The sequence below is a fragment of the Eutrigla gurnardus genome (genome assembly GCF_963514095.1).
Source record: "Eutrigla gurnardus genome assembly, chromosome: 20".
In the NCBI taxonomy this organism is placed as follows: Eukaryota; Metazoa; Chordata; class Actinopteri; order Perciformes; family Triglidae; genus Eutrigla; species Eutrigla gurnardus.
The window spans coordinates 15,393,670-15,534,899 of record NC_139931.1 but is presented as its reverse complement, the minus strand read 5'-3'; the positions used below and the strand labels follow the sequence as shown (position 1 = coordinate 15,534,899).

The 141,230-nt window shown below is 43.4% G+C and overlaps 9 protein-coding genes across 12 annotated transcripts in view; 4 read left to right on the top strand and 5 right to left on the bottom strand.

Annotated features, from left to right (window-relative positions):
- The window catches only part of smurf2 (SMAD specific E3 ubiquitin protein ligase 2), a 45,201-nt gene extending 23,394 nt beyond the window's left edge, over positions 1–21,807 (top strand). The window contains exons 4-19 of one of the 2 annotated variants that reach the window (XM_084036756.1): positions 1,332–1,471; positions 4,076–4,141; positions 4,765–4,849; positions 5,049–5,132; positions 6,201–6,415; positions 7,772–7,856; positions 8,847–9,005; positions 9,120–9,173; positions 13,558–13,759; positions 15,204–15,307; positions 15,795–15,909; positions 16,218–16,396; positions 17,438–17,696; positions 17,811–18,012; positions 18,705–18,780; positions 19,262–21,807. In XM_084036756.1, coding sequence (XP_083892882.1) covers positions 1,332–1,471; positions 4,076–4,141; positions 4,765–4,849; positions 5,049–5,132; positions 6,201–6,415; positions 7,772–7,856; positions 8,847–9,005; positions 9,120–9,173; positions 13,558–13,759; positions 15,204–15,307; positions 15,795–15,909; positions 16,218–16,396; positions 17,438–17,696; positions 17,811–18,012; positions 18,705–18,780; positions 19,262–19,361 — 2,125 coding nt within the window. In that variant the 3' untranslated portion in view covers positions 19,362–21,807. The remainder of the gene's footprint in view (positions 1–1,331; positions 1,472–4,075; positions 4,142–4,764; positions 4,850–5,048; positions 5,133–6,200; positions 6,416–7,771; positions 7,857–8,846; positions 9,006–9,119; positions 9,174–13,557; positions 13,760–15,203; positions 15,308–15,794; positions 15,910–16,217; positions 16,397–17,437; positions 17,697–17,810; positions 18,013–18,704; positions 18,781–19,261) is intronic. The other variant, XM_084036757.1, reaches the window with a different exon arrangement.
- A 1,283-nt stretch (positions 21,808–23,090) lies between these two features.
- ddx5 (DEAD (Asp-Glu-Ala-Asp) box helicase 5) lies at positions 23,091–28,829 on the top strand. 2 transcript variants are annotated; one of them, XM_084037888.1, is made up of 13 exons: positions 23,091–23,247; positions 23,934–24,108; positions 24,228–24,324; positions 24,404–24,537; positions 24,689–24,754; positions 25,154–25,295; positions 25,379–25,539; positions 25,640–25,812; positions 25,923–26,033; positions 26,135–26,196; positions 26,299–26,358; positions 27,677–27,898; positions 28,099–28,829. In XM_084037888.1, the coding sequence occupies exons 1-13, from the start codon at positions 23,195–23,197 to the stop codon at positions 28,503–28,505; spliced, it is 1,863 nt and encodes a 620-aa protein (XP_083894014.1). In that variant the 5' UTR covers positions 23,091–23,194; the 3' UTR covers positions 28,506–28,829. The 2 variants fall into 2 exon arrangements, with proteins under 2 accessions (XP_083894014.1, XP_083894015.1); XM_084037889.1 differs by having other exon boundaries at positions 27,677–27,911; positions 28,099–28,285.
- A 3,455-nt stretch (positions 28,830–32,284) lies between these two features.
- On the top strand, positions 32,285–44,667 carry evplb (envoplakin b). Its single transcript, XM_084037296.1, has 22 exons — positions 32,285–32,437; positions 34,570–34,669; positions 34,759–34,913; positions 35,119–35,242; positions 35,331–35,462; positions 35,545–35,586; positions 35,675–35,836; positions 35,950–36,057; positions 36,164–36,259; positions 36,352–36,462; positions 37,747–37,893; positions 37,985–38,139; positions 38,228–38,325; positions 38,445–38,617; positions 39,090–39,268; positions 39,372–39,510; positions 39,729–39,922; positions 40,020–40,170; positions 40,261–40,344; positions 40,441–40,578; positions 40,687–40,779; positions 40,892–44,667. The coding sequence occupies exons 1-22, from the start codon at positions 32,397–32,399 to the stop codon at positions 44,381–44,383; spliced, it is 6,114 nt and encodes a 2,037-aa protein (XP_083893422.1). The 5' UTR covers positions 32,285–32,396; the 3' UTR covers positions 44,384–44,667.
- A 2,632-nt stretch (positions 44,668–47,299) lies between these two features.
- LOC311030960 (serotonin N-acetyltransferase-like) lies at positions 47,300–49,243 on the bottom strand. The gene is made up of 4 exons (XM_084037021.1): positions 49,132–49,243; positions 48,536–48,776; positions 48,121–48,275; positions 47,300–48,033 (listed from the first exon to the last, which is right to left on the bottom strand). The coding sequence occupies exons 2-4, from the start codon at positions 48,690–48,692 to the stop codon at positions 47,665–47,667; spliced, it is 681 nt and encodes a 226-aa protein (XP_083893147.1). The 5' UTR covers positions 48,693–48,776; positions 49,132–49,243; the 3' UTR covers positions 47,300–47,664.
- Positions 49,244–72,755: 23,512 nt separating this feature from the next.
- LOC311031580 (myosin-10) lies at positions 72,756–121,107 on the bottom strand. 2 transcript variants are annotated; one of them, XM_084037934.1, is made up of 43 exons: positions 120,736–121,107; positions 119,286–119,664; positions 113,945–114,101; positions 96,560–96,587; positions 94,546–94,648; positions 93,564–93,593; positions 90,772–90,864; positions 89,939–90,002; positions 89,344–89,442; positions 88,804–88,947; positions 88,559–88,654; positions 87,887–88,005; positions 87,555–87,707; positions 87,187–87,360; positions 86,929–87,102; positions 85,267–85,381; positions 84,286–84,348; positions 82,864–83,057; positions 82,659–82,780; positions 82,362–82,431; positions 81,959–82,119; positions 81,700–81,808; positions 81,438–81,569; positions 81,117–81,323; positions 80,870–81,007; positions 80,514–80,637; positions 80,216–80,387; positions 79,241–79,453; positions 78,979–79,123; positions 78,684–78,890; positions 78,178–78,282; positions 77,932–78,084; positions 77,603–77,851; positions 77,246–77,458; positions 76,947–77,159; positions 76,707–76,868; positions 76,461–76,589; positions 76,207–76,295; positions 75,643–75,766; positions 75,312–75,520; positions 75,093–75,201; positions 74,761–74,933; positions 72,756–74,246 (listed from the first exon to the last, which is right to left on the bottom strand). In XM_084037934.1, the coding sequence occupies exons 2-43, from the start codon at positions 119,628–119,630 to the stop codon at positions 74,093–74,095; spliced, it is 6,033 nt and encodes a 2,010-aa protein (XP_083894060.1). In that variant the 5' UTR covers positions 119,631–119,664; positions 120,736–121,107; the 3' UTR covers positions 72,756–74,092. The 2 variants fall into 2 exon arrangements, with proteins under 2 accessions (XP_083894060.1, XP_083894061.1); XM_084037935.1 differs by lacking the exon at positions 84,286–84,348 and having other exon boundaries at positions 120,736–121,106.
- A 394-nt stretch (positions 121,108–121,501) lies between these two features.
- Positions 121,502–126,244, bottom strand: ddx47 (DEAD (Asp-Glu-Ala-Asp) box polypeptide 47). The gene is made up of 12 exons (XM_084037018.1): positions 126,098–126,244; positions 125,795–125,888; positions 125,310–125,498; positions 125,141–125,212; positions 124,829–124,947; positions 124,580–124,651; positions 124,254–124,370; positions 123,971–124,117; positions 122,715–122,852; positions 122,560–122,630; positions 122,332–122,461; positions 121,502–121,869 (listed from the first exon to the last, which is right to left on the bottom strand). The coding sequence occupies exons 1-12, from the start codon at positions 126,227–126,229 to the stop codon at positions 121,681–121,683; spliced, it is 1,470 nt and encodes a 489-aa protein (XP_083893144.1). The 5' UTR covers positions 126,230–126,244; the 3' UTR covers positions 121,502–121,680.
- Positions 126,245–126,471: 227 nt separating this feature from the next.
- On the bottom strand, positions 126,472–132,009 carry wbp11 (WW domain binding protein 11). The gene is made up of 12 exons (XM_084036863.1): positions 131,834–132,009; positions 131,160–131,246; positions 131,001–131,032; positions 130,808–130,901; positions 130,385–130,581; positions 129,911–130,044; positions 129,633–129,799; positions 129,280–129,516; positions 128,740–128,865; positions 128,364–128,645; positions 127,847–128,032; positions 126,472–127,709 (listed from the first exon to the last, which is right to left on the bottom strand). The coding sequence occupies exons 2-12, from the start codon at positions 131,221–131,223 to the stop codon at positions 127,021–127,023; spliced, it is 2,208 nt and encodes a 735-aa protein (XP_083892989.1). The 5' UTR covers positions 131,224–131,246; positions 131,834–132,009; the 3' UTR covers positions 126,472–127,020.
- A 682-nt stretch (positions 132,010–132,691) lies between these two features.
- On the top strand, positions 132,692–135,345 carry LOC311031118 (uncharacterized protein). Its single transcript, XM_084037237.1, has 3 exons — positions 132,692–132,957; positions 133,803–133,935; positions 134,400–135,345. Exons 1-3 carry the CDS (start codon positions 132,893–132,895, stop codon positions 134,973–134,975), a joined length of 774 nt encoding a protein of 257 aa, XP_083893363.1. The 5' UTR covers positions 132,692–132,892; the 3' UTR covers positions 134,976–135,345.
- Positions 135,346–138,276: 2,931 nt separating this feature from the next.
- LOC311030664 (pleckstrin homology domain-containing family F member 1-like) lies at positions 138,277–139,865 on the bottom strand. The gene is made up of 2 exons (XM_084036573.1): positions 139,571–139,865; positions 138,277–139,266 (listed from the first exon to the last, which is right to left on the bottom strand). Exons 1-2 carry the CDS (start codon positions 139,806–139,808, stop codon positions 138,731–138,733), a joined length of 774 nt encoding a protein of 257 aa, XP_083892699.1. The 5' UTR covers positions 139,809–139,865; the 3' UTR covers positions 138,277–138,730.
- Between the last annotated feature and the right edge of the window lie 1,365 nt (positions 139,866–141,230).

Here is a 141,230-nt window from a genome sequence, read left to right as displayed (position 1 = left end):
AAATGAGCTGAACAGCTGGCTGGTGTGGGTTAGGAGGCCGGCCATTTATCTGCCCAGAGTATTTATTTTGTTGCTGCTGTTTGCATTCCTCCTGATGCAACTATTTAAAAAAATGCACTATTGTTTTTGTCTGTTTTTCTGTTGTTGTTGTTTTCTGCTGGGCTACAAATACATTTTGTTGATCTTTGAATCACTTCCCACCACTTTGGAGGAGGACACGCTACCTAGTTAACGAGCCGCCATCTGTCTCTGAAACTACGTCCGCTCTCTCCCCGTTCTCTCCGCTCCTGTCAACATGGCAACTAACAACAATCTCCATTTTCTTCTGTACCAGTCAAATGACCACTGAAAAATGTTGAATATCTGTTCTTCTCCTATTATTGGCTTGACATTTTTGTTTTGAGTTGCGTGTCTCAACAGCGGATGTAGTCTTGGTCTTATTTTTCATTCTGTAATTATTGATTGAGGACTTCCTCTTATTATGTAATGTTGTTTTCTCCACATTAGTTTCATGGCGCAAATATTGTGATCTTCTCAGCAGATGCAATGCCGTGTTGTTTACAGTTTAGATTCCAAACTTCTGCCGAACTGCTTCAAAATAGTTTACTCAGAGGCAAACAACCCTTGAATAACTTTATAAACCTGCATTTGACAGTGTGATTGATGACTGTTTATAGACAGTTATATTTTTATATTTTCAATTAAGCCACTTTAACAACGCTGGTCATTTGTGATTTTCATATAGTAAGGAGAAATTGACACAAACCGAAAGGGGCTCAAGAGCTGAATACTTGCTGTCGGCCTTATTTTGTCAAATTGGAATAAGCGTCAACATTTTTTACACCGTCTGACAGATTATTTTAGAGTTGCACCAGAGCTAAATGTCATGTCATCTCTCTAATGTATGTGTTGTCTCTCACGCCTCCTGATTTGTGGGCCGAGCCGCTGTGAATAAACGATCATCAGAGGATCACAGTGTTCCGTCTCGTATGCAGACGCTCAGGGTCAGATTTACACGTTCACATACACTGGCTGGAAAATCCCTCTTAGCCACCCCACCTTCCTCTTCCTCTTCCGTCCCCACGCTCCCGACTGTGAGTCTTAGAGTGTCATTGACAAGGCGACTCAGTGGAAGCCCCCGTGGCGGATGTGTCCCTCCCCTGCACTGCTGGGGACATCCGGAGTGAGACTCTTGTCAACACGTTCGCTGTCACATCTCCAAACGGCTTTAATTAGATGAGCAACTGTGTTTCACGGAATCTTTCAGTGAGTCTCATGGTGTCTGTGAGAGAGCCATTATTGAATATTAATCTCTCTTTCCCTTCTCTCAGGTACATCGGAAAATCTGATTCCATCACGATCAGCGTGTGGAATCACAAGAAGATTCACAAGAAGCAAGGGGCCGGGTTCCTGGGCTGTGTCCGCCTGCTGTCCAACGCTATCAACCGCCTTAAGGACACAGGCTGTAAGTGTCAGTATTACCCCATTTCTTATTATGATTTTAAATCTCTGAGCTTAATGGGACTTGACTGGACACTGGTGGAGAAAAAAAAGCCCAAATCCATAAGGATAAAGAAAAGATATCATTTATTTTGAACAGACAGTAGTGCAAGTGTCATAGACTGACACTGTTCTCATGCTGGCAACTATTTTCATTATAAACAGAAGGAACATTTCAAACACTTCTGTATTTCACTGTACAAACACGTTCCCAAAAGGTCAACAGGCTATAAAAGTGAAAGGCATCTCTTATGCTATGAAATTGGAAAACACAACCATAGAATAGTAAAAAAACTTGACAACTCTCTCTCCATAGCTGAGCGGTAACCTGCTTCTAGCTCTGGTCTTTCATTTACTCTCGCATTAGTGAGGCGAACTTATGCGTCAATCAGTGTGTGGCGCTACAATCAGCAGCTGTTGTTAAAAGCCAATGGAACTTGTGCTTGTGAGCTTTTTTTCTCCATTGTGTCCATCATTCAATCCAATATCTGTTCAGATAAAACTGCATGGTGCACCTTTAACTTTTAAATAGTCAATTGGTAAACGTTTGTGTCCTATGATATTTCCCTCCCTTTAGATTCTTATAAGCCAAAATATCTGGGAATGGGTAAAATCTTTTAATTTAAATTTTTTAAGTCAACAGACTCAAATTGGTTTGTTCTGCTTTATTCTAAAGATGTTGTTCTGTAGCCCTGTGTGATATTGTACAGATTGTTAAACCACTGTGGATGCAGTCAGCTGGTATGCTTCTTCTACTACTCATAATACTTGTTTATTTGTCGTCTACTTAACTCTGTTCAATGTTTCTCTAACTCCTGAATTATTATTTGCATTTATTCTTTCCCTAATGGTAAAACGAGGCCGTAATCAATCAAGCCAGCCTTATACCTGTAAAGTGATAAGAAGCAGAAGTTATTAATACCACGGTGCTGCTGTCAGGCCTCAACAGAGAGTAACTCCTTTTTAGTGTCCCGTCCCCCTCGATAGGTCTGACAGAGGCCAGGCCCGTGTGTGAGAGGGGTCACCACTCTGCCCCTGCCAGAACAGGAAGAGCCAATCAACATCACCCTGCAATTACAGTAAAAATGTCTCATGTCAGCCGCTAACTGGATAAATGAGATGGAGGCTTTAGTAAATGGCTCAAAGCAAAAGCAGTGCCAGACAGTTGTAGCTCCGACAAAGCGGTCTGGAGTGACTGGTACCTGCTCGCTGGGTCCACAGCCTCGTAGGCAGAGACGGGAAAGAATCCCACCACGCTTCCTAGAAGCCCCCCGAACTGTTGTTTTCCTGGAGCGACACGTGAAACCTAAACCTGGTGCCACAGCTGTGAGTGGTTTGTCTCTGCATTTCCTCTCTCTCCTGGCCTCCTCCTCACCCCTTCGTTTCCCCTTTAGTCTCCTCCATAGGCGCGCACACACACACACACACACACACACACAAAATGCCATTGTGACTAACCTCCCTCTATCTCCGTCTGCCGATCTAGACAACCGGTCATTTCAAGCAGACATACATAATTGTAGAGCTATTAAAATGTAAGCGTAGATTCGTTGTGTTGTGTGTGTTGTGGTCGCTCCCCCCCTGTGAGTATTTGTCATTCTTTTGTTTGTGTGTGTGTGTATGCATTTACCAGCGGTTTTGTCCCCTCGAAAGGCCGTAGAGAGGGCATCGGGTTGACTAAAACATTTGTGTATAATTGCAGAGTGCCTGAGTCTTTGTATCGCTACATTTAAATGCATTGTATGTATTTCAATGCGTCTCCAAGTGAGTGCACTTCTGCATCCATTTTACTGTCTGTGTGTGTTTTGTGTTTTCTCTGCGGCTGCTGACCTCCGGCCAGCCTTGTAACGGTTTGACCATTGCCTGTTTTGGTCCCTGTTTAGTCTAGACAGACATCCTGAGCTGATCTGCATGACACCCAGACAACAGAGAGCAGATAGTGGCATTTCTCATGTCTGCAGGCAACTCGGACATTTTTTTTTTTTCGTCTGTAATTTTTTTTTTTTCTTTCCGCCTGATCTCTCTCTTTTTCTCCCTCACTCTTAAATTCCACAGACTTTAAGAAGTTCAGACAAAGAGTTTCCAGACTTTGGCAGAAGTTCATGTCCATGCTAAGACTGAACGGAATAGTGCAGGCTTTGTACTGAAATTTGTCAAATGTTTGACCTCTGCATTTGAACTGAAGCCTGCTCTGTACTGATGCTCGGTGAGATTTTTACAGCCCGTGGCTGCTCCACAGACCAGACCATCTGTTCCAGGGCAAAGCCAAGCTGTGGTCTGCAGACAGAAGAATGAGAGACGGATAATGAGGGAGAGAGGAATTGAATCTGAGTGCTGTAAATGATACAGAGTAATGGGACTTGTCCAAGGAGGGGGAAAATGCATCCCAACACATGGTTGTTTACATGTAAACCTCTGACACTGATGAATCCTCTTTTTTTCTGCTCTTTTCTTTCATCTTCATTCTCATTTCCTGTGTGTCTCGTGCTCTCTCTCTCTCTCTCTCTCTCTCTCTCTCTCTCTCTCTCTCTCTCTCTATTCCTCCTCCTCCTCCTTCTTTCTGCCCTCTCCACAGACCAGAGACTAGACTTGAACAAGCTGAGTCCCAATGACAGTGACACAGTCAGAGGCCAGATAGTGGGTGAGTACAGATGTGGACACAAAAATGTATTTTGAAGCATAAATAAATGTGTGTGTGTGTGTGTGTGTGGGGTGGGGGGGGGGGGACTTTAATTAGAAAGTAAATAGAAGCTAGACAAAAACCTAAAATCGTTTCTGGGGTGTTTTCCTCTGGATGTCTTCTTCCCAATGAGGTCAGATGTGCAGCATGTTGTTGCATATTCAAGGAGGGTGGTATACCAGCCACTAATGGGCAGCATTTAGAGCTAAAGGAAACACGGTTTAAGCCAATGTTAACTATTTAAAAGTAATTTCAGTATTTTCTTAAAATCTTGTCATCTTTTATGCTTCGACAGTCCCGGTAGTAATCACAGAGCTTGCAATGAGCGTCCATGGATGGTGTTGTTCTGTGCACGCTGAGTCATAGTATATACCGTCTACATTATATATACTCTATTATATTATATTCTTCATATTAGATCAAGGAGTAGATTTCATAATACACCCTCCATGCAGCTTCCTTCAAGCAGACCCGCCAGGATACCACTGATAACCCATTCCTGTTACTCATAAAGATATATAGCTTGCACTGTAATCTGCTGTCTAGTAATAGTGTGTGCATCTGTCTGCCATGTGTTGCTGCAGTGAGCCTGCAGTCTAGGGACCGGATAGGCACAGGAGGCCCCGTGGTGGACTGCAGTCGACTGTTTGACAATGATCTCCCAGATGGGTGAGTGAGTTTGGGGGAAATCTCTTTATCATCTCAGGAGGAGTCCTGTGGCAGATCCTAAACCAAAAACGGTGCCTTCAAGTAATGTGATATTTACGTGTGGTGAGACAGAGCAGCGAGACAGAACACTCCGCGATGGTTGTGTGGCTGCTTAGCCATGTCCGCTCACTGCTGCGTCTGTGTATGTTTCTGCTTCCAGCTGGGAGGAGAGGAGGACAGCGTCTGGACGGATCCAGTACTTGAACCACATCACACGCACCACACAGTGGGAGAGGCCAACCAGGTGAGTACACTCTGCAGCCCACAGGAACTCAAACTCAGACCTCTTAAATCAAACGGCAGCAGGCTGATGGAAGACCGCATCTCTGACCCCAGTGCTCCCAAACTGGAGACGCTCCTCCTCCTCCAAAAAAATAAAAAGGTGTCAGACAAGACTCCAGACAGTGGTGTTTAATAATGTGGAAGAGCCAGGGAAGTCACGCAGCTGACGAGCGGAAGTAGAGGCATCTCATCTGTCTCCGTTTTATCATGTTTTTCTTGTAAGAAAATGGGCTACAACTGCATTTCTTTTGTGCAATACTGTGTTGCATAATGACAATAAATTATCCTTAAATCCTTTTTATCGGTTTAGCTTGCTTGATCTCAGGCAGTCTCAGTACTTTTGTTTTTGATGGTCTGTTTGTGTTTATACTTTCTCCTTTTCAATCCTGATTTATATGCTAACAGACTCTTTCTTAAGGCCTTTACACACCAGGGACAAGACACAAAAATGCCTGTGAATATTTCTCATGGAAACTATTCATCCCAGCGGCAATGTGAATTTGCATCAGTTGCAACACTTTTTCATTAAAAGTTACCAACAGGTATCCTATTGACTCAGAGCGGTGTCTGTGTCTGTGGTCTGAGGTAAACTGTTGTATACGCTACGCTACTCTAATTCTTTGAGTTTCCTTTTACCAAAATGTGTGAATTTGAGTTCTGCTGGTAAACTGTTGCGCAGTGTCTACGTCTAGGGCTTTTATTGTGTAAGTTAGGAATGTAAGGAGTGGATCTGGTCGTTGCAGCCTTTGTCAAGTTTGCAGGGAATAACAAAGTGTACATTATAGTGTTGAAGACTACGTTTTGAATATGCCATTCCACACAATGTGATTGGTTGATGCCTTTATATTGACGTTGCAAAAGCTCAGAACAATGAACCTTATTCTGAAATTAAAATGTCGTTTTTCGCTGTGCAATATTTGCATTCTGTGTTTTAAGTACTCGTGAAAAAAATACATTGTGAATGAATATATAAAACAATGCCCCCAGTGTGTAAGGGCCTTTACACTGAGTCTTTCCTGTTCCCTCTCAGGCCTGCATCAGAGTACTCCAGCCCTGGCCGGCCTCTCAGCTGCATCGTAGATGAGAACACGCCCGTCAGCACCAACGGCGCCACGCCAACCACAGTATTGCCGCCCATCGACGGGGACCAGCGGGTCCAGGAGAGACGGGTCCGCTCCCAGAGGCACCGCAACTACATGAGCAGAACCCACCTGCACACGCCCCCGGACCTCCCTGAGGGATATGGTTAGTGGGAAGCCAGCGCCACAGAGTGCATAGTATTTTATGTAGTGTGTATACTGTGTTTATGAATTACTGCTTATTATTGCTCAGCCCTTTAAATAATACTAGCAGTTATTCTTTGTGTAGTCATGGTGGTGCTGATGTAGGGCTATGAGTTCATCTTGCTGGGATGTGAGGGTGCACTATGCTATCAATACTGTATAGCTTAGCTTCTCCTAACTTGAGACTGATAAATATTTAACATTCTGATTGCACGAGAGTATGCTGGGGGTCATCTTCCGTGGAAGCCGTCTCTACTTCTTCATTGTAATGCTGTCATGTTAATTGCCTTGCTTCTGCCCTCCTCCCTGCTCAACACTGGGCTCAGTAAACCAGCTAATCTGTGTCCTCATTCAGTCCAGCGCCGCTCCGGTGACGCTGCAGCTCCGCACAAGGAGCCTGAAATACTGGCTCCATTTTAGACAATCTAATTGAATTGATCTGGTTATTAAAGGCTGGCGTCAGCCATTAATCCCCCCCCCCCCTCTGTTCCCCTTTTCTGTGCACAGTCAAACAATCCCACGCATTCATGTGAGAGCAAACGCACACAGCCCAAGGGAGTTTTGTTTATCCTCACAGTAAAATCTTCTGTAGGACTTTGGGCCGGAGCCATGGAGGCATATCACATCTTTGCTCTCAGTCCGTCAGATTAGGAGGCTCCTGGGCTCTCTTCACTTTTCTCTCTGTCTCTCTCTCACTCTCTCTCTCCATCACTGTCCTTACGTTCTTAATTTTTGGGCCAGTTTCTATAAAACCTGACACCTCTCCTCATGTTAACCAACACCAGCCAGGAGATGTCACCCTGTGTGTCGGAGCATATATATACTGGGAGGGCATGTGTTTGGGAAGGTTGTGTGTACATGCATGTTAAAGCAGCGCGGTAGGTCCAAACAAGAGCTCTCTGGCAGCCGGTTTCATGGAAATAGCTCCGTGAGGCGCTGATGAATGAGCTCACCAGCTCAAAAGTCAGACAACGCCATCTCTCCTCTCCTTTCCCCTCCAATGTTCTTCACCCCGTCTCTCACCTCCCCTCCCCCTCCCTCCCTCCTCTTCCCGGCTGCCTCTTGGGATCTCTCCTCACTCAGACGGTCCTTTTATCTCCATCCGTGTGATCTCTCTTATAAACACAATCTGTCTGCATGTGCCACATGAGTTAAAACCCACTTTCCTTTTCCGTGTGTGTTTTAAACATTTGCCACTGGATGCCAGGGTTTAGGCAAATATGTTGTAGTGGCTCCGTTTTTTAATTAGAATTCACATCATTGTATAAGGATGTCCATGTCGTGCATTGATTAATCCCATTTTGATGTCTTCCTACAGAGCAGAGGACAACGCAGCAAGGCCAAGTGTACTTTCTCCACACTCAGACGGGTGTCAGCACGTGGCACGACCCCAGAGTACCAAGGTTCGTCCACCACAGGGTCTGTGCCATCAGGGAGACAACACACCAACACTGTAAAATATATAAAAGACGAGAGTAACAAAATGCACACATGAGAGATGGGACTGTCCACGCTAAGGTCAGTTATCATTCCTTACGTTCCCCCAGAATTTACCGACTGCCACTCATATAATGGACATTAAACATGACTTGTGTCACGGTCTCTTAGTCCCGTTCCCCTTGTAGTTTGCCGTAAACCTGCAGCTGATTACGGGCCTGACGTGCTGTGAGAAGACCCATGTCACGGGGCTCTGAGCGATTCGCTCCTCTGGCACGAGCGCTGAAAGGCCCTCCATGGCACACGGGTCTCAATCCGCCATTCCAGAGGATCCTGGGCAATACTCAGTCAGGAATGTGTGTCCCATTGATTACCATATTCCAAAAGAAGTGCACTCGTTTGATGGGCTTCACTGCACTCCAGACGCTATCAATAAAACATGACTGATATTATAATACCTGGCCTCTGCTTGCATTCTATCAGCGTATGAGTGATAGATGGTATTTTTATTGCTCTTGATAGGAGGCTATTGGTCACGCCACACCTCGCCGGGTGCTCCTCAGACAGCTCCAACATTAGCAGATGGCTTCGCTGCCAAGTTCTCATCGTTTGTGAGGCTCTGGTCCCTTTTGGCTTTAATCCCGCAAAACAGAAAAGTCGGTGCCAGCATCACGAGCCGGACGCAATTTCTGAACCTTCATGGAGTCCAGCTGAAAGGGGTTGAAGGGCAGCAGTAAATAATTTAGGGGATGGGAGGAAGAAGAAAAATAGAATAGAAGCGATTTCTCAGATATCTCGGAATCTTGCTGTCAGCCTGAGTCCAGTTAGTCAGTGCTTTGGTATGTTTTATACCTAAAATTTGATGTGTTTGTGCTTTGTCTCCCTATCCCGCCCTACGCTGCCTCTATTTTTCTTGAAATCCTGCATACATCATCGTGTGCTCCTCTGCATTTCAGAGATCTGAGTAATGTGAACTGTGAAGAACTGGGTCCGCTGCCTCCTGGGTGGGAGATACGGAACACCGCCACCGGGAGGGTTTACTTTGTCGACCACAACAACCGAACCACGCAGTTCACAGACCCACGCCTGTCCGCTAACCTGCATCTAGTGCTAAAGTGAGTACTACGCTACCCTCGAGCAAGAACAGTGAAATAAATGACTTGGACGTCAAACAAAAAAAAGCAGGGATTTCTTTTTAATCCTGATTTTGTCTTGTGCTTTGTCTCCAGTCCAAGCCCAAGCCCCAATGGTTCTCGAGGAAGCATCGAAAGTCAAAATGTCAGGTAAGGTTTGGGCTTCATGCCAGTAGACTGGAACACACACAAGCTCAGACATCCACAGACTTACTCCCTCACTCGATGTTTTACATTGGCTTCCTGTGCCAAAGGTGTGTTCACCACCTGTAGAGGCTCAGAGTAGCCCTTCTGCTGAGCAGACGTTTATGCACACGTACATACACTGACCGAAATACATACGCAACATACTCCCCCCACAGTCTTTTTCTTTCCACACAAAAATTCAAATTCCTCAGCCCCGGCAGAGGTTTTTGATCATAAAGGCGTTTTAGCACACAATCCGTCACAAAGCTGGCTTTGGCCAGACATCAGATAGCCGAGTGGAAACCAAGGCTGCTGTGTCTGTGGCGGAGGAGCGCCTTACATCCAGGAAACGACGCATAAATTTGATGCCCGAGTCGATGAATGAACTGTGTGTGTCCATCTGTGCAGGTTTGTGTGTTTTAGTCCATGCTTTTGTGCTTGGTACATGCCTGCGTGCATGGATGCACGTGTTCCGAATTTCTTCCCCAGGCAGCTGTTCAAACACATACTGTGCGGCGATAGCCATAGAACTACCCATAGGTCGTCGCTCCACAAAGGTGGAGCAGTGTATGGGTGCCTTGGTGGGCCTCCTCCGCCTGACCTCATTCCTCCTCCGTGCAGAGAGAGAGAGAGAGGGAATGCATCGACGCAGAGATCAGGTTTCATTGTTCAGATGGATCAAAGAACGTGTTTGGGATTTTGTTTTCTTTCTGCTTTTCCTCCTCTATAGCGCTCTCAAAAGTCTTTTAAAAATGTAGCCTGGCACGCCACATTTGTTTCTAATGTAGGAATTTTGTCTTGAGCATGACTATGCCCAGATGTGTGAAAACCTCATACATAGAATTTCTATTGTATGCATATTATGGTAGGATAATTAGTTCACATCAAAGCCAGGAAGAGGGGAAGGATTTTCAATGTAACCTCAGGGGTGATTGATTTTATACACAGACAAAAAGATTGGTGTCTCTATCGCTATCAGTGTTATTAATGCTGTGCGTTTGCCTTCAAGTGTTTTTGTTATGTACGATGTAACTATATAAAGTGTTAGATTTGGACTGGAGAGAGCCGCTTATTCAAGGACACCTTAGCCTGAGATTTGTGAAATAATGGTTCATAAATTTTGTACGAGTCAGGTTTAACCTATCCATTATAATTACACTGACCCTGTAAAAGATTATCTATTGGTACAATGTCTGCCCTAACTGTTTATTCTATTACCACTAATAGAATAGACTTTGGAGTGACTTTCCCGCTCGTGACAAAACTTTGGAAAAGATATTAGTCGTCATGGATTTCCATCAAGACATCTGCCTTTTATCAAGTCAGGGATTTTAGAAATGTTCACCCCTTGTGTGCCGTCATCCCACAAAAATGTTCGATATATATGTCCGTCAAAGTTATAGTTTATTGCCTTTTTTTTATTTGCTAAAGACACTGCCTGAGCATCCAGACCAGGTTTTTCGGTTATATTCCCCCTATGATGTTGCAATCTTCTCCCAAATGTAAGCCCCCTGACTGGTCAAGGTCACTGTTCAATAGGTAACGGAATCCTTGTCTGGTTTTAAGACCTGGCTGCAGGCCGGCCTTCTTGTACAGTTGCATGAGAAATAACTACCATTTCCAAGACGTTTGTGATTTGTTTCGTAGCAGAAAAACTTTTATCATGGCGACTTATCCTTGCATCTTCAGGTGACATGCACCAGTGTGTTCATCAGTAAGGAGTTGGAATGAGAAGAGAGAACTGTGGGGCCTGAATCCAGCAGAGAAAGCAACAGAGACGGAGCAGGAATGTTTGATTTATGGGTGAAAGTGCAGGGAGAGATGCTCCATGCCTCCCTCTGAGTTGTCTGCGGTGTTTGGGTGCTCTCCGGGTGAGACACGAACTCCCCTCTGCCTCCCTTACTCTCCCTCCCGCGGAGTCTAGTCTGCAGGAAGTAAAGGGATTCAAGACGAGGTCTCGGGTGTCCTGTGGGGCCCTGTGGGTTTCTGGGATTGCAGGAAGTGATTGAAAAGCCAAATTGGATTCTGGGCAGACACCGGAAACCAAACTCAGTCACTTTGTTGAGGAGAAGTTGTCATTGTGGTAGAGGAGAATGCAAGCCATAGGGCGGACACTTGAGAGTAGCAGTTTTCAGACTATATTATGTCATGAAGTGAGCCGAGACTGACAGTTGAGGTTGAGCCGAAATTAAAAATGCCCTATTGCCCTATGCCCACAAATGTCATATTGTGCAAGTCTTTAACAATATATGGTGAAAAACATGTCTTTGTGTTTTTAGATCAAAATCTTTTTCTTCCTGGAAAACAAATTATGACACATCATTACATCAGTTGGTACCAACATCCATCAATCTGCAACTTCAGAACGAACAAATAAAATCCTTGCTCACAAATATGTCGCCATACAGAAAAAAATGCCTTTTCAGCTCGGCTTTAAGGCTCTTCTGTATTTACCAGCTCCATTCTATTTATTTAGTTGATCCATGGCATCGCTAAGAGTGTTGCAGCCTACACATCCATACCGCATGCACAGACTTCCACCGCCCTTGTGTTCTGCTCTAGAGTCTGGTGTTTATGACCCTGCTCAGGGCCGAGCATGCCTGCTACCCCCACTGGAGTGCAAAAGGCCACTGTGCAAGTAATCCTTTAGTGGCGGCCCCATAATGGCTCTTTTGATAATGTGTGTGTGTGTTGTGTGTCTCCCTACTGTGCCACCCTCTGAGGCCGTCTTCCCGAACACAGCGCCTAGTTCAAATGTGTCTTCTCCATGCGACGCCAGAACGGAGAGCTCGTGTCATCATTAACCACAGCTGATGCTCACAGCCACACTATTGATGCTGTGGTTAACCGCTCTTTGTTGTTGTCTCTGTTTGAAATGTTTGATTAACTGCTTTCTGTCTTTCTTTCGGTTTAGTCACATCTTGGCTGCATTTTCGGAGTTTCCAATAATGTGAGAAGACAGCTGTGAATATTTCTTTTTTTAAAGGCAGCAACGTTTGAATTCAAAGCTTCAAATGCTTGAGCATTCAAAGTAGACAGAGAGCTGTTACTGAAGAAGCAGTGAAAAAAGAAATGATTAAAAAAAGTTTGTTGATAGGGAGTGAATGTATGTAAAGTAATGTTTTTCTGGAGATTTCCTTCTTCTTGTCCTCCTTTTTCTTCACCTCGTTGTTTTTGTTCTTCTTATCATTCTTCTTAGAATAATGATGTACGATACATTAAGACCAATGAACTAATAAACAATTAGCACATTTATTTTTAGAATAAAAACTATCTATGAAATGGCAAAATAGCTTTGCACCAACGCCTCATTACTAATAAGTGAAATAATAATAACAAAATAACAAAACTGAATTTTAAGATGTTGCCTCAGAAAGACTTCCATTACAGATTACAGGGAGGGAAAATCTGTTCGTACATTTAGGTTATTCATACATTCAACTGTAGCAAATCTGGCTGTCTTGTGTACTTTTACAAGTTTTTTACATAAATTGTACATTAAATAGCGTAGTATTTTTTTATACGGACAGATGGTAAATTACATCCCTGATGTAACTCATTGTGGTGAACTATGCAGGTGCTGCATTTTGGATGTGTAGTCCAGTCCATGGTATTAGTTTCTCTCACACAGTCCCCGCCCTTTTCATTCCCTCTGCCTCGTAAGGAAAAGTTCTGGACCTGTAAAATGTAGCGGTATGACTCTGCGAGGTGGCCTCGGTGACCTTCATTACCTCAAGTGTACATGATGAGTCAAAAGCAACAGAGGATCTATTTGCAGAGCGATTATTTTAGTTCAGCCATCTCTGCCAGGTGGAGAGAAGGTGTGTGTGTGTGGAAGTGTTATACCTGTCATGTGGGGACGTAAATCTGATAACACACTTGCATTGTGGGGACCGAATGGGCAGCAAATCACCAGGAAATTAATGTAAGTCAGTGTAATGTCCCCCAAAAGCCATGAAAACATACCTGTGTGTGTCTGTGAGAGAGGGAGACGTCTTGCCTCCACTAATCCCACCTCCACCTACGTCTGTCAGCCTGTGAGCGGCCGAGGCAGCTGTTTGACTTGATGTGCTTCCCAGATGACCTCAGTGTGTTTACTCCTCGTTCTCTGCAGTCAGCAGAGGACACAGAAGGAACTCTCACTCTTTGAGAGATGTGTTTTGGCGCTCCTCTTGTTGTTTTTGCGCTTGCGTACTTTCTTTTCTCGCTCCTAAGCTTGTTTGTGTTTGGCATTGGTCATCGGACATCTAAGACTTACAATTTGTGTTTCTTTCTCTTGCACTCCCCCCTCTCCTCTCTCTTTCTCACTTCTGTCCCGTCCCTCTCTACCTCTCCCTTCCACCTCCAGTCGTCAGAACCAGTTGAAGGATCAGGCCCAGCAGGCTCTGGTGTCCCCCGCTCAGCTCCCAGAGGAGGCCGAGTGTCTCACTGTGCCCAAATACAAAAGAGACCTTGTTCAGAAGCTCAAGATCCTCCGCCAGGAACTGTCCCAGCAGCAGCCTCAGGCTGGCCACTGCCGCATTGAGGTGTCCCGCGAGGAGATCTTCGAGGTGAGGATGGAAAGAAACAAGCTCAGTCATGTCGTCATATCATCTAAAGCTCACAAGGGGGGGGCCTGTTATTAAATGGGTACATAGTTTAACCCCGAGGGAAATTCAGTCCTAGCGGCCAGAGCATGCGGGAGACTAATTAAAATGCATAACAAAATGCTAGAAAAAAACATGGAAATTATTTAATATTTGCTCCATTGCACAACCAGCTGCCGTCATATTCCCCCAAACTCCAGCCAACAAATCTACATTTGACACTGTAGGCAAGAAACAATAGCCTGGCCCCCAATGTACAAACAGTAGGAGGTGGAGGAAAGCTAAAGGCAAGTATATCATGCTTTTTTTTTTTTTTGTACCTGCAGAGCTTCCTGTAATCATCCAAATTATTCATCAACTCACCCAAGTTACGTTAAAACATGCCCTGAAGGTTTTACTAGTCGACTCCCATCAAGGACTTTGCCCTCAGTAGTTTGGCTGTTAGAATGATTTCTCTCAACCACACAGTTCTCTATGATGTGTGAAAGAATGTTTTTCAAATTATAAAGCAGACCATCTTCTCTGGGATGAGGATTTTGTCAGCTGCAGATTTTTTTTCTCTACATCCATGAGGCGTGGGGCCTTCATCAGAGCAACAACACCTGCAACAGACTGCGTGACCCTCATAAAATATGCACTGGAATGTGCTGGAACAGCCACGTCTGTTAATCTGAACGAAGACATTTTTGTTGGCTGATCTCAATGTGAGAGGGAGAGGGCTGGGGGGGGGGGGGTGCAGAGGACGTCTCGAGGTTAAGCGAGACATAACTGCATAGCGGCTCCAGATCAGCTGAAGCATTACATTATGACTGAACAGGCAAGTGTTAGCTGGTGGACTGTCAGAGCTGTCTTTATGTGTACTTTTCAGTGGAGATGAGGCATCCCCGTTTCTCTCACAGCACCTCTCCGTTGTCGGCTGTGCCCTCCAGATACAGCCGACAACGGAGAGGTGCGTTTCTCTCACAGCACCTCTCCGTTGTCGGCTGTATCTGGAGGGCAAAGTGGAACCTGGCTGTGTTATTATAGTCTTATGGCCGTGTTTATTATAACTGCCCCTAATCCACTTTAAATGAACCCTCCCCCCGATCGTGTGAGCTGTCTGCACGTGGGATGAACACTGAGTGAGGCGGAGAAATCTCAACCCTCACAACTGAAAGCCAATTAAAACTTATGCACAGCACATGCACACCGTTGTTCTAGCTTTTTAACTTTTAGTCTCAAAGTTACCATGTTTGACACGTGACTTAATGCATGTGCATCCCTGGAACTTGTCATTTTCCCCAGAGGTGGGTCAACTCGTGGACACTGCAAAACCGCTAAATGGCTCCTCTTTAACTCATTCAGCAGCTAGCAGGGCTGTTAATTGGCTTTGACATGGCGTGTGCGTTCGTTTGCATCTGTGTTGCAGGAGTCTTATCGCCAGGTGATGAAGATGAGGCCGAAGGACCTGTGGAAACGGCTAATGGTGAAGTTCAGAGGAGAGGAGGGCCTCGATTATGGAGGAGTGGCCAGGTAAGAGACCACAGCAAAGGAAGAGCCTGATACATGGAAGCACAGACTTTGTAAAACACAGGAGTCTGCCTCCTAGTGGAGGAGCCAAAGAATACAAGTCACTCATCATTGTTTTGTCTGGTTTGGTGCAATTTATTTATGTGTTAAGTTGAGGATAGCCATGGGACAATATGAACATGTCATCTCACGATGGCCAAAATAAGTGATTCTATATTGTGATATGATCCCAATAATCATCAAAATAGGCTTAAAACTCTTAAAGTGGCAGTTAAACATACTGGTATCACTTTACATTTAGTTAAGAAACAAATAATTGTATTGCCTCACAGTTTTTGTAAACCAACGTTCAGAAGGTCTCCCTGTATAAATAAAGGATACATCTTTTTTTCTTATTTAAATATAAAATACCAGGTGCATCCTCTGCACTCTAATGCTATTGCACGTATTGTTTCTCCTCTTACCTCTCCGGCCTGACCTCTGTGTGCAGGGAGTGGCTCTATCTGCTGTCGCATGAGATGCTGAACCCATACTACGGCCTGTTCCAGTACTCCCGTGATGACATCTACACGCTGCAGATAAACCCGGACTCTGCCGTCAACCCTGTGAGTCACAGTCATCACTGACGACGCACCATAAAAACTTATATGAAAAGCCAGGCTGGTGTGACAGTGGATTTTGCTGCAAACACTGTCACTGCTTCAGGCCACGGGAAGTTTGTCATCACATGATGAGCAAATGCAAGTTTTAACCAAAATCCACTTCATAAATAATGCTCCCGACTAGGCTTGAGCTTCACTTCAGACACTGATGGATTCCATCATTTTGTCTTATCTTCTGCGTTAGTCATGTCTGCCGGTAACTCGCCGCTGTCTCTTCATTGGGAAACTAAACGTGTTTTGTCTCCCCACAGGAGCACTTGTCATACTTTCACTTCGTGGGCCGCATCATGGGGATGGCAGTGTTTCATGGCCACTACATAGACGGAGGCTTCACTCTGCCCTTCTACAAACAGCTGCTGGGTAAACCCATCACCCTGGACGACATGGAGTCTGTAGACCCTGACCTGCACAACAGCCTCGTGTGGATCCTGTACGTACAACACACATTTTTGTAGAAGCCAGTAACAGAACTTTATTTTCTGTGAATGAAAAGTGAAAGAAGATTTCTGCATCACCAATTACAACACGATGTTTGCTCTGCATTCCCGTCCACAGTCGATATGTGTAGTTGTCTCTACTTGCAAAGAAAAATATGCAATTTTAGTGTGAATTTCACGAAAGAAAGTACATTTATTTATCCTCCAAGTGATGAGTTGTTTGGCCCACATGAGAAATTTGATGACAGCGTCCCCCATTGTTTTAGAATATTCCTTACATCGGTGGTCCCTCAGCATGTGTTTTCAGACCATGTGTATGAAGGTTTTTAATTCAGCTAAAAGGGACGGTTCACCCTAAAATCAAAATTACATATTTTTCCTCCTATCTGTAGCGCTTTTACCAGATTGTTTTGATGTGAGTTACCTAGTTTTGGAGATATCGGCTGTAAACATGTCTGCCTTCTCTCCAATATAATGGGACTATATGGCACTGGACGAATACAAATGTAAAAGTGAAACGTCTCTCGTCTGTATTTCCAGAAATCGTGACCTACTTACTCGAGATAATCCACAGGTTTTGATGTGAGCGGTTTCATGTAGGAACTATTTTCTTTCCCCACGTAGAAGGAAGCGTGCATCTGCTCATGGTGTTTGAATTTGTGATGGATTAATGGCGTTAATAGGTGAGCTAGCAGTATTGTGTAGCTATGAGCCTCGGGTCCATGAGTAGGTCCATGCTTCCTTCTGCATGGTGATGAGGTCCGCCGGTGTAGTTCGGTTGAAAGGAAATAGTTCCTACATGAAACTGCTGGTCTGTGGATTATCTTAACCTGGTCAAGGTTTGTGGAAAAAGACATTACTGTCTTATTAGCATGTAAGAGGGGGAAATATCTATCTATCTTGTGATTTTGGGCTGATCACGTCTGCTGGTTTCACCCTTCAAAACTCATCAACGAAAAGGAGCTCACCCATATTTTATTGGGATGATGACCACTTATTTTTTGTGTGTCATTTAAATGTTTGTGTCTCTTCAGGGACAATGACATCACCGGTGTGCTGGACCACACCTTCTGCGTAGAACACAATGCCTATGGAGAGATCATCCAGCATGAGCTCAAGCCCAACGGTAAGAGCATCCCCGTCAGCCAGGACACCAAGAAAGAGTACGTGCGGCTCTACGTCAACTGGCGTTTTCTGCGAGGCATAGAGGCCCAGTTCCTGGCTCTGCAGAAGGGCTTCAACGAGGTCATCCCCCAACACCTGCTGAAGGCCTTCGACGAGAAGGAGCTGGAGGTACTTCAATGAATCATCACGCCTCTTTGTTGTACACGCACACGTACATTTTACCTGCAAGTTCATTTTACCCTGCCATTTCACAACATGTGCGTGTTCTCTCCTGGCCTGTAGCTGATCGTATGTGGCCTGGGTAAAATCGACATCCACGACTGGAAGTCCAACACGCGGCTCAAACACTGCACTCCGGAGAGCAACAGCGTGAAATGGTTCTGGAAAGCTGTGGAGTCGTTCGACGAGGAGCGCAGAGCCCGACTGCTGCAGTTTGTCACGGGCTCCTCCAGAGTTCCCCTGCAAGGCTTCAAGGCCCTCCAAGGTAATAACACCCAGGATGAGAACCGTGCATACCGTTTGTTATGTAAATGTAGGTGTTGTTATGCAATCATGTGAAACCGCGCCTGAAATATCTGTGAACTGCCTTCTTTTGTGAGATGGATGCAGACCAAAGTGAGTACTCTCAGGTATTCAGGTTGAAAGAGGTACAAAGCGTATGCGATGTCGGACCTGGACTGTTCCAAGGTGCGCTGGCCTCGTCTCTACTATTCCTTTTGTCGTGCTCACTGTGTGCTCTGCATTGGCAGCAGACCTGTGTGTGTTTGGGATTCTTTGCTCGCCTGTGTCTCTGGGTTTGTCCAACCTGAAATGAACCCGGAGTCTGAGCGTAGTGCAGCGGTTCAGTGGGTCCATCCAGGCAGACGCTGCTGCTCAGAGACAGAGCACCCAGGCATGAGGAGTACACCGTGATCCACAGCACCCTTACACACCTTATGTAACACTCTCACTTCCTTTCTTGGTCAAAACATCTAAAAGCTGGAACCACGGCTGCCAAGTCAGCTCCATTAGCCCCGCCGGTCTATAAATACTGTACAGGACGACGTATTGCTACACAGATTGCACCACAACAAGTGATTTAAACTAACTTCTTCTTTTCCGTCTGGTTGTAGGAAGGCATCAAGATAGGTTGGTCGACTGAAAATGTGTAACGATAAACTTAATGTGTTTGTATAGGTGCTGCCGGCCCACGGCTCTTTACCATCCATCAGATTGATGCCAGTACCAACAACCTGCCCAAAGCCCACACCTGGTGAGCAAACTGCCGGCTCTGAAATATTTTCAGACCCTTTGAGTCTGAGCCTTGTAGTTGTACCCGCGTCTGACAAGATTATTTTAACAGATATTTTGTCTGTGTCTCATGCAGATTACCATCTCTTTGACATTTGTATTATTTATTACATGAAAACAATGGACAGCTTCACTATTTCTTTACTATCAAACATTTTTTAAATGGCTGTATGTATATACAGCACTGTATATAAAATATAGCCAACTGTAGTTCCAATTATAATCAGGCTATAGCCTAGAACAGTATTGCACTGCAGAGTTTACAAATACAAATGTCAGTCAGTAGTGCAAATTTGCTACTAAGCCACAGTTTCATGCATTTCTAAATGGAACAGTCTGGAGTTATGCAGCAGCAGCGTTGTGATTCAGATAATCAAGATAAAATCAAAATACCATTTAAAAAAAAAAAAAAAAAAAACTGTTCTCCCCATCTGTTTTTCCAGCTTCAACCGGATCGACATTCCTCCCTACGAGCACTACGACAAACTGTACGACAAGTTGCTCACCGCCATCGAGGAGACGTGCGGCTTCGCTGTGGAGTGAGTCGCTGTCGCAGGCGGGATTCAGCAGCAGACAGAAGCAACATGGTTCGGCCATGACGAGCCTCCCCGTACAAATCAATCCACTCCCACGGGGGGGCTCTCCCACGGTTGCTTCACCCAGGGACGCCCATCCTTCCCGGGGACATGTGGCCCAGCCAAGGGAGGGTGGGCAGAGAAGACCAGAACATGTCATCTGACTCTTGGTTTCCTTTTAGACCCTCCAGCCCTCCCATGTCTTTTTGTTTTTTAATCATGGAAAAGGATCTCTTCAGCTGCTAATAACTCAGACTATTTACTAATTCATAGAACCTGCAAAGTTACTTGCTCTTCCCTTTTTTTTCTAAGTTCCTTTTAGCATTTAAAGAAATAGACTGTACTCCATGTAGCAATGCTCCATCTTACCAAGCGGAACACAAGGTGGGTCCTTTCTGAAACGACATTAACAAGAGTGGTTTGTTTGCTCGAGCACAGGGTTGTTTATGGCTCCCACAACCACATGGAAACACTACATTTGTACGCAGAGTGTGCATGACTCGTGCTGTTTGGTGCCTCACAGTGATCACATTGGGCCAATCGGTGGCCAAGGCTGGAACACGGGGATGTGCGAGGATGAGAAGGCAGGACGAGAGACTGAATTAGCCAGAGCCCAACTGTTTACAACCCTCTCCAAAGAGCACCTCTGGGACCTCTGCCCCCCTGAGTCGCTGCCCGACAAGTAGCGCTGCATCCCCACAAACCTGTTTCACACGCTTGACAGCTAGTTATGTTTGAAAATGAATAAATGAACGGATAGCTTGGAATGTGTTATTTTTATATAACAGGGTGGAATGGAAAAGGAAACAATAACATTCTATATAATATATATAATTTATTGCTGTTATACTTTAGAAACCCCTATCCATTGTTTCAGAAAAATGAGATCTTAAAAATGTTTGGAGTCACTGTTTAAATTATAGAAGACAATTTGTGAAAACGAAATTTCACAGAAGAATGCTGTGTCTTTATTTCTTGACATGACCTCTCTCTCACTGTACCAGGAGAGGTGTGTCTTAAAGAGCAAATCTTAACACACACCAGTGCCATAATCATTTCTGAATGAATGAAACCTCGCTAATGTCAAGCGGACCCTTTAAATTCTACTGATTTCATTCTGGAGCTACATATGGTGGTGAGATGTTTGCCTACTATTACCCTTTTTTAACACTTTGTCATATGTAGCTGGGCTATATTAATGTCACCACCCATCATTTTCTAACGGCGTTCTTTTCAGAAGAATCCAAAGTCTATCGTCATCCATTTCCTGCTGCCTCCACATCGTTGTTGAAAAGAGAAGAACCTCTACTACCTTCTAGCCACCTGGTGCTAAAAAGCGTTAACGGCTGTCTTGTATGGGCAGCCTCACTCACTGACATGCTACTGCTTAAAATGCACACTACGCCACTCACGCTCACACCCGTTTGTGGCCACAAAACCTTTCCACTTGATCAAGAGCTCCAGCTTAGCCGCACTCTCAGGAGATGTCACGTGTAGGTCGAAGCGTCCGTTGAGAAACTCGTTTTGACCGTTTTGTCTCGATTTCCTGAATGTTTAAGGGGTTTAAAAAGTCTTGTCTTTTTTTAATTTGTTTTGCCCACAGCAGACCATTAACACACGGTAATCGTTGCATGTTTCCATATGTGCTTTTGGTTGAAAGGGAACTGAATGAGATGAATCCTGTTTTAGCCTGCTACACAGTCCCATCAGTGGTGTTTTTATTTTGAGGAAGGGGGATTGTTGTTGGGTTTTTTTTCTACGATTTTTAAAAATGAAATTCTTGAATGTTTGCAAAAGATGCTGCCTGTCTAGCAATCTCTATGACCGTGGACTGTTCTTAACATTTGCATACACTAAGAAAAAAAAAAAAAAACTAAAATAAAAAAATGAACTGTTCCTTTTCATTCTTCTATGTGGACAAGTGTATGCAAAGTGAAGTGTCCTCAGATGGTGCTTTTGTACAGTAATAAGATATTGTTCATATATGTGGATCAAACGACCTGTAATTTATCTTTAACTTAAGTAGAAAAATGAAAAGAGGAATTGCACACAAACTGAATGAGGTCGCCGTGTGCATTATAATGGTGACTTCTTTAACAGATATTCATTCGCCTTCAAGTCCAGTGCACAAGCTGATGGCCCTACTGTCTGCTCCTACACTACACCGCTCAGCATCGCCCCGTAGCTGCCTCTCGGTGAACCGCTTGTTATTGAACAAGCCAACGTTGAGAGATGCCACCTTTTTTGTTGTTTTTTTTTATCGCATGATCCACTAGCAGGACTATATCTCTCATAGCTGACTGATGCAATTTGATGTATGTTAACACTATCATTTTGTAAGAGTATTTTATTTTTGTGTGTAATTAGTTCTAATTAAACTTGCCTTTGTCTAACAATGTAAGGCCTTGTACAAAGTGATGTCTTGTGATTTGTGTTTTCACCTGAGGTGCTGTTAACAGAGGAGTGCCTTAACAATCGTTTTGTGCAGTAATTATTTACAATAGATTAATGTATCGGGGGCTTGTTATGATGAATGGCAAGTGGGGGATGCAAATACTCCTACTTTACATCTAAATGAGCCTGGCCACCCACTGTGTACTCAGTGATACCACTCCGATTGAAAACCTCTGGCAGATGGCTCATAGGGGGCAGGGGAAAGGGCTCGAATGTAATTGGAAGAAGCTGTTGGAAAATAGGTATCAAATGCATTTGTTGTTTCATAGATATGCACATATATCATAGATAACAGTCTGTCCATGAAGACTGGAAGGAGGATAGCTTATGGCTCATATTTTGAGGGTTCCCTTTGCAATCGATATAAGGAATAAATGTGTCTATGCTAAGACATTTAACACAAAACATACAGAATTTGTGTAGTTTGTCTCACGTAATTTAGGCCACTTTCATATAGAAATAATGCAAGGTTTATTTTATGTTTTCATGGTTTAGTAGCCCAACCATGTAAGAATAAATACTTAAATTAAATTCAGTTAGTTTACTGAAAGTGTAGACTTGTTGGTCCCCTGTAGAGCTCAGATGTATGACTTCTGGAAGAAACTGCCTTTCCCCACAATGTTAACGGCAATAAACCCATTTGTATGCAGAGAAATAGGCTTATTATAATTCCATAACTTCTGCTTTTACATGTATTCTAACAGAAGTAAGTGAAACTCAACACATTGGGTCTAATGAAAAAAATACAAAAGAGAGCGAAGTAGTTCTCTTTTATGTTTGGGTTGGTCCTGATTACGTCACTTACCGTAATACACCGGAAGCGTAGTCAGAGCCGGATTACCAGTTTCTGTCTAGTACATATCCATCCGCCAACATCTGTTAAAAATGTGTAGGCTTTCAAACGGAAGCAAAGTTAAATGTAATAGAGAATACGCAACGTTGACATGTGTCGTTTATGTAATGTAATATAACGTAAAATAAACGATGTTTGGGCGATGAAAAAACGTGTGTTTTTCTTCTTGCTCTGATTTAATTTATACAATCTGTTCAGTGGACCGTTAGGGGATCTATTTGTAGTATTTCCAGTAATAATGGATTTAAAGTACAGTATAGTTGAGTTGGTTTCACGTGTCTGCAATGGGTCTATGTCGTCAGTCGGCAGAAGACGAAATAAACCGTGTGGCGGATGAATACATCGGAAGTGGGATTTCCTCTTACCATATAAATACCGGGTCTAATTTTTACATTACCGGCATTTCGTGACCACTGCAGGTCGAGTTTTTAGTCGGTGGCCAAAACCACAGCGAAGGGTATTTATCTTTTTTATTTATACAGCTTGTTTACAGAATGCCTGGATATTCAGACAGAGACCGCGGCAGAGATAGAGACAGAGACAGAGGGTAAGTACCGTTTTTATCTCCCTTGTGTGATTCGAAGAAATGGCTGACGAGAGTCGTAACTAAGGAAAAAACGAATTCCAGGATTGAGCGTTCTTACTTTTTCAGTTAAAACGATAGCAGATTGTCCTGATTTAGTTTTTAATCGAGGCCCATCAATTGTATAAGCGGGCAGTTGGCTGGGTTTTCTTTGAACCGGTCGAGGCCCACGCGGGTGAACGCGGCCCGTTGTCTTTGGCTCAAGGCCTAGTTTGGCCTCGTGCCCCGGAACAGCGGCTTTGCGTTAGCTTCGGGGTAACGTTAGCTTAACACGGGGCCATACCTACGGTGTGTATCGTTGGGCCACATTGTAAAACACACTTCCCTGTATAATATAGGTTAGTTATCGATATTCGCCGGGCGGCTAACGTGTAACGTGTTGCTCCATCGCAGAGGAGCGTCGGCGCCGCTACAGCTGGCTAGTCGGCTTTTCGCCATGTGGCAGCGTGAATGCGGATACAAAATGCCGGCTGTTTTTTCCATTGTTCCTCTGCTGGTTGGAAACTATATGACGGTTGTGTAATTTCACAGATGACGCAGTTAGGATGGGCCTCAATTATTTTTTTTCAATTTGCCGTTGTTAACCTCTGTGGATGACTCGATCGGCCTCAGCCCGACTTTGTAAGTCACGTCTTAACTGTTATTCGCAGCTATGGCGGCGGTCCTCCTCGTTTTGGTGGAAACCGTGGCGGAGGAGGAGGAGGTGGAGGAAAATTCGGCAACCCCGGTGAACGGCTGCGGAAGAAACAATGGAACCTGGACGAGCTCCCAAAGTTTGAGAAGAACTTCTATCAGCAGCATCCAGACGTTGCCCGCAGGTCCCCGGTATGTAACCATGGAATGTTATGTAACGTTGACGCCGCGCAGAAATGTGCTCGCTGCTGCACGTGTTCCGGTTATGCAATCGGGTAGATCGCTGAACTTGCTTTATTCTCATCTTGCAGCAAGACGTTGAGAATTACAGGAGGGCCAAAGTCATTACATTTAAGGGGAGAGAATGCCCAAATCCTATTGCCAAGTTCCACGAGGCCAGCTTCCCATGTAAGTTTTAAATCATTTAAATGTATCTACAGTATGTATGAACATGTTGCGTCTTAATTAATTGTTGTCCTTCCTCCAGCTTATGTGATGGATGTAATCAACAAAATGAACTGGACTGATCCAACACCCATCCAGGCTCAAGGCTGGCCACTGGCTCTTAGTGGCAAGGACATGGTCGGCATTGCACAGACTGGTTCTGGCAAGACGCTTTCTGTGAGTTGCCTGTTCTCTGACAAAATATCACCATAATCTGCGCTGACCAGGCTAACCATAATAAATGAGACTCCAGAGCAGTGCAGATTTGGTTAACAAGATTGCATTTGTCTACTCTATTCAACTAACCGTTATCGTTTTTGCCTTGCAGTATTTGTTGCCTGCAATTGTGCACATCAACCACCAGCCATTCCTGGAACGTGGAGACGGACCCATTGTAAGTGAACACTGCGCAACATCATGCACACATGCTTATTCTGCCCAGTGGCTAGGAGAGTTTTGTAAAATGAATATCAAGGAGATCGCAGCAACACAGGCTAATGACTCTTAATCGGTGATGAAATAAACTGAAACTGTACTGTAGCCCCTATTTCTAAACGTAATGAATACTATAATCTCGTCACAATTTGTTTTCCCTTCTCCCGTGCTGGTTGCATGTTCTCTCTCCAGACTTTTTTAAAATAATTTTTTAGTTGCCAATACCTAGAAAAAAAGTTACCCATATGATGCACTGCAACAAATGATATGACATGTAATTTCCTGACGTATCCAACAATGGGAACTGAATAGAACTTGCCATGCATGTACTAAAGAGCCATAATTTCCCTCATGACAGTGCCTGGTGCTAGCCCCGACCCGTGAGCTGGCCCAGCAGGTGCAACAAGTGGCTGCAGAGTATGGCAGAGCTTCTCGCCTGAAGTCCACCTGTATCTACGGGGGAGCACCCAAGGGACCACAGATCCGTGATCTCGAAAGAGGTATTGTTGCGTTTTCCACCCCCCATTAAGCACTTTTGTTTGTCATGTTAAGTTTAGTTCTCAAAAAGACTCTTCCTTTGAAGGTGTGGAGATCTGTATCGCAACACCCGGAAGGCTCATTGACTTCCTCGAGGCAGGAAAGACCAACCTCCGCCGCTGCACCTATCTTGTGCTGGATGAAGCTGACAGAATGCTGGACATGGGCTTCGAGCCACAGATCAGGAAAATTGTCGACCAAATCAGAGTAAGATTTGATTTATTTGGAGGGCTATAAACTTGCTGTACTGGACTGCTTGTTGGATGTGTATTATGGGTGTTTGTTACTAATGTTGGTGTCTTTGCAGCCTGACCGCCAGACTTTGATGTGGAGTGCCACTTGGCCCAAAGAGGTTCGCCAGCTGGCAGAGGACTTCCTGAAGGAGTACGTCCAGATCAATGTTGGGGCGCTGCAGCTCAGTGCCAATCACAACATCCTGCAAATCGTGGATGTTTGCAATGATGGCGAGAAGGAGAACAAGTAAGTAGCGCGTCTGTGGCAGTACGTGGTGGTGAAGGGATATATTCATAATGATTTAGGTGAACGTAATGCTACACTTTTACTGACTTTTTTTTTTTTTCTCTCTCCAGACTCATACGTCTGCTTGAGGAGATCATGAGTGAGAAGGAGAATAAGACCATCATCTTTGTAGAGACGAAGAGACGTTGTGATGATCTCACCAGGAGGATGAGGAGGGATGGGTAGGTGTTGAGACTGATTCACAGCCTGGCTCCTTCTGTACTTATCATACTCTTGTTCGTGTATGGACATTGATTAACATTGAAACCTTCACTCCTGTTAGGTGGCCGGCTATGGGAATCCATGGAGATAAAAGTCAACAGGAAAGAGACTGGGTTCTTAATGGTAAGCATGCATCACCAGTAACACGCTTGTTAATCAGAGTTTTACAACTGGCAGAAAATGTTTCCATTGCCTGATTTTTAATTAAATCTTTTTATTTTTCAGAATTCAAATATGGAAAGGCTCCCATACTCATTGCTACAGATGTAGCCTCCAGAGGTCTAGGTCAGTATCTATGAAACGTTTTGTACTCTAATGCATTTCAAAAAGAAAGTGAATTTGCTTTCTTTAACTCTTGTGCTTCTTTCTGAGTTTCTCCCCTGACCTGAAGGCGCAGTCTGTATGGCAAGGCCTTGGCATGACAAGCCCAGGTCTCCAGAGGGGGAAGGAGGATTCTTGGAGGTGTCCTGACTGGCGAGGCACGGGTCTCCCAGTCAACCAGATATACAGAGGTGACCAGGCCCAAGTGCAGCATAACGCGCTGGCCTGCCTAAAAAGGGGGGCGAGTTGAGGGGCTGGCCACAGTTCCTCCCCCATACGCTCGTCTGTTCCCTGGCAATGGTTTCGACTGCTTCACACACCCAGGCTCCGTAACTATCCCAGCTCAAAGCCCAGCTACACTGTCTCCTATTGTCTTGCATGTATTTTGGGCACTGCATTGCAAGCTATTCGAGTCATTTTGGAAGGTGCTTTCTGTTGCGTAGACTCGTAAAGCATGGGTGGCGTTAACACTGCAGTTTCTAAACTTCTGTCGGAGGAGCAGTCCGTCAGATCGATCATACCATCACCTCCTGTAATCACATGGCTACTGGCGCTTTTGGTGACAGTGGAACATGCTAGTGGGACAAAATCCAAGCTCACACTCCTCCCTCGCCTGCGTTTACAAGTCATGTCGAGACCTGCCAACGAGAGACATTATGGTCAAGTGAACTCTGGGAAAATCTTGCCATGCCGAGAGTTGGGATGCCATGTTTTTGTAGGCATCCTGCAAATTGGTTCAGATCTACAGTTTCTTGGCAAGAGACACCGCAGTGTGAGCTTTATAGCAAGCATCTCGCAAGTGGGTGACAAAGGGACCTTGGTTAAGTGCTAGTTCAAGTACACTAGGAGTCAGTAGTGTGCATACAGCACTATTGTATAGTGGCACCTGTGGGTCACTTGAAAGTATGTGGGGCGTCTGCTGCAATGGGAATGGACTAGTGAATGCATACTCCAAATAATGGTAAGACTTCTGATCCCTTCTTTCCGCGGGTGGTTTGGCAGCGGTCGAAGAGGGGAGTTTTTTTTTCTTTTTTTTTTTACCCCAACTGGATTGGAAGCTAATGGAGTGTGCATCGTTTCTCTTTTCCCACAGTAGTCTCCCCGAGAAGTAATGTTTAGTTTTTGACTGTCTTTTGCAGCTTTGGATAAGCCAATCATTCCTACGTCATGACCTCACTAACTTGGCCTTTTTGTTTTTGATCTGGTTGTTGTGGTGGCTCTGGCGCACGTCTTTGTGTGCTGTCCTCCTTTTCCTTTATGCCACACCAACACAATCTTACAGATGTTGAAGATGTGAAATTTGTCATCAACTTTGACTACCCCAACAACTCTGAGGACTATATCCACCGCATTGGCAGAACGGCTCGTAGCCAAAAGACAGGCACGGCTTACACCTTCTTCACTCCGAACAACATGAGGCAGGCCAGTGACCTCATCTCTGTGCTCCGCGAGGCCAACCAGGCAATCAACCCAAAGCTCCTCCAAATGGCGGAAGACAGAGGAGGTAAATCTAATTGGTGAGATACAGAAACCGTGCTTTGATCTGCACCCACTCTTTTCTTTTCTGCTCCTTTCCTTTCATTTGTTCTGAGAAGTTAATGGGTTTAATTATTCATTTCTGTATCTCAAAACAATTTCCAGTTCAAATTTTGTGTTAAGACATGACTATTGCCCTGCCGCTTATGAGTCTGCTTTCCTCTCCAGGTCGTTCAAGGGGAGGCAGAGGTGGTGACTTTAGAGATGACCGTCGGGATAGGTTTTCCGGGAGACGTGATTTTGGCAGTTTTAGGGACCGGGATAATGGTAGAGGGTTTGACAACGGACCAAATAAAGCATTTGGCACAAATACGCAGAATGGAGGCTATGGGGGCAGCAACGGCAATGGCTTCAGTGGAGGCAGCTACAATGGTAATGGACAGTCCAACTTTAACAACCAAACTGGCGCCTTTGGAGGCCAGAACTTCCAGGCCCAACAGTTTGCTCTCAATAAGGGTGGCGCACAGACGGGTGCAAGCCACCCTGCGTTCCCCTTCCCCCAGCCACAGGCTCCCCAGCAGCAGCACCCTCCACCACTGGTGCCGTACTCCATGCCTCCCCAGTTCTCTCAGTAAATGCACCATACACTTGAAAGAAGTAATTTATTGCTTTTTTTTGTCTCGTTGAGTTATACACTTATTACAGAATTTTTGTATTTACACAACAGGGTTTCAAACAACCTCAGCCTCAAGATCTGCAGTTCAGCAGTTAGTGTTGCAGTTTTTTTTTTTTTTTTTTTTTTTCCTATTTAATTTGTTACATTCCCTCTGTAATATTTAGTTATGTTTTGTACTAGGTAATTACAAATGTATTGGTTTTTCATGTGTATCCTTGAAAGTGATGTTAAGCTCCTAACTTGGAAGTGCACTGCATGATCTTTCAAATAAAATTCAAAAAGAAACTTCAGTTGTTGTGCTTTTTTTACTCTTGAAAAAATAACTTACCTTTTCTGTCCACCAGGTGTCATATTTACCAAACATACCCAAGTAAAGATTTAGTCAGTATGGCAGCCTGAACAGTAGTCTGTGCAGTGTATCATATTACAACTTTGAAATCCGCAGCTGCAGAACTGCTGCTTTTGATGTTGTGAAAACAAATGTAGCAAAAATGTAAAATCTGATCTCCTCCCCATCCAATGTTTCTCTTCAAGCTCACGTCCCAGAAGCAGACGGTAACGTGTTCCTGACGGTCATGATCACACACTGCAGAGATGACATGGTCTCTTGGCATGGCCGTGGTTTTGTTTTTTGGATGCAGAGTTCTCAAAACATCTTATCGGTTGAACTAAAAGCAGTCTTGAGGACTCTTGGTTTTTGGAATTGACCGTTTTTGCTCAATGATTCACATGAGATGATAACCCCCCCATGCCAGTTCTTTTTATTTTTTAATAACCTTTTGCAGGTTGAGCACTACTCTAGAGGGCTACTGACATCTTCACCTGATTGCCATTTTGTTCTTGATGAGTGGTTGTTTTTTTTTTTTTTAAATGAGCATTAAGAAATGGGAAATTTACCTTAATAGAAAAGAAGACGTTAAAACCGGATCATTGCAGATGATGATGGCCCTGGTTGGGTAAAGGAATTAGACGGTATTATATGAAACCTGATGAGAAAAACCGTGATGCAGTTTATAGTTTCAAAGCAGATATTCTGCTGCCAAACATTTAAAAAATGTATTTACTAATTATGATTAATCTGATATTTGCATTCCCAGTGATATGCTTATATATAGCAGAAAATGGAGGGGACCTGAACCCTTTGGTAGTTATGCATTTGCTAAAGAAAAACTGCTGCTCCTCCTTGAACATATATAACCAGATAGTGAATTGTGTTCACAGGTCAAAGCTAGAGTTTCTAGATTAGACGGCTCGGTGAACACTACCTGCTCTGGGTGCGGCTGATGTAAATTGCTTTGTGCATATTTCCAGCACCTGGAAGTATGTGTGGAACGCTCTCTGTGTAAATACTAAAGTGTTCGAGTTTCATGAGTCAATTCCTTCTTCTCCATCCAGATATGTGACGGCCACACCCTGCTGTTGATGTAACACTTGCATTAAAAAAAGGAACATGTCGAGTTTGTGTAAACTTCGTTTGTTCTCAGGGAACTATGTAGTGTAATAAAGCAGCCACGGTGGCGATCGGAGGTGGACAAACTGAGTTTATCTCACATTGCACAATGTGGAATTTAAACAGGTGGGCTGTGGTTGAAGTCCAGGGTGGACCAGGAACATGGAGACCTGTACCATAAGATGACAACCCCTTTAGTTAATGAAGCCTGTTGGATCAGAAAAGTTCATTCCAATCTAGTCTTTTTGGATTATTTGTTAGACAGATTACATTGTATGTGCGTTTCATGTTATTGTGTCCAACACACAACGTCCGTACTTACATAAATGATAATTAAACATTTTCACTTTCTGGTCTCGTCCTGGAATAATGTGCACTAAGTAGGAATGTCGGTTAATAGTTAAAGCTGCAGTTTCTGACATTTGGCCCCTTTGGGGGCAGCGTAAATACGTTGTGACTATAACATTGACTTCTAAGTTTACGTCAGACCGTTTAGCAGACAGTTGCACATGTCCACATCCAGAATATACGCAGCAGTGTCGTCATTCATCTAGAGCATGGGTGCATGAACAGACAACGGGCCCCTAAAGCGACAGACATGGAAAAGGGCCCGACATCCCCTACGTAGGAGCAAGACACGAACTCTGTGATGGCTCTTCTTTTGTTTGGGTTGCTTTGCATCGCCACGTAAGTATTATGTCTCATTTTGTCTCTCTTTGTTGCCATCTTGCTTTGTCTCTTTTTGCAGTTGCTTTGGTTCTTCCTGTTTGTGGTCATAGTCACTCTCTCTGGTTGGTACGTGTTCGTCTGAGTGACATTTAGTATTTGAAGGCCAGAGGGGTCCCTGACGCTTTGAGAACCTGGGCCCGCTGAGTAATCCATCCATTATGTGGAGTCAGACTAGTCTGACCGGATGAGCTAATGGCAGGTCATTCTACTTCTCATAACTGATGACCGAAACAATGAGCTGAAAGTGTCTATGAAGCTCCTTAAAGCTGCAGATTCAAGCCTCGGTTCTCCGTATAGCTTCATCGCCACAGATGTTATGGTCAAATGTAACGAAAGTTCTGCCTTGGACAAAGGTCACGGTCAACCTGTGTCTTGTTGCCTCCTCATTCATCCCCACTCTCTACCTCTGGGCTCCTTTCCTTTCACGCCTCCCTCTCCCCTCAGGGATGTGTGTGTTGCTGTGTGTAGTGACTGCTGGGTGTGCGTCGGACACACCCACTGCAAGCATGAGACGGGCGGCATGCCGAGCCGTTTCCTTCCCACTGAGGAGCAAAGAAGTCACATTGTTCCAGAGGTGCCACACTACTGTGCATATTTGTGTTTTGTGCTGACAATAATACAAACTGTCACACAATCACACACACACACACACACACACACACACACACACACACACACACACACACACAAACCCTTTACATTAAATATATGCATGCAGTTTTACATGCTTATCTTTGTTATCAGTTTTTTTCTTTCTTTTTGGCTGCAGGTGACGTTTGCATTCTTCACTCTGGACTTTGACTTGTGTATCACAGAGGTAATTTCACAGGGTGTGTGTGTGTGTGTGTGTGTGTGTGTGTGTGTGTGTGTGTGTGTGTGTGTGTGTCCGATACCTACTGATAATCAGAAACTAATGCTCTCTGTCACTCAGGTCCCGTCAGGTGTAACAATCCAAGATAATTATAATAATTCAACTAATTAATCAATCAGCTCTGCTGCAATTGCCAGACTGATGTAAACGTTTAGAAAAACAAGTCCAACCTTTTTATAGTTACGACTGTTCCACTAGGTCACCTTTCCAGTGTTACAACTTGAACGATGACTGCACCTTGCTCTTCTGAATACGGGCAAATCTTAAATCATTAAGATTTAATTTTCCTTTTATTCATACTCCCTATGTAGCATCAAATAGTGACGTGGGACGCAAACAAAATCTAGATTTGCTGTCGGGTATAAATGTACAATAAGAAAAACGAGTTCTGCTGCATTCCTCCATGATCATACGTGTGGAAACATGGAGCTGATAACAGAGCAGATCGGTGCAGATTACTGTAAGAAACTTAACTTGTGAGAGAAGTGTGATATCAAGACCATAATGAGGTGCTTTCAGAGGTCGTGACCTGTTTCCTGATCACGCTTCTATTTCTCTATCTAACACTAGAATCAACTCCATGAAAGAAAAGCTCAGAGGAGCAGAGCGACGAGCGTGGAACAGGTCCGCCCGGTCTGCTTCCACTGACGACACACCTGCCGGCCTGGGAGGAGCTGAGACAGGTGGACGCTCCTTAACTGGGAGGGAGTCGTCGCGGGAGACGAGAGGAAAGAGGAGAGGAGAGAGGGTGAGGTTGGAAGAAACAAACTCGGACTCCGATTACGACAAACGTCTCCAAGATGTCGAACATAAAGGATTACAGTTCTGTAAAGATCAGCAAGTGAGTTCCTCTCTCTCTCTCTCTCTCTCACTATGTGTGTGTGTGTGTGTGTGTGTGTGTGTGTGTGTGTGTGTCAGGCTCCCCGGTCTTATGTTACCCTCCCTTGTGTTGTGTTGAAGGGCTCGCCTGCTTCATGTTGCACACAGGCAGTTTGTTTTTCTACCACAATCCCGGCGTTTCTGTTTGCACAGTGTTTTATTTTTCCACACCGCGGCGGTCAGGTGCCAAATGAAGACAACGATCTGGATCTTGAAATATATAAACAAATGTTTGCCTTTCATTCATTCTCAAACAGAGCGCTGTAGGAGAACCAGGAGCTCCTTTGACACATGTCTCAGTCTGTTTACTCTCATAACACCACGGTGTTTGGAAGTTTTACAGGCCGACTGGACTTGATGGAGTGTCTTCTCATCTGTCTCCTTGTCTTTGCTTAAGGGGTGCATCGTTAAATTTGATCCCAGGCTGTAGCCGCTGCTCATTAAGCTGATAGGTCAACACTTGAATGTCCTTATTGTCATTGCTTTATAGTGCCGTTGTTTGAGTACAGGATGGACTTCACTACACATGGCATGACACATACGTGGACTTCCAGAGAGTTTTAAAATTGTGCAACCTCCAGTCCGCTCTTGTCAAAGTGACTAAGCAGGTGTTGGTCTCCCGTGGGTGCAGCATGTCACCCAGGGGGAACACATACTGCTGCACAATGCTGCACCCGAGGCTTGAGATTGTGACTGACAGAGGAGGGAGTGGCAGGGCAGGGTCTCTCTCTCCGCCGCCGGGTCTGTTAGTCTTCATTAGAACACAGTGACAGTCTATAACTCATATACATATTATTCATGCTATTCATAATTCTCTGAGCAAAGAATCAACTGCAGCCGAGAGGAGAAAACATTCAGATCCTCCACTTATGTCAAAAAACAAAAAAACGAATAGGTATCAAATATCACAGTAGAAAGTCCGTCATTGAAAATGCTACTTCAATAAAAGTATGTAAATATACTTACAGTATTGCTGTAGAGGTACTCCCCCAGTGAGTCTTACAGCTGATAATAAAGGTCTATTGTGTGGTTGGGTTTCTATTCCTCGCGTGTTAATGTTTGAGCAGCTCTTCACTGTGGAAGTTGGTTGAGGTGGAGCACATTTTGAACTACTTAATTACAGATTAATCTCCTGACTGATTGATCGATTGATTGTTTGGTTTGTAAAAGCACCCGTCACAATTACCCAGAGGCCAAAGTGGCACCATCACAATGCTGCTTTTGTCCCTTGAATGAGTACAGACCTCAATGTCACAACATTTATTTAAATAATTAAAAGGAATGGAAGCAAATCTTCGCATTTAAGAAGCTGGAATCATGATTTCTCTAAAAAAAAAAAAACATATTTTCTGCTGATTTACTTATTATTTCAGCTCTTATGTACTCTTGGGTTGTTGAGCAAAATTTTTTTGAAAATTAAATCTTACAAAAGAACCTACAACTAATAGTATGTGTCATAGATAGAGAATACTAGAAGTACCTCAGATTTGTACTTAACATTGACTAAGTGAACGTAGTTACATTCCAGCAGTGGGAGTAATAAAAAGAAGGTACTGCATAAAGTAGTCCACTCCTAGTACTGCACCTCCTCCGAGCCATAATGTCTGACTACACCTGCCATAACCCTGCTGGAAAGAAAAGAATGATAACCTGATAAGAGATGGTGTGACGACATTCCTGAGCTCCGATGGGGGGACAACCCCCCTCTTCTACCACGCGTCCCCTGGATCCTGATGATCCGGGTGTGTCACCATAAATAGTTGGCTTTCATATCACAGTGAAGGAGGAATGAACAAATAGAACACAAACAGGTCTGTGGAGCTCGGTTCATGAGTGACATGCCAGTGAAGGATGGCGTTGAGCAGGTGAAGGAATCTTCTTTGTTCGTGCTCTCGAGGGTTTCCTGTTCACACCTCAACTCCAGAGGGAAAATAACGAGTTCAGCAGCACTTTCAATACGATCACAGACATTTATTACCATTTACTCCACTTCATTGATTTGAGAGCGATAGTTATTTTGAACTTTGAACTCCTCAGGATTCAGAATGATGTCACGGGTTTGAAGGATTCTAACCATCCTCTCTGTGTTTGTAGGAGTCAGGCCAACGACCTGGCGGTGGTGATCGCTCGCATGCAGTCGAAGGCCGACCAAGTAGAGAAGAATGTTCTAGGAACAGAGGAGCTGCTGACCCTGGTAAGAAGTCAGCTTACGCCAGCGCCACGCAAATACGTCAACAGCGGTTTGATTTGATTGCTGAAAGTGTTCTCCCCTCCTCCCTGTAGGACACGGAGCGTGATGGGAAGAAGCTGCCGCTGATCCACCAGAAGGTGAATGCAGAGAACCTGGCGCAGGCTGAAGGGCTGCTGAAGGACCTCTTCATGGACGTGGACAAGGCCAAGAGGCTGCAGCACCCGCAGGCCAAAGAGATAGAGAGAGAGTGAGTTTATCTTGTTATACACACACACACACACACACACACACACACACACACACACACACACACAGAGGCATGCAAACCAACAGACACGCCTTAAACTCAATACTTCGCATGCCATCAAGATCTGCCACAAAGTGTCACATCCACATTCCCTTCTAATGTTCTCCACCCATCTGCTCACCCATTCATCCTCCACCTCTTTCAGTGTGAAAAACCTCCACGACCGCTGGGTGAAGGACTGTGCCACCTACAGGGAACTGTACGCCCAGCCACTGGTTCTGGATCCCCAACCAAAAATCGGCTGGGGTCCTCTGCTGGACGAAAAACTGGTTGGTTCAAAGCTTTCAAGGGTTTTAGAAGTGAAACAACTTCAGGATTGGTGAAAAGTCACAGTTTTGTAATGCTGGTTATTTACAGAAACAGCTAAAGGACGACGGGTACGGCCCCAACCTGACCGATGTAGAGAAGCAGATAGCGGCACACAACATTCTGAACCAGGAGATCGAGGCCTACAGCCCCCAGCTGAAGCCCAGCACCACCACCTCACAGGTAACAGCAGCAAACAGGTGCCGTCACACCGGCACGCTCGCTGCAGGAGACTTACCTGGTTCCTCTTTGTCTTTGTCCCCAGGAGCAGTACGCCATCCTCAAAGAGAAATATGCTCAACTCTACGTGAGTGTTTTTGCACTTGGTGTGTGTGATTGGTGTGGTTTGAAGTCAGGGTTGTGTATTTGTAACGTGCATGCTTGTGCTGTTGCAGGAGAGCTCCCAGCAGAGACGCAAACACCTGGCCTCCCTGTACGAGTACGTGCAGAGCTGCAGTAAGGAACTGGTCTACCTGTCAGGCCAGCAGGAGAGGATCCTCCAGAGGGACTGGAGTGATCGCATGGTCGACCCCCGAGGCGTCCGCATGGAGTACGAGGTGATCCTCTCAGTTGGAACCGACCCGGCTGGCGTAACCAGTGTGGTAGAAACCACGGAGCTACTTGTCATGTCTTCCACATCCCTCTTCATGTTGTTTCTCTTTACGTGCAGAAATTCAAAAACAACGGGCTGCTGGCGCACGAGAGTGAGATCAACAAGCTGCAGGAGGAAGGAGATCGTCTGATTGACATGAAACACCCGGGCAGCTTAACCGTAAAGGTTCGTCTGTCGGCTGCTTCTCATAGTGACCAACATGGTGGTATGACACAGGATTTATAATGAGCTAATGATTCTAAGCATTAAATGGGGTGGTTGTTCTCGTCAGGCCCACAGAGATAGTGTGCAGGCTGAATGGCAGTCCTTCCTCAACCTGTGTCTGGCGCAGGAATGCCACTTGGACAACGTCGAAGTCTACAAGAAGGTAGAGAGCCTCTGACAGCATGACTGACTGGGACAACATGTCCTCTACTAAATCCACCAGCTCATTATAAAGTGACTGTTTGTCCAACGCAGTTCCAGCTGGACGCGGAGACGTTGTCCGACTCCCTGGAGAGGCTGAACTCCGCCATGGACCCCAGATCTCTGGGCGATAAGAGCAACCCTGAGGTCCTGTTGGTGCTGGAGGTACAACGGTGTTTTCTAACGTCAGGGTTTAGTATTCAAACTGGTCCAAACACTGAAACAAAGTCATTCTCTGCGTGTGACGAGTGTCTGCTATTATCATGACCCATTATATTATTTTAACAATCCTTTTCAAAATATCGCTGGAGTATTTTTTTCAGCTGTAAGAAATGTTATAAATTGCTCATAAACATACGTAAATCTAAGGATTTACACTTTTATCTTTCACTCGAATCAAAAGTCAGTTTTATACATCCAACCTCAGAGTTTGTTCTGTCATAATGATGTCCGTGTGCTGTGAGGGTGTGAACTGTGAGTTTTCAAGTTTTTGCCACATTGTTCAAGTTCTTCGTGTCCGATGTTGACTTAGTGTTGACGTATTTGTTTAGTCTTTGAGGTCTCTGGGGTCTGTTTGCTGAGTTATCCAACGTGTTTGAGCCAAACATGTAAAACTTCAAAGAAATGTTCTAATGGTGTAAAAACAATTCTTAGTAAAAAGTAGAAGTTCAGAGTGACTTTTTATCTACATTATTATTAAATGCAAACTGCAGTAGAGTGTGTCTACCCACAATGCACTCTGTCAACCACTGAATCAGCCAACAGTAACCCTCCTAATGTAACTTGTCAGTGTTCAACTCACATACACAGATAAAAAAAATATAGAGGCAATAATAAATCATAATAAATAATGACAAAACAAAACAAGTTTCTATTGACTGAAAGGCTGGAGCCTGAGCTTGTCATGACACCTACACTTTACATTCATTATTTTGTACAGTTCCTTCAATTCATACACTTAAAAGTAGGAAACAAAATATGTTAAATATCTAAAAAGTCTCAAACTAAAATTCATATTAACACCGGTGTTCATACCTAATTTCCATTTAAATTTACTTTTTAAATGTTCTCAACAGTATATTGAGACAATATCAATATACAGCACGCTATTTGGCATATCAAATCTTAAATGCAAAAATGTTATATATTGTAACCATTTTATAAAAGTAATGTTTTTCATTTTACAAAATAAATGCTACCTAAAAATTACAATTATATATATATATACATAACATTGCTTTTAAATGTTTTTAGTGTCTTTTAATCTTTGCTAATGTCGAACCTCTGGTTCCTCTCAGGCTTCCAAACAGCCACCAATCTGCTTTAAACCTGCTCAGCAAAATCTCTTCTGCCCGATTAGATAGTGAAGTCGTGCTAAAGTTCAGGACGCTTCACATTATATCTTCGTTTGTTAACGTTGCTTCCGTTGTTATTGGACAATACCCTCAGGGAGATGAACCAGCAGTGAAGAGGAACGAGCAGCGTCTGGCGTCCCTCAGGGAACTCAGCAGCGGCGTCGTGCCTCTGAAGTTGCGTCGAACGAGGCCCGTCCATCCCACCAGTGCCGTGTCCCTGTGTGACTGGGCCGACAAAGAGGTGGGTGGTGATCATCTCCAGGCTTTGATGTAAAAACCTAATTCTATATGACAGGAAATGATGTCTTCATCATCTTCTCTGTCTGCTTCAGGACACAGTGAGGCGTGGTGAGGCGCTAAACCTCAAGTCCAACTCTCATAATACAAACTGGGAGCTGGAGGGCAGCAGTGGGAAGACCAGAACCCTCCCCGGGGCTTGTTTTATGGTCCCACCACCTGATGCTGAGGCACTGGAGAAAGTAAACAGGTGAAGAGTGCAAACTCACAACAAACAGTATGTTTGTATACAAAACCTGTATGGATGTCAATGAGACATTGTGTGTCTGTGTGTTCAGTCTGGACAGAGATCTGAAGGAGCTAAAGAGCCGGAGATCTGCACTCATGAACGCCTTGAGGAGCCCCACGTTGGAGGTGGTCCGCCCTCAGAAGGCAGGTGAGAACAGGACCGCATTTTTTTTTTATACGGCTATAAGAACATGGAAGAGACTTTGGTTGGAGATCTGCTCTGATCTAACTTCTCATTGTAGATTGAATGTATTTGCTCCTCCTCAGCTGCTGTTCAAAGTGCTCCAGAGGATCCCAGAGCCGCAGAGCTGGCCAGTGATCTAGACCGGATCAATAGAGCCCTGGAACGGAGCGAAAAAGAGATCCTGAGTCGACTCAGAGCCCCGCTAGACAACCGTAACCCCACACAGGACCTGGCACGCAGGCTGGAAGAGCACCAGGTGAACATTATGCTTTAATAATACATGTTTCATTATTTATTTTCCAAATGTAATTCTCAACATGTTCACGTGTTGCTGCTCCTCCGCTCTGAGCAGATAGACTTTAGACCTTTTAGACCTTTCCACAATCTGCTTAGCCATTAAAGAAGAAGAGTTAGAGAAAAAAGCCATAACCTGTCTTGTCACAATTAATTTGATTTAATTAACTCTGGATATACGAGTAATAATTGAATACTTGTAATGTGTTTATGTTTATTCCGATGAAGTGTGTGGGCATCAATAGGCTGTTGATCTACAGTGGAGATGATTGGCTTTGCTAGTAGCTTTAGCTAGTAGTTAAATCTGGAACTTAGCATCATTTCTCTGTTTTTGTATTTTTGTACATGGGCCCTGATATAAATAAGGTAAATAAACCAAGACTAAACATGTCTGTCTACTTGTGATCAGTAACACGTTGTGACTTGTCCTCCAGAAATCTGCACAGACGGTGAGAAAGCTGGAGTCTGAGAAGTCTGCGATCCAGAGAGAGATGGAGCCGATTCTGGCCAGGAAGCCCCTGGGACCCAGTGGCTCTACGCTGCCCCTCAAACTCAGCGATGCCAACAACAAGCTTGATGACATTAACACCCTCCTTGATCTTTATAATAAAAAGTAAGAAGACTTTCCTTTTTAATCTGATCAATCTAATCCATTTTTGAACATCTTCTGATGGGTTTTTCATTATTGCCTCCTGTGTTTCTTCCCCCTCAACCAGAGCTACAGCCTCCATGTTCCTGGAGAAGCAGAAGCAGAATGTGGACGGCATCGTGTCTGGGTTTGAGGAGAAGCTAGCTAAAGATGGCGTCATTCTTGATCAACCCAACGTCCTCCAGAATCAAAACCAGCAGCTGCAGGTGTTGTACTTTATAATGCTGTTGAAATGTGGCTTTTTGGGAGGGAGGGGCAGGAGCTCAAACAGAGCGTTTCAGAGAGAGGGTGAGAAGAGCTGCTGCAGCACAGCCAGGATGTTCAAATAAAGCACCTTTCTGAGCATTATGTACATAGATATACGTATAATAGATCCAAACCTGTAGTTTTCTTTATTTCTGTTCCTTCCTCTGATCCCAAACAGCTCATGCGCGGCGATGTCGCCTCAAACAAGGATGAGTTGAATAAATTAGGCAGAGACTTGGACCTGACAGGGCAAGCATGCAGTTCCTTGCAGCAGAGTTTCAACGAATACTGTCCGGACATCCGCCGCCAGGAGAATGAGGCGAAACAACTCAGGGCTCGTTACATGAATGTCAACAATCAGCTCCAGGAAAGGTGAGTAAAACCACATTCAGGCTTTGCTGTTTTTTTTAAATAATGTATTTAAAAATGGAAGCATTGCATTAATGATGTTTGTAATATTTTGCTTCAGGTCCGGTCTCTTACAGAAAGCAATGAGTAAAAACCAAGATTTCCAGAACGCTGTTCAGTCACTGGACTTCTTCTTGGTTAATTTGCCCAATAATGCGATCAAGCCTACAGATGATGTGTTGCAGATAACAGCCAAGCAGAACTCTCAGAAGGTGAGTGGAAGTATTTTGTTCCCTACATTAACATGTCCACAGCTTCTATGTACAAACTGACTCAAGTCTGTGTGGATCACTCTTGTTTAGAAAGTGATGGAGGACATCGAGAGGAAATCTGAGGATCTAGACCGAGTCAAATTTCTTTCCCGGGATCTGCAGAGCGTTTTGAATGTGAGTCCAGAGAATGTGATTATTCTCATTTGAAGTTGATTAGATATGCACGTCCATGTACCTAATCCATCAAACTTTAAAATGATTTGCTTTCAGGAGTATGGCTCTAAATCAAACACTTACCGTGGTACTCTGAATGATGGCGAGGATTATTGTGACGATGATGATGAAGATGATGATGAACCAGTCCTTAAAAAACGTCAAACTACTTTGGCTAAGGCAGTGCAGAGAAAGGTACACTTATAGACAACCACTTAAAGAAAACTAAGAACTCATGACAATTCTCTACCCGTTCACTCTGTCATCTTCTATTTCTAATGTTGCCCTTTGCTTCTACTACAGGAGCAAAATATACTGAACCTTTTTGCTGAGGTGTCTGCAGAAAACAACCAGCGACTCAGTCAATTGGAGACGACGAGGAACATGAAGGCCAGGGTACGATATCATGGAATCAATACAACATAAAAGCACAGAAGTAATTATAGAATAATTCCCACTGTTTCTTACCCAACATGACCATCTTCTTTGTTATTTCATTCATGTGCAGAATGAAGAGAAAGTTAGTCAGGTGGTGTTCAACCAGCAGATGCAGATGCAGAGTCAGATGAAGGACCAGGAGGAGAGTAGTGGTCTGAAAAGGGAATTAAATGAGGAGGTTGAGAGGCGCTTACATGCTGAAAAAGACCTGGAAACATACCGTAGGAGGTTTGTGTCTCTGAAGAGTAGGAGAGGAGTGGAGAGGTTGGAGGAGAAGGAGGTGGTTCAGTACTACCGTGAGCCCAAACTGGAGATAGAACTAAAGTCCCTGAAGAATCGCATCCAGGATGAAGCAGTGAAGAGGACGAAAACCCATTCAGAGTTGGAAATTATACAAGAGAGGATTATCAAAGTAGAATTGCAGCTGATGAAAATTGAACCAAAACTGGTGACCAAGGTGCTGACTGAATACGAGAGAGACCCACAGCTTGACAAAGAAGCCGCCAAGATCAGAGAAGAAATGCGCAGGATACGACTGGAGCTCCAAACAAGAGATACTGAGGCAGTTCATGTGAAAACCGAGCTCACGGTCCTGTCCCAGCAGAAACAGAAGATCAGGGAGAAGGTTGTGAAAAAAGAAGTGGTGACGATTGAAAAGGATCCGGAGATGCTGAAGGCTGTTCTCACGTTCCAGAATGACATCTCGGAGGAGGAACACAGGTGCAAGTTGCTCAACGACAGCATTTTTAGCACGAGGAGCCAGATAAACACACTGGAGAGAATCATTCCCAGCATCCAACCCAAGATAGTCACCAAGGTGGTGAAGCAAGTACAGCAAGATCCAGACACACTGGATGAGTCTAAGAAAATACGCGTAGCCTTGGAGGAGGAGCAAGAGGAGAATACTATCCTGATGAAGGACCTGACCACCTTTCAGCTACGTTATAGTGAAGTGGACAAGCTCAGGCCTAAAGTAGAGATCAAGGAGATCGTCAATGAGATCTACAGAGTTGATCCTGAGACAGAACTGGAGCTGGTGCGTCTGAAGAAAGAGCTGCAGGATTCCAGCCGTAACCGCGCAGACGTGGAGAAAGACATCAAGACGCTAATGACCACTCTCATCACCCTGCGTGCCCAGAAACCCAAAGTGGAGTACAAGGAGACGACCCAGGAGGTGATCAAAGAAGAAAAGAGCCCAGAGGTCACCAGGGAATTGCAAAGGCTGAACAACCAAGTCGCCCGTTTGCTAGTCAACTATGATACCACCCTGGAGCTGCTGACCCACCTACGTAGAGAAAGGGACGAGCTGAAACTTGAAAAATCCAAGGTGGAGACCAAGCTCATCAACAAAGAGCTCATCAAATATGAGAATGATCCACTTCTTGAGAAAGAGGCTGACAGACTTCGGAGGAATGTAAGAGATGAGACTCAACAACGGCGCACTGTGGAGGAGTGTCTCTTTGACCTCCAGAACCAATACATCATCCTCGAAAGGCAAAAGCCGGAGGAAAAGATTGTCATGCAGGAGGTGGTGCGTCTTCAGAAGGACCCCAAGCAGATGGTTGAGCACGAGAAGTTGAACAAGAACCTGGACGATGAAATGAAAAGTCGCCGGAAGCTTGAATTAGAGGTCAGACAGCTCAGAGCCCTGATCCAAGACAAAGAGAGTACCCTGGCTCACATGGACGATCGTCAGAAGAGGATTCAAGTAGAAGTGGAGCTCAGGCAGATCAAATCTCGCATTCTTGAACTTGAAAACTCTCCATCACCTGTTGAGGAGAAGATTGTAATCGAGGAGGTCCTGAAAGTGGAGAGGGATCCTCAGCTGGAAAAACTTACTGATGGTATACGTGTTGACTTTGAGACTGAGGCCACCAATATCAGTCGTCTAGAGAGAGAAATCCGCAACCTGAGGGTCAAGTTGGAACTTCTGCAAAAGGAGAAGTCACTCGAGAAGGTTGTTTACAGAGAAGTCGTTCGTGTAGAGAAAGACCCGGTGCTGGAGGCTGAAAGGGAACGTCTAAGAGAGCTCGTAACGCAGGAGAGAAACCTCCGGAGGGACCAGGAAGATAACACTCAGAACATCCAAATCAAAATTGCTCACATGGTGTCATCGAAGACTATGTCTTCTCAGGAGGAGACCACTTACATCGCCAACAGAGATGCTCTGCAGAGAGAGAAGGAGGATATGCTCAGACAGCTCAAACTGCTTGAGTCCCAAAGAATGAACATCAGCCTAACCTTCCAGCAACAGTCCAAGCTGATGAGCGAGAGAAACCAGATTGTACGGCAGAGAAGTCTTAAGACCACCTCTGAAATGCAACGGCTGGAGAAGGAAATCCTCAATGAAAAAGACAAGGCACATCAGAGAGAGGCACTTATCATAGAGCTGCAGAACAACATCCAGAAAGAGGAGCACTCTGAAACCCACACCAGGGAGACAAATCTTTCCACGAGGATCACCATCATGGATCCAGAAACTGGCAGAGACATGTCTCCCTATGATGCCTTTATGCAGGGGCTAATTGATCGCAACCACTACATTCAACTATCGGAGTTGGAGTGTGACTGGGAGGAAATCACTTCCACCGGTCCAGATGGCGATACAACAATTCTGCAGGATTGCAAAAGTGGGAAGCAGTACTCTGTCAAGGATGCTCTGAGCAGTGGTCGCTTGACCCAGTATGATGTGTCTCGCTACAAGGATGGGAAAATGTCCATTTCTGAGTTTGCCCTCCTTGTTGTCGGGGAAATCAGAACGCCTGTCGTTCCTCCAATAATTTCTCCAAGATCACCCACCAAACCCTCCCTAACCTCTCCCTTGAACTCCATGCCAAACTCCCTGAGGTCCTCCTACCCCAGCCTCAACTCTCACCACAATGGCAGTATGAACAACCTCAGTGCCTCTGCCGGTGATGAGTATTTCCCCATCTCTGGTATCTTAGACACCACCACCGAAAGCCGCATGTCTGTGCGAAGTGCCCTGACCCGCAAACTCATTGATGCCGACACGGCGCTGAAGCTGCTGGAGGCACAAGCCGCCTCTGGAGGAATCGTTGACCTCTCTAAGAAGGACAAACTGTCTGTCCACAAGGCAGCTGAGCGCGGCCTCATTGACTCAAGTGACATGTACAAGCTTCTGAATGCCCAGAAAGCCTTCACTGGAGTCGAGGACCCCACCACCAAAGACCGTCTGGCAGTGGGACAGGCTGCAATGAAAGGGTATATTCCTCAAGAAAATGCCAAGAGGTACATGGAGGCGCAGTACCTGACCGGTGGGTTTGTGAATCCCGCGAAACCAGGCCGCCTCACTCTCGAAGAAGCTCTTGCCAGTAATATTATTGACAGCGCAACAGTAGAGGAGCTGCGAGTGGAGGCTTCCCACACAAAAGGGCTGATAGATCCCATCACTAAAGAGAAGATATCATACAAGCAGGCGATGGATCGGTGTAAGAGAGACACCAGTACGGGGCTCCTGCTGCTTCCTGCAGCCTCCACTGATGCCGGAAACGCCCCATCATACTCAAACTATCGATTCAGTTCCTCCTACAACAGAATCTAGATGACATGAACTTTAAGATGTTTTTGTTCTAGTGTGTATGTGATAACGCTAACTGATCCACGTAAAGATAAAAAGGAAAATTTCTTATATTCATACATTTTTTTGAAAACACTGGAAAAAAACTAAACATTTTTGGTAAAAACTGTAAATGTGGATCTACTTTTTTCAGTGCTATTTTGGTCTGCTGTTGAAATGAGGGTAATGCATGTTTTATATAGTATGTTTTTTCAGCACACTCAGGCTAAATCCTTCTTTAGTGCTTATTAAACTCCACATGTCTCACATTCATTTTTCTGTCTTGTTATTTTACATATTAACAGTTGAATCACCAGAACATGCATGTCACTCGGATCATCAAATTTTAGCCATGCTAACAACAGCTACACTTTGTTTTTAGTGCTAATTAACAAGCTACCATAATAACTTCCTAACTGTTGATAATGGTAAACATTGTACCTGCTAAAATTCCACGTTAGCATGCTGATGTTAGCATGCTGATGTTAGCATGCTGATGTTAGCGTGCTGATTCTTGCTATAAATATCCATATGACGTGTCTTCCCATTTCTAGAAATAACTTGCTCCACATGACGGTGAATCATCGACTATATCTAATACTTAAATAGCTGTATTTAATATAGAATGCTTGTAAAGCCCGGCGAGTCGTGCTGGGAATGATGGATTAAGGATACAGATTAAATATGACTCGAGCATGTAGTGAGTTATGGTTAACAAGGTCAAAGTCACGGGTCAACATGGATGAGACACGTGTCTATTAAAAGCTAAAACATTAGGACTTGGAACGAGGTCTAAAAGGTCTAAAAGGTCTAAAATCCCCTTTTCCTGGCATGGGTAAAAAGGTGGTATATGTTGGGAAATTGCCTGAAAGATCCCATCGGACCTGACAGTGGAGTTTATAAATGGTGTTGAGGTGGGAATACGTATGAGGCCTCTCTGATGGGATGTCTGCCTGCCAGATTACCTGCCCGATGACTGTAAGGATTTTGTGGGATTACAGCACATGAGCCTGTCTGGAGGCTGAAGTGGCCCCTGATGGTTGCGTCATCTCACTAAAGGTAGTTGTAGAAGTACAAATAGCCGACTGTCTTTTCTTGCTTTATTGTTTTTTTGTTGTTGTATTTTTCCCAGCAAAGTGAAGGCTGGAATCAAACTCTGGATTCTCCCGTTTCTATACATGGCATACCGATCTAAATGCATGTGTGATGACTGCTTTGCTAAACAGCCCAGAATACGACAGCGTCACACACAAGAGCCCCATTTGCACTGACTGGACCATTGCCTGAGTGATGATAATTGGCGGCTACTTTTTGTTTGGCTCAATCATTATTGTCGTAATACTAGACTGCAGTGCTGATGGTTTGAACCCTGACAATGAGCATTTGTACATTTGTCCCTTCACTCTGTCTGTAGATGACGATGGTGAAGCCTGCCCTGCAATCATGCCAACAACATATCAATTAGCATTTTAAGCACTCTTCTTCAGCGTATTATCCCCTCTTCATAAAGCAATGTCAGGCACAGTGACGATATTCAGAGATAAAAAAGAAAATATGTTGCCTGGTCAGCCTGGTGCTTTATTTGTGCTGTTGGAAATTGATCATCAATACACCATTAGAACAAAATGATGAACCATAAGGATCAATCAGACAATCATACACTAAAATTGGATCCATTGAGGCTTGAATCATTCTGCAGATTTCTGTCTGTAACTTTATTCCCCATCGCCAAAATGAACTTCCACTAAGTCCACCTGACCCGTGAGATTTACAAAATAAAACTTTACCTGAGTCCATTTAGATTCCTGAGAGAAAATGGGATATTGGTGATTTTATGCATATTATTTAGGTGTTCTGATCAAATGTCAACTTGCATCACAATGACCTCATACTTCAGGAATGTCACATCTCTAGTGGTCTTGGGTTATTTTTGGTTATTTCCCTGTTTTATTTTGTAAGTCCCCTGCCTCTTGTTTGACTTCCTGTCTGTGTGGGTTTCCCACCTGTATGTCATTGGTCCCGTCAGCCGTGCTTTGTTTCCACCAATCCGTTTTCAGCCTGCCCGCATGTCTTGTCTGATTAGGTTCGTCTACCTTTATCCTTTGTCTTCCCAGCATGCCGTAGTCCATGTTCATGGTTGTGTTCCCCAGTGTGTTCCGGTTTCAGTCCCTTTTGGTATCTTTTTTGCCTTTGCACTTTTTTTTTGTTAGTTTCACCTGCCCTCCCCTTCTTTGCATTTGTGTCCTCTTGTATTGACAGCTGCACAATGCGTGTAAATGTAGTGAATCAGTAGCACTGATCTGGTGCTGCCGTTGTTACTTAGTGACCTCAGCAACATGAAAAACAATAACAGTTTAGATTTCACTGTCACTTGGTAGGCTTATTGGCTTATCAGGGGATTATTCCTTGTTTCCTGGGGAAACAATGCATACTTTGGGTGTTCGGGATGATATTAGTTGCTGGTAATATGGAAAATGTGTTTCCAAGACTTTATGAATCTTTACTCTGCTAACTCTGAGCTGATACTAACTGGAGTTCAGATTCATTTATTTAAAGTTGACCACTAAATCTGCCCTTCAGAGGAGCGGGAGAGCTGCTCAGCCGGCACGTTAGTGGATTACATGGTGACTGTGTCATGGATTAAAGCTCCATTCAAGAGCATAAGGCTTCCTGCTGGCTGGCCTCCAGAGGTGATGTTGTACTAACCCTACAGAATAACCTTTACATATAAGTGATAGTTAATGAAGTACTCAAGGGAATGTTTGATTAGATAAACTTGCCATTCGGTGCATGTGCAATATAATCTAAATATATTTTGGGTCAGACAAACTCAAAATCATATTTTTTTTCATCGTAAAAAACAAACATTTTATTGAAATTGTAGTACTGTGACAGAAACAATTTTTGAAGATACAATACAAAACATGGATGCAGACTAATGGATGAATGCGACCCCTTCTATCCTCCCACATTTACAGCAGCTAATAGAGCTGGAGGAGCTGTGACGTCAATGTAACTCCAGTTACTGAGTCAACACACTACTCTACTTCCCCCACGTGTAAGTGATAAACAGGATAGAGTCTAACAACCAGCATCACATAGTTCATTCCCCATGTTTATTGTACACAATGAGATCATTTCACATGAGATAGATTCAGTATGAGATTAGAGGAAGGGGCTCCGACCACTCAAACTGAGAGGAAGAAACAAAAATCTTAAATTAAATGACAACCTGTGCAGATATCTCAGTGGCAGACATCACCACGTCATAAGCCGACATGCTCGTCAGTCTTTGTCAGCGGCAGGGTCAGGGGATGCTGCGGGAAGCGGATCGCCTCGCTGTTGCGCCGCATGTACGCGTGGCCGCTGATCGGGTACCACATCTCCGTGAAGGTCAGGTTGGCCACGGTGATGGCGCAGCGGCCCAGCACCTTGAAGCCCGACTTGTGGTAGAAAGGGACGAGGAAGTCCTCGCACATGAGCACCGCTCGGCGCACGTTGGGCAGGCAGCGGAGGTACTGCAGGTAGCGCCACATCAGGATGGGACCTTTGCCCTGCTGCCGGAAGGTGCGATGCACCGCCAGGACGTGGATGTGGACCGTGGACCCGCGGGGCTTGTGGAGAGTCAGCGCGTCCTGGAGCAGAGTGGTAACAGATCATTATTACAGATCATACATGTGTGTAGATACGATGTATGAATGATGAATGGGAAGGCGTCTTACTGTGTTGAGTCTGTCCTTGTCCCAGAGAGAACCGATGATGAAAGCCACCAGCCGGCCCTCCTCGATCCAGCCCATGGACAGCTCCGGACACAGGGTGAGGAAATGACGCACCTCATCCAGGTGGAGGGGACAATCACCTGACACCGAGATGAATGCTGAGAGAGAGAGAGAGAGAGAGAGAGAGAGAGAGAGAGAGAGAGAGAGAGAGAGAGAGAGAGAGAGAGAGAGAGAGAGAGAGAGAGAGAGAGAGAGAGAGAGAGATGGTTTGGCACTACTTTAATGCGCGCTGCACGTCGAATCCAGTTTTAATATCTCAAACACTTTTACGCAAATCCCCCTATCGACGTGACGCTTCCTTCCCCCTCAGTTAAACTTCAGCAGAGCGCAGGCAGTGACGGAGAGACAAGTCACTTACCTTCTCGCTCGATTTCAAAGACGCTTATGGCATCTTGCGTGTTGAGCGGTCGGAATTCGCTTGCGGGAAGCGTGTGTCTCCTTTGGATGCCCGGGGAGATGGAAGGCGTTGGCTGCATTGGTTTGATGAATGGCTGCGCGCCAACAACGGACATCATAGGACTTTACGCTCTCTCTCTCCTCCGCCCAGCAAAAAAACCTTCTCCTTCTCCCCCGCTGAGCAGGATCACCTCTGTCGGGTCCTGCGACGAGAACAGGAGGGTTTGTGTCCGTATTTATAGGACCGCTTTCCCCGGCTGTCATCCACCAGCTCATTTGCATTTGAATATTTGAATGCATGAATGAAGGTCACAATGTGCGGCAATTTACTCAACCCTGCAATTAACTGCGTCTGTTGTTGTTTTTGTCTGACCGATAATAACAAATAGGAGTATTTATAGCAGGTTTGCCACGCATATCAGCCCAGAGGCGGTTAAAAGTTTTGGTAAAGTGTCACCAAAATGCTTACATGTAATTGGTCAGTGCAGTATCCTGGATAAAATGTGCATCTGTGTATTTCTCTTCCATCATTGTGTTCTGTGATAGAGAGACACTTACCGGAGGATGCTGAGCTGTTTGTTGCCTCTGACTGACCTGCTCTCCTTTCTCCGTCTCCGTCTGACCTGCTCCGCCACATGCGTCTCTCTTCATTATGAAGTGATTATTACTATGAGTCACATGATGAGGATTATAGGCCGACACAAGTTGTTCCCGCAACTCGGCGCATTACCGTCACTTCATCTCCTCTCTGACACACAGAGCGCAACAGGTTCATTTCGCTGAGAAAGGGATCAGTTATCAGTGATTGGTCAAACGTTTTTTCTTCTTCAGCTGGTGGACTTTGTTGATCTTAGTTGCATCATTTTATTATTATCCTCCGATTGCAATGATTTACATGTGTTCATCAGTTGTGAGCGCATATCCCTAATTAAACAAAATCCCACACGTTTTTAAATATTATCAGACATTATTTAACACATTAGGATTGCATTGATTGGATTGGATAGATAACACATGATCACTTAAACATCGAGGCATGGTCAGTGGCCCTCAGCTTCTTAGTAAAACACGAGAGGTAACCCTCCAGCGTCGTTTCCGCTTCTTACGTTTGGTGTCTTTTCAAAATAAAGTTCCGTGGTCTCTACTTTTTCAGTGCACAGGTGTTCCTGGATGTCAGTCATTACCACACCGTTTTCTCCCCACCGACGGAAGACTACTTCACCAGGAGAGCGGTAGTGACCTCCAGTAAGGTGAAAAGCTCTTTTATTCTTCAGTTTAGTTTAATATTTGTTTTTTGTGTGATGTGGCATGACGGAAGAGTCAGAATTATGACTTTAAAAGACTTCGAAAATTTTAATGTGTGTACAGTGTGTTGGAAAAGTAATGAAAAGCCATGGTATAGGCTACTATATTTAAAAAAGTAAAAAAAAAAAAAAAAAAAAGAAAGAAAAAAAGTAATGTTATAGCATGTGAAAAGAAGGCATAAAAAAAGACACGGAATAGATTATTGAATAATAAAACATAGTCATAGTATGCTTTCATAGAATGTTGTAAAAAACAAATTAAAAAGCCATTGTATTGTATGTCAAACTAAGTATGAGCATATGTCCAATAATTCATAAAAATCCATATCTACATTTTTTGAAAAAAAGTCATACTATAGCATGTCGAAATTTCACAAAAAGTCAGTCGTCAAAATTCATAGGATATTGTAAAAAATGACTTAAAAGTAATTAAAAGCCATCATATCATATATTATACAGTATATCATGTCCAAAAAAGTCATAAAAAGCCATAGTCCAATTTTTCGAGAACAAAAAAAGTCATAAAAATTCATAGAATATTGTAAAAAAGGACTAAAGTAATTAAAAGCCATCATATCATATGTTATACAGTATATAATGTCCAAAACGGTTATGAAAAGCCATAGTCCAATTTTTTGAAAAAAAGTCATACAAAATATGACTGTTGTGCAGTGCCATTTTGGGAGTATTTCGTCTTACTGAACATGTGTATGTCGAAATTTTAAAAAAAAGTCAGTCGTCAAAATTCATGGAATATTGTAAAAAAATGACTTAAGTAATTAAAAGCCATGATATCATATGTTATTGTTATGACTGCAGTTATTTTTCAGCCAATCTCCTGTGTGTGCTTTTTCTCCCTTTAATCTCCTATGCAAATAGGTGTGTGCCATACCCGTGCCATGATTGGTGGAGTGGTTCCAGGCCCTGGCTCTTGATTGGCTGCACTCACAAACCACCTGGTATATAAAGAGCCAAAATGGCGGAAGTCTGGTGGCAGCAGCGATCCTCCTCCTCCTCCTCCTCTCCTACCTGGCCACACTTCAGTTCAGCTCTGTAGTCCTTTTGAGTAGTTTAGTTTCTTTTGATCAGTAAGGGTGGACTGCTTTTTATTAACAGTGTTTTCTCCTGTTTATTTAGTTAGGGAAGTCACTTTAGTGTAATTTGTTTTTCTTAAGTTTGGATAGGTAAGGATTATTATTTCCTAGACAGGTTTGTTGTTTTGGCCTTATTCCACCCTGAAGTCAATAGCTCAGCTTATATATATATTGTTATCGATTTTTGTCATTTCAACTATCTTTGTAAATAAAGCATTTTCCTCAGCATTCAACTAAATCATTGTTTGTGGTCACTTGGGACTTGGGGAATATGGGGCCTTTTCGTGTTATGTCCTAGGCCCCCTAGACTGGGGTATAACAATTATACAGTATATTATGTCCATAAAAGTAATAAAAAGCCATAGTCAAATATTTTGAAAAAAAAGTCATACTATAGCATGTCGAAAATTCACAAAAAGTCAGTCGTCAAAATTCATAGAATATTGTAAAAAATGACTAAAAAGTCATTAAAAGCCATCATATCATATGTTATACAATATATTATGTCCAAAAAAGTCATAAAAAGCCATAGTCCAATTTTTCGAGAGAAAAAAAGTCATACTATACTATACATGTCGAATATTCACGAAAAAGTCAGACAAAATCAATTCTTGAAAAATTATTAAAAAATATATGTAAAAGTCATAAAAATCGCTCGTATTGCTTGTCGCGCCAAGTCTGAGTGTAGTGACTCCAAAACAGGCATAAAAAGCCATGGTCAAATTTTTTCGAAAAAAAAAAGTCATACTATAGCATGTCGAAAAAAAAGTGAAAAATCAACAAAATTCATAGAATGTTGTAAAAATGATGTAAAAGTGATAACATATGCTGTATATTGCGTGTCAATCAAAGTCTGAGTGTAGTGAGTCCAAATAAGTCATAAAATGGCTTAGTCATATTTTCCTAAAAAAAAGTCATACTATAGCATGTCGAATATTCACGAAAAAGTCAGGCAAAATAAACTCTTGAAAAATTATAAAAAAATATTAAAAAGTCATAAAAATTGCTCGTATTGCTTGTCGCGCCAAATCTGAGTGTAGTGAGTCCAAAACAGGCATAAAAAGCCATGGTCAAATTTATTCAGAAAAAAAAGTCATACAGCATGTCGAAAAAAAAGTGAAAAATCGACAAAATTCATAAAATGTTGTTAAAGTCATAACATGTGCTTGTATATCGCGTGTCAATCAAAGTCTGAGTGTAGTCAGTGCAAATAAGTCATGAAAAGGCTTAAGCCCTGATTATGCTTCCGCGTAGTGATCACGCAACGGCCATGCAACGGCCACGCAGTTGCTTGGAGACCGTGATGGTTTTGCGTAGGGTTTACGTGTCGAAATGCAATTCAATGCCACACCGGTAAAGGGCGCTATTTTTTTTGTAAAGAATGACCGACCGACCGAGACTCTTGACGTATATCGTCGTTAGCCTCGTTATAGCGTATTTGTTTACTTTCCGGCTTTAAACGTCCACAATTTTTCAGAACTTGGTGTTTTATTTCTTTGTGCAAAAGCAACAAGGTGCAAACAATAAAACGAGGTGCAAACAATGAAAGTAGCCTTTTAAAAGTTTAAATGGCAGTGTTTATGAGTGGAAACCGGATAGCGGTCTCCAGCGGATGTAGTTAGCGGACCAATCACAGCCAAGCCCCCTTGCGTTGTGTCGACGCGGAAGCATAACTTGGCCTTTAGGTTTGCGGGTGGTCTGGTGGTTAGGGAGCATGCCGTTACCCATGTAAACATATATGCAGACGACACTGGTTCGAATCCCAGCTGGAGGTACTTTGCTGCATGTCACATTCACATCCCCCTCTCTCTCCCATGTTTCCTCTCCGTCTACTACTAAATACAGTTTTTCTCAATTGTTTACACACAAATACTGGTACTTGAGACACAATGACCACAACATGTAACTCATGCACCAACCCCCTGAACTAACTCTGCTAAACTGCAAGCACAATTCCTGCTTTACACTAAAATTGCAGTTTTAAAACACACTTTTTTCAAAACACTACACACAATTCTCTGCATTTGGCACAATTTTCATGAAGAAAATCTCTTGTTTTCACAAGGAACACACTGCCATTCAAAATTCTAAAGTTAATTTCCCTACTATGCACACTGACTCATCACATGGGAAAACACCTGCAACACAGTTTTACAATTTGCAATCAGAGCATTAGCATAAAAGGGTAACAGGTGAGCTCTTCTGTTTTGGAGCAATGGATGCCAACATTGGCAACAGAGGCAGAGCCAGAGGAGTGAGAGTACGAGGAAGAGCCTAGCATGGATTTTCCATGCTAGGCGATATTTCCCCCGCTGCTTGGCCATCGCTTGCATTGCCTATGATGTGGATGAGGTGCTGTGGCCAGACCGAAACAGAAGAGAGGATGCGGGATAGTTGTTGTTTTTTTTGTAACTGTATAGAGTAAATTCTTCTGGTTTTGTAGACCACTGTATATGCAACTTTGTGTTGGTTGGGATGAAAACTGTATACATTACAGAATTCTTGTGGGAAAAATAAAATATATATAATATATAAAAACAATATTCTAAAATATTTTACAACACATGTATGTACTGTCTGTATTGAGTGTAACACTGAACAAAAAAAGGCCTGAGTCATTATGGTAAATGGAGAAGAAGTGTTCATCGTGTTTTACATTGAGCACATCAGTGTTCAACTGGTTCTTATAAATGTCTATTCATATGATGGTTTGTGTGTAATTTGAAAACAAAATACCATTTTGAGAAGAAATAACATTGTTTTGAATGTAAAGTTTCATTTTGCAGGAGAATTGAGGGGTTTTGCCCATTGTGTGTGTGTTTTTTGATTTGTGTGTAGAGTTCTGAGAGTATGAGGCATGCGTTCAGAAAATGTGTGTTAACAATCGAGAAAAACTGTAAAGTTCTTCAGTGCAATAAACATTTTGTGGAAAAAAATCGTGCAAGAGAATCGTGATCTCAATTCTAAGTAAAAAAAATTGTGATTCACATTTTTTCCAGAATCGTGCAGCCCTAACCTCCGTCATGACTATGTGCAAGTAAGCCACACACACACACACACACACACACACACACACACACACACACACACACACACACACACACACACACACACACACACAGTATTGTGTGTAAATGTATATGTGATAGTCCTGTGTTTTCAATCACACTATATTCACTGTACATTATCTACATTTTTCTGTTTTAGAGATTCCTGGAACTTGATGCAGCTCCACAGCAGCATGAGTTTATTTTTGTAGATGAGGCTGGGTTCAACCTGGCGAAAACCAGATGTCGGGGCGGAAACATTTTTGGGAAAAGGGCCATAGTGCATGTCCCTGGTCAGAGCGGGGGAAATATCACCTTGTGTGTCGCCATCAGTGTACAGGGAGTCCTGCATCACCACTCCATCCTCGGTCCCTACAACATAGCCCTCATTATTCGCTTTCTGGACATACTTCATGAACCAGTAGTCCAGGACGGGCCAGAGCAGCCCCAGTTTGTTGTCGTCTGGGATAATGTCAGTTTCCATCGGGCTGCTCTGGTCCGGGACTGGTTCACCAACCATAATAGATTAATTACACTCAACTTGCCACCGTACAGCCCATTTCTGAATCCAATTGAGGAGTTCTTTTCAGCATGGCGCTGGAAGGTTTATGACCGTCAACCACATGCCCGCATGCCTCTTCTACAAGCCATGGAAGAGGCATGCGGCCACATTGAGGTGAGGTCCATACAGGGTTGGATTCGGCATGCAAGGAGATATTTCCCCCGTTGCTTGGCAAGGGAGGACATTGCCTGTGATGTGGATGAGGTGATGTGGCCAAATGCCAACAGGAGACAGGATCCATAGCCTAAATGTCTTCCAATCGTTTTCTTACAACTCTGTTTTGTAGAACATTTTAGTTACCATGTCTTTGTGTTTTCTTTTTTTTACTTTTGCAAAAAACTGAGAAAAAATAAAAATACATTCTGAAGCGTTTCCATTTTGTTTGCATGTGTCTAGATTAACTGTATCTTTCACAAAGAAAATCTATATGAGACTTTTAAAGTCAAAAACCATCCAAAGTACTAAATACAGCTGTGTTTTGCATAAAGCACATCTGTGTGTTGTTGCTGCTAGGAAAGAGTGCAAACATGTGTTTAATGTTTTGATGCTATAAACAGTTTTGAAATGGGATTGTTAGGTTTTGTTTCAAGAGTTTCATTTTGCCGTATAAGTTAAGAGTTTATCTCCATGTGCTGTGTCTTACTCGACCTGTGTGTTAAGTTATGACACAGTGAGCCAAAGTCTGCATCATGTGTGTAAGCATTCGGCAAAAACTGTAATTGTCTCTTTGTGGCTCGTTGTGTGGAGACGGAGCTGCAGAGCTTCCTGGAAGAAGTCAGAGTGAACAAACGCTTTGCTGCTGATTCACAGACATTTCACTTCAGACACAAGAGTCTCACTTTTAGTCCGTTTTTGCGGCTGAAATGACAATCGATCGATAGTTTCACCGGCTGTGGCGAGTCGGCGGCGCCGTTGCCTAGCAACCGCTGCAAACATGCGCTGTCGCCAGACGTCGGGTGGAGCGCGGGAGTGCTGTGACGTCACTGCTGCCTCCCTCATTCTCAGATGTCGGAGACAGCTGTGACGTCAGTGGAGCTTTGATCTCGACAGCAACGTTCCATCTGGCTTTGATCTTGAAAGCGACGTTCCATCTGGCTTTGATCAACCTGTGATGTCACGTCACCAAAATGTTATATAAAGGAGTAGAGCACATTAATGTGTATACAGTCCCAGAGACAGTAAGAGACCTAGCGAAGAAGGAAGGAACTTAGCATCGACTCATCAACAATCAACAATTCACGTCAAAGATTCAGAAATGTCTGCAATGGCGGAGCAACCAGACATCTCACACACCATTCGTCCACTGATCAAAGGCTTCTTTGAAAAGCTGACACCGCAACAGTACACAGTGTTGAAATCTGGTCATCCAGATGTCAATACTCAACTCCTGCTGGCAGAGCTGCTGCTGGACATCGTGAGAGGGGTGTCATCACTGTTCCTGTCAGCCATGAGGAGCATGAATGCAGGGGAGACCGGGAAAGGGATTCATGCTCCGCAGAGTGGGAATGTCAGTCCGACTGAGGAAGACATCAAGGCCAACCTGTGCGACAAAGTCACACAGACCTTCAAAGATGTCATGGATGTTGGTGACCAACTCAGTTGTGCCAGCGGTCAGAGCTTGGAAGACTTGATTGGGAAAGATGTCGCAGTCAGTGTCAAAACTGCCCTCTCAGAGAATCAAAGCCCTGAATTCATCCTGCACAACACTCCACCTCGCCGACTCAACAAAATGGTCAGTCACGCCGCCGCCATGATAAAGGCTTTCATGAAGAAAATGAAAAGCTCGTTGACACCACGACCACGTAGGAAGGGTCCAGGTCTGAGTGTCACCAAGTCACAAGACCTCCTTCCATCACTTGCAACTGACTCTGAAGAGGATCAGTCCTCTCTGTCATCAAAGCGGTCTCTGCAGGACAAAATTGAGACCGAGATGAGGGATTTCATGCAGCCTCTCTTGGATAACTTGCCAGAGTCTGACTATGAGTCGATGGAATCAGAATGTTCTCTGCAGATTTCAATCGTTGCAGGAGAAATTGCTGAAGAATTGAAGAGTTTGGACTCATCAGAAGCTTCAAGTCCTTCATCAGAAGCTTCAAGTCCTTCATCAAAAGCTTCAAGTCCAGCATCGAGAGCTACAAGTCCAGCATCCCAACAGAAGAGTGAAGTGGCCACACAGGAAATCCAGAAGAAAATCAAGAAGTGTTCTGCAAAGCTCTTTGCCAAGGTGATGCTTGCTCGGATGCTGGCACAACTGAGGAACGCTTTGCTGTGCTGCACACCACGCAGTCACACACTGTCAAGCAGCTCATCAGACATACCTGAGCTCATCAGCCAGTTTGTGGAAGGGACTGCTGAGGGAACCCAGGCTGTAAATGTGCTCTGTGAGATGCCAAGCCGCACGAACACTCCAGCATGTGGAACCCTGGTTATCACACAGGAACTGAGTGATTTCCTCTATCGTCACTTGAGACCCGGACAGGCACCCGGCTTCCTCCCAACACCAAGGAACCAGCGAAATGCCCCACAGTACCTTGAGATCTGCAACAGAGTGCTGACTTTCCAGGGAGTCATGATGTACTTTTTAAGCATTCTGGCCAACAGACACATTGACAACATGGTGTTGGCTATAATGGGCCCTGCAACAGAGTCACCCGAGGCTATAATGGTCCCTGCAACAAAGTCACCAGAGGTCACCAAGGTCAGCATAGCTTCGCCAACTCCTGCCGAACATCAGCAGGATGCTGCAGCGCACCGGAGAAGGGAGTGTGCCGTGGAGTTAATCGTGCAAACGCTGGTTACGCAGATATACCAGAAAGCAAATGTGCTCCTCACCCCAAAACAAATCGAGGACATCATCAAGCGCCTGACCGAAAGAACGTTGCTTAAAGTCGAGGGCGTTGATTTTGATATTGACCGAACAATATTCAAAAATCTCACGCCGCTTGTCCAGGATCTGTGTCGTGGGCAGAGGTGTGTGAACATGTTGCTGTTCAACTTGTTATCAGGTGACCCAGCACTTGAAGAACGCTTCGCCCGCCTTGTCAAACATCACTTGGTGACACCACCAAAAAAGCGTAACGTCGTCTGCAGGTTCTTCCTGTCAATAGCCAGAGCCTGCTGCAGGCGCTCCAGATCGGTTTCACCGGTCTAAACGCACGACAAACAAAAAGAAAAGGGTTTTCTCCGGGGAGCTCCGGTTTGTCCCACATTTAGTAAAAAAAAAAACACAGGTAGAAGGTGAGGGTGCTGGACCCGAGGCCTTCTGAGCTTTATTTGTCGGCTACTCTGGTAGCACTTTTGGGTTTTCTCCGGGGAGCTCCGGTTTGTCCCGCATTTAGTGAATGAAAAAACAGTGGTAGAAGGTGAGGGTGCTGGACCCGAGGCCTTCTGAGCTTTATTTGTCGGCTACTCTGGTAGCACTTTTGGGTTTTCTCCGGGGAGCTCCGGTTTGCCCACATTTAGTGAATGAAAAAAAACCATACAGGTAGAAGGTGAGGGTTCAAGTGCTGGACCCGAGGCTTTCTGAGCTTTATTGGTCGTCTACTCACATGTCCTGTATTATCTAAATATTCAACATTTAACCAATGCCCCGAATGCATTTGTATGGAGGCTTAGTACGACTCATGCAAGCGCAGAACGTCCGGTAAAGTCTGTAGTCATCTATATATGTTCTTTGCACTTTTCGGCGAGACTGGAGCTAACTAATCTTCCGACTCCATTTTCCGGCGATGATCTGTAGTCGTCTTGGTTTGTCTTCGCCTTAACTCCTAGTCAGTACGTATTTTTGGACATGTATATATTTTTTCTGCTAAAACACAGACTTGACATTCAATTTTAAAGCTATTGCACCCAAAAGTAACTGACATTGGAGTAGTATCTTGAATTAGCAATGCATCCTCTGCAGATGTTTTTGAGGATACAAGTGGAGTTATACTACACCCAGCAAAACTAAATTCACAATTTTAATCAAGTAAAGCTCAAGTTAATTTTATTTGTCATTCAGCATGTTCGGCAAAAATAAATTCCCTCTCACGTTAGCATAAAATAGGTTGTGAATCAAAAAGTACTTAAATATGGCTAATAAATAGGATAATATAAAAAGTCAGTTAATTAGAAGAAACATCAGAGCATCAGCAGTCCATAAAGTTGCATAGCTCTTAGGAAAAGGGATGGCAGCAGCAAACAATTAAGTTTAGTTGAATTCAGAAGACGATGGAAAAGAACACTGACATTTCATATTGCTTGCCTCATTTAAATGTTGTTGGCAGCACAGTGTAGGCCTATGAGAGGCCGTTTAGGAAATAATTCATATTTGCTCTCACATGTTATATCATAATGTCTTACAAACACTACTATAGTCACGCACATATACTACTATAGCTACACACACTTACTATCATACTCTCTCACAAACACTACTATAGTCACGCACACTTACTACTATAGTTACACATACACACTTACTATCATACTCTCTCACAAACACTACTATAGTCACACACACATACTACTATAGTTACACACACTTACTATCATACTCTCTCACAAACACTACTATAGTCACACACACATACTACTATAGTTACACACACTTACTATCATACTCTCTCACAAACACTACTATAGTCACACACACATACGATCATACTCTCTCACAAACACTACTATAGTCACACACACATACTATCATACTCTCTCACAAACACTGCTATAGTCACACACACATACCATCATACTCTCTCACAAACACTGCTATAGTCACACACACTTGGTTACACACACTTACTATCATACTCTCTCACATAGCCTACACTATTATACTCAAAATTACTAAAACAGGAAGTTACTTTGTTTAAACAGGAAATAGTATAAAGCCTCATTCCTTGATTGGTGCACAGCTCTGGGAGCTTACTGCTAGCTAAATGGAAGCTGTGTGGCAGAACTGAAATCAAGAAGGCAACTTTATAAGTACAACTTTATAATTTTGTAAGTAGCTGCAGTTGCAAATATGATTTTTCCACTAATTTACCTTCTTTTTCAAAGCAACTTTTTGTTAGCAGTAAATGGTAATGAGGAGAGTATTAGGATTTTTTTCACTAATGCAATGAGGTGCCTTCAGCACATTGCAAGGGAAACTGACAGAGGCGGATGTGACAGCATGATTTTGGATCGGTTATTCTTTGAGCTTAATGGATATGCACGTACAATTTTGTTCTTTAGCCAGCAGTTTGAAGGAGGTGTCGATCAAGAGAGCTTTGTAACACTGGAGGCCCTACATTTATGTTTTTGTTCCATCATAAATTAATTTCAAAACTCAAGATCACTGCAAATGAGCCAAAGGGAAATGTTGACTTCAAGAGGCCCACCATCAGGGCTGGACTGGGACCAAAAATTGTCCTGGGCATTTTCAACCGAGACTGGCCCACCAGGTATCGATGGAAAGACAATGAAGCCTATGAACAAACTTTTTTGTGACAATGCTTGTACACTGTCGGGCATCGCCCCTCGGCTGTAATTGGTCCAGCCCAGAATCAATCATGACTAAGGGGCCAATCTACCAGTTTTGTGTACCAATAGCAGTGTTTCCCACAGGGATTCTATCGTGGGGTGTCTTGCGATCTTCTAGGGGGGTCCGGGGGCATGACCCCCCCTCGGCAGAAAATGGGGTTGAGGAGTTGAAGCATTCAAGAAAAGATGAAAACAAAAATGACTAAAACACAGTGCTAAGCCTTCCAGGGTTCCCTAATTAGTTTTCACTGAGGGCCAAATTATGCCCAGGTTGCCAAGTCGAGGGCCAAATTGTCTGTTTTTTTTCATTGGATCACTAAATATTATTTTATGTGCAAATGTTATTATTGTTGCTGCTATTATTTGAAGTATTATTATTGTAATGATTAGTACCAGTGGTAGTTGGTTGTAGTAGCAGATAGTAGTAGTAGTCATAGCCTGTGTTGAGGGACAGATAAAAATGTACGCTTGAAAGAAAATAAGTCTAATATCAACGATTTATTTATTTGAATGCCCCTGGAGAATATTTTGATCAAAAACAAAAAACAACAGCACTACAGCAAGTGGTGCTCAAGAGGAAAACAATATTGTATAACAGTGGAGTTAATGATTTTTGTTTGCAGCGTTACTTTTGTCTTGTAATTTGCAGACGGTCCCTGCACACTCGCCCGGCTGCCGGCTGCGCATAGAGATCAATGTTCTCCGTTCAGCTCGGAGGACGGCTTATTTATGTAAAAAATCTGTGTTTTGGTGCTTGTAGCTCGTAGTCTATGATATTACGGTGGGGAAGAGGCATCATTTGTGTTTGAAAACGTTTCTCTTCAGATTTATTGATCCCGAATCTGTGAATATATTTCCAACTTTACAGAACTCTTTATTTCAGCAGGTTATTGCATAGTGTCACTTTGCTCTTTATTATTATTATTAATATAAGTGGGTGACTATTCCTCAGCCTTCCTTGGTGTTTTGGTTTTGACATACGCGCACGCAGTGTCAAACTCGCGGAGCTAAGGGGGGTCGGCGCGGGGGGACGCCTTGCCATGGCGACGGGGGGAAACAGAACATTGATGAACCAAACCAGCCGCGAGGATTTCCCCTTATAATAAACGCTGCTGCCCTCCTGTTTAGGCCTATCATTAGAGCTGCTAGTTAAGTCCATTCAATGTGTGGTAAACACTGAATAGATATAATGACCAATACCATTAGGCTACTAACACTAGTAGCCTACCATAAGTAAAAAAAAGAAAAGAAGCCCTGCTCCTCCTTGACCCGCCGCATTTCCACATCGACCGCGCTACGTGAGGGCTGTTGATTACGGTTCGAAATTTCCGACATTGTGGTTATCACATCGGAACGGGTTAAAATGTTATTTAAAAGTCCAATTGCCTCATTGACACGGTCCCGGTCGACCATTTTCACATGTTAACATCATAGACTGTATACATCCATGCAAATTGGTCATCTTAGAGGAGGCGGGACATTGTCCTTGAGATCCCGCTGGAGAGACACATCCGGTACCTACACCCGATGAGCCAATCAGAAACTGGAAATTCAAGTTGACTTCCGTTTCTATCAAACTCTCTCACACATACTACTATACTCACACACATCACATATTATTCTCTCATACATTCACTATTATGTTGTTCCATCCATAATAGCGTGTAAGAGAGTATGATAGTATGTGTGTGTGACTATAGCAGTGTTTGTGAGAAAGTATGATAGTATGTGTGTGTGACTATAGCAGTGTTTGTGAGAGAGTATGATAGTAAGTGTGTGTGACTATAGCAGTGTTTGTGAGAGAGTATGATAGTATGTGTGTGTGACTATAGTAGTGTTTGTGAGAGAGTATGATAGTATGTGTGTGTGACTATAGTAGTGTTTGTGAGAGAGTATGATAGTATGTGTGTGTGACTATAGTAGTGTTTGTGAGAGAGTATGAGAATAAGTGTGTGTAACTATAGTAGTATCTGTGTGTGACTATAGTAGTGTTTGTGAGAGAGTATGATAGTATGTGTGTGTGACTATAGTAGTGTTTGTGAGAGAGTATGATAGTATGTGTGTGACTATAGTAGTGTTTGTGAGAGAGTATGATAGTAAGTGTGTGTAACTATAGTAGTAAGTGTGCGTGACTATAGTAGTGTATGTGAGAGAGTATGATAGTAAGTGTGTGTAACTATAGTAGTAAGTGTGCATGACTATAGTAGTGTATGTGAGAGAGTATGATAGTAAGTGTGTGTAACTATAGTAGTAAGTGTGCGTGACTATAGTAGTGTATGTGAGAGAGTATGATAGTAAGTGTGTGTAACTATAGTAGTAAGTGTGCGTGACTATAGTAGTGTTTGTAAGAGAGTATGATGTAACATATGAGAGCAAATATGAATTATTTCCTAAACGGCCTCTCATATAGGCCTATACCATTTTGCTCGAACAAAAATCATCCTTGAATACCTTAACCAGGATGAGAGGTTGAGATTGTGGGACCAAGTTTTGTTTGGCAGAAAGAGTAACGATTCACTTGCCTCTTTGCGGTACAACCTTTTTAGCAAGAAAATTGTTACCGCCAATTCGTTTGTTGCTCCAGAACGTCTGCCTTCAACTGTGTCCTCAACCAAATACCATGTTACGGCTAAGCGGGGTTAGGACCCGGAAGCACAGACTGGCAGGCGTAGATGTATGAGTGGAACAAAGTTTATCTTAACAAAAGGTGTCCACGAATAAAACGATTGGTGGCTGGCGAGGCAGCGGGGAAAATCCAGTAGAACAAAAAACACTCAGGCACATAGGCAACAAACTCAGGAACGCAGGCGACGAGGCGGCAAGGAAAGTGAAACTGAAAAAACGAGAGAGAAAAAACACACGTTAAAGTACACGATGGAAGCAACGAGCAGCACACAGAATAAACTATATTACTATCATAATACTTATGAGGGTCAGCTCTACCGACGAAATGGAATTATCTGGCAGAGGAGTAGAGCGAAGACCAGAGGCTTTATGGAAGTGGTGATGAGCTGAATGACAGCAGGTGTGCCTCGTCAGCCCCACCTGCCCGGCTCTGTAAGGGAGACAGAAGAGGCGGAGAAAAAACAGACAGTGCAGAAACACAACCCTCACAGTACCCCCCCTTCAAGGGACGCCACCTGGCGGTCTACCAGGCTTCTCAGGGTACTGAGAGTAAAAGTCCCTTAGCAAACTAGGGTCCAAGATGAGAGAACACTTGATCCAGCAACGCTCCTCTGGTCCATACCCCTCCCAATCCACAAGGTATTGATAACCCCGGCCCCGCCTCCTCACATCCAGCAGCCGCCGGACCGTGAAGGCAGGGTGGTCATCGATGATCTGGGGGGGGGGGGGGGGGGGGGGGGGTGGAGGAGGTTCGGCTGGGGGGGACAGGGGGCTGGCGGATACTGGCTTAAGGAGGGAAACATGAAAGGACGGGTGCACCTTCAGGGCAGGTGGAAGCCTCAGTCTCACCACCATAGGATTTATCACCCGGTCAATCACATAGGGGCTGATGTACCTGGGAGCCAGTTTTCGGGATTCAGTCTGCAGGGGGAGATCCCGAGATGACAACCAAACCTTCTGCCCAGGCTGGTAGTTGGGTGCAGGGATCCGGTGGAGGTCTGCCAACCTCTTGTTCCGAGCCGCTGTGCGGGAGAGGGCTGCCCGAGCCTCACGCCAGACCCGGCGAGCGCGCCGGAGATGACCCTGCACCGAGGGCACAGCAGAGTCCGTCTCCTGCGAGGGAAAAAGCGGAGGCTGGAAACCATTAGAGGCCATAAAGGGAGACATTCCTGTGGCGGAGCAGACCAGGGAGTTGTGGGCGTTTTCAATCCAGGGGAGGTGGGTGGACCAGGAGGCGGGTTGGCGAGCGGTGACACAACGAAGAGCCGTCTCCAAGTCCTGATTGGCCCGCTCCGTCTGACCGTTAGTTTGTGGATGGTATCCCGAGGAGAGGCTGGCCGATGCCCCCAGGGCCCGGCAAAAGGCTAGCCAAACCCGTGACGAAAACTGGGGTCCCCGGTCTGAAACAATGTCCTGAGGAATGCCATGCAGTCGGAACACATGTTGGATGAGCAGAGTGGCGGTCTCCAGGGCTGAGGGAAGCTTGGACGGGGGAACGAAGTGCACAGCCTTAGAGAATCTATCAACAATAGTTAGTATGGTGGTGTTACCTTCAGATGGAGGCAGGCCTGTAAAGAAATCCACCGCGATATGAGACCAAGGCCTGTGGGGAATGGGAAGGGGCCGAAGGAAGCCAGCTGGGGGGCGGTGAGAGGCCTTACTGCGGGCGCAGACGGAGCAGGCGGCGACGTACTCTCTGGTGTCAGCCAACATGGAGGGCCACCAGAAACGCTGTTGCAAGAGGGCTAGGGTGCGGTGAAAACCAGGGTGGCAAGCAACCTTGGAGGCGTGTCCCCACTGGAGTACTGAGGACCTGGCCGGCGGTGGCACAAACAGCCGCCCGGGTTGGCAGCCCTCCGGATCCGGGTGATCCCCTCGAGCCTCCTGGACCAACCTCTCGACCTCCCATCTTGCAGCGCCAACCACACATGATGATGGCAGGATGGTCTCCCCGCATGGCTCCTCCTCCAGAAAGTCAAACTGGCGAGACAAGGCATCCGGCTTGGTGTTCCTGGAGCCGGGCCGGTAGGTTAGGCTGAAGTTGAAGCGGCCCAGGAACAGAGCCCACCGGGCCTGGCGAGAGTTCAACCTGTGATCGGTCCAGACTAAGAAGGGAAAGGTGGCCCCCTCCAGCAAATGCCTCCACTCCTGGAGCGCTAGCACGACTGCCAGAAGCTCCCGATTCCCCACATCATAATTTCTCTCCGCCGGCGTGAGTCGACGGGAGAAAAAGGCGCAGGGATGTAGCTTTCGGTCAGAGGCAGAACGCTGCGAGAGGACAGCTCCGACTCCTGTGTCCGAGGCGTCAACCTCCACCACGAACTGAGCAGCATGATCTGGGTGAGAGAGCACAGGAGCAGAGGAAAACAAGCACTTCAACCTGTCAAAAGCAGCGTCCGCTGCCGGGGACCACAAAAAGGGAGTCTTAACTGAGGTTAACTTAGTTAGCGGGGAGGCGACACTACTGTAGTTTCTGATAAACCTCCGATAAAAGTTAGCGAACCCCAGAAACCTCTGTAACTGCTTACGGGTTGTAAGAGTGGGCCAGTCGGCCACTGCCTGAACCTTGGCAGGGTCGGTCCTGATCTGGCCCTTCTCCACCACAAAACCAAGGAACTGAACAGATGACACATGAAATTCACATTTCTCAGCCTTGACATAAAATCTGTTCTCCAGGAGCCTCTGCAACACAAGTCCGACCTGCTGAACATGCTCTTCAAGAGACCGGGAAAAAATAAGAATGTCGTCCAGGTAAACAAACAAACTTATTCAGCATGTCACGCAGGACATCATTAACAAGGGCTTGGAAAACAGCAGGTGCATTAGTAAGTCCGAATGGCATGACACAGTATTCAAAATGTCCTAGGGGTGTCTTCCACTCGTCTCCTTCCCTAATTCGTACCAGATGGTACGCGTTCCTAAGGTCCAACTTAGTGAAGACAGTGGCCTCATTAAGGGAGCTGAAGGCGGAGTCAATGAGGGGAAGAGGGTACTTATTCCGTATGGTAATGTCATTTAGGCCCCTGTAATCAATACAGGGGCGCAGGGATTTGTCCTTTTTGTCCACAAAAAAGAAACCCGCCCCCACCGGAGAGGACGAAGGACGAATAAGGCCAGTAGCTAGGGAGTCTGTAATGTATGTCTCCATGGCTATCTTTTCTGGTTTGGAGAGATTGTACAGTTTGCTGGAAGGTAAGGGGGCGCCAGGGAGTAAATCTATGCCACAGTCATAGGGCCTGTGAGGTGGCAAGGATTGGGCGCGGACTTTATTAAAAACCTCCTGGAGGGCGTGATACTGAACAGGGACACAGGTAAGGTCAACTGGTCTAGGTGGGGATGACAAAGACGAGACTGTGGCAGGAATAGCTGAGTGAAGGCAGTGAGAGTGACAAAAAAGGCTCCAGTTGGTGACGGCAGAGGTGGGCCAGTCGATGTGGGGATTGTGTAGAACTAACCAGGGGAGACCTAACACTAGAGGGGCGGAAGGTGAGGTAATAATAAAAAAAAGAAATGGATTCATGGTGGTTACCGGAGAGGAGCAGAGACAGGGGAGCGGTGCGGTGAGTGACGCGGCCTAACAGCCTCCCGTCGAGGGCAACAATGTCCTTAGCAGAAGGTAAGGGTTCTGAGGGCAGGTTAAACTGGGAGACAAGACCAGAGTCAATAAAATTGTCATCAGCACCAGAATCCACAAGAACTTGCAGAGGAAGGGACACTTGGCAAACAGTACCTTTAAGCTGAAGACGGCGAGGAGGGGATGAAGGGGATGAAGGGTATGGCTCACCAGTGCCCCTCCTGTGTCCTATCCTCTTTTGGCAGGATAGGACACAGGGAAAGAAGGTGGCCAGCCTGACCACAGTAGCCGCACAACCCGAGACGCCGTCGCCGTAGGCGCTCGACCTGGGAGAGCCTTGTCCTACCCAGCTGCATGGGTTCCTCAGCGCTTGGGAGTGATGGTGCCACGGCCAAGGAGCCACCGGGGACCGAACAGACCAGGTCCGAGAGGGGGGAAAGGGAGGACTAAACCTGGCTGCTTTCTCCCTGTGTCTCTCACAGAGGCGGTTGTCTAAGCGAGTAGCTAGGGAAATTAGCTCATCTAGAGATGATGTTTCGTCCCTAGCCGCTAACTCATCCTTGATCCCCTTACTTAAACCCCTACGAAAAGCCCCCTGCAGAGCTATCTCATCCCACCCACACTCGGCTGCAAGAATGCGAAAATCAATAGCGTAGTGGGAGACCGGGCTGGACCCCTGCTGTAAGGTGAGGAGCCGATTACTGGCCTCCCTGCTCTTTAAAGGGTGGTCAAAAATCTTCCTCATCTCCGCAGTAAATAAAGGAAAAGAGTTACACAGGGGTGAGTTACTGTCTGACACTGCTAAAGCCCAGGCCGAAGCCTGAGTACCTGGCAGGTGTGGGAATGAAGGGCTCACGGGGATGGTTGGGTGGAGGAACCGGAGCGGAGTCCGGAGCCGGAGCTGAAGCCGGAGCAGGAGCGGCGAGGAGGTGTGTGGCCGTTAGATCCAAACGAGCCTCGAATTGGGTGAATCCAGAAGAAAGGCGTTTAAGCAGTGGCGGTTCTAGACAAATTTTACTGGGGGGGCCAAGGTGGGGCCAATGTTTGATCAGAGGGGCACATTAAAAAATGGAAACAAATGATATTTAAACATTAAATACTTTAATTTTGCTTTACATTGCGTAGAACTAGCTAGGATACTGACATTCGGATATTTGCTTCTGCTTCGATGAGTTTGCTTAGATATTTAAACATAGCGAGATCAGACATTTACAAACTTGATTTTCTTATCGTAGTGAGGAACAACAGTAACACGGTTACGTGCAATAAATCACTTTACGAGATGAAATCGTTTTGCTTACCTTCGCCTCTTGCAACAAGACATTGGCTCCTCTCTTCAAAACTTGTGGCTGCCGTTCTCACTCTCATCTCGCATCCGGCAAGGCAGTGTTTGGGTGCGTCGCTCTAATTATTCCGTGTAGAGCGCTGAGTCACATTAGTTCCGCTTTTGGCGCTAGCGCATAAAATCGTAATAACTTGATCAATTTATTTCATTTTCATTTTATCATTCAGTCAGCTTATTCAGTCAGCTCTGGGGGGGCCACAGGGGGGGCCTGGGACATTTTTACAGGGGCACTGGCCCCTGTAGGCCCCCGTGTAGAACCGCCACTGCGTTTAAGTGTGTCCGTAATCTGTTTGAGGGCCTCCTCGTGTTGCCCCATAAGGACTCCTTGGCTCACCAGAGCCTGTCTGAGCGCCGATATCTCTGCGGGGTCCATTCTTGGCCAGATAATTCTGTTACGGCTAAGCGGGGGTAGGACCCGGAAGCACAGACTGGCAGGCGTAGATGTATGAGTGGAACAAAGTTTATTTTAACAAAAGCTGTCCACGAATAAAACGAGTGGTGGCTGGCGAGGCAGCGGGGAAAATCCAGTAGAACAAAAAACACTCAGGCACATAGGCAACAAACTCAGGAACGGAGGCGACGAGGCGGCAAGGAAAGTGAAACTGAAAAAACACGAGAGAGAAAAAACACACGTTAAAGTACACGATGGAAGCAACGAGCAGCACACAGAATAAACTAATACTTATGAGGGTCAGCTCTACCGACGAAACGGAATTATCTGGCAGAGGAGTAGAGCGAAGACCAGAGGCTGAGTAGAGCGAAGACCAGAGAAGTGGTGATGAGCTCAGTGACAGCAGGTGTGCCTCGTCAGCCCCACCTGCCCGGCTCTGTAAGGGAGACAGAAGAGGCGGAGAAAAAACAGACAGTGCAGAAACACAACCCTCACATACCACTGCCAAAGAGTTCACTTCCAGATCATGGTGTGGATCGGAAAGGAAGGTGACATGAACACAGTGGATTGGGGATGGAAACTGGTGGAGAACCGGTTCCTGTGAGTTATGACTGCTGCCCCAAAAGGCCTCCTGCAGATGATCCACTGCAATTGCACAACTGCCTGCCGAACACAACGGTGCAGTTGCAGGGCATGGACTACCTTGATGCCTGCTTGAGGACCATGCCAACTTGAGAATTGTGAGAATCACAATAATCCACCTCTATGGGACGAAGAGTGTGACAACTAATGGTAAATCTAGTGAAGGTCACAGTGCAAAACAAATATAAAAAAATAAACCATAAGATGATGCAACACCAAATGCAGTTGGAACCCAAGGGCCTGGGCTGCACAAGATTTCTGCCTAAAAGCCTATCAAGGCAGTTTTTTTCTCGCCACTGTCGCGGTAAGGCTTGCCCCTGGGTGATGTTGGGACTTTGAAATTATATTGACTTTGGAAATCTTGAGCGTATTCTAGTCCTGCTCAATGTGTTAAGTGTCCTGAGATGACTTCTGTTGTGATATGACACTATAAATATAATCGAATTGAATTCAGTTGAGAGAGGAAACAACTGAACAAAATAGTAAAGATATGTATAAATAAGAAAAAAATATACATATTAAAAAAAATAATATAAAGGCAACAAAAAGGTATAAAAATATTAAAAAAAACACAAAAAAGGGGTTAGCGGTACTGAGCCTTCACGTGGCAGCCCTGTTTTTACTAATTTTACAGTACCACGGAGTTGTAATTAATTTATTCTTTGTTGGAATCAAAAGAACCCCAGAAACCATAAATACAAGGCAAAACGATACGAGAAAGGAGAAATATGCAATTACTTCAGGGAAATTGTACTTATTTTTCACATAAATATGCTTGTAAACAATCACTTTAATATATAATTGTACTTGTAATAACTTATTTAGCACATATGCTAATTAGAATATTAAATGTCTATTATTTTGTCTATCTTTTGTCTATCTTTTATCTATTTGTGATAATTATTTTTGTTTTGGAAGTTCAGCTCCTATCATACGTATTTTTATTAAAACAGTCTTTAGAGCCCTGGTTTCTAAATGAAGTTTTCTGATGTTTAACCAGGTTGAGCCATTTTCTCCTGTTTGTCCTGAGTGAAACAGCTCTGTTGGAGTCGGCCATGTCTTTGGGGGTGGTACTGTGCTCTGTTGCACCCTCCCTCATCACACTCTGTATCAATATGGCACATTACTATTTTATTCTATTGTTTTCCTTTGCTCCAGATGTTCATTTCGGCTGCATTTGATTAGTTTTGCAGTTGCATTTAAAATAAAGTTTAACATTATTTGAGACAAAAAAGCCCCCAAAATGAAACCACATTTCTGCCACTGAAAAAAATAGTTAGTATCTCAGAATAATGACTTAGTTTCTCCCAAAAATAACAGTTTCTCAAAAATATTGACTTAGTATCTCAAAATAATGACTCAGTATCTCCCAAAAATAACATAGTATCTGAACATATGTACTTAGTATCTCAAAATAATTACTTAGTATCTCCCAAAAATAGCATATTATATCTGAAAATATGTACTTAGTATCTCAAAATAATGACTCTGTATCTCCCAAAAATAACAGTATCTCAAAATATGTACTTAGTATCTCAAAATAATGACTCAGTATCTCCAAAAAATAACATAGTATCTGAAAATATTTACTTAGTGCCTCAATAAAATGAGAAACCTGAATAATTCCATACTATACTAAGTCATATTTCTGATATTAAATAATTTTTGTCTCTTTTTTCTCTTTGTCTCATTCTGTTTTTTGTTTTATTTATTATTATTTTTCTATTTTTCTATTTCTATTATTTTTACTACACACAATTCTCTGCATTTGGCACAATTTTCATGAAGAAAATCTCTTGTTTTCACAAGGAACACACTGCCATTCAAAATTCTAAAGTTAATTTCCCTACTATGCACACTGACTCATCACATGGGAAAACACCTGCAACACAGTTTTACAATTTGCAATCAGAGCATTAGCATAAAAGGGTAACAGGTGAGCTCTTCTGTTTTGGAGCAATGGATGCCAACATTGGCAACAGAGGCAGAGCCAGAGGAGTGAGAGTACGAGGAGGAGCCTAGCATGGATTTGCCATGCTAGGCGATATTTCCCCCGCTGCTTGGCCATCGCTTGCATTGCCTGTGATGTGGATGAGGTTCTGTGGCCAGACCGAAACAGAAGAGAGGATGCGGGATAGTTGTTGTTTTTTTTGTAACTGTATAGAGTAAATTCTTCTGGTTTTGTAGACCACTGTATATGCAACTTTGTGTTGGTTGGGATGAAAACTGTATACATTACAGAATTCTTGTGGGAAAAATAAAATATCTAAAAACAATATTCTAAAATATTTTACAACACATTTATGTACTGTCTGTAGTGAGTGTAACACTGAACAAAAAAAGGCCTAAGTCATTATGGTAAATGGAGAAGAAGTGTTCATCGTGTTTTACATTGAGCACATCAGTGTTCAACTGGTTCTTATAAATGTCTATTCATATGATGGTTTGTGTGTGTCATTTGAAAACAAAATACCATTTTGAGAAGAAATAACATTGTTTTGAATGTAAAGTTTCATTTTGCAGGAGAATTGAGGGGTTTTGCCCATTGTGTGTGTGTTTTTTGATTTGTGTGTAGAGTTCTGAGAGTATGAGGCATGCGTTCAGAAAATGTGTGTAAACAATCGAGAAAAACTGTAAAAAGGTGTCTATGCCAGGAGAAAATCTTAAAAAAAAGCCTTAGTGATTTTTTTCTAAAAAAGTCATACTATAGCATATCGAAAAAAAAGTGAAAAATCAACAAAATTCATAAAATTTTGTAAAAATGATTTAAAAGTCATAACATATGCTTGTATATTGCGTGTCAATCACAGTCTGAGTGAAGTGAGTTCAAATAAGTCATAAAAAGGCTTAGTCATATTTTCCTAAAAAAAAGTCATACTATATAGCATGTCGAATATTCACGAAAAAGTCAGGCAAAATAAATTCTTGAAAAATTATTAAAAAATATTAAAAAGTCATAAAAATTGCTCGTATTGCTTGTCGCGCCAAGTCTGAGTGTAGTGAGTCCAAAACAGGCATAAAAAGCCATAGTCAAATTTTTTCAGAAAAAAAAGTCATACAGCATGTTGAAAAAAAAGTGAAAAATCGACAAAATTCATAAAATGTTGTTAAAGTCATAACATGTGCTTGTATATCGCGTGTCAATCAAAGTCTGAGTGTAGTCAGTGCAAATAAGTCATGAAAAGGCTTAGGTTTGCGGGTGGTCTGGTGGTTAGGGAGCATGCCGTTACCCATGTAAACATATATGCAGACGACACTGGTTCGAATCCCAGCTGGAGGTACTTTGCTGCATGTCACATTCACATCCCCCTCTCTCTCCCATGTTTCCTCTCTGTCTACTACTAAATAAAAAGGTGTCTATGCCAGGAGAAAATCTTAAAAAAAGTGATTTTATTCTAAAAAAAAAGAAGTCATACTATAGCATGTTGAAATTTTAAAAAAAGTCAGTCGTCAAAATTCATAGAATATTGTAAAAAATGACAAAAGTAATTAAAAGCCATCATATCATGTTATACAGTATATGATGTCCAAAAAAGTCATAGTCCAATTTTTCTAAGCCATATTATAGCATGTCAAAATTTCACCATTTCACATTTTGTAAAAAAAAATATTTCCATCTGTAGTAAAATAGAACTACGAAGTTGCAGAAAGTTGACTGTACTACTACAGTACTTATATAAATACATTTAGTTACTTCCTTCCATCGATCACCTGGATTTAATTTAGTGGAATTATTGTGTGCATTGTATTTGCCCCTTTCTTTTTTTCTTCTTGAAAAGTAGATCGAAGAAGAGGATGGAACAAACAACCTGATAATATGAAGAAGTACTTCCTGAAGCTTGGGGGTCCTCGTGGCTTACAGGAACATCCAAGAGGTGTGAAGCTGCAGCCACCTGATTCGGATTCTTCACTTCACTTTGGTAAAACGACCGAAATGTTAATGTGTGGGGGATTGCCCCCATGCTGATTGGTATTATTTTTCTGCAAAAGTTTGAAAATGGATGACATTTCTAACGTATACGCTGATAAAATGTTCATGGCATCATGGTCGAGTTAGTTAACAGCTGGGATATAATAACAACTGAGTGAATGAAGCTCCATAGACTTTAATGTATCATCTCACTCCTAATAACTCAAACTGTAAATGTCATGAAAATGAGAATAGGTATACTTGATCAATGTGCAATACTGAACTTGAAATATCAATGGAGTTGTACTGTATACAATAGCAGAGGTATAAATACAGTTGATGTCTATTGGATTGTGTTTTAAATCTTAATAACTCAAAAAGTATAAAAGTTATCGATAAGAAAAGCCATAGCACCCATCTACAAAGACTCCCGCACGGTTTGACATATCAATCATCGTGGTAACATAGAAGCCGTAGTGGGACAAACATTAAGGGAATCAGTTTTTCCCACAAAAACTTCATTACATATGCAAATTTATGAATACTTTATGAAAATACCTTCATGGAATTAGACATGGTTCAATATATGCGGCATAACTGGATTTAGAGTTTCGTAATATTCGGGCAAAAAGGCACAGAAGTATTAAGCAAAAGAACACAAGTGTGATCACTGTTTTCAGCACTCGCACCAAATAATTACGAGTCAACACGGACCTACTGTCAAACATGAGAAATCAACACTGTTAAAGGAGCAACGTAATGTAGCGCTGAGGCGACAAGGCAGCTTACAGTCACATTTCTATATTCATATGCAAGCAAACAATCCTAGCATAGGACTGGAAAAATAAAATACTATTCAGTTACAGCTCAACTAACATTACTAAACTGAGTAGTATGATGGAAATAGATGCAAAAATAGTCCCAGTTGTTTGCTTTCATCAGGATTTGTTCCTTTCCAATGTTGCAATGCTGATATTTTAGCACTTGGAAGCATTTTAAACGGCTAAATACTGGTCCAACGGAGAATTATGAGCTCAATCAGAAGGTGTTTCTAATCTGTATGAATGGATCAGGGTTTTTTTTTTTTTTTTTTTTAGTTGAGAATATACTTTTTTTTTCTTTAAGAAAAGCACTTTGATATTCGATCTGATGCAGCTCATTTTCCATTCAGGTTACTAAAGTCGTATATATACTCAACGCATGTTGGACATTACTATTATATTATAAAGGCCTGCAGCTTGAGAAGGAAGGGGTAAGGCAGAGTAGTGCTTCTTACAACTTTACATGGGGCGGTAAAGAGAGCGTTGGGGGTCCAACTGCTGGTGTCTGCTAATGTTTAGAGTTGATAATAACGAGGTTTTCTTGCTAAGATCGTGCTGTGTGTGTTTGGAGAGACAGATCTATACAGACACGAGCCAGAGGGGCAAGAAGAGGGTCCCTATTCAAGCTGGGAGGGTCGAAGTGTTCTGTTGGGGCTGAGAGGCGACGCGGAGACGAGGGAGAGGCTTTCTCCTCTTCTACTCCGGCTGGGGAGCCGGCGTCTCATTGGCATTGTTGTCAGTGATCTTGTTTTCCAGCTCGTCGTCAGACAGGAGATCCACGGAAGTTCCCTCGACCTGAAGAGGCCGTCTGCCCGAGCGGCTGGAGGAGAAGCTGATGGGGCCGCCACGCCTGCAGGAGGAAGAGGAAGGGAGGTAAGAAGCTAGTAACTGCTAGTTGTTCCTCCTTCTTAAAGCCGACATAACTACCTAAACTTACTACACCCTTAATACACATGCATGACATTTGACCTCTGCATTATATGGTGTTATTTTTGTGCCACATTAATGAGCACGCAGCGGGAGTCTCGCAAGCACATACTTTATATTTTGAACAGAAAATATTAATCTGAGCAAACAAACGACTATTTGTCCTGCGCATGCTCAACTCTGCCTGAATGCTCGCTCAAGTTGGCAGAGCGCATATAGAACTGTACTCATCAGATTTGTGTCCTCCCAGTCTGTGATTGGCTGTTCTATTTACATATAGCTCAAGGGAGTGTTGAGCAGCAAAGACGCTGTGTGCGAGCATCAGCCTGCTCACAGAACACATTTTTGTTTGGTCAGATTCATATTTTCTGTCCAAAATATAAAGTATGTGCTTGCTTATTAAGGTGTAGTGGAGGCTATCTTCTGCTACGTTGTACCTGAGGCGGTTCTTGAGTGTGTGAACCTCGCGGCTTAGACCCTCGCTAGCCTCGGTGGCGTCATCCAGCTCCCTCTGCAGTTTCCTGCGTGAGGCGTTGGCCCTCGTGCCCTCCTCCTCTGCCTCCTCCAGCTGACGCTTCAGCTGCTTCATACGAGAGCCAGCCTTTTCCACCTTCACAGACACACAAATAAGAAGATCAAATACATCACCTGTGATTAGTGCTTTAATGACGTACATAACGAGATAAGATGAGCAAGTAACCACAGAGCAGTGATTGATCTCTTTGTGGGGGGCGTGTGGTTATCACAGCAGTGTTGGTGTCAGACATACTTGTTCTTTAAACTGGTCGGCGTGGCGACGCTCATCCTCCACTTGCATGCAGATTTCTTTCAGCTTCTTCTCGGTTCTTCTCACAGTCTTGTTGGCTGCTGCTCGCTCCCTTCAGAGGAGAATGAAACAAAGCTACTGTAACCAGGTTTGAATTGTTCTCATACTCTATAGTTACTGAACTGTTATTTAAACAGGAGGGACAGTGTGTTGAAGTCTCACTTGGCCTCCTGCTCCAGCTGTTCCTCCAGCTGTCCTATCTTGGCCTCCAGGGCCGTGATGGAGGCCTTGAACCTGTTCTTCACAGAGCCCTCCAGCTCGCCCAGCTTGGCCCGCAGCTCCTTGTTTTGACGCTCCAGCTGCTGGCGAGCGTTCTCGCTCTTCTGGGCTGTGCTGCGCTCCGCACTCAACTCTGTTGTCAGGGTGTCCACCTGAGGGGCAGAGAGACAGGAGGAGGTCATGGAACTGGGCTTTTAATTAAGCATTCTTACAAATAGACATAATATTGGTCCAAAGAAGATCATTTAGGATGTTCTCTAATTCAAGATCACACCTGCATATTTGTCTTTCTGAAGCGGTCGTTGAGCAGCTCCATGTTGCCCTGCTCCTCTTCCAGCTCCTCCTCCAGTTGAGCGATGCGAGCCTCCAGCCTCCTCTTCTCATCCATCAGAGCCGACCTGACACACAAAAATAAAGACTTAAAGCGAAGAGCCCCTCTCCTTGTGTTGAATTATTGGTAAAAATAAAAATAAAGTAGTGATGTCCAAATGAAGCTTCGTGAAGCATTTTCTTTATTTTCTGAGCCCAATAGATGGCGCTCTCTGTTCAACAAAGGGTTGAAAGCAATGGAAATATATCGGACATCAACCCTTTGTTGAACAGAGAGCGCCATCTATTTGTTGAACAGAGAGTGCACAGTATTTGGCGTTGCAGAAAACACTGATACACTGATTATACTGTAATTTAGGCTGTGCTGCTTTATTGCATCTTTGATTTACCCATTTTCTTCCTCCTGTATCTGATATTTTCTTTTAACAATATTGATAGTTTTATTGTTTTAATTCTATTTTTTCCTTTACCATATTCATCTGGAAGATCAAAAATGAGGGTTACTTACTTTCCAGAGGTGCTGTTTGAGATTTCATCTTGCAGTTCATCCCGTTCCTGCTCTGCGTGGCGCCGGCCCCTCTCAGATGCTGCCAGGTCCTGCAGAGGAAGGTCAAAGGTTAAACACTAGTACCCCTGTGTATCATAATGCTGAGTCCATTCAATGCTTTGTTGTAAATATACAGTAAATAACCATAAATCAACACCCTATAATACTTACTATGCACGAATATCTCAAGCTATCTGCACATCACTGTCCTGTACCTCATGTAGCTGTACAATCTCAGCCTCCAGACTCTTGAGCTTCTTCTCATTTTCCTTGGAAATGGCGAAGATATCATCTCGAGAAGCTCGGGCGTCTTCCAACTCCCGTTGGTAGTCCTTCGTCTGTGCCTGAAGGAGAAAACACATACGGCTGAGAATGGCTGCTTACTGTAATGCTCAGAATGGGAGTGGTTTGATTGGAGAATATGTCCGGAGAGGTGAAGCCTTCGGGCATCTAATCCGTACCTGTAACTTGCGTAGCTGCTTGATGGCTTCGTCTCGAGCCTTGTTGGCTCCTTCAATGTGACCCTCTATATCCTTCAAATCCATCTCCAGCTTCTTTTTAGCAGCTACAGCCAAACCTCTCTGCTTCCTCTCATCCTCCAGCTCCGCCTCCATCTCTCGCACCTGACGGGGAGTCAGCACAAGTCATCAGTGGAACTGCTTTTAATGTGTTGTTATGTAACGTTGAGCGTTCTTCTGCACCTGCTTGACCAGCGCTCTCTTCTTCTCATCGTTTTGGTCGTCCCGGCCCTGGAGGTCTCTCTCATACTGGGCCTTCATGGCCTGCATGTTGACCTCCAGACGCAGCTTGGCATCCTCCGTGGCCTGCAGCTCGTCCTCCAGCTCCTCCAGCTGAGTCTTCATCTCCTCCAGCTGCTGGTCCAGAGTACGCTTGGACTTTTCAAGCTCGTGGACCTGATGAGGAGGAGATAGAGGATTGGTGAGACTACTGCTCAATTGTCATAGCAAATCAAACATGCCTTATTGATCCGGGCACTCACATTCTTCCCCACATCATCCTTGGAGCTCATCAGATCTTCCATTTCAGCACGAAGCTGCTTGTTAACCCTCTCCAGCTCCTCTTTGGCCTCCAGCGCCTCGTCCAGAGCTCTGGTCATGGACAAAGCTTTGGTCTCCTTCTCCCTGGCCTCAGCTTCAGCACGGTCACGCTCTTCAGCGTAACGAGCTGAGATGCTCTTCTCCTCAGCCAGCATCTGCAGAGGAGGATCAGCATTTTATGAAAATTGTATTTGTAAGGATTCAATTATAGTATTTCAAAACAAGTCTAAGACAAACTTCCAAACTCACGAAATACCTGTAAAACAAAGCAGAATATCTCCAATAAAATGCGTTCTCACCTGGTCAAACTTCTTCTGTTTCTTCTCTAGGCTGGAGACAATCTGTCTCTGGTGATCCAAATCTACAGTCAGATCATCCAGCTCCTGCTGCAGACGAGTCTTTGTCTTCTCCATCTTTTCAAAACCGATGGTCTTCTCTTCCAGACGCTGGCTGGTCAGCTCCATGTCCTTCTGCAGCTTCTTCTTAATCTCTTCCAGGCCCTCTATTGTTCCACAATCGTCCTCCAGCTTCTTCTTGCTCTCAGACAACTGAAAATGAAAGCATTCAGAATTAAATCAGAGAAAGAACTTCGTTTTAATATCGTTTCCTACACCAGAACATGTCCTACCTGAGCCTGTATAGTCAACAACTGTTTCTCCAGATTCTTGCGCGCCTCTTCGTCCTCCTCCTGCTGCTCCTGCACAGCGTTCTTCTCCTCCTCCAGCTGGCGTATACGACTGCTGAGGTTCAGTTTTTGACGTGTCTCTTCCTGGAGCAGCTCCTAAATGACAATGTAGATTTGTCCAGTTAGTTCAATAGAGAGGATGCATGAGGTGTAGATTGATGATGAATGCTCAGAGATGCTGTATGTCACCTGTGTGTCTTGTAGCTGACTGTCTAGTCCAGCAACATCTTTGGCCATCTTGATACCCTTCCTCTCTGAGTCTTCTAGAATGGAAGAAACATTGTCCAACTCCGTCTGTATGGAGAGGAGAGAGTGTAACCAGGTTATGTTATGTTCACATAAATGGATGAACTAAATCATACATAAACACAATTTTTACTTTGGTCCGATTCAACAGTCAACTTTGACAGAGATATGTGGTTTTATATACGTAGAAATCAAGTTATATGATATGTAAGGAGTAAGGTATTACAATAAACAAGTGAATTAAATTGTGTTTTAATGGTTGGAAGATGAGCATTAAGTGCCTTCACTAAAATAATGGAAATACTGGGTTTCAGAGGGTAGCGGTGCCGTTGTTGAGTTTTATGTGAAAAAGCCTTTATGCATCGATGAGTGGTCTTTATCTCTCTCAGACGTGGAGGTTCATTATAAAGAAGGTCAAGACTGATTCTGACTGAATCAAATATCTTCACCTGTAGTTTGTGTGCGCGTTCAGCCAGTTCTCCCTTGGACCTCTCGCCCTCAGTCACTCTGGCCATGAACTCCTGCAGCTGAGCCTCCAGTTTCTTCCTCTTGTGTTCGGACTCCTGTTTTGTCTGCTGCAGGCCTTTCACCTCGCTGGCTAGCTCCTTGTTGGCACTCTCCTGGCTCTGCTTGGTCTTCTCCAGGTTGGACTTGAACTAGACATAACCAGCAACAAAAAATGAGCGTGGTCGTATGATAACGTGTTATGCCTTTCCACAACCTACAAAGAGAAAGTGACGTTACCCTCTTGGCCTGTTCCAGCTGTTCAGACAGATCTTCCAAGACAGTGCTGTGCCTCTGTCGCATCTCCTGGATCTGAGCTTCATGGTTTTTAGTTTCATCCTCGATGGTTTTCTTCAGCTCTGTGACCTCCTGTTCACGCTTGGTCCTAAAGAGAACAGGGACACATAATAGTCTAGACTTTGCTGTTGACTTTATTATAGTAATAATAATAATGGTGGGCTAAATGCCCCACTGTCTATGATATGAATGTTAAATGCAGTACCTAAGTTCCTGCTGGGCAGCAGTTGTATCGAGGGTGTCCTCAAGTTCAGTCTTCAGGGCCTCAAGCTCTTCACTCAAGTCCCTCTTGAGTTTCTCAGCCTTGTTCCTGGACACCTTTTCTGACTCGAGGTCCTCCTGCAGCTCAGACAGCTGGGCCTGCATCTCCCTCACCTGTTTCAGAGCATTGTTCTTCTGGCTGACCTCGTCTTCCCCTCTGTTATTCAACGACATTGACGAATGGGAAGGTGGATACCATGTTGTGAATGTAATGGTATGTTATTGGAAAAATAAAACTCACTGCAATTTTCCATTGAAATAAGATGCTACTTTAGTGTTGGATATACATATTTATTTTTGATGCTTGTTAATTTTAACATATATGTCGGAAATAGCTCATGAATAATTTGGTGTTGTTAACCTCATAAATAAACTATTGCTTAAAAAACAATTTCTCTGAGTTTACATTAGGGTTAAGACTCCACTGGGTGGCAGTAGAGATGCTGTTTCATGCAGCAGTCCATGACTCCAGTTTTCTTTTGACTGTCACTCTTAAAGGAGTGTCAGTCACTATTAGCATGGTCTTACACGTACAAAGGCAGATTAATACCACAACAATTTAAATGCACATCAATGATAAGATGACACATTGTAAACACATTCAACTGCTGTGAGAATCAGTGTATAAATACATGCAGCATGTCAACAATAAGTAAAAGCTCAAACGTTTTTTTCCTTTTACACGATAACATCACTGCTGTATAGTTGTCGGTGTGTACTTGAGTGTTGTCAGTCCAATAAAATGCTCCATATAAAACAGCAGGTGTGACTGCTCTGTACAGCTATGTAACACTTATGTCAGACTGACTCACATCATGAAGCAGAATCCCAATGACTCAATAACACAACTCTAACGGCCATATTTAGCTCACACAAATGTTCTGCTGAGCTCCTCTACGGGGGTCCCAGTATCACTTACCTAGTCAGCATCACCTGCTGCTCATCTTCCTTCTTGCTCAGCCCCGCTTTCAGCTCCTCTGTCTGAGCCTGTAGTTCGGCTATCTGGTCCTGGAAGTCGGACGTCTCCCCATCCAGCTTCCTCTTAGCCTTCTCCAGCTCCTGGCGGGTCTTCTCCTCCTTCTTCAGTCTCTCTAGATTAGAAAAGACAGGATGCAACGGTTTCACAAAACACCAAGGAACATCTTTTTTTGTCGTGGACAGGTTAATAATACCACTTTACTCTTCTATGCATTCTGGATTTGATTTCACTCCTTTACCCTCCAGGTCGACCATCATTATCTCCTGCTTGTTCTTGACCTTGCCCAGGTTCTTGGCCTTTTCTTCCTCTTCAGCTAGTACTGAAGTCATTTCATTGATTCGGTCGTCCAACAACTTCTTTTCCTACAGGAGAGAGATCTAGGCATGTTAGCGCACAGCTAACCCTCTCAACTCAGCATCAATATATTCATCATATATATAATTATATATAAAGATTTGACTTATCATGCAGTAAAGATCACATTTCAACACAATACCTCTTTCCATCCACAACCCTCAGTGTGATTGTAGACATTCAGAGAGCTCGCTCTCTCTCTCTCCCCCCCCCCCCCCTCTCTCTCTCTCTCTCTCTCACCTTGATAAACTTGGAGTTCTGGTCTTCTAGTAGCAAAATGTCCTCCTCAAATTTCTTCATTTTGGCCTCCGTCGTCACTTTCTCCAGCTGCAGCTTCTGCCTGGCAGCCTCCTCTTCATCCAACTGTTCTTCCAGGTCCTACATTCACAAGTATTTCATCATAGTAACAGCAAAACATATTTTTGTTAAACATTTTGAAATATATTTCCAAGACTGTTTTTCAGTAAGCAGTAACCCTAGGACCCACCTGAATATGGGACTGCATCTTCTTCTTCTCGTTCTGCGTGGTCTGGTTCCTCTCCTCTTCTTCCTCCAGCCGGGACTCCAAATCATGTAGGATCTCCTCCAGCTCTTGCTTTTTGGAAGCCAGACGAGCTCTCATCTCCTCAGCCTCTGCGAACAGCTCCGTCTCTGCCTGCAGTTGCTCTGCTAGGATGTTCTTCTCCTCAACTAACTACACATAAGAAATGTTAAAACCTTTAATGACACATCCTGAAAAAACACATAGTTGGTTGTTATTTGGTACCAACGCCGCAGTGTATATTATATTGGTGCAGTTGTAAGTCACCTGCTGGTGTTTCCTCTCCATCTCCACCAGCTCTCCCTCCACCTTGGTCTGCTTCTCTTTCACCTTGACCAGCTCCTCATCTTTAGCCTGCATCTCCTCCTCCTGCCTGGTCACCTGTAGCAGAGGCTTCACCTGCAGGTACAGAAGAACACAGAGGTTTCAGAGGATGACCTTGACTGAATGGTGACCTAATCAGTTGTACAAACACCCATGACAACATATATGTCAACTTTTACACATGGACATACACCCAAGCACAAACCTTGGTGAAGAGCCTCCACCACTGCCAGTGACGCAGCTTCAAGTAGGCAGCACAGTTCCTCTGGAGAACCTTCAGAGCACTGAGCTGCTGCTGCTTCTTAGCAAAGGCCCTGAAGCATTACAACGAGAGAGGATGAGAACAACAACAGAGCCAGACAACATGATAGTCTACTTTTTTTGTGATCAGACATATGTAAATGACTGCATTTCAGTTTGGGGTGGAGTGAATCCTAAAGGCAAACAGCAGTGGTAGCCCTTACTTTCGTGCTAAATACCCCCGACAGACAGCCTGGAAGTAAATGATGATATCCGTGATCTTCAGGTCCCTCTCTTCCTCCAAGTGGGCCAGGACTCCAGCCCTGAAGAAGATCTTACTCTGGCCGATACGGAACAGGTTCCCGTCCAACTCCAGGGCTTTAATCTATCAGAGACAGGAAGACATTGATGTAGAAAAGGCTACTGGAGGTAACTGAAGGAAAACTGCTTGATGTATTTTGAGCGGATCATGTTCTTAATAAATTCTTTATTCTAATTGTTGTCTCAAATGAAAGTCTTTATTTATCCCCAGAGGGGCAATTGCCTTATGAGAAATAATAGAGAAATAATAAAGTAAAACCCTTGTTTCAAATTGTGACCTCTGAAGAAGCAGACCCAAGTCCATACCATTCTCTCACAGGCCTGCTTGCCATCCATGAAGCCCTTGGGAATGGCGTTAGGAGTGAGGATTTCATACCTGAACACAGAGCAGAGAGGAAATCAGAGACATGGGTGACACCTGATCCATCATCATCCTACTATTAAATGGGTGCAAAAGAACACTGGTATACATAAGCCATACGTTATGTCAGTTGAAGTAAACGGGGAGAGATTTGTGACTCTTTGATACACCATCTCTGTGTGACAACAGTGTACTTTAATTTGTTTTATAATATGCTAGTCAAGTTGACATTACAACAGTACCTCTGCCTGAACTCCTGGAATACGATGCGGTTGGGGAAGCCCTGTCTACAGATGCGGATCCCCTCCAGTACACCATTACATCTCAGCTGGTCCAGAACCAGGTGGGGGTCCAGTTTACCAGCCTGGGGTAAGAGGGAGAAGAGGAGATGAAGAAGAGTAACACAGTTCTCAGTCCAGAAGGCACTGTGACAATCCTAAAACTCACCCTTTTCTCATGGTTGGGGATGATGCAGCGGACAAAGTTGGGGTTGGTGTTCCTCAATGTGGCCATCAGCTTGGATAACTGCTCCTTGTACAGCTGTCCCACAGTGCGGAACATGCCCTTCTTGGTCTTGTAGGCGGCACCAAATGCCGTCTCATTCATGCCTGCAACCTGGTCCAGACCCACGATTCTGTCGACTGGCGATGCAAAACGATATGAAGGGACAACTGCATTATTGTCATGCTAGTTTTACTGATAAATGTGGACATCAAAAAAATCACAAAGCAAAGTGCTGTGCCAATGAAGTAAGTCTTTTATTTGAATCCAATGCGGATATCCGTCAGGAGGAAATGTTGCCAATGAAAGGTGTTCAGCTGAGCAGGATTTCTAATTTTGTGATAAAGCATGAAGACAGACAATGGTGTCACACCAGCTGTGACAAGAGACCATCAGCTGGTTTGACTTTATAGGCAACATAACATGTTGCTGCTGAACTATCCATCATTTGAAAATGCATTTATTTACAGGCAGGATCTAACTTTGTCCACCAGGATCTAACTTCGTCCTGACTGCATGAAATACTCCATTAAGATTTTAACTGTTAACCTAAAAATGAATGTCAGTTCAGCAAGACTTCATCTCTCAGCTTACTGACTGCATCCCGTCGTCTTTTAATAAAAAATGATGGATGAGTAGTAACAGATATCTGGCCTGCAGCTTCCTCTGATATTTCATTACCTCAGACCATATAAATACCAGCACTAAGTAAGCAAGAACTTAAATCAATGCTGGATTCTTCCTCAAAATGAATTTGGACTCTGCGACCTCTTTCCATCTGCTGCTAGCTCTAACACATGCACACACACTCTGGGATAAACCTGGTGGATGCACCAAAGATTGTATAGTCACTGGGTTCATTTTTAATATAACTTTATCAGTGAACTCGGTGGACTTATTGTGACGCCCGTGTTGCACCACTGATATTGGATAGTGTATTTTTCCTTTTTAGGTGTGGTGACACCTTCTGTAAACATGGCGCCCAACCAATCCAGCTTCCTTACTGTAGTTTCCCTTTTAGCTGCCAAAAACAGTTTCAAAATCCATCTGACCAAGCAAATGTACAATTCTAAAAAATCCTCAACGATTCGCTTCATTTTCATTTTCAGTCCTTTCTTTATCTTTTGCACTTTTATCAAATTAATGCCTCACCTGACTTATTATTAAATCGATAGTTGTTGGAGTATTTAGAGTTGAAGTAAACCACCAGTGCAGCATGAAAGAATGGAATGTTTAATATCAGGTTTTTTAGCCATGCAAAGCCAGAGGGGAGTTATTAGAGGGGTGCACAGTGCTGATCTGATCCCTCCGGTGCAGAGGATGAGGAGATGCTGGTGGGACAGCGGTGTAAGTGTTACTATCATTCACCTGGAGCTTCATGGAGCCCAGACACATTGTCATAGAAAGAGGCTCTCTGAAACGTCTGAATGTCTACAGCAACAGAGACACGGACAGAGAAAGAAGACAGGAAAGTGAAAGAGGAAAAAAGTGAGCATGCAAACACATACAACCATCATTCATACATACACATACATACATACAACCTTTCATGAGCATTAATTAGCTGTTAAAAAGGAGGAAATGTCAGTTCATGCACAGTAATAATACAGTACATGCATATTATTGAAGCCTTGTTATGATTCAAATCAGTGTTTGGTTATCATAGCTGAACATTAATCAGGAGAAATGTTAGTTCAGGAAGATTTATTTTCCAATAAACCCTGTGAAAGTCTGTCAATCCATAAAAAACAGAATGTCACATTGAAATAATGAGTATGAAGGCTACCTGAATTATGACTAGTGTACTCACTGGGGGAGAAAAGAAGGATGAGCAATACATCTGTCTAAAAACACACTGCTGAATGAAACTTTAACTTAAACTAAATCTGACAGGAAGTTTGAGAGAAGAGAAAATGTCTTTCCTTTTTTCATTACATACAGGATTCCTTTGTTTCTGATATGCTTTGTAGAGTCTACAGCGATGCTCGTGGTCTGTAGGGAAGTATTTAGGCTTTAAGCTTAATGCTAAAACCCACATACTGACATTGTCATGTTTAACAATTCTAATGTTCACCATGTACACAAAGTCCAACTGGGGCTGATGGGAATGTGGATTTTGCATCATATTTGGTCATAAACCAAAGAATTAGACACATTAACAATTCAACCTAATTAAGGTTAAGCATTCTTTTTGAGCCTCATTTGTTCCCATTATGTAAAGTGTGTTACATCATTTTGGACTACTAAGGATAAATGCAGGTTTATGTAGAATGTATAAAGCAGAAATTATACATCAAGATACTTTTTTACCATTAAAATCTCAATGAGCTCCTATACACAAAGACTCACCGTCTTTCCAGAGCTCAGCCACAAACTTGTCAGTTGACTGGTGCAGCAGCGTGGCCACGTTGTCATTCAGGGGATCCATGTTCTTCATAAGCCATTCATCGGCTTTATAGTCCACCTAAAGAAACACAGTGATGTTACTTTACTGGTTGGACAACAGCTGTGTTTCCATCAGAAAACTCAACACTAAGCTTCAAGAATTATGTTTTTATAACAAACGATAAGAATAAGAACTGAGAACCAAACAGGTTACGTATGTACCAATAATGACCACACACCTCTGTTATTATTTGATCACACACGGTTTGGCTTCCTGCATAAAAAGCAAAACCACTCAGCAGGAAATCAGATTTCATTCATGAACTTTGTTATATGTGATCCAATCCTTTCCACTCATTACTGTTGACAGTGTAAAAGAAGGCTTATAAACACACTGGCTCTCAGTCTCTGATTAATTCCTGCTGGTCTGTTGCTCCACCTGTCTGCAGCAGACTGTGTAGTATGTCTTAAGTGACAGCTGAATCTGGCTTGAACAGTGTTTCTGAATATCACTCAGTTTGATCTCACAGGCAGTTCCAGATGTGCTATGTGTGCTATGTGGGACAATAATAGATATAATAAGTGGCAGAAAGTTTAGAAAATAGTTTGAATCATTGTTAGGTTGGACATCAAATTAATATTTAATTGCACTAGAGTTAAATTGAAGACTTTATATTATCGGCACATTATTTTTTTATTTGACTGACAGCACAGTCAGGTCTTTTCGGGTCGTGTGTTAAGGGGATTAGTCTCTGTAACATGATGATGACATTTACTTAGACGTGTTTCCATAACGTCTAACATACTATGAAGGGAGCAGAACATAATAAGTAATAATTGACACGGTCGGCAACCTGAGATCAGGAATGTAAGATCTCCAGATGGGTTTCATTGGAATCCTGGAAAAGCAAACTCACAATGTTTGCACTTATTTTCCTCTTCAAAATCACTGTCATACAGGGTTTATTTGATGATGTTCAAACCTAATGCTGGCTTTGGGATTGAATACAGGACGCTTGATATCACGTTGAATCTGAGATTTTAGCCTGTTTGTCATGGCAAGGCTCAGGTCTGCTCTTTAGAGACTGATGCTCTTCACTGAGCTCATATACACACATATGCAAGACAGGAAAATGAGACAGGTAAACTAATTAAGCTACCACTCTAGGGAAGATATCAGCTTTCATGCTGCAACTGACAAGCGTCCTCTGGAATGTTGTGGAGTATCGTTTCCTCTTGGCAGATGGCAGACCACCACACTGAGGTGAAAGTTGACTTCTTTATGTTACGTAACCACCAGGCACCAATTGTACACCAATGTGAACCAGATGTGGGTTTCCAACACCAGCCATATGACAACTGGGCTATTGTTTTAAGGCAATGACCCGGTTATCTGCACCTTTCAGGGGAGCTGAGTCTGAACCTCAGAGGAAGGCTTCCAAACCAGAAATACCGTTGTTGTATAAGGACATATGGTTAAATATGAGGCTAAAAAGGTGACATGAAAAAATTGTTTCAAAGAGCTCTCTTCTAAGAGTAGCATAATTAGGAAGTATGTCCAACCAGCTAGCATAGCCAAGAGAGCAGTCAGAAAGCAGGACCCCCTAATGGGCTTGAAATACATACCTTTCCTGCGTAGTGAATGATGCAGAAGTCAGCTTTGTCCTTGAGCTGACGTGGCTTCTGAAACTTGGTGTGTGTTCCCTGCTCCTGGAGAACCTTGTCTATAAAGGTCTTGTCCGTTGCCTTGGGAAACCAGCACTCCTCATCCAGCAGAGCGAGGATACCAGGGGGGTTAGTCTGAGAAGACGGAGTCTGTTTAACACACGTGTTCATAGACAACACACACACACACAGTCACACAGGTAGATGGAGAACACTGACCGGCCTCTCGATGAGGTCGATGCAGGGCTGCAGGTCCAGGCCGAAGTCGATGAAGCTCCACTCGATGCCCTCCCTCTGGTACTCCTCCTGCTCCAGGATGAACATGGTGTGGTTGAAGAGCTGCTGCAGCTTCTCGTTGGTGTAGTTGATGCACAGCTGCTCAAAGGAGTTGAGCTGAAAAGAAGCGTAAAGCAGGAATTTGTTAGTTATCGTTAGATGTGTTTCTTTAGATGCCCTAGATGACTTAATTAAACAAATAAACTAAAAATAATGTTCACCTGGATCATTGGTATGTGTAAAGAAAGAATACTACAAATAATACTACAATATCAATATGTTATTCAGTATAACAGCACCACAATCAGCACCTCAAAGATCTCAAAGCCGGCGATATCCAGGATGCCGATGAAAGATGCACCCTGGCGTTTGGTCCTGTCCAGGGCCTTGTTGATGCGGTGGACCAGCCAGCGGAACAGCCGCTCATAAGTTGCCTTGGCCAGGGCTTCAACAGCAAAGTCAGCCTGAGGAAACAACCCAGGTGAGTAACCATGTCAGAATTAAGACCTTTAATAATACACAGCCCACTGAGCCATGGAAGATATCAGATCACAGATATAAACACCATGTTTTTAAACAGCTAAACAGAATAAACATGGAATGCAAACATAATCCTCATTGGCAGAGTTAGCTGGCACCTTACCTGTTCTTTGGTCTGTGCTTTCTGGACGTAGTCTCGTCCCACTTTAATCCTCGGGGTGAGGATTGCTCTGGTGAACTCCATAACATTCATTCCAAGCAGGTGACAGAGCTTCTGCGCCACTAGGAGTGGAGGAAGCAGGACACATTTAACATATTGCATACAGTTCTGTTTTTTTTTTGTGTGCTCATAATCATATTTAAGTTTGGTGCTAGACTCAAATAATAATAATAACAAACAAAAAAAACATTTTAACAACCCAGGATATATATCCCAAATTCTGCACATCCTGGTTGTGTTGAGTCCCCACAATAAGTCTAAGGGAACTAAGATCAGTATGTTTAATTAATCTGACCCCAATACAGCAGACTAGCTAACTTCTTCATATAGGAGTGTGAATACAGTATAGTATAGTACAATAAAGCATTCCAACATAAATAAACACAGTGTAGCTTCAGTGTAATCACGTTCCTAATAAAGCATCACAGTGCTTACCACGAATGATACAAATGTCAACGTATTTATATATGTGGTGATGATGGTGTCTTTCCACCACCTGTTCCGGTGGAAGCTAAAGCATCACAGTCATTTCATTTTCTGGATTCATGAATCATGGCCGACGTGAGCGACAGAGGGTATGTGCATGTGTTTGTAAATGTAATGATGGATGTTTACCTGTGTTCTCTGGCATGGAGGCCTGGTCCGTGTTTCTCTCTTTCTTAAAGACAATGTTGCCAAACTGCAGCACTGCAGAAACCACCTTCAACATGCCTGGCAAGGATAACAACAACATCTTAGTGATCTCCAGGGGAATTAGGTTTTGGCAGAGAAAGAGAGGAAGCAAACAAATATAATTATAGAAAGAGAAGGAGAAAAAAGGAGGTATTGTGTTTTAGGGCACATCTGGAAGTACTACTCACAGACAATCTCTTCATGGGAGAAGCTCATGATGTGCATGGCATCCAGCGTCTCCTGGAAATTATCCTTGTCCTGCTGGCCAGGGATGGTTATGTTTCCATTTGACAGGAAACGGTAGTTGTTAAAGTTTTCCAGGAGCAGGTCGGCTGCAGAAGGAAGGAAGAAGAGGAGGATTTTCATGGCAGTTTTAATCAGTATCCTCTTGTTTTTCCTGTTTTTGTACTGTGCTACTACTTTCTGTTTGGACCATGATGCCCTCACAAGTAACAATATATTTGATGGACAGAAACATTACAGTGAGGTAAGTTTGCATCTACGCTCAGTAAAAACAATTCAGTCTAGAAAGTAAGTGGATAAGTAGGAGAGAGATCAAGTGACTTTTTAAATCCACTAGTTAACAAGACAAATATGCTACCTAAATATGTTCTGCAATCATCATCACCAGCTTTCTCGCCTGATTCAAAATGGCACAAACTATAAACCTCACTGTCATTGCTCCAGTTCTTTTTGTTTTTCCTGATTGCTCCTTGTCAGACACTCACTTCGGAGATGCTCTCCAGCCCCTGCCAACAGGCGGTAGAAAATATGGAAGGTCCTCTCATCTTTGGCCTGTCTGATAGCCCGCGACTTCTCCAGAAGGTCTGAGTGCAAAGATTAAGGACTGACCAGGAAATTGGAACGTAAAAAAGGGAAACTGATACTCACTATTGTAGTAAATATTTGAAAGAAATACCACATTCTTGCAGACTTTCTGCTCATGAGGAACAACAACGTTGAAATCAAAGATCTTGAAAGAATTCAGAGAAATCCCTGTGGAATCAAATCTTTAATCTTTGTACAAGTGTGTACAAAGAAATATTACCCTGAGGAGCCTTATCCATTATTTTCCTCACCAGGATTATATAAACGGATAAAAATGAGGAACAATAATAAAAATGTGTTTTCTTTCGAGATCTACACCCTCCATCTCCATCTGGAGAATAAGCAGAACAGGGAATGGCATTCTTGTGGTTAAGTGAGCATAAGCTGCTCTCAGATATAATCTCAATGTGTTGCCTATCTTTTAGCTGCCTTTGTTGTGTTTGAAACGATCTGTTGACCGTCTGTTCCTTCAGCGTGTCTCAGTAATGAGGATACAAGTTTCAATGTTGGCCCCAACAATGTAGCCTGTGACGTCAAAGTTGACTCTGATGAACTTCCCCTGCAGGACACAAGATGCATGTTTGTGTTAAAAAAAATTCATTGTCATTGGACTTGTTGAAACTTCACAGTTTAATTTAAAATGTCTAAGATGTCAGTCTCCCTGCCTTCACCCAATGTCAGCTGGGATCAGGTCCAGCCCCCCGCGACCCTGAATACAGGATAAAGAGGTAGACGATGGATGGATGGAAGATGTCAGTCTTTGCTTTGTGTGTTTTTGTGTGTGTGTGCGCATCTGTCATATATTGACATCTGAGACACAGAAGACAACAAAATGCCTATATTAGGAAAAGCCAGGTTAAGAGGTCAGGAGGAATTTCAGGCATGTCTGTGGTTTCCAGAGAGTGAATATAAGCGTATGTATGTGTGTGAATATGTGCTAGTGGTCTTCATTTCTTCTCATCTGAGACAGCCATTGATTCATGAGGACTGAACACCACATAGTCATACAAAAATAAAATGCTTAGAGCGACAGATGTTGTTGCTATAAGTCATCACTACAGGATCATGGCATGTGACTAGATTCTTCGGGAAATCATGGTATTAGAAAACCAGGACGTATGAAACAAGACCTATGAAGAAAATATATGTATATATTTTTAAGTAACATATTTAACATAAAAAGCCCCCAAAATAAATATTTGTAGAATGGCATTGGATGACATGAAGCAGGGATTAGATTATGTACACTTTTTCCCTTCCTTGTTAACTATCTGTACATATGTATAAATCAAACAAATGTTAATTCAAAACAGGACCCGTGAACTCACAAAGCGAGATGAGTTGTCATTTTTCACCGTCTTGGCATTGCCAAAAGATTCAAGGATGGGGTTGGCCTGCAGGAGCTGGCGTTCCAACTCACCCTGGGAAGAAAGACAGAGAGGTAAGAGGCCAGCTAGCTAACAATTTTTTTTAATTATCCACCATGAATGAATCTTTTTAGCACTATTAATCACATTTTTCTATGTCTGCCTAGACATACACACGCTGGTGAAGCAATCAACTTTTCAAAACACAGCAGCCAGAGAAAAACGTAACCATTTTAATATGCTAAACCAATTTATTATCCACAGTCAGACATTTATCATGTTTCTGTTGACTTTACTTTAGTCAACTGCAGTACAATGTGACTTTTGTCAAGGTGAACAAGTTAAAAGGGCTAAGACTACTAACACTTTGACGGAACTCGTGAAACCAACGGATACATAGTGAGCGTGTTTTACACATGCCCTATGGTGAGTGGTTAATTTGAGTTGATGAGTGAGAGCCTTCTTCCGGCCTGCACATTCCTATGGTTACGATGATATAGGCTATATATATGAACACCATACCAATGTGGTGGTAATGGCTTTCTCTCAAATCTCAAAACCTGGGTAGATAGGCAGTTGGGACATTCTCTACAGCCCCAGAAACCTCTAATTCCCCAACACATGACACAATCTCCTCTATCCAGGGCAGTGGCTGGGCAGAAATAGCCCCTATAGCACATCAGATCCTGCCTTGATCTGATGCCAGGATACTCTTCTGGACTCTGACTGCCGGGGGGAACAGAGTGGCTGACTGATGATATACACCCGCCAGAAAATGGCCATTGAAAGAAACACAGGAGCACCTACAGACCTACTTAGATGTGTGTTAAATAAAAGAGAGCAAGAAATGACAGTTAATTATTTAACCTGTAGCAGAGATAGAGTATGGAAAGAATATGCCAGAGAAGAAAGAAGGTGAATGAGTGGCACCTTGAATAACCATGCAAAAACAGGATCGAAACCCACTCACTGAGTGTCTCACTCTGAGAAAGTCAAAGGTCAAGCTCAAACAAGGAGACAACATCATCACTATAAAATAACTGTGATTAGAAGTGTGGAAATAATGGATATTCTGAGTGTCTCTTGGGCCTATACGATTCTGGAGTAGCAACTCAACTCGCTTTCAAAGTTAGTCTGAATTGATGAGTATGTATAAGAAACAACAAGGTAACAGGGTCTAAAGGCAGTGCAGTCTTCTATGTCTGCCTGTTATGATACCTGAATGCAGGTAAGGAGTAAATATCCTCCTCTTCTTCATTATTTTCCTTTAGATTTCAGGCTCTGAATTCATTGAATGTCACAAAAATACATATATCCCTGTGTAACTAAAGAATAAACAGGCGTTCCCATTTGTCTTTCTCGCTGAGAGAAATCAATAGTCTGGTTCTACTTCACCTGCCCCCTTTTCTCTCTCCTCCACCTTATGGTTCTACATTCCTCTGGGCTGTGCTCAGAGGCACCCGTAATGCAACACAGAAGGAAAGCAGCATTAAGGTCAGTGTGAACGGTGTGCTCTGGCAGGGGATCACTGAGGCCCCGAGTTTCAGCTACTGAAACACATCAGATGAAACTAGCATTCGCCTGGATTGTGTGTGCTCAAAACTGCAGGTTAAAGGTCACAGCTTAGACACTGCTTCTATAGTTATTGGATTTAGAGGACACAGAAACATCAGGAAATGGTTTAGGGGAGAAAGAAAAATAGCTACCGGATAGATCAAGCTGAGCCAGAAAATATCAAGTTTGGAGAGAGCATGAGACGGGAGATAGAGTCGGGGTGAATTCAGTACTGTGTCAGCAGAGTGTCATTCGTGTTATTTCTGGAAATGATTGTGGATTCAAATCTGAAGGTCCAGGTGAGGCTACAACATCCACATATAAATCCAGTGTTTGGCTGTTGATGCACACAGTTGGTTCCTAGAACAATATTATCACAGCCAAAGCTACAGGATAGGCCAATGCATTATTAACGGACATGCCCTTCAAACTACACACATGCATCTAGAGTACATCACCGATGGAGAGCATGCACTATTGAAAGATTTGATCAACTGCCATGTTATCTTAATTTAAAAAGATAGTATAATATATTGACTTCACTAAAATTCAAAAGATAAAACGTTTGAGGAGGGATGTTTAGTGTGGCTATGGTCTGACTGCACAGTTCATGGGCTCTTAAACACCATGAACCAGGAGGACTGATGAACAGTTAAAGGGAAAACTCACTTCTACAGGCTGATGGTTCAGCTTGGATTTACAGTGTCTGCCACCATAGACGGATGTAAGCAGGAGAACAGCTTTCTCAGTCAATATAATAAGGATTGTACTGCTTCAATGGACTACATTAACACTGATTGGACATCCACATAAAAAGCTGGCAAATGTTTCCCCATAATGCTCGAAAAAGCACTTCATCTTAACAGTGTAATGAATAGGTTTGACCTGTTCGTTTGGATTTGACTGACATGTGTTTCTAATAAAACATCTCAATTGCCAACCATTCTAATAAACGCGAACCAACTGATAAAACAAAGTGTTTTAGTATCATGAGCCTGCTGGTTTAATCGCAGACTCAGTGGGCTTCAAATAATCGTGTGAGAAGACTGAGCCAGCACAAACAAATACCTCATAAAAAGTTTGAATTAGTCTGTCAACATCATTATGGAAGCAGTTGAAATTTAGAGAGAAAGGCATGCACATAACACCACCAAAAATGAACACCACACTCTTTTTGAAGAAGCGGGAGATACACTTGCCTGGAGCTTGAATGCTTTGGGAGATTCGGGCTGTTTGTTATGGATAAACAAATGCAAGTGTTAAAACCTGAAGCGCTCATGTCAGACACAAGCCTCAGGAAACAGAACACCAGTACACACTTTGCTGGCAGAATGGCATTGGATGACATGGAGCAGGTGGAGTGACCAGGCTTCATTAAAATCTATTAGCTTAGCTGTGGATTAATAATGCACAACTTTTTGTAAACTGAATATGAAAAGTAAGCAGTTGTACATAGCAACATTACAATTCATGAATTGAATAGTTTGACATTTTGAGTGGGAATGAGCTAACATGGCTCTGTCCAGAGGTAATAAAAACACATTTTATTGTGTTCGTGTTGTCCATGCTAGTCGCAATTGTACAGGTATTGACAATGATATTTAAAAATGAAATATTGATATGTTAATAACTGTGTAAAAAATCCAGCACCTCACGACAAAAGGCGCAATAAACAAAGTTAGATGAGATGAACTTGACTCATCGTGTTATTTTTTAATTGATATTGCAATAATATCGTTATCATTAATTATTTTGGTCATGATGAGCATGAAGTGAAAATCTGTTAACCATAATCCATGCAAAAATTCCATTATATGGAGGGTAATTGGTCGTAATATTTCTTGGCACTGAGCAGTTGCCAAGCAACCAGCAGAAACTCCAACTGGAGTAAATGAATGAGATTTAACATGTTAAATACTGAGCTTTGGAGATGCTGTTTTTAATTTTGTTACTGTTGGACAGAGCTGACTCTTCTCTGCTAAGCTAATCGGCTGCTGGCTATAGGCTTATACAGACAGATATGAAGGTGGTATTGATCGGATTGCTGTGTTTGGCGTTAACTCTCTGAATGAGCTTGTTTCCCAAACTGTCAAACTATTCCTTTGAATTACAATACGAGGGGAGGGGAACTGGAGGCGGCCATGGATAGAGTAGGCAAAGTATAGGCAGTGGGGTTCTTACAGGAATGTTGTGGTCTTTGCGTCCTTTGTGTGAGGAGGCAACGTGGGCCAGGTACTGGATGACCTTCTTGGTGTTCTCGGTCTTGCCGGCTCCTGATTCACCTCTGAAAACAAATGGGAGAGACAGCATGGATATACACATGGACAGATCGAAGGAGCAATATGTGATTGAATAAAGAGTGAGAGAAAAGAAACACTTTCATTTCAATTTCACTTCCAACAATTCATTTCAAAGCCATTTGTAATAAATCGTGAAATACAGGTTTTAAGTAGTGAGGCATTACAGGCACATAACAGCTGTCCAAATGGTCCATAATTTAGCAAAGAACAGACAAAACACTGTAAAACCATAACTAATGTACCTAGTAATTATGGTGGATGAGCCTTGAAGGGAAGAATAAACAACGAGAAAAGGAAGAGAGGTAGAGAGAGTGAGCATCCATCACACTATCTGTTGTTGTTTTCTAAATTCTTCCATTCGTCCGTCAGCCTGTTTTACTGGAGAACCCTGTGGTTTGGTGGGCCGGTCTCCAATGTTTCCAGGCTCTGCTTTTGCTTTCTCTAATGATAGCTGTGTTCAGGCAGAGCCATACACAGCTCCCACAGTCCCAGGCCCTGGTCCCAGAGCCCCCAAAAACCGGGGCCAACATCCAAACCAGGCCAGCAACACTACATCTAGCTACATACCGGTGGCTTTAGTAAAGCTGGCTATTAGCTCTGCTGCAGTTTGAGCTGCCGCACTAGAATCCAATGGGCGAGTTCTTGAACACAGGATACAGGCTCACCGTGGATTGGTCTAGTTAGTCACACATCCCAGTCTGGCTTGATGTCTTCATTGTTTCTTAGTGTCCGAATATTTCTCATTCTTGCTTTTTCTTGTAGATAACATGGAGGGTTAAAGCCGGGTCTCTTACTTTGTGAATACTCCTGCCTCACATCTTCTGTTGATCATTCTCTCACAGCTCTCAAACCTCACAGTGAAAACAGTCACACAACAGTGAGCGGGCGGCTAGAGCATGTTTTTACAGCAACTAGAGTGACTTCATTCACCCTTTAATCCTGTGTATAACACAGGCTACTAACACAGAGTCATCCTATGTTTTATAGTTAATATACGACAAACCGCGGGAACAGTCAGTAAATAAATACTACCGTTCACAAGACCCGGGTCTGCAAATGTTATTCTGAGCACTCAACCACATAACTGCTATGTTAACCAAATAAAAAGTGGTTGCAAAGTTCATGCATGCATTTCCCCCCTAAGACTAAGTAAAGTAACACCTGAAACAGTAGTGAAACCATGTGATCCTACATCTCGAAATCGCCATTAATGGAGGTTATTGTGAAAGTAAAATTGGAAAAGATAATATTAGATCAGATCAATCTTTATTGATCTCTGGATGGAAATAAAGCATTACAGCGGCACAAGACGAAGACAAAAAGTTTCTAGTGCAGTTTTCTGAAAGGTCCAAAGTGTCTATTTTACCATATATGGGGTCTTCTCTGTTGTTGTTTCAATACATGTTATTATGCACTACCGATGATGAACGATCCTGCTTAAGTTGCTCCACTGTCACCAACAGGGGGCGATGTTTTCCGAATCTAGGACACATTATGCAACAGCAGTCCACTCACTGAAAGAGTGTGGCACTTAATTAGTCTGCGCCAAAGACTATGAAGGCAGGGCACCAAACCGCACATATAACTCCTTCAGTATTGGGTAGAGCTGCTGCACAACCCACCATCTACAGAAAGCTATTTGAAACCAGTCTTTAAATAACACAGCAGCATGATGGGAGCTGGTCAACTGAGAAACAAGAAGGGAGACGAGGAAAGGGTTACTTTACAGAGACAAACCAAACCAGGTAATTCAGAGGTGATGAACCTGAGAAGTACTTTAAGGTCACTTGAGGACAAGAAGTGAGACCCTGTCTAACCAACAGATCAGCTCTCCTACCCGAGAAATGACCTAAGGAAGGAGGTACATTAATCGACTTAACGGTTGAAGAACTTACGTGCAAAGGATTGATTGGTCCTCACGATCTGTTAAGAGAAAACAGAAAAAAAACAATCAACATCTCTTCTCTCAGGTTTTATTCTTCATTCCAACTAGAATCATTACAAAAATGGCATTTTGTGGTCAAGCTGTTGGACTATAACACAATCAAAGGCAATGCATTGTCTTGCTACAGGGCACAGCATCAACATAATACAGGAGCAACAGTATGCTGGGTAAGACTGCAGGGTTGGATTGCTTGTAAATGAACACAACTGATATATATATTGATTTATCCTGAGAATAACTGGAAACACTTAAACGTTCCTTCAAGGTCACCAAAGTCACATTAAACCAGTGTGTGTACATTTAACAGCTCGCCCTCCATGCTGTGAAATGGCCATGAACTGACACCCAGACCAGAAACCATAGCTCTCGCACCTTTGCATCCCCTTTCATCACGGAGGAATTCAGACTGAAGTCCAGATGACAGGATTAGCTATGCCCACTGAAGTGTGTGACCTCTCAACTCTGAAGGTCCTGCTGCGCACTACAAAGAACTACAAAGACCAGAACCCAGAGAGAACGGACCCATTTATCAGCTAAAAAAACTGTCACAATCAGAGCATGACCTAATTCAATATATCCAAGAGTAAACAAGATATATGACACATATTTCTTTCATTTTAGGGAGGACAGCGTAGGTCTGTGAATACAGCAGCTTTTATTTTACAGTCCTGTAGGGAAGAGGTTCCCAAACATTTACCTACATATCTCATACATCCATGACTTTTAGTTAACTGTTTCAACTTCTCAATAAACTAATTATTTTATGCTAGATTCCCACTGGATGCATGACTTCCATGATATGTCAATTATTGCATGAGCAGCTGTTCACATCAGAAGCACATTCCTTGCCAACATATAGGCCTTAAATAAAATAGCTGGATTTGTTGAGACCTGTCTATCGATCTCCTCCCCTACGTTTCAGCACCCAGGACAGCACTCGCATATTATGCACCTATACCCAAAACAACCATTGCTATCCGCCTGAGAATAACATAACAAGTAAGAGTGTGCAGAATCATTTGCAGCGAGACATTTATTATTACAAAATGAACGACAGGTTGAGCAGAACACTGATTGCAAATCATAAAAAAATCCTGATGCTGATCGAATACTAATTTGGATGTTGATTACCATGGCAACGGTTGAAGCTTGGAAGAGCAAACAAAAAAGAAAAATAGGAGCAGACAGGTATTAATACCCAAGGAGCTAATCACTAGACAATGCACAGATGGAGAGGGCAGGGAACTGGAATTAGGAGGCTAACAAGACACTGAGGACCGGCAACACAAAGGCAGGGCAGACAAGGCTAGACAACAGGTTTACAAGGGAAGACATGCAGGGCAAACACAGGAAACTCAGAATACAAGGATATTGTTTAAGGGTGCACATATTAGCAAACAAAAATAAACTGAAAACACTGAGGAATCCAACAGAACCCTGGTAGTATCAACCTCAAGATAACTATCCCAAAATGTATCAGTTAACATGAAAGGAGCCACCTGACGAAGAAAACGTGCAGCTAGTAACTAGGGTATTGTTATGATTTAGGACTCTATAATTTGGTGAAATTATATTTTTTCGTTTGTTGACAAACATTTCTCACATGTTTATATTGTTTATACTGTGGCATGTTTACTATTTTTTTATTTTCCCTTTCCCTTTCATAGCAATTTAAAAATGAATGACAAGACATGTTTATTTTATGGTGTGTCTGATGTGATGTGCCTTAAAGGTTGTATCAGCGATTCTGGGCCGAAACAAATGATCACATTCATCTGTTTTTACCTCACGATCCGCTAGCTGCCCGCCCCATAAGCAGGCCGTCAAAAAACCCAACTCTAGGCAGCCTAGACTCCGAGATCGCACACAAAAACAAATGGTACTACCAACACCTCAAAAGCAAAATAAACAGTGTTCCAACCAATCACGTCCATGATCATTTTCAAAACACGGGAGGGAGGGGCTAGCTGGCTCTGTTTGTTTTGGATCTCGCAACGGAAGTGAGGGCCACCAGAATCGCTGATACAACCTTTAATACTATTTTTCCAGCAGCTTAACTTGCAATTTACAAATTCTTCCTAGAAGCTAAAATACATATATTTAATAGATGTAGGTATTTAGAGTTCATAACTTAAGACTTATTCTTATAATGACGAGTGCTACCTTGACTTAACGAGGCTGAGACAGCCGAACTTTCAGCCGGGAGGCCGCACTGAAGACGTAACCCTGCTAGCTTTGCTAATGTTAGCCGCTTGCTAACACAGTCAACACGCTGCACTGCTTTAGATTTATACTGTTTTATTTGCAAGTGTATCATTATGTTGCTGGTGTAAGCCCCTTTGCTCATGACTACTGTGTTGCATATGTTGCATTTGGCTGCATTCTCGTTCACACTTTGGACATTTTTACCTATTTGGCCGTGACTGATTGTCTGTACACACACACACACAGTGTCATTGTCGAACGTTGGCAATGCGACATCATCATTAGAAGACTGTAAACATGACAAGCAACAGCTTTCAATTGGACTTTCAACACCGAAGAGTCCGGAGAGAAAACAATGTAAATTCCGATAGCGGTATTGTTTTTCCTGAAGTTTATCTGTATTCCGGTACCGGTGCCAAAAATGATTGGACCTCGGTACCCATCCCAAGTAGTAACGGTTTACTGTGACTGAAAGCTAAAGGTGTTAAACTATCTACTTGTATACTGTGTGAGGAATGAAGTCAACAACAAAGGCCAGAGACTAAAACAGATGATGTAAACAGGAGGAACAGTGATATGAATATCCGCCACCATGTCTAACATCACACACACAACCTCTGTGTGCAAACTGGCTCTGTGAGTTGAGATGGCATTTTGGGGTCCACGTAAGACTTTAGTGAAGACATTTTCCATCATTTCACTGCAACAATTTAGAGACAACAGGTTTCATTATGATTTTAAAGTAATACTTTGTACTTTCCATGTCCTCCTGCTGCCCTACAAATGTTGCTGACATTCTTGTGGCAGGAAGTGAGGAGATATTTCATTTCCTGAAAAAGACAAATTTGGTTAAACTTCCACATTCCTGAAACTGAAGGGAATGGGGCCACCCTATGTGCACCCACAGGGCATGCTACATTGCTGAGGAATAGGAGCAGATTTTGCTGTTAGATGTTACACTGTCTGTGTTAAACGTTTTTTCTTTGATGTTCAAAAACCCCTCTATGTAGTTCTCTTCCTCCGTTATGGCTGAATAAGCCAGTTCAGCAAAAGACCATGATTAGCTATCACCTCTGATGGGAAATAGTTGTGGTCTCTTTAATAGCCATCCACTGTAGGGATGAAGAGCTTTTTCACAGATGGCTGAGACAATATTTAAGGTGTTATCTTTCAACAAATAAGTTAACTTTTGTCCCTGCACTTAAGTGATGTTCCCTCAGGTGACAAATGAGTTTGGCTGTATGTGTGTGTGTGTGTCTGACTGTGCGTGTGTGTATCCGGAGTCTGAACATCTGTTTTTCTGATAATAAAAAAAATGATAAATGCAAATGTAGTGCAGACACAAAAATGCACAAATAAAACAAATGTATGCAAACTTGTACACGGTAATAATGGGAATGATGAATGAGCCCCATCTCCCTTGACGATGAGGTAACTTGTGAAACATGGGACAAAGTTTGATTAATCTTGCTGTCTGTGTTTACAGCCACATCGACATAAACCTGAACATTGATTTTCTCAAGACCGTACACCTCCAGCCTCACTGAACTGAGGCACGTAAGACTGCGTAACCTATCATGAGTGCAAAAACAAATACACACTCACTCAACAGCCTCTGAGCAACGTCTAATCAGCTTTACATGATTGAAGAGAGAAGCAGTTTGTATGTGTGACCTCATGCCTCTGAAATTAGCTCTTGACTGCAATCTGCAACGATCAGGGAAAAGAATCTGTTACAGATTGTGATTTTGTCATTTGTATTTAAAGTGCCAGTCTGGACTTTCCCACTGACCGCAACTGTAGTCAGCCCAAATACCCATACAGTTACCTCAAGTGTTGCTCTGGTGCCTTAATAAACACCATGTGATGGATAAGTCTTTCCTAAAAAAAACAACAAAAAAACAAAATCCTCTGGTGCACATGCTTTGTCCTTCTGGAAGCAGCAGCAGTCATTTTGAGATAAGGCAGCATGAGCAGTAATAGATACCATGGCTCTACGGACAAAAACCAAACAATAAAAGGAAATTCAGAAAAAATTCTCACATTACTACAGCCTTTCAAAAGTTGTAAAGATATTCAGATACCTGTCATTATGAATACACCTCTTATCGGTGTGGGAGACGAGACGACCTAAGCTGACCCTTTCTTTGGACATCTATTACAGCTACTCTCCCTTCATTCTCCGCCGTCAGACATCCGTTTGCCCTCTTTACGCTTTTCATTTGACCTTATATTCCTCTGTGGACATATAACCTTTCCTTGATAGGCAATAACTCCTTTCTATCCCTTTTGTGATTGTATTTTACAGTAAGGCCACACACAAAGTACATAATGACTTTGCTTGCCAGAAACAAAGGGTAGTTTTGTAAAAGCGCTCTCTTCCATCATCACATACTGGCACATCATGTAGAGCAATCAGACAAAAACAGTTGCAGATCTTTGGATATTTGACAGTCTAGTAACTCTAAACATATGTTCTTTGTTTCAACATTTATTTGGATTATTTACATTTTCTGTTGGCTTGCTGTGTTTTTGTGATGAATACGTTTTGTTAAAATTACAGTCTGTCATACATCTTCTGATGCACCAACACTGATGATGTGTCCAAGTTAGTGCATCAGAAGATGTATGACGGACTGTTAAAATTCACTTCAGCGGTCTAAGCTGTTCGAATGGGTGAGTGCATGCATCCATCTCATCCATGCACCCACCTTGGCAGCCGATGCTTCCTAGATCACCACGGCAACTAACTGCTGGGTCATATTTACCCAGGATGCCATGCTGGCCTAGACGTAGGTGGACCAATTAAACTGAATGCGCTCTTCCCTTCCAGTAGCTCATTACTGCCTCACTAAATCTTTGCCCCTTTGTGTTTCCCCTTTCTCTCTGTTGCTCTCATTTCCTTTTCCCCCTGTGAATGTGCAAAGCCAGATTGCTCAGACCACTACAGAGCAGGAACTTTACTGGAAACAAAATCACTTTTCCACACCAACAGATGTTTTTAATTCCATCACCTCATCAGAACGTTTAGCTGCACTCTTATTTCCTCCACAAAAGGTAGGTAATGTTAATGTGAGATGGAAATAAGTTGGCCCAATCATTCGTCAAGATGTAGGTTAGACCACAGTTAGGTCTGTTTGGTTCAAGCTAAATACAAACCTAAATGACAGTACAGGAAAAGGCCGTTTTCAGACTAATCAGTATTGCTACCACGGTTCACTGAAGGGTGAAATACGTCACTTCTACTCCATGTTCAAGTTCTAAAAGCAGACTTTACCTCATGTAACAGACATTTCTCAATAGTGACACTTTAAACACAGTTAAATACTGTACTGTACTGTTGTAAAATATAATGTAAAATCTAATCAAAAAGGCTGAAAAATGTGTGCACTGGATTCATTAATTAGTTCACACAAATGAGGAAAGTTGTGTGTACTTCAATTGCACACAGTCACTCTCATGGGTCTCACTTTAGACTGCCATGGCAGGAGACGGGCCTGTGTTGCACAGCAGGGTTCCCTTTGCTGCTAATAATTTATCCCCCTCAAGGATTAAAAAACCCCCTTCATTCTTCACATTCCAGAGCAATCCCCCTCTATCGCCGCCTCTGCAAAAGCCCCAACTGTTACAATAACCCCTTATTATCAAGCTCATTTAACCTAGCACAGCCTCAGTATCCCTTCTCCGACTGTAATGCTCAGATGGTTGTTCTGTTTTGATAGCTATATGGAATCTACTGTTAACTACTGACACCCTCTTCATAGGGAGTTCCACGTTCATAGTAAATTAAGGGCTTTCCATTGACAAGAAGCCAAAAGATTGGGATGATATACTGTCTGAATTGAAAGAAAAGACGAAAAATGATCAACAAGAATTTTATCTATTAAATATTTGTAATTAATGGGCAAAAAAAAAAAGAACAGCACTGTCATTAGTAATTTATTTTTCACGGTTTTAATGAGTCCGATTGTGGAACAAAATTTCTCATTCTCCTCAACTTTCTCATTTAGGCTCCAGGCTGATATAGTTTTAAGATTCCAAAACTTAACCACCAAAAACATCCTCTGTTGAAACCAAACCCTAGTGTACAAGAACAAGGATCATAATTACTTCCATTTACTGTCAATGGTCCTCAGCAAGATGGCTCCAGTTCAATGCAGTTCGGCCCAAAGTCTTACCCACAAATTGGACTCCTGATTATTGCAAATTGTTGTCTCAACATTAACTCTGTGCACATCCAAACAATCCACGATTACAATTACACATATATTCTCATTAATCTCATACTTGTGATAACATTGGCAAAGTTAACGAATCGGAAAACTTGACACCAGCGCTTGCACTCCCCGATGCAGACTCATGTATGAAAAACTGTGGAACAAAAATGGAAACATGGTTTTAAACATTTTGGGCTCTTTGAAGCTGGATTCAACACATTTTTTCCCACATTGGAGCTCAACCTCTTACAATTTGCTTCATAAAAGAAGTCGTAAAATGCAACTGCACACAATGAAAATTCTAGCGCCGTGGCAACCACTTCACACACATATGAAATCCTGAAAGATAGCCAGTGAGCTGCTCTTTCATAAACTGCTGCTATACACGGTGAAGTGCCCTCACAATCACACACAAAAGCACTCCCTCGTCACAGGAGAATACGGTGATAATATTAGTGCATAACTGAAAAGTGGCGGCCTGCTTCTCATATGCGGAGGGCAGAGGACACAATCTAGAGCTACTTAAAAACCAGAGGAACAAAGCTCTAAGTATGTGTTTGTGAATGAGACAGAGCTCATTCACATTCCCAGACAATGGAAACAGCAGTCAGAGTGATCTGGGAAGTGTTCTGGTTTGTCGATACCTGCACTGTTTAACTGTCACGCCAAAGCTTCTGGGCAATTATGATTAGACGCAAATTAAACACAGTTAAGAGTGCTACATCCTCCGACAGCAGTTTAGATCATATAAACAGACATAGAAGCAATAAATCTTCCAACAGTGATTAAGGTAACATTAACACTCACGTCATCTACTGTGTGAACAGTAACCGTGGACATTAAAGTATCACAAGATACACATCTTTGTATTTACAGTACTTGGGGCCTACAAGTGATCCATTTATAAACTTGGAAGAAATCTTTTGTGAAAAGCAATTAAAACATGTGACATAATACATAAAACCACCAAAAACGAGCCACTCTGTTCATTGTTAAAAGGGTACTTCAATTTAGTATTGTACTATGTGTACAACCGTGTACTTGGATGACTCACAAGAGACGGAATAAAAACACATTGGTCACAATCTAAGCAACCAAGATTGAGATATCTTCACTTTGAGTCCCTAGTATGGGTTAAGCTCCCAGAATGCTGCATCCTACATTTCCCGTAATGCAACTCAACATCTTTCATAAGACCTCAGCACCTTCTAAACTACCATCTATTTTGTGCAGCAGCTCAGCCGATGACTGATCTCAAGAAATAATCAGAACTCCACTTAATTTCCCTCCACTGACTGTGCTTGTGTGATCATGAAGCAGAATTATAGAAAACATTCTCAAGGGTACTTTGAAGGTAGGTCTGAAATTATTGCCCAAAATACGTCATTATTATGAGAATAACAATGACTTTGTAGACTACAAAATATGCTCCAGATCATTAAAATAAGCACCAGAAAATGAGGTCAGTAGCAATTTGTACCAAACTGTTCAGTGTCGGTAGTTAAAGTTTTAATCGGGTCCATTTACAATATTAGCTGTGGAAAACAGCAACAGTATTAACAGATACTCTGGCGTTTCAGTTACGCCAATGTACTTTTCTGTACATATGGACATTTGCAACCTCTGAGTGTTGAAACAGCTCGCGTTAGTCACTGTAAAAATGCTGTTGGACCAGCTGCCAGTTAGGCATTCACAGGCATTCATATGAACAGAAGGGCAGACACTGAGCTGACTGGCCACATATGTGTACCAGTCTGTGTGTGTGTGTGTGTGTGTTTGTGTTTGTGTGCTGGAATTCAGATGCCCCTGGTTTCCCTCCCTACCAGCACTGGGGCCTCTTGGGTGTGGACCAGGCGTTGTTTTCAGCAGGCTGTCGGTGCAACAGAAGTGATATATAGGGGAAATGAGGGGCAAGTGAAAATGCAGAGTTTGTGTCTGTTTTTAGGGTCACCATTCTAGTTGTTTTATCAATAGCTACCAATAACCCAGTCTCCCATCAATAGCAAAAATGTCAAAGCAACAATGTTGACCATGCAGGTGGGCGGGGGCCGTCCTACATCCAACTGCCAGTCACAGGATGTTCCCCTGTGCATCTGGCACATATGAATACTTCCTAGGACAGGGCAGAATGCAGGACAGTTTGGGGAAGTGGCAAGGGGTGTGGTGGGAATGGACCTGATAGGGGAAAGCAATGGGAAAATGGACATAGTGTGTAAGTATCATATTGGCACATGGGAGAAAACGGAGACCAGATATGGGAGCTTTGTGGCTATAAATAACTCCATGCCACCCACTGACATACTTGCAGATGAAATCCTGAGTGTGTTTCTGTACTTCTGATTCAGTTTCCGAATAGCTATGGCCGTTGGCAGCTGAGATCATCACGGGCAGAAATAAACCAGCATCATTGGTTAGTGAATGTCCCCACCCTCTCGGAAATTACAGCAGTGTGCGAGGGACCACCTGAGGGAGTGTGGAAGGTAGAGAGAAGATCCAACACGCACAAAAAGGCAGGGAGGAAGCTATTCTCATCATTTTCACCTTCCTCTTTTAAAAAGCTTCTAACCAGTCCTGTCTCTCTCTCTCTCACCACCACTTTCAGACCACCTGAACTGTACTGAATCACTTAATCCTGATAAAAACTTGTGTGTTAAATTCAGCTTCTCAGCCCCTTTGGCTTGTAAGGCTTGTGTTCTAATGTCTGAGCCGTATTCTACGGAGAGCATTCATACAGGGCCTTTGAGTCCTTCCCTTTTCAAGTCCCACAAAGCACATTTTTCGAATGCTTCTGACGCAGGGGTGAAATGAGAAAGGTCTGGAAGGGAAAAAGAGGGGTATGGGGATAGATGGAGCGATAGAGAGAGAGAGAGGTGTAGAGGACCATGTCCCACAAGTTTCTCATGGAGAGGTGCTGGGCTGCTGTAGTAAACATTCTTGGGATAATTAGAAGACTCTTTGAAATCTAATACCTCTATTGCCCTGCATTAACTGTCTGTTGCCCTGAAGATATATGCCAGCTATATGGCAGCATAGCAGAGACATTGAGTGTTGATGGTGGAATGGAAACCCATGGCTCAACTTCCCAGTTGGGAGTAAAGTGAGTGGGACTATAACATCTGGTGTGGGTGGAAGGGAGACACTATAATACAATTTTACTAGTTAAACTATTTGTAGCGTGGGCTTGTTGTAGAAGAAGAGAAGTGACAGAAAGCAAGAGGCAGAGAACAGACTAACACACGGAGAAGTGGGAGACATGGCAACAGTGAGAGGTAATCTACCTTTTGGTTCAGTGAGCACAGTGGTCAAGCCAGACAATGTACCAGCAGCTTCAAAATAGCAGAACACAAAAACACACAGGCACACTCATGTTCTCATTTCCCACAATAGCGAAGAGGTGAGGGGTCTATCCTGTGCTTCTGATATACTCCGTCTCTATTCAGACCATTGTTCATTAGCCTAGAACATTAGGCTCTAATCACATTCCGATCATAATAACCAATTATTGCCCCACATACATGCAATTGTGTCGTCTCTTACTATCTAACCTATCACCAGACATAAAAACACACATTCTTACCAGAGGAATTTCATTATTACTTTTTAAAATCTTGTTTGGTCCTGTTACAATGCTGAAATTCAAGATTTCAGGATTCATTAAATAAGTTGTCTTTCTTCCAAGGGGTGTGATATGCTCCGATCCAGAGTGAGTGCCTGTGTGCAGAACAAAACTGCACTGGTAAGCAGGAAGAGGATTTCTGCATGCATATATATATATATATATATATATATAAATAGAGAGAGAAAGAGTATATAGACTGTATCTGTAAAGAGAAAGTTGAAGAAGTAGCAGAACTTTCTACTTTTTATGACATCTGCCTAGAAACAATTCCTATGCAGCTTCATGGCCTGTTGCTGTCACACCTCATCATGTCCATCCATTCTCCATGCCTGTCACTGTCAACAAGGATTACTTGAGGGCACCATGGAAATATAATACACATTAGCACTACTGCTGCTGAATAGTCAATGATCACCCCTAAACATGTACAAGACAGTGGACATCTTGCACTGCAGTTTGCACTATGCACCGTTTTTCTTATGCTAACAGAGGAAGTGCTGCACAACAGCATGCTTACCAAGAGTGTAAAATTAGCCTTGTGCTGATGGGTGTTGCCTTCATTGGTCAATGAAAGGGTAGAGAAAGCTGTTGCGGGAGATATGGCTGAAAGTATTTGGCAATGTAATCGATTGCAGATGGCAAGCCATCGGGTGGCTTGTTTGGTCCACAGTGGTTCTTTGTGATGGCTAGGCCTTCCATAATCCAACAGGACAAGGCTGTTTTCGGGTGTGCGCCTGTCTGTTTATGCTGGCACCTCTAATATCACAGTGCTAAGCTCTGCAGCCCCACAGGAATCCAGACACACAAGGGGGAGCCGGGTTTCACAGTGGGGGAATTGTATCAGTGTGAGACTGTGTGGCTGTGTATGACTCAGGAAAGCATATAAAATGATACACTAAATCGGAAAAAAAATCAAATAGGGAAAAAAGGTTATTTCTAATTAATATAAGTTTAACTAGGTCACTGCAGCCGCCACAAGTCGAGATGCAACAAAGTCAAATTGCAGTGAGAGTAAAAAAAGAGACTTGTGTTCAGTTCAGTTGACAGATTAATAAATACACGTGTCATCGGTAGCTCATTAAACAGAGTGACTGTGTACATAAAGAAACAGTCAATGCGACGGACAGCTGTGCAGCTAGGTGCCTTTCTTCCTGGCCTGCAGTGGGTTGGAACGCTATGGGTGTCAGTGAGAGGGCAGTGACAGCATCAGTCAGGTAACCCTATCTGTGGTGCTGAGGCTTCTGGTATCAATGCTATGCGTCTCCCATGACAACACTATCCAAGAACGAGGGCAATACATGCCATGACAGAGGCTCTACCTTAAATCATCCACCACAACCTCTCAGTGATACGACTGTCTCTGCACCGACACAGACACACATCTACCACAGCAAAGAGTGTAAACACACAGTCAAATAAATTAGCTTATATATAGGAGGTGGACTATTGTTGACCTGGATACAATTCTCAATAACTGTTGTTAAAGAGATAAGTGAAATATATTTAAGCAAAGCTTCTGAAATCCATCACCTGCGATATAAAAAAAATGTGTCAACTGAGGAAATAAAGGATTGTGGTTTCCCTAAAACAGATATGCATGACTTCATACAAACAACAGCTTTCCAATCATCGGCCTTTCCAGATTGGCTTAGAAAAGTGTCTGGGGGTCACACATCATGTCTGATATATGGTTATGTTCCTCCACACGTGTACACACAAACAGAAATATGATTTTGTCCTGTATGAACTCCACAGTTGTCTGCCATTAAAGAGTGTATGCCAATACATGTGTATGTGTATTTGTGTGTGTAGACAGATGTGTGTTTGCAAGCATGCTGTTTTAACAGTCTTAAAGTCATCTCTTGTAGCTAGTAAGCTAGTACAGTCCTCTTGATGACCAGTGAAAAGTCCCACACACACACCCACACACACACACACCTTGCTCCCATTGACCCTCCACACCTGTCTTGTCACTCAGGGCCTGGGTGTGCCCTTCACCAGCCCTCACTGTTCGTTTCCCAAGGAAGAGCTCTTTAGCTCCAGGCCTCCCGGAGCACACACACGCACAGAGAGTACCCTGGTCCCAGCCCCCTTCAGACTGCACAAAGCCCCCATTGTGAGCTACAATGCTGGCCACCCCCTCTGCTTTCCCCCCTGTACCCTCTGCTCGGTTTCCCCCATAACTCCGGCCCTTCTGCCCCCTCTTGCTTTTGCCTGACTCCATCGTTCTCTGCTCTTCATTCTTCTACATCTTCTTTCCACCCTATTCTCTTCTTTATTCTTAAATATCCACTAACAATCCTGTTGATCGTATCTGTAGGGGTCTGCCCCCTTTTATTTAAGCTTAGCCCCCCAACTATCCCCTTCAATATGAAGGCCTTCAACATTCCCTATTCTCTCCCCATGTCTCACCCAGCGTGGCCCTCCCTCTCGTCTCTGTGTTCCAAGACATTTTCCACTTCTCCGACTGTTGTTTTACCTCCTATGTCCCCTTCTTGCTCTGCTGGATAAGAGATATTTCATATCTAGGGGTGGGCTGTAGTTCATGTGTGAGCCAGGACTCTAACTGGATACAAAATATAAATTCTGGTAGTTTACAACCATAAATCTCTACTTTTGCTGTGGGTACATGTGTCTGCTCTGTGACACACTGTATCAGGGGTCCCATAGCCTGTCTGACAGTGCTTGCCTCTTCTAAAGGACAAGTAAAGCACAAGTAAAGAGAGCATTAATTAATAAAGGTTTGAATGAATGCTTAACAACTGCTGTCTGATATGGAAAGCAAGAAAATACCAGCATATTTACTGCACCAACAGGTCTCCTTTAATGATGACCACACCAAGAGGATCCATGGAGGACCTCGCAAGTTACTGTGGGAGCAAATGCAATTAAGTTCGTCAATATAAAATGTTTAAGCAAAAATATATCAAGTATAAATTAATATAAATATACAGGGAGCGACCAATGCCAGAGTTGACCAGTTACAGTTAAAATGTATTGAGGGGTGGCCCACCTGCACACTGCAGAAATTAAAGCCAAATGTGGCCTGTCTTACCCATAGACCACCTGTCGTGCAATCACACTGTGTTTTGAGTGCATTTACATTTCATATTTATATGTAACATCCTTCATCCACACACAGATCACGTGTTGATGCCAGATTTCTTCTGTGTGGTTCTGCTTTCTATTTATTCAGACGTTTTCTAAACATGTGGTGCCTACAGTGCTATCTGTGTTGCTCCAAAACTTCCACCATGGGGTGGAGTCGTAAAACTGACTCTAATCTAAAGAAATCCCTCTCATAGGATGTGCTTTTCTAATCTCTCTTTGCAGGCTGCAGACCTAATTCTGTTGCCTTGCCATGCATGAATAACAGCATGGATGTTTTTAGGGACAGGTCTGCTACTATAGTGTGTGTGTGGTATGTGCAGAGCTACAGTATCTGTGGCATTCACCTCAGAATATAATGACCAGTCCTCTTAAGGCCCTGCGGCTTCTTGAGTAAGCTCAGATGCACTAACACTACTGTACACAGTGCCATCTGAGTGGAAGTCTGTTTCTAGCAGCATGAGCCAGAAACAGACAACTAACTGATGACAGGAAAAAATGTATGCTAAACACACAAACACAAATGCATACACACAGATGCTTGGTATCTGGAAATCTGCCCAAAGCTAAGCCTTGAGCGGTGAAAGACACGCTGTTGTCAGTTAAATGGAGGCCTAACCATGGCAACCCTGGCTGTATCCTGACGCGGGGGAGTGATGAGAAGGTGGACATTCCACACCCTTGTCCTCCTGTGTTTCCTGATCAAAGCAGGAGAAGGACAGAACAAAGCAAACCAAGCCACCACAAAGCTTCCAGCAGGGCTGCGGTTCGTATTTTTCATGCTAAGTGAAAGGCAACCAAAATGACTTGAAGGATGTGGGGAATTTTCCTCTTCAGTGTTTTCCAAGCCAGAACATTCTGGTTGAAAGAAAGAAAAAAAGGAAGGAGAAGACTGAGCAAACTAGTAAGTAAAGCAAAGAAAAGGGTGGAAATGAGAGGGGGAAGCTGCTCTAGTCACTGAGAGTAGAAAGAAAGCAATTATAAAACCCTAGGAGATCCCAAATAGCTTGCAATAGCTTTGGAGAGTTAAAATACACCACTTTTCTCACCCTGAACAGGACATTAGCCACACTGAACAGGCTGAAGGAGATTCAGTCAATAACACATTGCTGCCACCTCAAATACTGCCACTCACTAAGTGACACCTCTATTTGACATCCCAGGGGGAGGTTATTTTGGTCGACGCACACACACACACACACACACACACACACACACACACAGGTATCCATGGTGACGCACCCCTACTCGGACGACTGTGACAACTTTGCTGTGACTCAGCTTGTAGAATTTAGCACAGCACAGTATGGAAAGCTGGGACAGTGATGACCTCATTCCACTTTGCCCCAGCCCCTTGTGTGTGTGGGGGGGGGGACAGCAGTCAGATGGAATGAACATCGCAGACAAGGAAAAGGGGGTCAGGGAGAAGAATGGTGGCACAAGAGAGGTGTCCCATATCCAGGCAAACATATCGCATAGTGATAATAGGGTGGGGAGGAATGTGTGTTTGGTTCATTGTGTGCTTGTGGTTCTGAGTAAAGCTCCATCTATATTGTAAAAGCAACAAAAGAAATACAGTGAGGAGGAGAAAATTAATAACTTAAGACTGTTTGGACAAATACAGTTTCCCAGAACTTTGGGGCACATATTTCCACATGAGACATACTTTAAGTCCTAAGACTTTTAAAATCGATTGCATTCTATATGTGACATGTGGTCCATGCCCTGGGCCTGCTCATCCAGTCAAAGTCTCAGCTGTGTGGAGACCAGGGCTGAGGGCAAGTAATGACAGGGAGCCTCCAGCACTTCAGTTGCACACACAAAACCTGGAGCTCTACAGCTGCAGCTGTGGAGGTCAACCAGACAACCAGAGACAATGTCATATCAAGGTTGAAGTATTTTGGGACAAATAAAAAATAAAAAAAGCCAAGGGAAAACATTGTCAAAACAGGTTATTTAAAGTCCTTTAGAAGCAAAAAGGGAGAAACTAAAGCTGTTCTTTCATGCTTTGACAGTGATGGCACACAGCAGAGAGGCTAAGGCTGTCCAAACACTGATAGACTGTGATAAAGGTTCTGCTTATCACAGCGGTTCTTCTACATCAGAGATTCAAAAACAATTAGTCAGACCCGAAGTGGGCCACAGTCCTGTTTCTTGTGGGTCTTTGCTTTTGACACATGTTAAATCTGGATAATGCTCACCGGTGAGGTGCAGACTAGGCATGGGACCATATGAACATTTCATGTCATGACGACCCAAAACGTTTTAATTCACCATATAATCCCAATATGCTTGAAACTCGTATAATGACAGTTAAACATACTGGAATCACTTAGTTGTAATGAAACATTGTTTGTTAAGAAACAAATGTGTTAATTGTGTCACGGATAAGACACTTTTTTTGTGAACGTAGTATTTTTTACTGAAAAACAACAAAATAATCATAAATAAGATGATCATAAATATGAGGGTCCCCATGCCTGCATTTTCAATAAAGGCTCTATTTTTCACTTCTCCACCATAATAGTGAAATAAACAGCTTTTTCCAAGTCAATTATGACTATATTTAAGATTATCCCGATAATGAAAATTCACCACGATCAACTTGTGTGAGTGTTTCTTTTGTTTTTAATATCCTATTTCATCCCATCCCTAGTGCAGACTAGAGTACGCTTCAATACAAGTCCAGCAAATGTTGCACAACTCTACTACAATATATTTTATTCCCCTAAATGTTTTGGCCCATCTTGCCTTCACCAGGGTGGATGGCTTGATATGGGCTCATGATATAAACTGTTAACAGGCTAAAACCTTAAGTAACAACTGTAGTTTGTGGTATAGACCAGGTTAGCAGTGTGTTCTGTGCAGCAGGTCCAGTTAATGACAAACTAAAGACTGACAATGTTTGAATCTGCTTTTCCTCTTTGCTTGCTCATCAGTCTAACTCATCCGTCTCTCTCTCTCTCTCTCTCTCTCTCTCTCTCTCTCTCTCTGTGACAGGGCATCAGCTCTCACAGACAACCCTCTAATAACCCACGCCATTAGAAGCTTATAGATCTCAGCCTCGCCACTTGAAGCACGTTAGTCTTATCTGAAGCAAAGAGAGAGGCTGTGGTACATTTCAGCTGGCCAAATAACCAAATACAGACCGCCACAAGAAATGATAACAAATCCACAAGGAAGCTGTCAAATAATTTGAGGAGAAAAAATGAAGAAACAAAGCCTTAATGTATCTCAGTATTATAATGTTCTTTGTGATCAAACCCAAAATAAGGACACACGGCTGCGCAAATCCTTCTTAAATAATGGCATCACTATGAAATGAACTCTTGAGAGGAATTTGAGCTTGTGTGATTGAAAGAACGGAACAGTGGTTCAAAGAAAATAAATCAGTTCATGGTTTGGAGAAATAACAGAAAACAGAGCCAGGAAGTTACATAAGCACAACACATGCCAATAATATTGAAAACAAGTTTAGTATGAACAATGCAACTTAAAACTTCAGTCCTAAATCCTTTGCCCAGTGAATGTTGTTGAACAGCCTTGTACCATGCAATTAGCCATTAACCCAATGACACTGTGATACAGCTGGAAAAGCTGCCAGATAGTGAATCTTCTACTTGACCCCCTTGATGACAACAGACCTCTCGGACATAATCAATTATGTCACATCCTCCCTGACCTTGTGACCTTTCACACACTTTCTTCACACACACTAATCGCCCGGGCTATGCAGCCAAACCCCATGCTGCCTGCAAGTGAGCTAAACTCTCTGCCAAATGAGCACACACTTGCAGAAAAAAACAACCCACCCCTTTTTTTTCAGCTTAACTGCACCAAAGGACAACACCTCTTCCTGGAGAGGATGGCCGATAAAAAGTGACTTAATAATCCTACAATCCCATTAAAGCTACGGTATACAATTTGGAATAAAAGAAAATCCATTCAGACTATCAGCCGTTGACCAATGGGAGCCATTGCTCTGGAAGAAAATCTGTCTCAGAGGCTCAACTGTTTTTCAGAATGTAGACTTTAAGTACCATTGTGACACACTAAAATTCACACAATTAATCATCGTGAAACATAACATTTTCATGAACCTGTCAATGAGGACCAACAGTAAAAGCATGGAACTTGATAGACGCAAGATAAAAGGTCAATTAAGAAGAACAACTGTCTGTCATACCTTGAAGCATGCAGCGGTATGCTGACTCAGAGATGGCATAGATGTGTGGAGGCATCTCGTGCCTCTTCTTCCCTCTGTACATCTCAATGATGTTCTCTGAATAGATGGGCAGGTTCTTGTAGGGGTTGATAACCACACAGAATAGGCCAGAGTATGTCTGTAATTAATACAAAACAGACAAACAAACAAACATGGGAGATGAATAAACAGTAAAGAAAAAAAAGGGCTGCATTAAATATTCCAGAAATATAGAAACATATGAAGTATGCCATGGCTAAATCCTGCTTGAAACAGGCAATATTTACTTTCGCTTTAGCCTGAGTTTGATGTGGATATAAAGAGAAAACACTAATAAGAAGCATGTTTCTAGCTGTTTAAACCATCATGTCTGCATTCTATCAGTGCAGCTAGACCTGTCATTACCCACGCTTTAGGAGCTTACATCATCATAGCGGGGATGCAGATAGACGCAGAGCAGACTGATTAAGAGTCAGACAGACTTAAACACTGAACAGACTCTTGTGCAGCAACAAAATTCCCTGAGAGTCCTTATAAAATCAAATACTGCACAATATGAACAGTGTGTGAATACGATGAAAAATATGCAGCAAATGGCTTTCACAGCAAACTTTTCGCCTACATCCTGACTTGTGGTTGTGTAATTATCCTGAAGATTTCTCCCCACAAAGTGTGTGTTGGGTATGGACACTGAATCGAACAGGCAGCAGGGCAGCCAGGAAAGAGTGTGAGGCCCTGGTGGGGCGATGGCTCTCTCTCATTCTGCAGATGCTATAGGGGCTTTGCATTCCACCTATAGACAACACAGAGAAAGAGCTGCTTGCCAGTAGTATGAATTTCATCACTGGCATGTTAAGCTAATCCTTGGGCCCAGGCAAATGCCCATCCCTACTTACCTAACTCGATACTTGCAAAACCTTAAAGCAGCTACATTTTAAATTTCAACGCAAATTTGGGCCTTGTGTGCATGTTAATGCATGTCAGCCCCTGTGTGTGTGCCCCACTGGCTAGCTAATCGCCACCACTCTGCACTGCACTCATACAGCCAGTGCCACTGATAATGCTATCCAAATCGACGACATCGTCACAGGAGCTCAGCTCAGCCTTGGCATATTGAGAGCCATGTGGAGGCAATCCCTCAGATATGTCTGAATATGGAATTTAGCACATTTAACCACACGCATGGACTTTAAATCTCCAAGAAGAGTGAAAAGTCACAAAAGGACAGTGCAACGCATGCTGTTACATGGATGTTACAATGCAGTCAGTCCGAGCTGATGAAAGGCCCAGGAGATCAGAGGCAGCAGGCTCCCTGCTGGCTCCCGGGTCAGAGTGGCATACATATTTGTTTGTTCTGTCTTCTTCTGGGACCAGACTTTACTCTACAGTGATTTTACACGGAACCCTTGCACTACAAAGCTGAACAACTTAAAAGGGAAACTTAGAACCACAATCTATAAAATGTTTTGTGATGATGCTGAAATTCTATTCAGGGGTAGACTCTTCTTTTGACTGCCCGCATGGCTCATGGAGATCATAAAAAGCACATGTTCTCTTCAGACTGCAGTATGTAAAGAATGACTGAGCCTCTGTTTCAAAGCAGAGCTTTAAGTTTCAAGAGCTGTCCATTCTGTTGTCCTCTGCTGCAAGTCCCAGTGCCAATGTCATACCATTATACAGCGTAGTCTAAAACAGATGCAATTTTTCAAAAAACTAGGTCCTGCAGTGATCTGTTCATATCAAAAAGAGCTTTAAAAGATCGTGACTTCTGCTTCATAATCATAACTACACCCAAAGCTGAGTGGGGCACTGTGCTCTGAGTGACTCAGCAGCCGTAGAGTCACAAAGGGGCCCCAGAGAGCAGACAGTGTACTGTAACCATTATATAACAGCTCAGGTAGAGACCTCAGTCAGCAGTGAGTAACTGATGCTCTCTACCGCTGATAGATAGAGACAAAAAGCAGAAACAAGAAGGTGGGGAGGGAGAGAGAGAGGCAGACTGAAATGAAAAGTGCAGCAATGATCCAGCTGACAGGGCTCCCTCGGGTCCAATGCAGTTGAGAAGCAGAGGTGCAATAAACAATTAACCATGTTCTCAGCCTTCCTCTAAATTGCTCCCAACCTGAGAGAGAGAGGGAGAGACTTCTGAAATTGTAACTCTCCACTCTCCTTTTTCGAGGCTAATTAAAAATGTATTTCCCCCACAACTGGAGCTGCTATAAATAGGGGGTGTGTTCTGGCCTCTTCAGTCCTGCAACATCTAGCACCGTGGCAGCTGTAGTGAGATACCGGGACTGTCCCAGGAAGCCAATGGGTTCAGGGGGGAATTGTAATTTGCTGCATCATGTCTCTATATGCATGATGATAATGCACAAACCTGCACAGAGCACAGAATTGGCAGTCTCTGGATTCGAAATGGAGCATCAGTGTCACGTTTTATTTATTTTCATTGCTTGGGAAACATAATCTGATCTCTAAAAATAACAACAATGGTTGAATTTGACTTTTAACTTAAGTTAGAGGTCCCTTATAAATCCCATATCTCTTTGACCAATCAAACTGCACTGAAAATAGAAAAAAATACTTTTTGCAGGCAGCATGAAGAACATTTACTACTGCTGTCGCCAGCCAGCAGAGCATACAACTAACTCAGGACTGCCTGCTAGACAGCCATGCCTGGCCCAGTCCAGGAAAAAGAAGGTGATATTTCCACTGTGAAACCAGATCATGGGGATGCCGTGGCCTAGTAACAGCTGAGCAACACATAGGCAACAGCAGACACAACAGCCGACCCCATCTGCCACCTCTGAGCAGTCAGGCAGCATGTTTACGTGGATAGACCCTTCTCTACTGCAGCGGCTGGAGAGGGCACTCTGGGAGGTTGGTGTCATTGATCTGTGTGGAGGAGAGGAGACCTCGACCATTCCCTTGACAGTGCCTCACTGTTATATATTTCATAACAAAGCTCGCAAATATTTCAGACTAGGACTTTTGAAATATGATCAATACACTGAGATGCATGGTATCAAATAGCATCGACAGCAGCAGGACACCTTCTGCTTTTCTCCAGCTTTAACAAGTTGGAACTTCTTGATCACTGAATCTTAGAGAAGGGTGGCCGTTAAATCTTATACTGCAGTGCAGTTCATTAAAAAGCAGTATGAATCAGTGGCATACATTCAAGTCTTCTACATTCATGTTTGTGCTTGTCAAAATCATGGTGACAAGAAAAGCAAACAGAATGTCAAAGGTTACATCAGAACCCTGCAAATGTCCTGAAGAAAGTGAGACCACATGTGTGGCTTTGTTTCAAATGTGCAAAAACACTCAAGACTGCTGTTTGCCTTCCAACAGCCCCAGCATTATAAAACAGAACAAGATTTCAGTAGGGGAATGGGACACGTTTGGCTTGCTTAGATCCAGCATTTGAATCACAGAAATATTCAAAGTGTCAAAAAGGCAAGGATGTAAGAAGTAAGATGAGATCAAGGTGCAAGAAATACACCAAGTCCACGTCTTTAATGTCCAGGACCAGTGAGGCTGGGAAAAGACGCAGAGGGAGTGTGGGAAACGGAGTAGAGTTGGTGAAGACAGGACGGACACTGAGCAGCAGCAGAGCTGAAGTGGGCGGCAGGAGACAGACAGACGGACGGTCTTTTTGCCATGGAAGAATGCTGAGGCTTTCTGACAGCTGAGGCTTATCTAACGACACAAAGGCCTGCTTGTAGCCCCGCTAGTGCGGCATAGCCTACTGTGTAGCATTGCGGTTAGCCTGTGACTCACCACAGATACAAAGCTGCTAGAATACATTAGTTGGCAGACTAACTTCACACTGGTGGAACCGCAAAGGGAGCCGTTATAGAATACCAGAGGCCTAAAAATGCAGTGGTGGTCACCCTTTTACCAGTATAACTAAGATATGACTAGATGTTTAAGTGGCAATAAGTCATTTTTGTTGATATTACCTTAATATATATGTGTGTTGACAGTCTATCAGATGCTAATGATTCAGATATTGAAGTCTTCCCTACCTCAACTAAGAACACAGCCTGGGGGAAGCATTGTATTATGTCTGCAGTGGATGTAGCTGAGCTCTGGGAGCGGGTTAGCCAAACACATTGGAAAACTTTTAAAACATAGGGGATTTCTTCTTCTAAGAGCGAGCTGAATGGGAAAATGATCGTCCTGATAGAAAACCAACACCAGTAGACACATGTTTTCAATTTCTCTTAGCCAATGGATAAATTAAGAAGCTCCAAAGCCAATTCTGAACTATGGAAAAGACCATGACACTATGGTATGAGAGAAAATGCAGGGTAGGGAACTGGGAGGACTGGCATTTCAATTCAAGGCATATGGGAAACTGTTAATACCACCTTCACTGAAGCATTCAGATTTTACTCTGCTATATGACTAAACTGAACCCTCACCTTCTGACTTCAAGGACATACTGTGTTTCAATGCATTCACATACAAAAAGGGGTGGACTTCATCTGAGGGTCAGTGGTGAGGGTTTTATCATGTCTTGTGAGGAAGTGCAACAATTCCTGCTGCAGTCTCAGGTGACAACCAGCCCACATTCTATTCCTGGAAAACATGCCACTAAATGGGTCAAGATTACAACTAGAACATCACAGCCCACCTGCATCTGTAGTCAAACTGGATCATAGGGCCGTGTCAACGTGACACAGGCCACAAAAATCAGTGTAACATACAATTTAGCCATTAGACAGGCGAGGTGAGACAGGTCAATTAGAACATGAATTGGTGTGTATATGACACATTCGAGGTGTGTACATTCAAGGTTAAAAATAAGGTTACCCTGCATTTTGGGCCAAAGCTGTTCAGTTTTACATAGTGGGACTACAAGACCCACCAGTAGGGGCACAGAGCAGGACAAACAAACTGAAACCAGTAGTGTTTATAGAAGAGGCCTGCCTTTGACTGAGGTGAGAGAGAAGCTATGGGGGGAGGTAGCAGTCTGTTACCCAGGGGCACTAAGGAGAGACAATCCAATGGAGACGTCAACGTCTGGCAATGGTTAAAAGACTGGCTAGGTCTGTCACGCATGCTGTGTGGGAGTGTGTGTGGTCAGGAACAGCAGAAAGCTCAATGGCCTCTCTGTCCCCAAACAATCAGATCTTACTTGAACACAAGTTAAAAGACAGGCGGCTAAAATGCTGCCCATTATCTTCAAATTAGGTGAAATTCAATCTACAGCTGAAAGAACCAGAGGATGTGTGAGTTTTAAGGTTAATCATTTCCCTGTGTAGAAAGTGAAAACACAGACAATCTTTGAATGATCCAGGTCTAAGTCACTCACATATATGAGTCCTGAGTAGTAGCGGTCCTTCAGGTTGTGCAGCACAGACGCCTCGTTCAGGCAGGTGAGCTCGGCCATGTCTTCCACCTTGCTAAACTTGGGCGGGTTCATCTTCTGGATGTCGTCCTTGTTGATCACCGTCTTCTTGCCATTCTCGGCCAGCTCCACCAGCACCTCCTCGCCACGCTCCTCCCGGATACCGGCTGCCTCAAAGCCATGGCGCTCCGAGGGTATCCACACCAGCTTCTTGGCCGTCCAGTCAGCCTGTGTGGCTGGGTTGTAAACCACAGCCCGGTCCACAAACAGGTACCGCTCTGGGTCCTCTTGCCCACTCCGATGAGACATCTTACCTGGGGTTTTACCAGAGCAACGTGGTCACCTAGAACAGACAGGAGTGCAGGGATTGGTACTTCATTATATGCAAGATATGAAATATGTAATACACACCTTGTACAGTCTTTAAAACATATTTAACAACTGTATGATCAATCACATTACAAACTGTCGGATCATTCTGTGTCATAGAAGGCATGAATGAATAAATACTTTGTTATAATACATCTACATCTTATATCTGGTATAACAAAGTGGCTTATGCACAGGACACAGTGGGGGAAGGGATACCGCAGGACTGGTGCTGGAAGGTGACACGAAAAAAGTAGGACTACATTTTAAAAGCAGGTTTTGAGGTCTGATAGTCTGCGTGACTTCTCCCTGAATGGGTCTGCAAAAGAGCAATGCGCATAGTGCGTAGGCTCCACTGCTCTCACGGCAGACCAGACGGGACGCAGCGTAGTCGTGAATGGCATATCGCTAGTCCCCCTTCTTCGCCTAGAATATCCTGCGCTATAGAAACGAGTCCACCTGAACACACATGCCCGTCGTCATGACAACATCGACTTGTCCGTATAGATGGAGCTAAGTCAACACATAAGATGACTCTGCATTGGCGAGTCCCCAAAGAAGGCACAGACTGACCGGAGACCCGCAGGGAGGGGGGGGGAGTTGCCGATGCGGTCCTGTTTACAAATATTGTGCAGATATCTGCGGTAATAAACCTGCGCAACTGACACTGCGTTAGCTAATGTAACGTTAGCTGAACAGGTCGTATGGTTAACGTAATGAGCCGTGGTGTGGTTACCTAAAAGTCCAGCTCACACCTGGAGAACGACCGTTAGGTTAAAAACAGTGTCAACTTCAGAGAAAGACGTACCAACGTTAAAAGTGTACTCATAAAAGCTAGCTTAACACCGCTAAATGAGATAATTATGTTATCTCATTGTCTTAACTTGCCGGTAAGTGAAAAAGGGGGGGCAAGGTGGGCTGGAGGCTACCTCGCATTAAAAAAAGTGTCCTCAACTCACCAGCTAACGTCACATGAATCCCAACGAACGTCAGAGACGAACTAAGTTTCACGTTCATGGTCTAACGGTCCCCCGGGCGCACTTACCTGGCGTAGTCAGCGAAGCAGCGGGCAACCTGATCACCAAGCAGTCCTATCTCTCCCCCTGACAATGCGAGCCTGTGTGCAACTTAGCTGCTGCGGGCAACTGATTGAAATGCGGGCAGGTATCGGGGCTCCGGTCCGCACCACAGGCACACGGCGCTGCCTCTCCACTGAGTGAGGTCCCTCCTCACCCGAGCACACTTGACCGTCGCTGCTCCCGCCCACGCCGCCGGACTGCGCTCGCGGAGAGTGACCGTGCGGATCAATACGCCACACCGTGACACCCTCTGGTGGGAACGCGGCTTGCGCGCGAGGACGCCTGTCGGGATCGAACAAACACACTGACGCGAGTTTTACGAGGACATTGCGCTTCACTTAAACGCTTTTCAAACATCTATGTGGCAAATATCTATGCATTGCGCACACCCACTGGATGCAGCCTAAAAGACAATTGGGTTCTCGCTTTGCGGTGTTTCTCTCCCCCTCTTTCCATTGGCTGGAAGAAACCAACCCTCCAGTTTGCAAACCAATGACATACACGCACAAGTGATCGATATTGCAACTGTTGCTCGCCTGCATTGACGAAGTTCCAAAAATAAGCTGCATTACCACTGCTGAATATTCTCACAGGTCATCATCATCTCCTTTTAAAATGAACACACATGCAGCTTCATCCCGTTCAAAGAGCATATGAAGCCATCCCCCATTCTCCCCCTTGTGTCTAAAAGCCACAAGAGCAGCAAAAAACAATCAACAAAACTCTCAAAAGTGTTGTTTTTTTCTGTGGCATTTTATTACAAATGGAAACATGTCATAAAGGGGCAAGAAACGCTGTAATTAAATATCTTCCATTATGCTGAATGCTGGGAAATATGCTGCCATGAACAAGTTTTACATGAGAAATAAGAAAGGCATTGTATTATGTACAGTCTGTTAATGTGGGAGTCTTCAGCGTCCCCCTCTCCAGGCTGCTCCACCGCGCTTCATCATCCCTCCTCTTCCTCCTCCTCCTCCTCCTCCACCTCCACCACCACCACCCTTCACTTTCTTCCTCACACCGCTTGCTTGTTCTGTGTCATCCTCGTCTCCATCTCCTCTTTTGGGCCTTTTCCTTTTCTCACCTTCCTCCTTCATTTCCTAAGGAGACAAGGTTTTTTTCCTTCTAAGTTGATTGTTTTCAAACATACATTCCAGATATGATGTCTATAACTGAGCGACCAACTATGTATGAAGACGATATGAAAATGTCATGTCAAGATGATCCTGACCAAAATATTTGTGATTCATGACATTATCCCGAAAATCATCATAATATGCTAAAGACACTTAAAAATTGCACTAAAACTAGTGTGTCACTTATGTTAAGAAGCATATCGTCAGTCTTTTTGTGTGCGAAAAATCAATTATTTTAAATAGGATTATCATAATTTAAGGCCTCCCTATACATACATTAAAAAAAAAAAAGTTGTATCCTGTATTCATTTTAATCTAATAGACTCCTTGAGAGGAAACAAGGACAGTAAATCATGCATAACAACATGGTTTTACCAACATGTGTGAGGTGATATTTGAAAAACATTCAGCAAAGTGACGACTTACCAGCCGGGCAAATCTCTGGGCCTCGCTCACCCTCTCTACCAACATCATCACTTCATCTTCCTGGGTGGGGAAGGCAGGAAGTTTCTTCCCAATGAGGGTTTCGATTCGCTGGAAAAGCTCCACATCATATCTAAGATAACACAATATGTCAGTTTGTGAGGTCTATTTATTTTTTTAAACTAATTAAAAAGGAAGTGGGGCAACTGGTGAGAAGCAGGCAGTTCTTACTGAGTGACAAACGTGATGGATTTCCCAGAACGCCCTGCTCTGGCTGTTCGTCCCACTCTATGGATGTAGTCCTACAAGGGAAGACGGATACAAAGTTCCATTCAAATCAAAATCATCAAAGAAACCGTGTATGCTGAATGTCAGCGCCAACGTACCTTGGAGTGGGTGGGGATGTCGTAGTTTATGACGCAGTCAACATGAGGTATGTCCAGCCCTCTGGACGCCACGTCCGTCGCCAGCAGCACCGATCGAGTCTTGGACTTAAACTTGTTTAGCGCTCCGAGACGTTTGTTCTGACCAACACATGGAAGAAGATCCAGAGAGTGAATAAGGCAGGAAATGGACAGTAAAAGAGACATGGCAAAGAAGCATTTGGCAATGATGGAAATGCATCCTCCTTAATACAGTACGATAGTATATTGATAACTTAGTGAAGTAACAACTAGAATTACTGTCTCCGCCAACTTGCAATTTTGCAATTTACATCCGTGTTTGTCCAAAATGTCATCACTTCATCTTTTTATCTCATTAAGACTCTGTGTGAAATTGTCATAATCGGCATATAACTTCATGAGAAAAGGACAAAAGTGTAATTGGTGACATCACAGTGACCTTGACCACCATATTATAAATCAGTTCAACTTTGAGTGCAGATGGACAGCTGAAAAAATAATGCGGAGGCAAACAAACAATGCCAGCATGCACGCAGTTGTATTGCTGTATGGCACAAAACCTGAAGAGGACGCTGTTCTTCCTACAGAGTCAAAGCTATGGAATATTCACAGACAGAAAAAAAAGATGAGTAAAGGGGCTGGCGTGGATCCTCGTCAGTCTAGATCTCCAATTAGAGAGATGATGTCAATGCTGTCTAACAACAGCTTTAAACGTAGCTCATCTCGCCGTCATCTGTCGATTTTTATTCACAAAGGCTATTTTATTACAAAAATATAGAAATAAATTGCACTATAAATTTTGGGACCAATACGATCAGTTCACTATGTTTCAAGGCCGCACCAAAGAATGCTGTTCCTAACAGTGTAGTGACTAAAGTAGGGCTGCAAATTATTATTATTTTCATCATCAATTACCATTAAATCAACAAGTTACTTACTTGATTAATCTTCTAGAGAATGTCAGCAAATCAGTAAAAAATCTGATTACATGAACGTGTAATTTTTGCCTTATAACAAAAAAAACTTGCATAATAAATCAGCTACACTAAAACATTTTGTCAATTGACTAATAGATTAATCAACTAATGATTTCAGCTCTAAAATAAATGGAAAGCCTCTTTTTAGGGCGTTGTTTAACTGTATACTGCAGGCAATTAAGGAGACAGCTCTACAGCCTGCACTAGTGTTGGTTACTGCTTAATGACATCCTTATCAGACAGAATCATTGTTATGTCTACCTGACTCATCTGTCCATGAAGAGGGATAGCAGTGATGCCAAGATTCCTTAACAACAGCGCCACCCGCTGGGCATTGTTACACGTGCTGCAGAAAATCATAAATGAGTTGCCGGCCAGCTCATTCAGGATGGACACCAGGTAGCAGTCCTGCCACAGAACACACAAGCACAAAATAAGTGTTAAAACGCTATTATCATGATAAAGTGACTGTGGTATTCAGAGGATGGACAGCTTGTAGCATATGGTTTCAGATATTTAATCATGGAAGGAGAATGTGCCCTACCTTGTACTTTGATGGTATGAAGATGTAATATTGCTGTAGTTTTTCTACTGTGGAGTATTTGGTGGATACCGCACACTTCACAGGATCTTTCAGGGCTGCTCTCTGGAGTTTCTGCACCTGTAACCACATGAACGAATGTCAGGAGAAATGCGTGCCGGCTCTACAAGCGGTGAAATGCTCCGTTGTCAGTGTATTCATTTCCTAGTAACCCTGCAGCACTGGAAACCAGTAACTCAGAACAAAGCAGGATTATAACACTACACATGCTGCGTCAACCAGGCCTGAATAAAGGGTGTTTTCCCCAGTATTGATGAGTGTTTGTCTACCTTTTTGGTCATGGTGGCAGAGAACAAGAAGGTCCGCCTATCTCTAGGAATCACCTTCAAGATTTTATCCACCTGGCAAAAGAAAGAAAATAAAAATACATATGTCTCAAAGTTTCTCATTTTATTATTTTTGTGCAATATTCAAATTAAATCAGTCAATAAAATCTACTCAATTGATTGTACAAATTAAAGCAAAATGTAAGGGAAACCTGTTTCACTGACATAAATACGTGAGAGTTTCTCACTCACCTCAGTCTCAAAATCCATGTTGAGGATTCTGTCTGCTTCATCCATGACCAAGAACTTCAGAGCTCGTAGGGAGAAGCCCTTTGTGTTCTCCATGTGGTCTATCAACCGACCAGGTGTGGCTGGAACATAGTGCATTCAATTCATCACATTAATGCTGGAAATATTGTTCGATGTCGAAACAACTTCTAATGAAAAATAAACAGCACTCGCAGAAACACACACACACAGAAGACCAAGAATTGACTGTTCGTGTGACATAGTTTTAGATACCAGCAAAAACCAATGTGGATATAATTTGACTTTTGCTCTTACCAATAACAATGTGTGGCTTTTTAGCCAACACCAATGACTGGGACATCATATCAATTCCTCCAACTATGACGGCTGCAATAGAAAAACACAGACAGGTTTTAGGACCAGAAGCAGAGAAAATAATCTGCATCACTACACGTCACCCATTAACCTTTTAATGGACACTCACCACATTTAACACCAATGCTGGAGCCGAGGGCCTCGAACTGCTCAGAGATCTGAAACGCCAGCTCCCTGGTGGGGGTGAGGACGAGGGTGTGGAGCCTCTGGGGTGAGGCCAGCAGTGACTGCAGGATGGGCAGAGCGAAGGCACCCGTCTTTCCTGAACCCGTCTCTGCCAGGCCAATAACATCTTTCCCTGAAGGTTAAGAAGGTACAGACAGACGTTAGAGAAGTCATGTGCATGGAGCAGTGCAGTGATAACTACTGGTCTTTAAGTTTCTGTCTACTTTCCATTTCTACTCCATTACTTTTCAGATAGATACACTTCTTTTACTCACACATGTTGAATGCATGACTGAGTTATTAGTTGCTTTGTACTGGTTGTTCACGCAGTCATATATTGTTTTATGTGGGTGAGCACATCTGAAAACACCAGCAGTAACTTTCCTTGGTGGAGTCAGTAGATATGAGGAAGGTACTGTGAGCACTCACCCTGCAGGGCTACCGGTACAGCTTCTATCTGGATCTTCGTCGGAGTCTTCCATCCCAGCTGATCACACGCCTCACAGAGGACTTCGGTTACACCCTGTGGACGGCAAACACACCGGGTAGACCTTTGTAAGTTACCAACAGCGTTTTGCTTCCAAATTACAACGTCGTCAGAAAACGTTAAGGCACATTTCGTGTGATAAACGTGCAGCTACGACGAGCTCAGTTTAGCTAGCTCGAATTGCTAAGCTGTTGCTTATGCTGCTATAATGGCGTCTCTTCTTCGCTCTCTGGGAGATTACCCACCAAATCCTTGAAGGTCTTCACCGCCTCGACGTTTTCACCGCTATCACCGTGACTGTTACCATCACTTCTACTCGAATCTTGGCTTGTTTCGTCTGTGTTTGGCTTCACGCTTTCCGCAACGTCGTCCGCCATGTTTTTCACCCCAACGTGCAGTCGTCGCTTCGGAATGCGCATGCGCGGAAACGACGCACTGGAAGATGGGAATTGCTGTTTTTAAACACACGCAGTCACCCACACACACTAAAGGCACAAAAGAAAAACCGAAGGAACATTAAATTGCTGGAATTTAGGATATTTCCCCGATATAAAGCATCCTCATACACATATGCAACGTTATACAATTCTTTCATCCTATATTACATCACACAGAGGCATGAGGTAAAAAGTTTATTAAGCTGCAGATCAAACGGTTTCAGACATGTGTTTAGTCAGTGGTTGACAAACATTCCACAACTTTATTTTGAAGTCCAACATAATGAGGAGATAAAATAACAATCATACAAAATGTTTTTCCGGTCATGGTAAATCACAAATAGTTGGCTGGGAAAAAATGCCAATTGTAGGGGAAAAAGGAACATACTCTAGGACGAAAAGCACATCGGTTTCTGACAACAAAAAAATCCTAGCAGAATAGTGTTTTTTTTTTTTTTTTTTTTAACGAGTCGCCTTCTAACAGCAACTATCTAAATGTTTCCAATTTCATATATAATTCTCCTTGATACAACATGTTCCAAATGTTCCAAATGCCATGAAGATGAGCCTGGTGAGACCAATGCTGAGTGAAAAAGCCTTTTCTTGGTTAACTGTAAAGAAACTAATCTAGCCGACTGCCTTGAAGACAACTAACTCAATAATTCTGCACAGAAAACAAATGCACTCATCTGAACCCCACTGAACATCTGCCATGAATACCCTCCCGGATCTCAGAGGAGTCCCTCCATCTCCCTCATAAAGGCTTCATACATCTGGTCTTTAGTCTTCACGTTGGACTGAGACACAGCGCCCATTTGGGATGGGGTGATCAAACCCATCGAAGCAGCTGTTGCCTGCTGTTTATGCCCCTGTCCACCTCCCATGCCGTCATCATGGCGCCTCCTTCCTCCACCCCCTAATTTCTCTAGTGGCCCAGCTGCTGCCCCGGGCATTGCTCCACTCTTGTCCCTACGCACCCTCAGTGCTGTTGGCACAAAGCGGGTGACCTCTGCCTTTGGATTGATAATCTGAGGTTTGGCAGAGATGGTGGGCCCACCGGAGCCAGCACCCGCTGCCAGGCTGCCTCCAGCTGCTGAGACAGACGTGATATTGGCTCGTTTTTCGATGGTGGCTGCGTGGTGGTGGCTGGAGGGGTTGCTGCCAGGATTGCCCGTCGAGGCGGCGGCTGTCCCTGGAGGTGGAGGCATCTGCATGACACCCGGTCGCATGGGCATAGGCATGGCAGGGGGCGGCATATTGCTTTGGGAACCATCCTGGTTGGATCCTGAGCCTTTTTGTCGCTGGACAATGCTGGGAGGAGCACTGAGCACGTTGGAGTTGAGTGGTGGAGGAAAGAGGGAGAGTGGTGGGGCAAGTGGACGTGGGGGCCCTCCGGCTCTTGGAGGAGGAGGTGGGATACCTGTAAAAAGACACAAGATGTATTTTGATAAGCAATGTATCAATCATTCCTCTTCACTACTCCATAGATTAGAGGCATAAAGTATGTTTCAATAAACAAAATAAATAAATAATGATATGTCAATAACATATGCCTACCTGGTGGTGCAGGGAGTGGTAGTCTGGGAGGGGGACCTCGTGGTGGGGGGCCTGGAGGCAGGCCAGGAGGGGGGCCTGGTGGGGGGCCTGGGGGCCGACCTGGCGGAGGTCCAGGAGGTAGAAGACGGGGCATTGGACCCCTCATGCCTCCAAGTATACCAGGAGGCCTCAGGAATGGAGGAGCACCTAAAGTTCACAGAATGTATCCTCTAAATCAATGTTCCCAAACTTTTCTTCTGCCCCACTTTTAAAAAAAATGACATCTCATCCCAACACAATTTGTTTTGCTCTATGCATGCATAATTAAAAATATATACACATGTCAAATACATCATGCTCTAGTCCTGCTCTATGAGAAAAGTGTCCTGAGCGAACTTCTGTTGTATGAAACTATAAATAAAATTGAGTTAACAGGCCATCTCATCAGTCAAACAAACCGAATGTAAGCTTGCCTTTAATATTAGATGTAACTGTTGAAATATTATATAATAATAATAACACATTTTCGGCAACTAACCTGGTGGTGGGCCTGGAGGCGGACCAGAGGGTGGACCAGGAGGCCTCATGGGAGGAGCTGGGGGTGGACCCAGTGGAGGAGGCCCAGTCATTGGTGGACCTGGCAGGTGTGGAGGCCCTTGCTGTCCCACTGGCCCAGCAGGAGGGGGTAGCCGCTGATTAGCCATAAGGTGCGGCGGGTTTTCCCCTGGTGGTCCCCTGTCCTCAATGTCTGAGCTGTCCGATTCATCTGTGTATTCCTCCTCTACCTCTTCTTCTTCCTCATCATCAGGAACTGACTGACCTGGAGATAAAAAAAAAATATGTACAATGTCATCAGAAAAAGACATTAAGTTTCCTAGCACAGCAAGCGAGAAAAGACACGTCTGCTACAGTACCTGCCATCCTCAACATCATGGCCTGCAGAGGGGTAATGGCCTTGGTCTTCTTCACCAACCTCTTCTTCTTCTTCTTTCCATCACGGGGTGCCTCTGGGGGCATGTCCGCAAAACGTACACTGCGACCTAAAGTAGTTAGACATTAAACATGGTTTAATTTGAATTAACATAATTTGTTAATATCTTTATACATATTCAAATATATAATGTCAAATGTACAATAACATGTTTCTAAACTGTTTAAGGACTGCAGACTTCCAACAGCTCAGCCAGAAAATATATCCTATATCACCTTTGGTGATTTTACAAAAAAAAGAAAAAAAAAAGAAAAATTCTTTGTAATAACCTATATTACAACTAATTGTTAGGGACAAGGACCTAAATTCTCAAGATAATAGTGCAATTTTGCTTCATTGTACCTAAAGCTATAGTATAATAAATGCGATACAGTGTAAGAAACAAGTACATAAATACATACAATACAATAAGTAAACTGTTTTAAGTTGAAAAAATGTGTTCAAGCACCTTTGAAACACTCACCAGCATGTCTTTCATTTCGGTCTCTATCCTCCTCCCTTTCCCTCTCATCGCCCGGCCGGTCCACACTCATCCTCTGGTCACCGTCTCCTCCTTCATCTCTCTCTTCTTCGCTATCCTCCTCAGAGTCACTGTCGTCGTCGTCCACATCATCCCGATCCCTGTCACTCTCACTGCCGCTGTCTTGATCTCTTCCCAACTCCATCGGGGAGTCCTTTTCTAAACCAGGAATGGAAATCTCTGTTCAGGAAAAAAAAAATAGTGATGGAAATCAGAACAGTGTGGAGCAACACAATCCTGAAAGCAATATCTCATTGTTATGAAAGGGAATATTTGCATTCCGATAAACATGTTACCTGCGTCTGTGTTGTAACTTCGTCGAGCAGGTATGCCGTACAGTGCCAGGACCTGTGGAGGTGGGGGCCCAGGTGGGGGTCCAGGGGGCTTCTTCCCTGGAGGTAAACGTGGAACACCTGGCACCGTTGTCAAAACTGGTCCAGAAGATGTGGACAGAGGTCCTTTGCTGATGCATTAAACAAATAAAAACCCTCAATGACACAGTCATGCTCGGCAGCGACATAAACTGAGTTCAACCACAAAATCTTGAATACTGAATACACAGGTCAACAACTACCCAAAAGAGGTGTTCTTTTTCAGTATGGAGGGAGGCTGTGCTCCTGGTAGTGGGATGTCCTGGATGTGGATATTGGAGGGTGCATGAGGCATATCTGGTAAAGGGATACTGTCAACCTCCACAGACTCTGCATTCTGAAAAGGAGGACATAAAACGCACGATAGTAAACAAAGAGTCACCACAAAGCCGAAGCAATGTAAATGAACTAGATTAGGTTGAACACACAGAAATTTCAACAAATTAATCAAAACGCTGGTGCTTCCCAATGGGTCCAGATTGCACTGAATCTACATTCTCGACTATGGAACGTTATGTCTGCAACCACAATCACTTGCACATTGCTGCATCTCAGTCCAACCAGGGGTAAACACGCTTTTATCAAAGTGTGCATTCTACATCCTTTCAATCACACATAAATGAATCCTTGACTTGTAATACAGCAAAAAAAAAACATTCTTATGATCACAAACACACCTTGACTGAGTCAAAATAGAGAGCCAGCTGCCCTCGCTTGGTCTCATAGTCCAACTCCAGCTTGCGTAGCTCCTTGTAGGTGTCGGGATTCTCTCTTTCGTACAGACGGACAATGCGCTCAAATGTCTCGCGTAGCTTCTTCCTCTTGTCCCTCAGTACTTTCTCATTCAGCAACGGCTGCTGAACTGGGTTGAACTCTGTTGAAGGTGTTACAGAAAAGCTTCATCTTTTAGCAAGAGTAGAAACATATTTGTGAAATTTGAAAAATAATTTTTTTTTTTTGTGACAGCTAAATTAGTTGGAACAGTCCAAAAAGGTTTAAAACTTAAAAAATGTGATCCTATATTGACAGTAAAAATATGTGCACCATTAGAAACACACAAAAGCCAGTTCTACAGCAGCATAGAAATTCAGAACCCTTACCCATCTCATCCAGCTTCTCCATGTCTCTGATGATCTGTCTGGGGTCCTTCATCTTTAGCACCGCAGCCCTCACCATCATTCTCTGCTTCTTGTTCTATTAGGAATATTAACAAATGAGGCGATATTTTATCAACGTAATAACACCAATGTGAAAAAGATCATATTAAAGTAAATGTTTCAACACCACTGGTACCTTTTTTAACTCCCTTTTCCTGGCCTCCTTTCCTATAAGGCAGGTAGAAAAAGAAGAAATATACACTAGTTATCTTTCTGACACCAGACACTATTCTTCAGGTATCACCCAGAAAGTCAGTCCCAGAGGAATTGGCTCTTGGTTGTGGCCGGTACTTACTGGCCTGGTCGGTGGGGTTCATGAACTTCCCACTCTTGGTGGAGGAGGTTGAACGTCGACCCATTGTGCCGGTGTGTGCCCTTCACCCTGCGAAGCATTAAAACCCCAGCAATCATGAGAAATCAAAACATAAATAAAGCATCTGTCTCTGCTCAAACGCATCATCCACTTATACTTTCCACTTCACAATGTGATCAAGGATGTCCCTGGTTTCAGAGCATCTTTGAGAGGACGGTTACCTCCATTCAATGAACTGCTTTATACTGAACCACACATTCAATTGACATTCTGATAGCGTAGTTAGTACACTCGTAGTACAATAATGCCTTTTAAGACAAATAAAGGTTTGTTGAGTAACGTTAATAATATAGTACTCGTTATAAAACGTTGATAACGGCTAGCTAATAAGTTAACAAAGTTAACGTACGGCTACCACACATGCTAAGACAATCTAATACATCTCCCTCCGTCTCTCTATTAGACACAACGCATCCAAACACGGCAGTGACTAGCAAACATTACAGAGCAAGTCAAATTACATATGATGGATATCTAAATCGGCGGGCCATGCAGTATTTAGCTGGTAAATGCTAACGCTAACTGTTGACGTTAGCTTGCACTTGTAGCTAGGGCCGCGTTAGCAACAGCAGCAGCAAAGAAAGCTTTGACTTTACCTTTTATTCAAGGAAAACCCGCAGAGCGTAACGCCCTGGACGCGCACCTATGCGTACACACAAATACAAATACAACGTAATGTTTAACGCTACGCTCTGAAAGACAAATCAACAGACTTCAACACTTGAATGAATGCATGCAGCGACTTCTTTAGCCGGTCGCCATGTTTACTGCCGCGAGCAAGAGCGGAAGAGGCTGGCCTGACGTCATCAAAAAGCTCGCGTTGGTAGCGACTTTTTCTTTGGATAAATATATATTTCACTTGGTCATAAAGAAAAATTATGATATCCACACAGTGTATTTATACACGAAACAACAATAACAGACATAACAAAAAATAAATAAAAGCAATATAGACTGTACCGATAATTTAATAAATAATTTGTAGTTTTTAATTAGTTGCAATCGTAGAAACAGAGTCAAATAGATATTGTTGTTGTATTGTGGATATTATGATATCGTATTGCAATTGAGTCAAGGGGCTTGTCCATCACAAGAAGACTTTTAAAATAAGAAAGCATCGTACACCTCTAGGAAGATGTGATTTTTTAATCGCTAAGACCGTTTATTACATGTTATGCTTTACTGTAGAACACTTAATATTAAAGAAATTAAGTTGAAGTATGATTTACGTGATCTTTTACAAGGACGTTCTGATGTTATTTATTCTTGTCTCAATAATTTAGGAGAACAAACTTGGAAGAGAAGACCTAATTTTCTGTGCTTGTACTATTAGGGAACCGATCCCCACTCTTCACCAGTTGGTGGCGGTGATGGGATATAACGTTGTTTGCCAACCGCCATACAACACAAAGAAGAAGAATGACTTATTTTTGCAACCAGTGGAGTCGCCCCTCTCCGGCCAGCAGAACGTCTGCAGGTTCAAAGCACTTCCGCCTTGGCTTCACTTTTCAGAGCTGACCGGAGCCTTCGTCCACGTCGTTCATACACTCCACTGGTGTTATCCGGGTTTCCTTGTTAGGACTCTGACCCGTCCGGGCTGTGTTTTCAGTTCATGAAAGTTAATTGTAACATATTGGGGTTTTGGTCATCTAAACATGTCTTGTGCGGCGTCTGGTTGTACTAAAAGACATTCTAAGGGGTCGTCCGTTAATTTTTTCCGGTAAGTAACGTTACGTTGTGTTTAAAGTTTTTTGCGATCCACAATGAGCTTCCCAATTAATACATTCAACGTAAATGACGGGTGCACCTCACTAACCTAGCTAGCTAGCTCGCTAGCTCTAGCGTTTGCCTTTTTATGTTTGTGAACGGTTTAACGTTTTTTCTTCTGATGGAGTTTGCTGCAGACGAGAGGCGACAAAAGGCGTATTGCTGCCCTCCACAGGTCAATTGTAGGAACTTTACTGATTGCGTCGGAAGAAGTTAATTACAGCTTTGTTGTTTCACAATCGTCCCCGACGACAATCGCTTTCATTGGATGCCCACTACTGTATTTTACACCCAGGTGCTTACCAACTATTACCACATTGTACCCCATTCTTGTAATTCAGTGAAACACAACCTTCCCTCCTCCCATTCCCTTTACTGTATCATTGCTATTCCTTGTGTTATTAAAGCTACTCAGTACATCCACACCTTACTGTTGACTGCTCTCTATGCTTCTGGTTTTAACTGCCTCCACCCACCCAAGTGCCCCACAAGATTGCCACAAGTTCTACGGTGCAGACTGACACATAGTTTCATATCCCTTTTCCATGCTGTATCTGTAACTGCAAAATGTTTCCAAGTAAATCTGCATGCACTCTTCTCATTTTCCTTTTAAGATAAGATCATTAGCTTAGTCAATATCCAGTTCTTGCAAAAATCACAGCAAATCTTACATTCCCAAATCAAATTTACTAGACCCCCCCCCCCTTACTTAAAACAGGTAATATACACGTCATCCTGCAATGTAGAGTATGAAATGAAGGCAATACAGTAATTTCTTTTTTTTAATCCCCCAAACAGATTTCCTTTGGGCGATAATGACAGGCTGAAGCAGTGGTTGAGGAACGTGAGGAGAAAGAACTGGACCCCATCGAACAGCTCGCGTCTGTGCAGTACACACTTTGAGGAGGATCAGTTCTTCATAGACAAGGAGGTAGACACTAATTACACAGTCCACTTTCTGAATGTACCGATACTTAATGGTGAAAGTCATTAGGATAACCACCCGTAAAAATCTGCACTGGTTTTAACAGATTTATTGGCAGAAATGGAACATAATATTATACATTATGTTATCAGAATATAATATATATATTTTTTGTAAGCTTATGAGCCTTTCATGACTTCATAGGAAGCGGGTTCTGTGCACGGGGTCCGCCATGTTGCTCCGCCACATTTCTACAGTAGCTCAGAACGGACAAACACTGATTCCAGATACACATTTAGAAAGGGAGGGACATTCAGAGGTTTGTAATCTGCAACCTCACGGCTGGATGCCATTAAATCCTACATGCTGCTCCTTTAAATCACACCGTAATTACACCGTACATTTCAAGGGAGAAACATACTCTGATATGTATCGCAATCTACCTGCTGCTGTTTTGTGTGTCTTGTCAGGGTAAGAGGAGGCTGAAGGACACCGCTGTGCCCACCATTTTCGTCTTTCAAACCCACTGGTTGATAGAGGACATGCCCACCCCAGACACACAGGCCACCTCGCTGAGTGTGACCACCTTTGACAACAGAGCTTTTCATAACATTGCCTTCGCGAATCAAGGGCCGGTTGAGGAGGAGACCAATGTCGACGACAGTGTCCTTGGTGATGACATTATTAAGGTTATCGTCGGCGCTGGTATCGACGACATCATCGATGATGATGACGACACAACCGAGTGTACCACAAGCAGAGGCACACAAACGACTAAGCACGATCACAACTACCTCTGCAGAAAGCAAGAGCAGATCTCCGTGGGGAATGATCACAACTACGTCGTTGCTGGTTCTCCCCGAACACTCAAGCGCAAAGCAGACGCCGTTCAGGACCAACTCGTTATAGCTCATAAAAAGCTGAAGTTAAAGTGTCAGGAGACGAGGAGGATGAAATCAAGACTCTTGTCCCTGAAAAATCTGACAAAGGTTTTAAAGAAAAAGCTGAAGTCGGTTGAAAAGGCTATTTCAGTCGTCCATAAGTAATGGAGGCAATGTGAAAAAGTCCAGCAGCTGTTGAACATGAGTACTTGTGTCTGAGACACTTATATGCAGCGGGCTCCAAGTTTGGGGGAAGAAGCTGTTCTGAAGTCTGATCAGGTTAACACTCTCTTGTCTGACTTGCCGATAATGTCTATAATTGACAGCTAGGCTCAACACTAACTTTTTGCACCACGGTCCCGGAAAATCATTTCACCCATCCTTAAGTCAGTGTAAATACATTTTTTAAGTAAGTAAAAATTGACTTTGGGCAAGAGGCTTTCTGACCGGCAACTGAAAAGAAAAAAACACTGAACCCTGGCTTCCTGCGGTGGTTTATTAAAGGCCAGTTGTTGAAAAATAAATGCTGAATTTGCAGGAATGACTTCCAACCGTCTGCACAGAGCTTTCACGGATGTGTGTTTGTTTCTTTTATAAAGGATGTGCAATGTAATAGTGCTTACTGGCATTTTAATGTGTCTTTTTGTGTGTGATAATGATTTTTATTTTCTATTGGAATAACTCCAGGAAAACACAGTGTGAGTACAGTTCTTTGCAACAGTGGTGGGATGTTGGAAATGGTCAAACATCCAACAGTAAGTTCTCAGTCTGACATGTCTATGTGTGAGCTGGATCTTACCCACCTGCAGACCTCTAGAAGACTTTCTGTGATTGGTGAAGACTTGATGAGCGTCTGAGCTGCAGGAGGAGGATCCTCACCCTCCTCCTCCTCCTCCTCGTCAACACATGAGCTGTAACTGTTTACAACAACACCTGTGGAAAAGTGAGCGTTAAATGAGTAGACAGCTGGAGGTCTAGAATGAATGTCTGTGTTTATCTTGAGGACAAAACCTTGAGATGTCTTTTGAAAGTTGTGATAAACACCCTGGAGATGAACAACCGTGTTCAGCTCCTCCATCCTTTACTAGACTCTAATTTATATTGTGGACCGGTTTAAAGACTAAAAACTGTGACTGTTTTTTCTGGCTTTAAAAAGTCGGTACTAAGGGAAAGGAAACACGTAGCTCTTTCACTGCTGCACACCATGATGGACTTGTTCAAACTGATGAAAATGATCTGTTCCCTGCTGGTTGTTTGTTAAAATAAGTGAAACTGTCCAACAAACTGAACACTTTGGGAGAAACATAATGTGGAAGTGAGTCAATGTGGAGGTTTTCATGTGGGGAAGCTGAGAAGAGTGGAGAGATCCTCACTAAACACTGTCAACAACAACAACAGGTTGGAGAGTTTTTCATGGAGTTCAAATAAACATTCAAATGCACATTATTGCAGCATGTCTACTGGACTTATTAACGCAGTGATGGTGAATGAAAGGCTCTTTAGGATCAATAACCAGAGCAAATGGTGTTTTCAGATGGTAAAAAAGTCACAGTTTAAGGTAATTTACAAGCAAATATGAACGTGTGATTAATTAAAACATCTGAAGTAGCCGACGTGATAAAGCTGAAGGTTTAACCAGGAGAACAGAATACCACAGCATGGTTTCATAAGTACTGGAATATAAATAACCAACCCAGACGTCCACATTAACATGCAGTAAAATGTGTGTACAGTGCTGCAGCTCTTTGGAGGATTGAGGGTAAAAGAATGGGGGTCCTGCCACCTAGTGTCACATTTGAGTTTTGCAGCGAGGGAGAAGACGGAGCCAACATATGAGAATCCTCTCAAAAAGTCTAGCTAGAGTCCTGGTTTAGGACAGAAACCTTTACGTTAGCGTGGAGGCGTGCTTGGCCCGTTGCTAGGGGTGACACTCTTTTAAAGAAGTGTGGTTGGTTGGTAAAAAAAAAGAAAAGTGATAAAGTGATTGATTTCAAAGTGTATTCCTCAGATGTGATACAGAACAGGACAGTGAACATTTCTGAGCGACATGTTGACAAAGAGGGCTGCACGGTGGTGTAGTGGGTAGCACTCTCGCCTCACAGCAAGAGGGTCCTGGGTTCGATTCCCGGGTCGGCCCGGGTTCCTTCTGTGTGGAGTTTGCATGTTCTCCCCGTGTAAGCGTGGGTTCTCTCCGGGTTCTCCGGCTTCCTCCCACAGTCCAAAGACATGCAGGATGGGGATAGGTTCATTGGTGACTTTAAATTGCCCGTAGGTGTGAATGTGAGCGTGAATGGTTGTTTGTCTCTACATGTCTCCCTGTGATAGACTGGCGTCCTGTCCAGGGTGTACCCTGCCTTCGCCCAATGACAGCTGGGATCGGCTCCAGCCCTAAGTGACCCTAAATACAGGATAAGCGGTAGACGATGGATGGATGGATGTTGACAAAGACTGAATGAGATAAGCGCTGCGTTTCCTGTAATAATCACAGACGCGCTTCACGAAGAGGTTTCCTGGTGAAGAGAAGTCAAACAGGTTTGACACCGCATTCCAAGCCCAGGATTACGGTGTACCGAGTTGTTCACACAACCTATAATTAAATCTCAGGAAAGTACAATCTATTCTAGAATCTTAATTTTCTGTCCATCATTACGTCACTGGGGCTCTAATTGTTGAGTGCTCTATGGGCTGGACCTGTTTATAAATAAACACAATCTGAATCAACAACCATGTATAATCATAGTGACATTTCATAAACCCTCCACTTGTGATTAAGCAGTGATGTAGAATTTCAGTCTCATGTACACCGAAGACATTCAGAAGTAATTGATTACAACTGAACCAATGATTTGTGAAATAATTGACTTAACTAATCATTATGGAATGTTATTCATCTTTCATTTATTTACATTATTTTAGCTCATTGGATCTAATTTTTATTTATTTTTTATTTATTTGTAAACATCCATCCATCCATCCTGCATGTCTTTGGACTGTGGGAGGAAGCCGGAGAACCCGGAGAGAACCCACGCTTACACGGGGAGAACATGCAAACTCCACACAGAAGGAACCCGGGCCAACACGGGAATCGAACCCGGGACCCTCTTGCTGTGAGGCGAGAGTGCTACCCACTACACCACCGTGCAGCCCATTGTAAACATTTATTTTCATTATTTTTGTCGTTACCTCCTTGTTTACGGTTCCCTGTGTATTTACACGTTTTTAGTGGGATTTGGTTGTGCTGTTGCATATTTGAAAACTTTAAAATATTATAATGAACAAAAAAATTAATGAAAGCAGACTTTTGAAAAAGTCTCTTTTGAAATGGTTATAAAATTGAAATGAAGCCCTATAAAACTTTTATTCTGAAAAAAAAGAATGATTAAATAACATTTCATATTAATGAGTAACGCTTTAATTAATTCTTAAAATACTGTTCCATTTATATATTCTTCTAATTTAGTCATGTGACACCAATACGTTTCATAATTATTTGTTTATTTGATAACAGTAAGTTATGCAGATTTGAAATCGGTGCATCCATCACATCTCTCAGTCAAATAATCACAGACACAAATCTTTTATCTGTCTCGTATGTGCTCTACTGGATTTAGATCATTTGGAAGCAAAATGAAAAGTAGATATGAAGCACAAATGCTTTTCCATATGTAAACAGCAACCAACAGTAAATTAATAAAACACTGAGAAGATCACAGAGCTTCGTGACTCAGGTGTTCTCCCTGAATCGACTGTGTACAAAAGTGAAGTAGATCGATACAACAACACATCATTCTCGCTTTGTCATCTCCATCCATTCGAAAGTTCAATACTCTTTCATTCACAGTTGGATTTGATGCTGGATGATGGTGAACATGTCTGAGAGACCGTCTTTATTGGGGTCTCGGGTGAACACCCATCTGTTCCTAGGTGCCCATGTCGTAGTTCAGCCAGCTGCTGTAACCCTGGTTCTGCATCACCTCTCCCTCCTCTTCCTCACTGGACGCTGCCTCATTGTCCTCCTCTGAAGTCTTTCCACCGCTGTCTCCACTCAGGCGAGAGCCGTTGGCTTCCTTGTTCTTCGTGTAGCAGCGGCTGCAGACCCGAAACATCTTGGTGGGGTGAATGTGTTGTATCACCGCTCGCTGCATGGAGCACGAGTTGCAAACTAAAAAGCCGCATTTCCGGCAGTGGTGTCGGCGCTTGGTCGTAGAGAACTTGTGGAAGCAGCGCATGCATTTGAAGGCGGCCCAGTCTGGGATCCAGGCGGAGGCGAAGGTGGAGCCAGGCTGGCCGCCGCCGCCCTGCAGCAGGTTGGACTTGCAGTCTTCGATGTGCTCCATCCAGGCCCGCTTATCCTCCGACGTCGGGGCCGACACAAAAAACGACTTGCGTGGCGTACGCAGCAGCCATGGGTTCTTCAGTCCCTCGCCGTCCTCCATGTCCTCCAGCTGGATGTCCTCTGCAATGATAACAACATTAATTACATATGGATACTATGGTCAACAAGCTCGTACAGAAAGAGTTGTGCTTTTTTAAATGCTGTTCAAGCAACAAATCGCTTACTTCAAGAACAGAATTTCATTTTGACATTAAAAGTTATAATATATATATATAATACGTAGTTTACATTTAGCTCCATTGCATTTCCATGGTAGAAATATTAAAAAGTTGTGAAAAGCAGTAAGAACAACTTGTCACTATAGCTTGCATGAGCTACAGACACAGGTGCTCCTTTGATGATCTTTGTTTGAGGAGTTGCTCACCTAAAGGGATGACCTTCATATTTTTGTGCCAGCGGCCGTTCAGGATGACGCTGCCGTACACTAACACGTCGTTGAAAAGGAAGAAAACCTTGGTCTGGTTCTTCCGGCGACCCTGCTTGATCAGACGGCCCTGCCCCATCAGGACCCGGCCCGGCTTGGATAGGCTCGCGCCAGCGGGACCAAAGGAACTCTCCACGGCATGGATGCGCTCACGGTTTTCTGCCTTAAACAGGTCCATCGTGGTGATCAGATCTCTGTCGCAGCACTGGGATCACACGTGAACATGTGTGTGGTGCAGGCTGGGCGGGGGTTTATAAAGACTCCTTTGGCCATGACGCATTGACGCAGTGGTACTTCCCAGGAAGAGTCAAGACAAACACGTTATACCAGAAACAAAAGAGAGGGAGGGCTGTGGGGCAGCATGCTGCAGTGCAGGTAGAAGTCTATTTATTTAAGATATGCTTACATAGATTAACAAGTTAGCCTATATTTCAGGGGGAAATAAGGTGTTTTTTTTTAACAACAATGTATAAAAAACTGCCAGATGAAAAGCCAGAGGATCACAATCAAAAGTTCTGATCTTAAAATAAAAATAAATAAGGAATAAAATAACTAAAATCTCTTATGTGACCATATGGGCAGTTCTATTGTATTGGGTGTCAGTATAAAATACAACATGGAGGACTGTGGTGGTGCTGTAGACTGCTGTAGAGCAGCTCAGCCAGCAGCTGGAGAGAAACAAACCTGACCGCAACATGACACCAGCGAGGCAGAGCAACAGCGATACCATCACACAGTGTGTGTGTGTGTGTGTGTGTGTGTGTGTGTGTGTGTGTGTGTGTTTAACAGGGCATGGACGGGGATCTCCCAAGAGGTTTGGGAAGTTTTTCCCATTCCGATAAGGAAATGTATTCAAAGCTTGCCAGTTTGTTATGCAGTATGATCGTTTGATCATACTGCAAGGAATGTTTATTCCTTAAACTATAGACACATGAAGCATATTTCTTTAAAATCTTCCACTGAAACTCCACTGTAAAAAACAAAACAAACAGAGCAGGTTTGGGAAATGCCCTTCTTTGTTTCCTGGCTGAGAGATAGATGAGAAGGTTGATGTTTGGTAAATGTGAAGCTACAGCAGCAGTTGGGTGTCTGAGCTTAAAGACTGGAAATGGGGACGAGCCCTGAAGGTCACACAACGTCCCCGACTCGGCCTGTAAGTCCCACTGTAACCCTTCATATCTACGTTGTTTCACCTTTGACTCAAAATGACCATAAAAACAACACATTAGCCGATGATGACTGGGTCATTCCGTGTCATTTCATCAAATTTCTGAAAATCTTCCCACCTGACCATCTCAGAATGTCCTGAAAAAAATTGAGTACAAAGACACACTTGTTAATAGGACAAATCCAAAATATTAGGTCTCTACTTTCAACAGTTTTCTCATGAAACGTCATTGAATAAAGGGTAGTTTAGACGGTTTTTGGCATCATACTCTGAAAAGCCATTTTTAAACAGCAATATCTGGAAAACTATCTCACCTGTGGCCTTCAAAATTTCTACAGTGTATATCCGTTACTAATAGCCTCCAGACATGGAATATCAGGGGTGTAGCTCAATGATAACCTAGTATGGTAGGTACTTAAAATGTGGCTTGTT

Bases quoted from the DNA above. Each gene is read 5' to 3' on its own strand.
- LOC311031580 (XM_084037934.1), bottom strand. From the start codon at position 119,630: ATGTCTCATCGGAGTGGGCAAGAGGACCCAGAGCGGTACCTGTTTGTG. The intron at 80,388-80,513 runs GTAAAGGAGTGA...TTTCTAATCTAG, and splicing joins AATGATGGTCGACCTGGAGG to AGAGACTGAAGAAGGAGGAG. The intron at 75,202-75,311 runs GTGAGACTTCAA...TCTCCTCTGAAG, and splicing joins CAGCTGGAGCAGGAGGCCAA to GGAGCGAGCAGCAGCCAACA.
- ddx5 (XM_084037888.1), top strand. From the start codon at position 23,195: ATGCCTGGATATTCAGACAGAGACCGCGGCAGAGATAGAGACAGAGAC. The intron at 23,248-23,933 runs GTAAGTACCGTT...TGTTATTCGCAG, and splicing joins GATAGAGACAGAGACAGAGG to CTATGGCGGCGGTCCTCCTC. The intron at 25,813-25,922 runs GTAAGTAGCGCG...TTCTCTCTCCAG, and splicing joins GATGGCGAGAAGGAGAACAA to ACTCATACGTCTGCTTGAGG.
- ddx47 (XM_084037018.1), bottom strand. From the start codon at position 126,229: ATGGCGGACGACGTTGCGGAAAGCGTGAAGCCAAACACAGACGAAACA. The intron at 124,948-125,140 runs GTAAGAGCAAAA...ACTATGTTCCAG, and splicing joins AAAGCCACACATTGTTATTG to CCACACCTGGTCGGTTGATA. The intron at 122,631-122,714 runs GTACGTTGGCGC...CTTCCCTTGTAG, and splicing joins ACATCCCCACCCACTCCAAG to GACTACATCCATAGAGTGGG.
- LOC311030664 (XM_084036573.1), bottom strand. From the start codon at position 139,808: ATGGACCTGTTTAAGGCAGAAAACCGTGAGCGCATCCATGCCGTGGAG. The intron at 139,267-139,570 runs GTGAGCAACTCC...TTATCATTGCAG, and splicing joins TATGAAGGTCATCCCTTTAG to AGGACATCCAGCTGGAGGAC.
- wbp11 (XM_084036863.1), bottom strand. From the start codon at position 131,223: ATGGGTCGACGTTCAACCTCCTCCACCAAGAGTGGGAAGTTCATGAAC. The intron at 130,902-131,000 runs GTACCAGTGGTG...TATTCCTAATAG, and splicing joins GGAAAAGGGAGTTAAAAAAG to AACAAGAAGCAGAGAATGAT. The intron at 128,033-128,363 runs GTTAGTTGCCGA...TGTGAACTTTAG, and splicing joins GCCTCCAGGCCCACCACCAG to GTGCTCCTCCATTCCTGAGG.
- LOC311030960 (XM_084037021.1), bottom strand. From the start codon at position 48,692: ATGATGTCCGTTGTTGGCGCGCAGCCATTCATCAAACCAATGCAGCCA. The intron at 48,276-48,535 runs GTAAGTGACTTG...TCTCTCTCTCAG, and splicing joins CTTTGAAATCGAGCGAGAAG to CATTCATCTCGGTGTCAGGT. The intron at 48,034-48,120 runs GTAAGACGCCTT...ACTCTGCTCCAG, and splicing joins ACAAGGACAGACTCAACACA to GACGCGCTGACTCTCCACAA.
- evplb (XM_084037296.1), top strand. From the start codon at position 32,397: ATGTCGAACATAAAGGATTACAGTTCTGTAAAGATCAGCAA. The intron at 36,260-36,351 runs GTAGAGAGCCTC...TGTCCAACGCAG, and splicing joins ACGTCGAAGTCTACAAGAAG to TTCCAGCTGGACGCGGAGAC. The intron at 40,171-40,260 runs GTGAGTGGAAGT...ACTCTTGTTTAG, and splicing joins CCAAGCAGAACTCTCAGAAG to AAAGTGATGGAGGACATCGA.
- LOC311031118 (XM_084037237.1), top strand. From the start codon at position 132,893: ATGTCTTGTGCGGCGTCTGGTTGTACTAAAAGACATTCTAAGGGGTCG. The intron at 132,958-133,802 runs GTAAGTAACGTT...TCCCCCAAACAG, and splicing joins TCGTCCGTTAATTTTTTCCG to ATTTCCTTTGGGCGATAATG. The intron at 133,936-134,399 runs GTAGACACTAAT...GTGTCTTGTCAG, and splicing joins AGTTCTTCATAGACAAGGAG to GGTAAGAGGAGGCTGAAGGA.